At 38.1% G+C, this 144179-nt stretch overlaps 1 protein-coding gene across 3 annotated transcripts; it reads right to left on the bottom strand.

Annotated features, from left to right (window-relative positions):
* Positions 1 to 2383: 2383 nt before the first annotated feature.
* On the bottom strand, positions 2384 to 106630 carry LOC113112654 (teneurin-3-like). Of its 3 annotated transcripts, none has more exons than XM_026278607.1 (4): positions 106385 to 106630; positions 17707 to 18033; positions 12165 to 12443; positions 2384 to 3219 (listed from the first exon to the last, which is right to left on the bottom strand). In XM_026278607.1, the coding sequence occupies exons 2-4, from the start codon at positions 17936 to 17938 to the stop codon at positions 3164 to 3166; spliced, it is 567 nt and encodes a 188-aa protein (XP_026134392.1). In that variant the 5' UTR covers positions 17939 to 18033; positions 106385 to 106630; the 3' UTR covers positions 2384 to 3163. The 3 variants fall into 3 exon arrangements, with proteins under 3 accessions (XP_026134392.1, XP_026134231.1, XP_026134308.1); XM_026278446.1 differs by lacking the exon at positions 106385 to 106630 and adding an exon at positions 87524 to 88276 and having other exon boundaries at positions 2385 to 3219; XM_026278523.1 differs by lacking the exons at positions 2384 to 3219; positions 106385 to 106630 and adding an exon at positions 87524 to 88276 and having other exon boundaries at positions 9352 to 12443.
* Between the last annotated feature and the right edge of the window lie 37549 nt (positions 106631 to 144179).

Genomic DNA, 144179 nt, shown 5'->3' on the forward strand with positions numbered 1-144179 from the left:
AAGGGGGCAAGGAGGGTCGTACACCAGTCTGAGTGGTCTACACTCTTGTGCTAACAGAACACAGCTGCTTCTCGTTCACGCCGGGTTTACTGAGATAAGAGCATGCACTCTATCAGCCAACACTGCTATGTATACACTGCATGGAGATTAGTTTGCACATGAGCAGGTTCTGTTAAATATACAACGAGGGACAACAACTAAAAGTGCTACTTGCTCATCTATTTACACTCTAAATGCTTCTAATACAGGGTTATGTGTACATCACATACCTAACAATGAAGCTAATACTATAAAGCTGTTGAAACAAAGAAAAGAAACACAAGGCTTAATCAGGACCATCAATCAGTGCGCTGACTGAAGAGATGATTTGATGTTTCCTGACTCAAGACCTTTAACCGCTCCACATTTATCCGTATTTCCTTCCCATGCTACATCTGTTCTCAAGAATCAACTTGTGGTCTTATAATGATCTTTTCTCAGCAGTATATCTATCCTGCTTCCATTGCACTTGATCTTTCATTACAAAGCCATGCTACCCGATTAAAAAATAAAAATAGAGAAAGAAGAGAAGAATCTCACAGAATCTACATGGAGGGTTGTATTGTGTATTGTGAGCCGAGTGGATGTGAAACTGCAGTATGAAGTTGATGTCGACTGCTGTTTCTTTGTAGGCACTTGCTATCTACAGATTGTAATGTCTTTGAAGTAACCCTCTGCTGCACAGGCCTATTCTCAGAAAGAGCTGCAGTTAACTGTGTTTTACATTGTATTAGCGCTTGTGTTTAAACTGAATCCATATAGGTCAGTTATATGTCTGCATCTCTTGTGCCCAAGAGAGCAGGAAAGAGAGAATGAGTACTTTGGTATGTTATAGTTATTTTTGACTGGCCACAAATCTTGTATTCAGAACAGGCCTTCATGCTCTATATGAATGATATTTCCCCATGAATACATAACATAACATAACATAACATAACATAATGTTATGTTACGTACAATATAATTGTATACATATATATATGCAGTACACATGTCTCATCTCAGAGAAAAAAAAAAACACAGGATAAATTAAAAGCACTTGAAATTACTTTTTATATTCAAGTCACAAATAGGAGTGAAACACATTAGACAAAAAATAAGTCAAAACACCTCCTTACTGAATAACAAGGCTATTTAAATAAACCTTTACATGAATAAAATTAGATTTTCCAATTCCAATGATTTAGAGACAATTCATTTAACTTAATTAATTTAATAACTCAGCCATCATCAACCTGGTAGCAATTTTTCCTTGACATTATTATAATGACATTTGAAATTATTATTAGACAGGATCATCTTGTTACAGTGGCTGATCAGGTGATGAAATATATTTAAATATTTGCATTTTAACAGTGATGATGTATGGGGACCTCAAGATAATGAGGTGTGTGGAAATTACAGGCTTGACATGAGTATATGTTAAGTATACTGAATACAGACCATCAGCACTGAGATGAAATTCTATTTTCTACATTTAAAAAAAGAAAAAAAATCTTCTAGTAAATGTTAACATGATGCCTGTGCATGCAAGTCACATATTATGTAAGTTTACTATATTGTATACTACCTGCATTTACAGAAATCCAGCACACACGCACACACTGGAATTGCAGCCACAGGGCCCTTATGAAGTGTAGTGTTTCTCAGTAAACACACTCTGTTATAGCGATAAGGGTGTTTGAGTGAGCTGCTGATAGCTCATCCTTCTTACAAAACAGACACACACACTGTTGTTACACTGCCGAGGTGAGTTCACGACCCTCACGGGAAAACAATGCGTCTCAGTTTAGCCTCCGGAGATGCCACAAAACCGTGGCCATTCAGCCATGGCATGGGATGAAATCAAACTGTAGGCATTCTTTTGTGTTGCTTTCTTTTCTTTCATGTCTTTGTGGGCTTTCGGACCAGTTAAGCAACAGCTACCTGTACGACTGGATAGATTGTAGTTTCAAGCCAGAAGGCAAAAGTTTGTTTTCCAAAAATGTGTCCACTAGCTGGCTTGCTAAACAACTGGAACATTGCAAGAAATGAGCCTGGAGGGAACGAAAATTGAGATACTGGAAGACACAAGCGGACTATGTAAAGCTTTGCTTTCAGAAAGTGTATTCATAAAGCCAATTGAAGATACAATGCCACATAAAATCTCTATTATAAATACACTACTCTGACTCACCTCCAAAACTACTGCTGCCTTAGTTCTGTTTAAATGCAGGATCAGTGCAGACTTAAACTTTGCTCCTGTCATGACATAATGGACATAGAATTGTTGCGTAATTCCAAATAAAAATAGATTATGATCCAAAAAAAAAAAATAAAAAAATTATAAATTACATATTGACAAATAAACAGAATGAGATCCACAAATACCTCTTAGAGTTTCACAAAAATGAAATAATTCACTAATAAATAAAATGATATTTGCAAATAAAGAACATGTTCACAAATCTTTTTTTTATTTTTATTAATAACTAATACATAGTACTGCGCTAAATGGTGTGCTTCAGAAGCAGTTTCTGTGTGTGTGTTATTTATTTATTTATTTTTAATTTAGTTATTATTTATTTATGTTGCAGTGTAAAAAAGGCAAGAAAGAGATTGATTGATTTTGTAGGATATACTACCTGTAATTCTCTGCCTAGTTATTTCTATGGGTTCCTGTCATGTTAATAAATGGCTCGACTGTAAAAAAGAAAAAAAAAATCCCAGAGAAATTTCCAGCTGGAATAAAAATAATGAAATATGCTCTTTCCATTAGCAAGATAAATGTCATAATGAATACTTATCAATCCCACACATTTACAACACCAGAACAAACGCAAAGTGTCTGTGTGCCATCTTTGTGGCATGTATATAAATGTTTCATTTGTGGTTTTCTCACATGTCGTTATTAAATTATGTGAATTTTCAAGTGTAAACAATCATCAGTCACCATGCTCTTTCACAGGTCTATTCTGTGTATTTATGCGCCATGCACATCAGTGGTCTGGCTCAATGTAACTTATTGGTGGTGCAATCGTTGCGCAATGGCGTTCTTTTCTTCTGCAATCTTTCCAAACAGCCCGTTCCCATCACCATCAGCCCGTATCTTCCTGTGCCAGGCTTCTATGTTAAAACACTGATATCAGTAACTCCGTACGCCCCCTCCGTGTGGCCTGCAGAACCTCAGAGCACTTAAAACTGAAAGAAACAACAAAATCATTGCTTTTCACTCTGCCGCAACACGAATGTCAAAACCCTCGTATAAGTAACTCATTTTATAATACAAAACATGCTTGGCCTTTTTCTGCACTCGAACTCTGAATCTTTTTCTCTCTGCAGACATATTCAGCACCTGGTTATTGTTAAAACTCAAACTTTTTGAACATATTTATCTCTCTATAGCCCATTTAATCATGCAGCCAATTAAAGCGGTCCTGTCTGAAAAAGCATTAGCCTGCTAAAAAGGAAGCATGGATGCATTAAACTACATATATTAGATACATAAAGACACTCCAAAGATAAAAGGCTTTAGTTCTCATCTAATTGCTTATTAAGCACTTTTGTAAAGTTACCTGAAGTAATTAGATGAGTGTGTTTTTAAATTGCAACATGCTAGAGCGTATTTGGATGTGTTCTTTATTAGCACACAATTTTGCATGCTGTAATTTTTATGTGTGTGTGTGTGTGTTTACACCTACAGTATACCAGACAGCCTCCATGAAGGCATTTCTGTGCCCTGAACTGCTGTGCTGGTGTAAGCTGGTTAAGATTCTTACAGGATTTGCATTATTGTTGACACATTTTTCTAAATCTCATTAAGCTGACGCCTATGACCCTCTTTATATAAAACATAATGGAATGGAGGTGGACACTTCACTCCACCAAGCAGAAAATCAAACCCAGAGGTCTCTATCACCTCCTATGATTCAGCAAAACATCAACAGACTTCTGGTGCTTATGGCAATTCAAGTAATAGAAAAGAGTGCTTGAGAATGTCCTGACACGATAAATCTGGCTTGACCGTTGGTCACTACTGCTGAGAAAATTCAGTGGATTTACAAGCCACACACACACACACACACACACACACACAGAATGTAAGCTCTTGACCCAAACCAAATGGGTCTCAAATGCATTCAAGTGAGGCATTCCAGTCAGGAAAAAAAAAAAAAAAAGTGTCAGGACGGAGAACTTCCTGCTTCTCTCCTGTCAAATTCTTTGATTTAGCTTCACAGCCTCTTAAAAAATGGGACGAGTTTAGATGTTATTTCTGGAACATTCTCTCCCTTAGCCGGGTACATGGACTAATAATGGCAGTGCAACTGCTTCACAGCAGGGCAAGCTCTCTCATATCTGCTGTGCAATTTTTGATTAAAGCTAGCCAAAATAATGAAATAACCCAAATCAAAACAGAGACACATTAAAACCTCATTCGGGGAGCAATGGTAATGAGAACCTGAATAGTAAGTCGAGATCTACGGTTCTTTCTCTCGTAGTTAGGGTTCTCCCCCTTCTCTATCCCTCTTCTCCTGAACCTCCTGTAGTGCACAGATGTGTGTGTGTGTGTGTGTGTGAAAGTGAGCGATTGAGAGAGTGAGTGAGTGAGTGAGTGAGTGAGTGAGTGAGTGAGAAAGAAAGAAATAGAGAGGTGCTTCAAAGAAGCTCAAAAACAGATCCAGACAGAGGAGCAGTTGTCATGTCATGGCAAGATGACTGCAAATGACAGAGGTGGTAAAGCATTTTCTGTTGTATTCTTTTGTAAGTTGAATTTTAGTTTTTAATATTGATTACATAAATAGCAATCATGATTATTCAGAATACAAAACCAAAAGTTTTTACTTAAAAGTGATCTATCCTGTTTTTGATTATATATAAAACATGGATAAGGTATATAAATTAAGAAATTTGAGTAAATCATTCTGGCGACTGAATGATCTCAAACATTAGCCAATGGCTAATAAATTCCCAGATTTTTCTCGCCAGTGTGTGAGTTGGAAGCTAAGTATAAATTTAGCACAGATATATATTTTCACTCGCCGAACACTCTCTGACTGAGTTTCACTCTCCTTCAACTAATCTGTGATATTTTTCTGCTCATCTGAATGGACGCAAAAGCGCACCTATTTGACTTTAACATAAACTCTAGTGTGAAGGCGCGCACCCTGACGTCACTTTCTCTCACACATGCACAGAGAGAGAGAGAGAGAGAGAGAGAGAGAGCAAAAAACATGATTAATCTTCATGAATCCAGCAGCTTATTAATCCTTAGTGATTATTACAGTGTTCTTATTAGTATAATTCATATCATTATTATCTTATCAGTATTTTTATGACCAAAAAGCACCACCACCAGTCAGTTCAGTTAAAATGACTAATATGCATTAATACATTGTTATCAAGTTTTAATTCTAATTACTAAAGTTTTATCCTTAAATAATACCTGATTATCATATAATAATGCTTGACAGACTGATGTTAAGAGTGTACTTTCAGATATTTAGAACGGTTTTTAAATTTCTGAAAGTACACTCTTAACATCAGTCAGTCAAGCATATATATATCTCCTTGAACTGTCACCTTATCGTGGTGGAGAGGTTTGAGTACCCGAATGATCCTGGGAGCTATGTTGTCTGGGGCTATATGCTCCTGGTAGGGTCTCCCAAGGCAAACAGGTCCTTGGTGACGGGCCAGACTAAGAACAGTTCATAAAACCCCTTATGGCAAAATTAAAATCAAGGACCGTGACGTCGCCCGGCATGGCGCAGCCGGGGCCCCACCCTGGAGCCAGGCCCGGGGTTGGGGCTCGTATGCGAGCGCCTGGTGGCCGGGCCTTCCCCCATGGGGTCCGGCCGGGCTTAGCCCGAAGGAGTGACGTGGGGCCGCCCTCCTGTGGGCTCACCACCTGCAGGAGGGAGCGTAAGGGGCCGGTGCATAGAGGATCGGGCGACAGTCGAAGGCGAGACCCCCGACGACCCGATCTCTGGACACGGAATCTGGCTTTAGGGACGTGGAATGTCACCTCGTTGGCGGGGAAGGAGCCTGAGCTTGTGCGGGAGGTCGAGAGGTACCGACTAGAGATAGTCGGGCTCACCTCAACGCACAGCTTGGGCTCTGGAACCACACTTCTTGAGAGAGGCTGGACTCTCTACCACTCTGGAGTTGCCCATGGTGAGAGGCGGAGGGCTGGAGTGGGTTTGCTAATAGCCCCCCAGCTCAGCCGCCATGTGTTGGAGTTTACCCCGGTGAACGAGAGGGTCGCTTCCCTGCGCCTTCGAGTCGGGGATAGGTCTCTCACTGTCGTTTGTGCCTACGGGCCGAACGGCAGTGCGGACTACCCGGCCTTCTTGGAGTCTCTGGGAGGGGTGCTGGAAAGTGCTCCGACTGGAGACTCCGTCGTTCTACTGGGGGACTTCAACGCTCATGTGGGCAGTGACAGTGACACCTGGAGGGGCGTGATTGGGAGGAACGGCCCCCCTGACCTGAATCCGAGCGGTGTTCTGTTATTGGATTTCTGTGCTAACCACGGTTTGTCCATAACGAACACCATGTTCAAGCATAAGGGTGTCCACCAGTGCACGTGGCACCAGGACACCCTTGGCCGGAGGTCGATGATCGACTTTGTGGTCGTGTCATCAGACCTTCGGCCATATGTCTTGGACACTCGGGTGAAGAGAGGGGCAGAGCTGTCAACTGATCACCACCTGGTGGTGAGTTGGATCCGATGGCGGGGGAGGAAGCTGGACAGACTCGGCAGACCCAAACGTACTGTGAGGGTCTGTTGGGAACGTTTGGCCGAGCCCCCTGTCAGAGAGATCTTCAACTCCCACCTCCGGCAGAGCTTCGACCGGATCCCGAGGGAGTCTGGAGATATTGAGTCCGAGTGGACCATGTTCTCCACCTCCATTGTCGCTGCGGCTGCTCGGAGCTGTGGCCGTAAGGTCTCCGGTGCCTGTCGAGGCGGCAATCCCCGAACCCGGTGGTGGACACCGGAAGTAAGGGATGCTGTCAAGCTGAAGAAGGAGTCCTATCGGGCCTGGATGGCTTGTGGGACTCCGGAGGCAGCTGACAGGTACCGGCAGGCCAAGCGGACTGCAGCCCGGGTAGTCGTGGAGGCAAAAACTCGGGCCTGGGAGGAGTTCGGTGAGGCCATGGAGAAGGACTATCGGTTGGCCTTGAAGAGATTCTGGCAAACTGTTCGACGCCTCAGGAGGGGGAAGCAGTGCCCTACCAACACTGTTTACAGTAGAGATGGGCACCTGTTGACCTCAACTGGGGATATCGTCGGGCGGTGGAAGGAATACTTCGAGGATCTTCTCAATCCCACCGACTTGTGTTCCGTTGAGGAAGCAGTGGCTGGGGACTCGGAGGAGCACTCGTCCATCACCCGGGCTGAAGTCATCGAGGTAGTTAAAAAGCTCCTCGGTGGCAAGGCACCGGGGGTGGACGAGATCCGCCCCGAGTACCTCAAGTCTCTGGATGTTGTGGGGCTGTCTTGGCTGGCACGCCTCTGCAACATCGCATGGCGGTTGGGGACAGTACCTCTGGACTGGCAGACCGGGGTGGTGGTCCCTCTTTTCAAGAAGGGGGACCGGAGAGTGTGTTCCAACTATAGGGGGATCACACTTCTCAGCCTCCCTGGAAAAGTCTATGCCAGGGTACTGGAGAGGAGAATTCGGCCGATAGTGGAACCTCGGATCCAGGAGGAACAGTGTGGTTTTCGTCCCGGTCGTGGAACACTGGACCAGCTCTATACCCTTTCCAGGGTGCTGGAGGGTTCATGGGAGTTTGCCCAACCAGTCCACATGTGTTTTGTGGACTTGGAGAAGGCATTCGACCGTGTTCCTCGCGACATCCTGTGGAGGGTCCTCCGGGAGTATGGGGTCGGCGGCTCCCTACTTAGGGCTGTTCGGTCCCTGTACGACCGGAGCAAGAGCTTGGTTCGCATTGCCGGCAGTAAGTCAGACCTGTTCCCGGTGCATGTTGGACTCCGGCAGGGCTGCCCTTTGTCACCGGTTCTGTTCATAATTTTTATGGACAGAATTTCTAGGTGCAGCCAAGGGCCGGAGAGTGTCCGGTTTGGGGACCATACAATTTCGTCGCTGCTTTTTGCGGATGATGTTGTCGTGTTGGCATCCTCAGACCAGGACCTTCAGTGTGCATTGGGACGGTTTGCAGCTGAGTGTGAATCGGCTGGGATGAGAATCAGCACCTCCAAGTCCGAGGCCATGGTTCTCAGTCGGAAAAGGGTGGATTGCCCACTTCAGGTTGGTGGAGAGGTCCTGCCTCAAGTGGAGGAGTTCAGGTATCTTGGAGTCTTGTTCACGAGTGAGGGAAGGATGGAACGTGAGATTGACAGACGGATCGGTGCAGCTTCTGCAGTAATGCGGTCGCTGTACCGGTCTGTCGTGGTGAAGAAGGAGCTGAGCTGTAAGGCAAAGCTCTCGATTTACCGGTCAATCTACGTTCCTACTCTCACCTATGGTCATGAGCTGTGGGTCATGACCGAAAGGACAAGATCCCGGATACAGGCGGCCGAAATGAGCTTTCTCCGTCGGGTGGCTGGGCGCTCCCTTAGAGATAGGGTGAGAAGCTCGGTCACTCGGGAGGAGCTCAGAGTAGAGCCGTTGCTCCTCCACATCGAGAGGAGCCAGCTGAGGTGGCTCGGGCATCTATTTCGGATGCCTCCTGGACGCCTTCCCAGGGAGGTGTTCCAGGCACGTCTCACCGGGAGCAGGCTGGAGGGACTATGTCTCCCGGCTGGCCTGGGAACGCCTCGGGGTCCCCCCGGAAGAGCTGGAGGAAGTGGCTAGGGAGAGGGAAGTCTGGGCGTCTCTGCTTAGACTGTTGCCCCCGCGACCCGGCCCCGGATAAGCGGAAGATGATGGATGGATGGATGGATGGATATATATATATATATATATATATATATATATATATATATATATATATATATATATTAGTCTGGCGAGTAAACTAAAAAATGTACTAGCAAATGGCGATTCAATTGCCAAGGTGCCCGTAGAAGGTAGTTAATATAGAAAACAGGTATACTAATATGTAATAATATTTCACAATTAGTTTTTGCTGTGCTTTCAATCAAATGGATGCAGCCTTGACAAGCATAAGAGATTCAAATACATTAATAATATCTTATCGACCCCAAACTTCTGAAGTAGTGTATATAGCCATAAAAATATACATGCAAAATAAAATTAAATAACAACAACTATTTATGATTAATATTATTATTATTATACATGCATACATTTAACAGTTCATTACTACAAAGAAAGTAAGAAAAAATGAAAGAAAGAATATTGCTTGTGTTTGTGTGTGTGCGTGTGTGTGTGTGTCTTTCCCTCTCCTTTCATCCGCTCCCTTCAGGGGAGTGAGCAGGTGTCCAGTGACCCAGGAAGAGGGAGACACGGGTGGGCATGCGCTGAAGCGCATCCCTGGCTCAAATGTCCCCAGGAGACGGAGGACAAAATATCCCTCCTTTGTTAGTGGCCATCTCTCACTCACCCTCTCCTTTCCTTTTTCCCTCTCCCTTCTTCTCTGCTGCAGCGGAACACATTGTGTTCAGGTGTTTCATCCGACCCCTTCTCCATTACAGGATATTAAGTCCAAAGAGCGAGAGCAAGCATTGCGACCGCTCTCTATGCTGAGCCGAGAGTCTCTCTCAGTGTACTCTGTAATAGAGTTTAAGGGTGAACTTGGAAACGTGGGACCAGAATTGAGATCCTTTCAGTAGTACCGTGTCTTGCAGTGCTACACACACTTCTTTCACTTCCACTCTCAGATTCTGGTTGACAAATCCCGCTTTTTCCCCAAATGGAATTAACCTCCATTGCGTTTGAAGTCAAAAGGCAGTGTCACGAGGAACGACGGCCTATCTGCACAAACACAATCAAGCTCTGAGGCGACAAGCAGAAAAATCTTGAAAGCCACAAATGACTGCATCTTGAATTCGGTAGAGAGGGGAGTCAGGGGAATAGGCCGAAAAAAGCCAAACAGTGTGTCAATCATTTGGACACACTTTCTTCCATGGTGACGCCAGGCACATGTAAACAGGAAATCTTTTGGTATGGCTGGAGAAAGCTTTTTACAACATTTATGTCAGGAGGGCACGACTTGGAGGGAAACGGTAGCTGAAGTAAACACCAAAGATCTTCTGAAACATGTCAAGGAATGAAAGAAAATATTATTTTTATTTTCTCCTCATGGGCTCACTAACATTGTCTGCAGCTGTCTCTTGTAAGGAAATAAGCCTCATCAACTGCAACGTATGCCACAATTCACTGAGACAATTAGGACAAAACCCACATGCACTTATGTTGCACGTTAACACTTGTGCAAAATCAAATAAAATAAAAATAATTCTAAACAAATGCTATGTTCCAAAACCTACTGATCCGCCTGACAGATGAGGCAGGGTGGAGCATAAATTCATTATAAAAGTGCCCATAGAGTCATAAAAAGTTATTACTTTGCATGATTTCCCCAGGTATAAAAACCATACTTTTAAAACGAGTCTAAAATGAGGCTTCCTCATTCATACTGGTTTTCCAAGACTGTGGGAATTTTGGTTCTTCACTTTATTAAAATAAAATAAGAAATATGCAGTTTTTTTGTTGTTTCATCCTATATTACATTTAAGTCATTTTGAGGCCCTCTTGGACATTTGCAGGGTCCCCCTATTTGGGTTAGAGCATGTCATGGTTAACTTAGCAAAATGTTCTCCTCTCATTTTTTTATATAAATCTGAGATAAATACAGGGCTTCTTTCACAAATATGAACTACATTAAGGAAAGTATATAAAAATCCGCAGAATATGCTCCCTAAGGAAAAGTGAGCTGCTCTGGTCATCAAAGATATGAGAGTCACCCCACACAATATAACAATCCAACACACTCAGCATTTTGCTTTCCTTAATTAAGACAAAAGGTTTTAATGAAAGTGATTAGATAAGATCTTCTTAAAGGTTATTTGCACACAACACCTGTTAGTAGAAAGAATATTAATAAATGAGAATAAGTAACAGGAGAGTGTGCAGGGAAGATAATGAATGATTCAGCTCTTCATTTGCTTAATTTTCTCCCTTTCCTTCAAAAAGGCTGTCCTTTACCTCATTGTCAGCAGCTTCAATTCTCAATTCAATTCATGAGGAAAAAGAGAGAGGCAAAAAAATAAAAACTCCCCCATTTCATTCTCAATTGGACCTGAAAAGAACAACAAGAAACAAATCTGAGGGATTTTAGTGTGAATAAAAATATAATCAAAAAAGCATGTGAGGCCGTGATGACATCTCCCCCCGGCCGAAGCCCCGCTCTGGGAGAGTGGCAGCGGAAGTGTGGCGCAGAGGCCCAGAGGAAGCCTGTCACCTGAGCATTCTTTGAACCATCACAGCTGCTTAGTGAGAATGAGCGAGGAGAGAGGGAGAGAGAGAGAGAGAGAGAGGGGGGGAGAGAGATCATCACTTCCATCACTTCTCCAGGTTTCAAGCATGATCAAATTTGCACTTCAAACCGCTGGGGCCTGTTAACCCAGCCATTGTGTGTGTTCGCTCATGCGAGCGGAGCATTCCAACGATGGCTAGGTAAGGTCTCCTAGAGCCCGACACAAAGACGGACCTTTGATTGGGCCGCTGGAGGGTCCCCTCAGGGCTGCAGACGCGGTGGTACGAGTATAAAGAGAAAGGGTGACTGCGGATGTATTGACTTCATTCTGCTAGTTATTGACTCACTCTGCGGCCAGTTATGATAAAAGTCAAAAGAGTGTATTAATGGTAATATCTTGCAAGAGAGATGTGCATAATCTATAAATAATTTCGTTTATATGGTCCACTATGTTGGAAAATCCATCTTAGGTTTGGAATATGGTAGCCGATTTCTAGCCGGTTCAAACTGCTAATTTGAACACTCGCATTTTCCAAAAACCAGCTTGAGCACCTTAAGCTTCACTGGAAGCTTGATTGTTGTTGGTCCAAGATGGCTAATGACCGTCTCAGACCAGCTAGAAACCAGTTACCATGATCCAAAACAGAGGTATCAGCTTAAGCTGGATTTTAGAGAATTTGTCAGTTCAAGCTATAGCTGGATCAGGACTAAGAGGCCGAATGCGGCCCTAGTGTGGCTCCACTCACCGTTCTCACTGTCTGATTTGTTCTCGTGCTCTGTGTCGGTCAAGGTCAGGACTGAGTTCGAGCGGCTGGACAAGCAGGAGTTGCGGCCAGACTTCACACCCCTGCCCCAGAGGCGCATGGCACGTTCCGGTGACATCACCCCCTCGTTCTCAGTGTCCACGTCTGAGCCTGCGCCAATGGAGAAGCCGCGGTGGGGGAGGCCCATCTCTGCGCAGAAGGCCAGGCCACGGCGTGTGGCTGGCTCACATATTCCCAGCTGCCTCAGGTTAAAGTTCTGCCCTGTAAAAGAAACAAACTAATTCAGCATATATCTACAAAACATGATCCGCTACATACAATCTAATTTATAAATTAAAATAGAAAATATATAGAACATATTTTCATTTTAAATACATTAAATTAGAAAACAGTTATTTAAAACGGCAGTATTACTTCACAAGTGTTCTGTTTTCACTGTATTTGTATAAATGCCAATCAATGCAGCATTGTTGAGCACACGAGATGACTTCTAAAAACATTAAATAATTGTACCAAATTAAAGATTTTGAACTGTAGTGGGTGTATATGAAAATATGAAAATAATAAATGTATATATATATATATATATATATATATATATATAAAAGTAATAATAATAATAATAAAAAGCTTTTGCACCCTGTCAGTCTACCCCTATGCACGCGCACACACACACACACACACAATGCACGCACACACATACACACACTAACACACACATTTATAATGCAGCAACCGTTTCAAACACAGTAAGACACATTCCACATGCCCTAGTTATGCAGAGGAAACAATCAATCAAAGAGACACTAAAAAGAGCCCATTTAAAGTTCTATTTTGAAGTCTGACTGCTGTTTTCTGCGATTATTTCTGCCATGTGCACTTACAGTATCAAGAGAGTGACAAATAAACTACAATTCTTCAATTCCCTGAATGCATCCACTAGATGCTCCTTTCTAACACACACACAGACCACTTTAAGTATATGAGCATGATAAAAGTGTGTTTGTCCTCACTGGAGGGACTGAGAAAATCCTAAGAGGGCTCAATATCTGTGGCGGGCTGGACATCATGGTGAGTGGTCCTCAATGTGAGTACAGAGTGGTCTCTTTTACATGTGTGTGTGTGGACAGGGGAAGCTCAGGTATGTTTTTTTGGCCTGTTCTGTGGGATGGGAAGAGCCCATAGAGTGTTACTAAAACACAAGCTGACAAGTAAATGGGCCTTGCTGGCATCTGGGGAGCCTTTTGGGGAGTATCGAGCAATGAAAAGATCCACGGCTCCAAAGAAAGGGGAAGAGAAAAGAAAAATAAAGCTGTGAATTGATACCGCAATCATTTTTTTCTTTTGTATTTTTGTCATGAGAGATTGTATCAACTGACCCAAAAGCCAGACAGAAAGGAAAGCTTCTGTAAACAATTCACTCACACTATACGGAAGGCAAACTCACACCCTATGTGTGGAACAAAGAGACTATCAAATCTCATCAGACAGTCAAATATCCGCTGACTTTGTAGTCTGTTCCCCGAAGACCAACAATACATTGCACATGTGAGTCCTTATCGGTTTTGTAACAACAAGTATAAACCCAAGTTACCAGAATTTCTCTTTCTGGTGAATGACTCTGATGTGTATACTAGATCACCTAATGACAATACAGAAAAGAGGGGAAAACTAAAAAAGAAAGAAAGAAAGAAAGAAGGAAAGAAAGCATTAGGTGAAATCTTAACAAGCACAAAAATGTTGGCAAGTAATAACTCAAAAGGAAAAAATAAAAAAAATATAGAAGTGTGGAACTCTCAGAAAATATACATTTCTGCTCCTATGTTTTTATTTATTCAGAATTTAAGTATTTTGGCTAAGAATGGTGGGCTGTCACTTGACTAATTGTTATCCTGTAGCACCATGTATGTTTCCTGGCAGCCCTAGTTGTGCTAAGTGAGCTCGAAAATGAGCTTGAAAAACATGTTTCACAGTGAGACTGATGATGTTTTCTCTGTGCACCTTCTACATGTATTTTGGAAAGATGCAGATAAACGGCAGCAATTAGCCGTGAGAGGGAACACGTTGGCAACATGTCTAAACAGCCATTTACACACGCTTTAAAAATGTTTTAATGAACTGATTGCAGTCTCTTGGGCTGTGCATAGTCTCAAACTGAGGGAAAACCACTACTGGAATGAAGGATTATTTATAATATCCGTGTCAAGCCGGCACAGCCAAAATCACAATTTATATTTCATTTTCTGAAATCAAATCTGTCATATTTTATTGTAAGACTTAGTTTGCACAATGAAGGTGATAATAATAATAATAATAATACAAAAAGCTCTAGCATGCTGCTGTCTTCACTCGTCTAATCATTAGATCATTTTGCAATTAAAATCAAATTACTTTAGCAGTGAAATGATTGAGCTTGAAGTTTGTTAATAAATTCAGTTTCATACAGACAGAAACACACACACACACACACACACACACACACAGAATGTAAAGGGAAATGTGGTACAGACTAGATGATAACTTCATCATGCCATAGTGTGTTAGTAGTCAAACTGGTACGTTCAGCACTTTAAATCTGGATGATGATTTCAGAAATGTCTCCAGGCTGTTAATATCTGACTTCAAAGGCAAGATGACTACCACTAAAAAAAAAAAAAAAAGTCGTATTAAAATATATATTTGAGAAAAAAAAAAATACCTCAAACGAATGTACAATTAGAAAATACATCTATAAAGTGAAATGCACTGTTGTTTTATATATTATTATATATTACTAATTAAATTGATAATGCTAATACTATGCTGATTATGAATACATACGAAACATCACTTTTGAAGAATTACATTTTTACAGATTAATTGCATTTTAATTACGGACACATTTTCATTCTACAAATAAGAATAACTAAGAACAAAAAAAGTGGAAAATGAATACATACTATATGGTGGAGTAATCACCTTTACTTCAATATGTAAATAAAATTATGTATAATATGCTAAAATGTGGAAAATAAATGCACAACATATGCAAATGTAATATATGTTTTTTAATTATTTAACTAGCACTGCATAAGCAAACGAACAAACACACAAACAAACAAAAACAAAAATGTTCATAAAACAACCAACAACCCAAAAAATGTATACATAATACATAAATAAAATGGAAAATAAAACACACAACACTAAAACATTATACAAATGAATCCATGTAAAAATAAACATTATTTTACAGTTATTTAAAAATAACTTATTATTTTACAGGCCATTAAATCCAAACAAAAATGTCTCTTCACATTAGACAATGTGAAAGGACTTTCAACCTAGCAGCCGCTATGACTTAGAATTCATTTCCCGTTCTTTTTGTCTGGATCCAATGATTTCCAAAATCTGTATTCTGTAGAATTAGTCCGCGGAGCAGACTGCATTCCACGGAGGGAGCTTATCTGCCATGGTGATAGGTGTGCGCAGCTCCAAAAACACTGAGGCCTGAAAAACCGCAGTACCAGAAGAAGAAAAAAAACCTTCCTAACATTTACTGAGAACCATATATATTGCGGAAACATATTGGTCTTTAAACGGATCATTTATTTAGTCGCTAGCAACCACATCCTCATAAGTTTTAATGGTTATGACTCAAAGAAGCATTTTCAAATGATTTCAAAATGTTTTTTGAAATGCATTTCTTTCTGAAAAAAATCTAATCAATAGATTTAAATCAAATCTATCTTGCAAATGATTAAAACTAATTCTTAAGTATTTTATGAAATATACCTAATAACCTAATAGAGTTTTCACATGTAAGTGATTTATTATTTTAATCCACAGAATGTCATGTTAAAACAATCTCTGCAAAGAGCCGCGTATTTTATTAGGCTGATGAAAAAAAAAATAATTATAAAAAAACTAAAACATTGATCCCCTGCATTAAAATATATTAATAAGGGCTATTAACTACATACATTTTCAGGGTTCCACCGAAGTCCAGTTAAAATCATATAAATTCCAAATTACCAATTAGTGTAGATGAATTTTTACAGGATAAGATTATTGAGCAATTATGGCTTTTCTGCTCAAATATTTATGAAGTGTTAATTTGAGTTTGAAAGCAATCAATGAACTGTTAATGACCTTTACGGAACTTTGTAATGGAACTGAATGGCAGCACTTCCCAGCAAGGCTCCGTTATTTCAGATCTCAGTAATTCCAATCTGCCATTGTTGTGTAATGGCTAATTACCAATTTCAGTTTGCCTGCCTGGTCCTTTCTATTCCACAAATTAATTATCTAGGTATTGCTTTCTGCAATGGTCTAAAGGCTAAAAGTATATCACACGGGAGGAATTAGTTTCATGACGAACGCAGTTGCGTGCCAAGGTTAGGGCTCGGGACTGGGTTAGGGTGACGTCTGCGGAAGGGTGATTATGGGGAGAGTGTTGAAGACCGTGTTGAGGCCCGAGTGCAGTCTCCCAAGAGCACAACGGTGTCTGCACTACATCTGTGAGCGCCTTTACTCCCTCTCTCTCTCTCTCTCTCTCTCTCTCTGTGATAGAGTGGGCTACCCTGCATAATGGTTGGAGGCAGGCTGCTCCTTTACCCCCTACTGTATTCTGGTGTCACTTCCTGTGCTTTCTAAAATAAACACACTCAACAGACAGAGCCTCTAGCACTCCAGTGACTGATAACAGCTAGACTGACCTTCAGCTTAACACAACACTTATGTTAAGGGCACACAAACAAGCAGTGCTAACCTCTATCTCAACACAGACAAGCACAACACCTAGGGGAAAAAAACGTTTGACTCAAATCTACATATGCGCTATATCCACAGCACACAACTCACCTTCACTGCTGTGTATTTTGATGAAGCCTTACATGCAGAAGAAACAAAAAGAAAAACAACAACAAAACTCAATGAATGTGCGGGACTTTATAAAAGTGAGGCTGTGCGAGTGTTTGCGGACCCTCTGTGCTCATAATTAGTAATAAAACCGTGACCGACCAAGGCACATTGCAAACATCAGAACCGCGCAATAATGCTGTTTATGTTTTTTATGGTGCCATTCATTATTGCCAATGGGACACATGGGCATTTGTTATAAGGGAAACTTTGGATCTGAAAATGAGAGGCCGGGTCGAGGGCTTTGGATCGCACTAATCAGAGGAAATGTTTTATTTCCTCGCTCTGTCGACTAGAGAAGTATCAGAGCGAGTATGTGCGCGTAAATCTGTCTAATCTGTTTTGAATCTGCTTCATTTTTCAATCAAAAGTAAGTAAATGTTTTCTCAGAGAAAGCATGCGGTTGTGCCAAACCAAACTTCATTTCCTATAATTATGTATAATTACAGCTGTACATCCCATATATTATTATTTGAATGTGATCCATCCACATGTGCATTCTTGTCGTAATTTTAGGCATGTGTTATTATTTCTTTTCTTTTTTTTTTTCAGTATGTGCTCTAAAGCCGTATGACATGTGACCTCTAAATTGGGTGAAGTCATAATGGATTGGCAGGTGACTCACCTTGGCGTCTGTACTCGTCTGCCTCTCGGTGGACCATCTCTTTGACATGGCCTCCGTACAGCAGGCGTGAGGAGTCGTGGTCGAAGGCCTTGAGCGTCTCGCTGGAGCTGTAGGTCTTCTGGGTGGGGACGCGGCAGTCCTCGCTGTCGCCGGATGAGCCCGTGTAGCGGCGCTCTTTCTCTCTCCTGCTCTTGGTCAGTGAGCAGTAGGGCCTGCGTTCTTTCACATCCATCCTGTCCGCATGACGCGGGGAAACGCAACACGGCAACCAATTGGAGAGCTCGCTCGTCACAGGCTCCACCCGACTGTGAGCTTACTGTTGTCTACCTGGAGAGAGAGAGAGTGGGCACATAGGGATTGGAAGAGAGAAGGAGGGAGAGATGGAGAGAAAGAATTAAAAAAAAGTATAAACTAGCGGTCACAAAGCACTAAGCTATACACTTAATCTTCCCAGGATTCACAAATCCTTTCCACCTTCTGGACTGTCGGGAGACGCCATGACGGCGGTGTCTTTCATGAGACCGTGTGAGAGAGACCGTTTCACGCGACCTGTATTCAGTTTTTTTTTTTTTTTTTTTCGCAAAAGGCCTTCCTGGAGATTTTTGATGTAATATTTAGTGATGTTTCTTATACAATGTTTGCTTTTTTAGTTATCATTTTTCTAATTACAACGAAATTTACTACAATGAAATGAACGTGTAAAAGTTTGGGGTCAGTAAAATTAAATCAAATGTAATAAATAAATAAATAGTCTCCTATGCTCACAAGGCTGCATTTATTTGCTCAAAATACAGTAAAAATATTAATAGTGTGAAATGTTATTGCAATTTAAAAATAATTGCAAAACAAACACTCCAGTTTTCAGAAATATTTGTTTAGTATGTAGGCAAAAAATGAAATGCGAAAGAACATTTTTGTACATTTACATTGCATTATATTGTGTAACTCTTTGTGTCTTTTAAGCACTCATAAAATATCATTTATTTTGCAATATCGCCACTGCTGAATATCGGTGCCTGATATACTGCAGTATCAAATCTTTGTGAATGTGTATATTATTTGAGTTGAATGTGTGTATGTAGAGTGTGCTAGTGAGGAGGGGTGGTTTGTTTTGGAAGTTGATAAGTTTAAGAGTACTGCTGAGAGGTCAGATTGGGATACTTATTTGGGGGAAGGGATGATGTCAATTAATTGATGACCACCTTTTGTTATTGAAATACTGATAACAATGATGCAGTCATTAGAAGACCGAAATAAAACACCGGATCAGTACATTCAAAATTGAAGGGATTGAGAAAGGAAGAGGGAAAAAAAATACAGACAATCTTTCATTAAACCCTGCCAGCAAGAATTAATAAAATCTACCTAAAACATCCTGGGAATTGATTAAAAAAAACACACACATTAATGGGAGATGGTGGAGTAATAAATGACGGTGAGGGCCCTGGGGTGCATTTCAAATGTTTATTAATCCAAAACCCTCTGCTGCTAATTCTGGGTCCAGATAATCGCTGTACTTTAATTTCTTTCTTGGCTGGCCCTCTTCTGGAGCCCTCCCAACATGCATGCTTTGCTTTTCCTTCTCACACATATTTTTTTTGTCCATTCCTCTTTGATTCACTCTCTCTTCAAGGCGGCACTCTTGATTTTTTGTATGCAGTGTGCGTAAATAATTGTAAAAAGCTTCCCTATATCGATGTTTCTGATGACAGGAGATTCGAAGGGCCCTGAGAGTGAGGGGTTTGGAAGTTATACTAGGAAAAGATGGTTACTGGTTACTTCCATGTGTGACATTAATGTGTCAGATAGCAGAGAGAGAAAGAAAAAGAAGGTTGAAAGGCAGAATAGAGGTGTAATTGTGATGTCTCTTAAGTGTGAAGGAGTGTTTAAGTGAGTGTGAGTGCTCTGTTGCTGACTGAAATGGCAGTGTTCTGAGATACCTTTATCGAAGATCACTTCTCTTATTGGTTTGTACTGAAAATGGGCATGAACATATTTGAGCTGGAATTAATGTTGCATAAGTTGACTTTTTCAGATGTTCAGCAGATGTATGTTTCTGTTATATGGCTGCAGATTTCATGTGGGCCTGACTATGCATATGGAACTCTCAAATAAAAGCATCTGTACACACACACACACACACACACACAAACATGATCTTGCTCTTTAGAGCAGAGACCAGAGACCTGTCTGTCAGGCCCATATGCTGAGGTCACTGCAGTATGAATTACATTAATACCAGAAGTTCCATTTATCTTCTCACCACCATCATAACCAGCAAACTTTCAGAAATAAAAATAATTTATTATGCTGTTTAATTTGGAATCAAATTTACAATAAGAAAGGAAGAGAACATAATCAAAATAAAAGTGTGATTAGTCTCAATAACTATATTTAAGCAGTTTAAAAGCAGTTTTTTTTTGTAAGTAAAATACTACGAACAAAATGATAAAAGACTAAATATATTTTCTTATCAGCAGACTTAACAAAGAACACTTTTGTCTATGATGAATATGTGTGCTTTAAATTATCTGATTCCTCATTGTCTTCATAAATGAATTAGGAACAGCTGATCAACTGCATTTTTGATAATTAAATTCTTAATTAAAAATTGCTTCGGTTCAACGATTACAAAGCCTAAAATAGGAAAACACTGGCATCCCTATTATGGCAAACTGTTACAAGAGGTTTGTTGAGGTAAACTGAGTATTGTATTGGCATGGGTATCTGAGAGAAGAAAAAAACCTGAAGGATCGTTTACATTTGCAGTCAGACAGAGTGAATATGTTAAATTATCAATGAGGATATAACAGTATGTCATGCTCCCATGCACATATCAGCAGTGGTGTCCTGCACAATTTAGCTAGTATTATTATTATTATTATTATTATTTTCTGTGGGGCAATATTTATTTATGATAAAGAGCATTAATGACAGCTCACAGCACAGCTGAAATCTGAAATTGCCTGGTTTGTGGGAACAGAGCACTCCAAACTCGACCAGACGAACCTGAAAATCCACAGTCCTGTTTTGTGTTTGAATATATAAAATCCTCCTCAACATGCAACGTCAGCTGTTCTCCTTTCATTTTCAACCTTAATCTCTATTCCTATGTAAACAAACACTGTGCAACAATCCACAATTTCCTCTGAAACAGTTTTAAACACACACCAGACTGTGAACCCCTCACATAAGAAACAGCCATAATCATTGTGCATATGTCTTTGTGTGCTTGTAGAATGAGCTACTCAGTGTAGAAAGAGTATGTGTGTGTCTTGTGTATGCGTGTGTGTGCTTGTCCGTGAGAGCGGATGCAGGAATCAAGTCAAGCGGAAAAGTTACACTTGGCTCAAAGAGGGGGATTTCAGCTTGAACCTGCCACAACCGAAGATGAATATGCAGTGTTTTCACATATGCAAATGTGTACATTTGTGTTTCTGTATGTTTGCACATGTCCCTGCTGACTTGATAGGTGACCTCAGACACTGAGGCAACGGAAAATCTGTCTTACCGATAAAAGAGTCAAATGTGTTGGCTATCGCTGTATTGAGGACTATGTTGAGGACTTTTGTGAACTTTGTGAACCTAAGGACATTTTCCAGTTTGGTTTGGTTGAAGACATCCATTCTCAAATGCCAGGGGGAAAATCCATTTCCCCTTGGCTAAATACATTAACTATACCTTGTTATTTAGGCTACACGTACATGGGTATTTAAAAAAAAATAATCTTTCTGTTTAAAAAAAAAAAAACTATTCACATGAAAATATAAAACATGCTATGAAGTACTGTCAAGAGCATGCCAAGCTACCAGGGGGTGATATAAACTCAACCGTAAAGCCATGTTGGCCAATCAGAACCCTGAAACAGTTTCCAGTATTTGAAAATAACACAGCATGCTCTGAGGTCACAAGCCAAAAGCTCAGTTTTGCTGTCTACACGATAACACTGCAACTGGAGTTTTTAAAAATCTTCAAAAGACCAAACGTGGCTGACAGGGCCTAAGTGAATCTTCTTTTACAAAGGGAATTACTGATGAGGAATCGTGCAATCCTCGAGTACTGACCACACCTGTCACACCTGTCACAAACAAGAGCTCCGCGGTTCCTCCCGTTTGCCACCAGAGGGATTCCTCTCCTAAATATTAACTCCCTTTAGGACTACATTTTCCTTTCACATACCTGGCACTGATTACTCTTGCACCTGACTTGAATCAGTGGGCTGTTTAAGCCGCTCTCAGACTTTTCCTTGTTGTGAAGTCTTGTTCTACCCTGGTGAACATTTCTGAGCATTTCTTCCTGCGTTTTTTCCTGTTTATCTTGTCTTGATTCTTTGCTGCCTGCCCTGGACTGTTTTCTGTTGTAGATTTATTGTTTTCTTCTGCCTACACTGACCTAATGACTATTTCTGGATTATACCTTGCCACTACTGATCCTATCTGTACAACAATAAATCTGTGAATGGATTCACACTCTGCTGAAGCCTCGTTACAACACTAGAGCATTTCCACACCAAGACCAACATGTGAGGATTTTTTCATGCCATGACCATGACCACGGAGCCTGCTCACATCAAGCCTGCCAAGCCAAAGCCTGCTCACATCAAGCCTGCCAAGCCAAAGCCTGCTCACGGCAAGCCCCCCAAGCCAGAGCCTGCTCACGGCAAGCCTGCCAAGCCAGAGTCTGCTCATGTCAAGACTGCCAAGCCAGAGACTGATCACATCAAGCCTGCTAAGCCAGAGCCTGATCACGTCAAGCCTGCCAAGCCAGAGCCTGCTCACATCAAGCCTGCCAAGCTGGAGCCTGCTCAAGTCATGCCTGCCAAGCCAGAGTTTGCTCATGTCAAGACTGCCAAGCCGGAGCCTGCTCACATCAAGCCCGCCAAGCTGGAGCCAGCTCAAGTCATGCCTGCCAATCCAGAGTCTGCTTACCTCAAGTCTGCCAAGCCAGAGCCTGCTCACATCAAGCCTACCAAGCCAGAGCCTTGCTATGTCATGGCTGCTACTCCAGAGCCTCTACCCAACATACTGTGGCTGCCACACCAGAGCCTCCAGCCAATATGGACGCCACATTAGAGTCTTCAGCTATCATGGACACCACTCCAGTGTTTTCAGTTGTCATGTATGTAGCATCTGAAGGTTCCTAGATGTTTGAGACTGGCTTCCAGTTTGGAAGACACACCGCTTGTATCGGTGCGAGCAGCTGGCATCTTGAGGGTCTCTGAGGTGGTCCCACTGTCAATTGTACTCCCTGTTACGGCAATGGCCTTTTTGTGTTTTTGGGCTGCACACTGCTCTAGTCCATGAGTCTGCTGCAGGACCACTCTAGTCCATTTATCTACCCCAGAGCCTGCTCCAGTCAATGAGTCTGCACCAGAGCTTGCTATAGTCTATGAGCAGGCTCCAATCCAAGAATCCACTTCAGAGCCCACTCAAGCCATAGAGCTCGTGTGTTAGTGCCAACCTATGAGTTTCCTGTCTGACCACAGCGGTCATGGTCATACGTAATCATTCTGCAAGTCCTGTCTTGTCTAAAGAGGCTGTCTTTGATCTCAGTCTGCCCTGTTACATCCAAGGAGGCCATCTATGAGCTCTCAGCCTGTTTGGTTACAGCAAAGGAGTCCATCCCTGAACCCTCTGTCTGTCCTGTCATCGCCAACAAGATCGTCCCTGAACCTCTTGCCTCTTGTTCCTGTCACGATTATTGAGGTGTCTCTGTCATTTCACAGCTATGGAGGCCACTCACAAACTCTCTACCTGCCATGTTACTGCCACTGAGACCCTCCAAGGTAAAGTCCTGCAAGGGTCCACCTGTGATAATATAAAAATTTAATCCACACCTGCCCAGACCCGTTAATATTTGCCCTGTTACCCGACCGCGCCCGCGATAAATCACACACACTAAAATCTTTCCAATTTAAGTGCTTTATTTCTTATCTCACACCTCTCTCAACATCACGACAGTGTTATTAATGTGCTAATGAAACGAAAGTGCGCTTTGTTTTGCACCATTCAAGTAGCCTTCCATCGGCACCTAAATAGGCTATGGAACCTGATAACTATACTCAAATATACCTATTAATGAATAAATAAGAACTAGAAAAAATACAACCTGAGCCTGTCGTTCACAAACTATGCATTTACTTTGCCTTAAGGTTACTGTGCAGGGTACCCGTGGGTACCCGACCCGTTGCAGGACTTTAGTCCAAGGTCTATGGCTCCAGCCTGGTTTCCTAATCCTTCATGGTCACTCCACGGACCATGGTCCAGGCCCACCTCTGCTTCACAGTGCATGGTTTCTGTCACTACTCCACAGTCCAGGTCCACCACTGCTCCACGGCCCATGTTCTTGTCCACTGCTCCATAGTCCAGACCCACCACTGCTCTGCGCTCCAGGCCCACCACTGTTCAATGGCCCAGGCCCGCCACTGCTCCACAGTCTAGACCAGACCTTGCTCCTTGGCCCAGGTCCACCACTTTTTCACAGCCCATGGTAATGCTCTCTGCTCCACTGTTCCATAATCCGGGTCTTTTTCCGCTTGTATACATTGTACACACACACACACACACACACACACACATATACAAAAAATACACATACACACACACAAAGTGGGGACATCCCATAGGCGTAATGGTTTTTATACTGTAGAAACTGTATATTCTATAGCCCTTCACCAACCCTAACCCTCAAAGGAAACTTTGTACATTTTTACTAGGGCTGTGCAAAAAATCAAATATGATTTTCATGCACATCTCATCAGTAAAGACGCTCCTGTAATTAGAAGTATATCTCCAGCACGTGCGTTCAGGTGGCGATTCTTTGTCGATTTTGAAAGCGATTTTGTGTTAGTTGTCGGTAGACTACGGCTCTGTGTAGTAACTGCCGCTCCACCTGAACCAATGTTGCCAAGTCTGCAGTTCTTTTCCATGTCCGCGGTTCGAAGCAACCCCAATACCAATAACATCATATTTAGCCCCTAAAACGCTAATTTTACCAAGACAACCATGCCAAAAAATAAAATGTATATTTTAACCCCGGGAAGCAATTTTTTTTTTTTTTTTTTTTTTTTTTTTTATCTGGGAACCTCCTGGAATCACGATTAGTTTTGGACTAGTTTTGAGAAGCAACAGGGCAGGATTTGTTGTGAAAACCTGGCAACCCTGATCTGAACACACGTGCTGGAGATAATACTTCTAATTAAAGGAGAGTCTTTACTGATGAGATGTGCATGAAAATCGCATTTGATTTTTTGCACAGCCCTAATTTGTACTTTCTCAAAAAAAAAAAAAAAAAAAAAAAAAAATCTCTTTCTATATGATTTATAAGCGTTTTGAAAAATGGGGACATGGGTTATATCCTCATAAGTCACCCTCTCCTTGTAATACCTGTGTCATACCCATGTCATTATACAGAGTTGTGTCCTGACACACACACACACACACACACACATATCATGAATAAATAACCTTGTGGTTTGAGCTAAAGAAACAAAAATCGTGAAAAATTGGGCTTTTGTAACTCTTAAATTTAGGAAAAAATCCTTTTCTTCTGTCTCAATGCGCAAGTTAATATCCTTATCATAACAGCCAGAAAGAGAAAATGGAAAATAGAGAAATGATCAGTGAAAAAGGCAGTTAAATTACCGGCTGAGCACACTTGATGATGACTTCATTCGGAAGGTTAGAAAGCAAGTAAAATGAACTGGAGAAAAAAACAACAACGACTAACTAAAAAAATCATTCCTTTTCAGTAACACTGCCAGAACTCCCATCATTCTTAACATCTTGGAAACATCAGCTGGGCATTTCCAATTTTATGAGAATTTCTTCTCTCCATCTTTCTTCTTTTTTTGGCCGGTGGGAGGGTTGCAGGTTTATGTTTTGCCAGCTTGTATGATATGAAAGCTCAAAAACAGAAGAAACACAAGCCAACCAGCAAAACTGTATCCAATATAAAATGTAAGAGTTGTGTTTGAAAGTAAAGTGAGAAATTGAGTGAAAGAGAAAGAGAAAATTAAAGGGAAGGAGGTCTGTAAATTGGGATCAAAGGAAATAAAAACTTCAATGTTAGCTGCTGTTGAGATCTTTTGTTTATTCAACAAATGCCATCATCATCATCATCCCACCATTCATCTTTCCTGTGACTATTTGAATCGGTTAGATGAAAGGAATGTGGAATTAAAGAAGAAGAACATGAGAAATGGACAGGAGGGAATGAATCAGGTTTGGAATGGAAGTGACCCATTTTCATATAGTAAGGGATTACCTGCCTAAACTCTGCTGCTCTTTTTCCTTTTGTCTTGTTGCTTCTTTCCTATTCCAAGAGGAATTGTGCTGGGCTGAACTGGACATGACTAAAACTGCTCACTTGACCTCAGTCTTAGAAAAAAAAAAAAAAAAAATCTCGTTCACATTCTTGTTTTCACAGGCTATAATTTCAACTAATGGAAAAGTTTTAATGTTGAGACACACATTGGTAGAATGTAAAGATATCTGCGGCAAAACATCAGAAGCTTTTTAGTACTCCCCAGCAGCAGATTAAAAGCCTGAAAAAATAATTGAAATATATTAAAAATATCAGAGCTGTGATGAACATATTGCGTGGCTTATATTGCACATTCATGAAATAGCACAAGTCTGGCTTTTTTTTGTGTTTAACACCTACATTATATACTTGCAGGTTGCTTTGATCAAAGAAAATATGAAGATAAACATAAATGCAATAAAATCCTTGATGCATGAATTATTAAATCCCAAAGGTGAAAAAAAAGTTTTAAAAGAAGTCTTTAAAAGAAGAATGATTATTTATTTTTATTAACATTATTGCATTATTATTATTTTCTTATGCAAGAGTTGAAGAAGATTGAGTAATATCAACAAGTCTACTGGTGTTCTGAATGCCAATATGATTGTGAGTGGGATATTGAATACAATAGTTAAATAATCAATAAGTTAAAACTAAGCAACGTTTTAGATGATAAGGTTTCCCTAATGAAGACATTGGACTTGGCGCAGTAGTGCCGTCTTGGAGTAGTATTTGGGTCTAAGTCTGTTTAGGAGCTCATGTGCCACAAAATTGCAAGATCCTTTAAGTCTTGATTAAATTAATTAGACATGACATATAATATAGGAGTCAAATTAAAGTGTTGCACATTGATTTGGCGATTTATTTGATTCATAACACAATTAATAAATTATGTTGTCCATACATACAATATATTTTACATATATATTTTTTTTTACTTAATAATAATAATAATAATAAAACAATTGGAGAATGTTTTACAAAAAAAAAAAAAAAAAAAAAAAACATTCTAGCACAAAATTGTCACGTTTAATTCAATGTGTTACTTGCTGCTTCTTTGTAAATATTTTCCATACCATTTGTTTTTAATTTATTTTATTTTTAATGTAGAGACTACTGAACACACACTAAGAAGTGTTGACTCATGAAGTTAGAAACAAGCAGAAAGAGACAATGTAACCTGCAGAAAAAAGTCTGAACTTGGTTCACACACACACACACACACACACAAACAAAAAAAGGTTAAATAACAAAACAAAGAGTCGCAAAGATTAATGATCAAGGGTAAAAAGTCACTCTTGTTTTTTCTTGGTCACGTTTTGATTGATTAAAACAGCTTTTAAAGATGGATAGCATGCATCAAAGGGTTAACAACAGAGCACAGAGAACGTTACCCAAACATGGAGGGAGAGAGCAAAGTATTTAGAGAGACGGGTGTGTTAGTGTGGGTATAGTTGTAATAATTATCTCCATCAGTAGAGCAGTTTAACTGTAAGAGCAAGACTTTCAGGCCACATGCTAATAATCTGCGATCTGGTAAGAGACAGACTCAACAGCTTGAGCTCATCAGACACACTCGCTCTAAAAAGTTGGAGAGAAACACAGAAAGAAAGGGTGTGAAAGACAGAGGGCGCGAAAGTGAGAGAGAGAAAGAGAGCAAGAGCGTTTTTCACCCAGCAGAACACCCAGACACTGACAGTGAGGGCTGGTAAAATTGGAAACAGAGGAGCTATCGATGTGAGAAAAAAGGAAACGTATCAAGGTAGGTGGGGGTGGATTTTACAGGGGTTGACAGAGGGTCCTTATGGAATAGGAGGGTTCGCTGTGGATGAACATGGTGTGAAATTGAAACTTTTGGACGACGCTGCAGCCAAGCGGCAGCATTATCAATGCTACATAATCACTGGAACTGTGGCGTTATGGAGGGAAGCGGCCCAAAGAAAAGTAGCCAGAGACTTCATTTCCAGCCGGCCGAAATGAAAGCTCTGCTCACTGAAGAGCGGTCAGAGATAATATGTGGCGGCCTGGTGCCATCAACGCAGGATTTGCCGGAACTCCCGAACATGGCGCGACTTTTCTTTCTCATTCTTTTTTTTTTGCAACTGCCTCTGCCTGGAAGTATGAAGGCATCATTAAAATGTTCCAGTTCAAATGGTTGTCACTCTGCGCTTTCAGAAACATTCAAAAGCACGTCACAGCACGACTCTCTGCAACACTCTGCCACAGCGCCAGTGTCAAACACTCCATGCCAGATGTACAAGAATGACAGGGAGTTCAGGCCCGTCTCTTTCCCTGAGAGAGGGAGAAAAAAGGGATGAAAGAGTGTTTAGGTAGTGTGTGTGTGTGTGTGTGTGAGAGAGAGAGAAGAGTGTGGGAGGAAAAATAGAAAAGAATGAAGAGGGATGAATACGAGACAGAGAGAAAATGAAATATAGCACCAGTCTGTTAAACATCGCTGATCACCCAATATAAACGACATCATTTCTCTCAACAAATCGCACCCAAATGCTTTCAGCTGGAAGTGTTTACCCTTTCCCCCGTATATATCTCGCTGTTCTCTATGATTTATGCTGCCTTGTGGTGATTGGCTGTAAGTTTGAGCTGCCACGGTCAACAGGATGCCACCCAGTTCCAAACTGGAGAAGCCCGTTCTCTAAACTTCCCCATTAGCAGCTCTAATAAAGAACAGCCTTTCAGTTAGACCACCACTGACACATATTAACACACACACCTGGACGGCAAACTGCAAGACATCGGAACATTACAAACGTGTCCAATTTACCCTCGAGACTTTAGAATAGCTAAAGATGCTTCGATCGTTAAAAAAAAAAAAAAAAACGAAGGAAAAAAAAGTGTGAGATTGTGTTGTTTTAACCTTGGTTGCCAATGGTTCCTATTTATACTGATGGTTTGGAATCTGCCATGTATTTTTTTTTTTCACTTGACAGATCCGGTGAGTTATGTTTACCACCCGAGGTAACCTATCACATTAAACTAATGCATCTATGTAAATGTCTATGACATGTCAGTGCAGGCAGCAGAAGATGTCAGTCAAAGCATGTGTGATTATAGGACAGCGGTGCTGAGTGCAAGCAGAAACCCGAGCTGGTGGGACAGGCCTCTAATAAATTAGCCCTGCTTCTCTTAATCTATGTTGGGTGTTTTAAGTGGGGCCCAGTTGTTTCCAGATGGCGGAGGGCTGAGTTGGGTAAGTGTGCGTGTGTGTTAATGGCAGTCAAAGGGTTTTAGGGAGGTTAGGGGGTGAGGGTCTAATGGCAGCTGCACAAGACACAATACAATGGCGTGACATCGATGGCTAATTCAGACGAAGACCAAACTGCTCCGTTTTCACAACAACATACAGCTGCGCAAAAACTACACCAATCAATGAATCTTCCTACTTTTACTCTTAAATCTGAACCATATTCATATAAGACATTTATATTTCATTTAAAGGGATAATTCACCCCAGAATTAAAATTTGATCAATGTTTATGTCGTTCCAAAACCACGAGACTTCTGTTCATCTTTGGAACACAAATAAATACATTTAATATTCTCTCAATTTGATATTCCCTCAGTAATTTAATATGAGCTTTAAAAAGTTCAAAAAGACTGTGTAAAAGAACGAATCCATAGAAATCAGGTGGTTTAAGCCAAGTCTTCTTAGAGAAACAGAGATTTCTTTATATGATGAACAGATTTAATTTAGAATTTTGTAAATTGTGCATGCCTGACATGTGAGAACAAACATCATTGTTTCTTATGAGTGTAGAAAGACGTTGTTAAGTGAGTAACAATGACAATTTTCATTTTTTGGGTGAAATATCCCTTTAAATGAATGTTTAATTCATATTTGTTTTTATTTAATTCATAATTTATTATATATTTTATCATTCAAATTCTTTACGTATGTATTCATACAGAATGACTTCATATTTTATAACTTTATATTTAAGAACTTAAAAAAAAAATTAATCAAATCAAATAAAAATAGAGGAAATCCATGCATTGTATCGAACACAAATATACAGCAAGGGCACAAACTATAAAACACAAATACATATGCCCACAAGCCACTGAACATGTCTGACACGAAGAGAGAGCAATGAAACAGAACTTTGGCCCAGGAGCATCACTGAGCTTGTGGAAGCACTTGTCTCGCCCTCCCTCCTCTCATTTAGCGGTGGCATAACCCAGTCATCTCTGACACATCAGCCAATCTGTTAAATGAGAAAGCCATCATTTGAGAGAGAGCGAGAGAGCATGAGAGAGAGAGCGAGGGAGAGAGAGAAATTCATCTGGTGAATCTTTTAAGAGGAGTTCCAGTAAAGCTCCATATGGCACAGAGCAGCAACAGCAGGCAGTCGGGGAGGGGAGGGAGCGAGAGAGAGAGAGAGAGATTGCTATAGAGAGAGATGGAGAAAGAAAAACATGCAGTGAGACAGCAAATCTGACTGTGGGCTCCTTGATAAAGTCATAGAAAGTCAGCTCAAACGGTGTCTTGTCGACTTGTCTAAGGGGCCGTTCACACAGGGTGTGTTCTTGTCTTCAAAAACATCGAGACATGTCTCAGCAGCTGAAGACATCTATCTACGGCATGTTTATGTCGATAAACAGCACCTACGGATGCAAAACCTGTCCTATTTGAACTTTGCCAGGCCTCCTCCACTGTCCCTCTCCTGCATCACCGAGAAACTCTCGCTTCTTCCTTTCCGCCATCCCTCAACGGTCGTCCGACCTGATAACCTGCTTCTTATCTGAGCAGAGCAATGAAGTCATAATTACACAAAGAGAGAGTATTAATCCCACCCAAGAGAGCAGGAGGATTAATGCCCCGAAACAAGCTCCTGTTATCGGAGGGTGAGGGATGGACAGAGAGAAGAGTGGAGCAGGGCAGCACATTGACAGCTCCCACTATATGAGGGAGGTCGAGTCATTTAATAAGCCACTCAGGAAACAATACGGAGGATGATCAGCACACCGGGAGCTGCTTCGTCTGAGCTCAGAGAGTGAGAGCCAGACAAGCCATCCAGCTGTTTTAGCTAACACACACACATGCACACACACACACACACACACACACACATATATAATGTATAATTAAAAAATGCATCTGTTAGTTTAGAAATAAGATGATGATGAAGAAAAATAATAAAAATCTGACTGCTTAAAAAAGCACTCTTATCGCTATTTAGTCGCAACTAAATAATGACTAATTTCCATATAAAGAACAGGGACCAGAAAAGGACATGTGAGTCATGAATATTTACCTTCAAATTAGACTCATCACAAGATCTGTGCTGAGGCAGCAGAGGATGGGACGCACGGCTCTGTCATCTGTGTTTCTGAAAGTCCTTTCTATCCTCTTGGGAAATTGATCAGAAGAATTAGCTTCCGTTTCATTATTATTATTAGAATGGAATGGAGTTAGACTCTAGGTTCAAAAGTAAAATAAATCAATAAAAGATCTAATAATGAATCAAAATGTACAACACACTCTCAATGACATAAAAGGGAAATTATCTAGGCACAAGGCATGCGCCGAGATTCACTGATACAGTATGTTGACGTGAAATCTCAAAGGTAAAATTTCAACTAGTGAATGCTATGAAAAAGTAACTCGAGGACACAGAACTGAACAAATCCTAAGATAAAAGGTAAAAATGCTGCATCAGTTGATAGTAGTAGTCAAAATTCTTCACAGTTCTATCCAGAGTTTTAGCTGGTACTGTGTACATCGCAGTATAAGGTAGAGAAACTCTAAGGATTTAGAGAGGGCAACAATCGGTCTGAGAGAGAAGTACTGTACCAATTCAACTCTTGAACAATTATAAATAACATTTAGCAATTACTCAGAATAGAATAAATTCAGATCCTTTTCATCTTGTCTTGTACCAGTGCCTTTTCTATATACTGCAAAGGCATTACAGAAGCTGCATCTAAAGTGGGATAAATTGAATGCTGCACAAAGATTTTATAGGCACTGAAAAAACATTAATAAAAAAACACAGTCGATCTACATCAATATTTCATGCTTAATTGAATGTGTTAATTTTTTGTCACTGTGAAATTTAATAGTAATTTCTGAGTGAAATTTCTTTCTACAACCCCCCCCTCCATTTCTACTACTTTTCAGTTTCACCTTTCCTCACTATTGCAGTAAAAAGTTACAAGTCATTTGTGACCCTGGATCACAAAACCAGTCATAAGGGTCAATTTCTTTAAATTAAATGAACAAATCCTTTCCTTTGATTTATGGTTTGTTAGGATAGGGCCATATTTGGCAGAGATACAACTATTTAAAAATCTGGAATCTGAGGGTGCAAAAAAGAAAAAGAAAATTAAGTCAAATAGAAAAATTCAAAATACTGAGAAAACGACCTTTAAAGCTGTCCAAATAAAGATCTCAGCAATGCATATTACTTATCAAAGAATTGGTTTTAAAATATTTATGGTAGGAAATTTGCTAAATGTTTTCATGGAACATCCTCATATCCTAATGATTTTTGTCATAAAAGAAAAAAATCAATACATTTGACCCATTTAAAGTTTTTTTTTGTGTGTGTGTTTATGTATGCTGTTCTTTTTATGTTTCTGTTCATTACAGAATCCTAATCTTAAGCACCAAATCAGCATACTATAATGATTTCTGATGGATCATGTGACACTAAAAACTGCAATAAAAAAGTAAAAAAATAAAAAAATAAAAGAGTTTAGTTTAAAAAAAAATAAAAGAGTTTTTCAGTCCTGTTGTTAAGTTTTAAATTGTAAAAAATATGTCAAATTTTAATTAATAAACAATATATATAAATTCAAATATCACATCTCGGTAACACTTTAGAATAGGTAACACTTGTTAACTATTAACTGCGACATTTCTCTCAATAAATTCTTAATTTCCTGCTTATTAATAGTAAGTAAGGTAGTTGTTAGGTTTAGGTATTGGGTAAGATTAGGGACGAAGAATAAGGTCAAGAAGAATAAAGCATCATGTGTTCTTAATTAGCATTAATGCATGGCTAATATTCTAGTAATATGCATGCTAATAAGCAACTAATAGATGTCACCTATTCTAAAGTGTTACCATAGATGTGTAGCATTTATACCCATAATTTTGAGGCTACACAAAGCAGTACATTTGCTCAGGTGGTTGATAATTACCATTAATTGTATATCAGTGTTTTGCTCTTCCTCTCTCTCTATTGAGCTGAAGAGGAAGGAGGTGGAGGGAACATGGCCCTTCACAAAGCAACCATTGATGAAACACTTTTTTGCTCTTGCTGATAGTACCAAGGAGCACCTTTCAACCACACAGATGCTGGACAATACTGTGATTGTTGGGTCTTGGCCGCAGGCGACTGTCTACAGTATCAGACACCGGTTACCCTCAACTACTCTCATATACAATGTGGAGACTGAAAAACAAGGAAGAGGGTGGGGAAATACAGTTCCCACAATCCTCTTTTAATGGTACACAAGAGAGGTGACTTATGGGGGAGTGGGGACAAAACCTTGGCCAGCACAACGAGAGCACTGGCAAGGCTTGAAACAGCATGGTGCAGGAATACTTCCTCTAAGAGGAAGACAATATTCCTGACCTACAAGAAGGTGCAACCTTCTGTGGCCTCAGAGATATAGACCATTAAAAAAACCTTTTCATAATGTGACAAACATCTCAGCCTTCACTCTCACCTCGTTTTTTCAGCCTCTCTTATCCCTTTTTTTATGGACACTTTTTCAAGTGGCTTTTCAGGGGCCAGGGTGATTTCAATTTCACAGACATAAGACAAGATCAAGACCTTATGGACAGCATAATCACTGCAGAACAAAAGCCTCTCAGCCCAGAATAATATACAGATTAGAGTCTATTATCAGATAAAGTTGCCCGTTGTCTCTGAACTCCAGCATCTGTTGCATCAGAGGCGACTTGCTCACCCCTGACCTGAGATGCCTTCCCCTGGTCTTTACCTGTCTTCTTTTCTTGATGGAGGATTACGCACAACAAAGTGAACTGTAAAGTTTTGGAGAAGCGGGAATGCGAAGAAAGTTGGCCACTTAAGTTAGCGTGCAATGAAAGAGATGCGTGGGCTAACGATAACTTCCGAGATGTCGGGAAGAGACTCAGCGGAGACTTGGACCGGCTCGGTGCATACACTGGATACTTTCGGAGGTATCAAGTTACAGATATTTTGAAAATATACAATTTCACGACGCCTGCATAACCAGTGCACAGGAAACAGATTAAGATCTCAGTCCCTACGGTCTGATGAGTGTGCAAGCGTGTGTGTTGTGGGACTAATCAGCACACATTTGGCTGGTGTGATATTACCAAAGACAGGTCTCTAAGCTGTGTGTTGATAATGACATGGACAGGTAAGGTCAAAAGCATACAGAGCTGAGAGCCCACACTAGTTCGTTTTTATACCACAGTAGGATCCTTCAGATCATGGGACCATTGACTTTTATGCTTATATTTTAAGCTAATTATATCTGCTACACCCTAATACCAAAACTATGTCTTGGTTTTCTATTTGCCGCTACATTTAACGCACAGTGCGTGACAAATTCTGGCATCAACAAGCTCCATGCAGACTGTTCGCAATCAGTGCTTTACAATTTACAATGCTTTTGCACACACTTTGCATCATCTGTGCATGCTCCTAACTGAATTAATTATTTGGTCCACTAGGTGGCAACATTCACAGTTGGGCCTCTGTGGTAAAAAAAAAGCTGAAGAAGATGGGAAATAATAATAATGTGATCAGCAATTATCAGACACAAGCACATACCAACTGCAAATCTTAGGAACATATCAGATGTGCTAATGCATTGCAGAGACAGACTCCAATTCATTTTGGTGTCACATCATCAAATTTGTTGATGCATTAGACACAAAATCTATTATTTTTTTTTTTTACTAAGGTCTGAAGATGATCTTAATCTAACTTGGACCAATGGTCAAGGAGGAGAAGAAAAATAGATTTTCGAATTGGTGGATTGCAAAATGGCAAAATGGTGTAGTTCGATCCCCACAAAGCTAGTAAATCAAGGGTGACACACACACACAATGAAAGCATCAGGTGTAACAGTACCTCGTTTGGCACTCATTATCAACTTCTACCGCATGTAGCAGCCTAGTGACGATTTCCTCTTCTCACAAAACACAGTCACTAGAAACTGTGATCTATCATCGACTCATTGTGAGGAAATAATTGTATTATGACATATCTGTTTGGGTTTTGGGTCTGTCCATCATCTGAGTCATGTATCAAACTCAGACAGTTTCACTCTCAGGTCAGCGGATTGTCAGAGCACTTCATTACGGGCGGCAGGACACAAGTGATGTGATTCTCCCCGATTCCCCCTTCCTCTCCCTCCCTTGCTCCATGCCTGGAGTCCAACCTATAAAAGCATGCTTGAGTCTGGGAATTTGCAGCTGCAGTGTTGATTTCCCAGTGCAATACGGTGCTCTTTTGTTAATATTGAAATCAACCCAACTGTTAGCACGGCCCACACCGTTATGTTTCTTTAAAGCAGACTCTCGGTAAGGAAGGCAGGGAGTGAAATGGAATCAGTTATGGTTCTTACATTCTTGTGACAGTCTCACAAGGAGTTATCAAAGACCCCCCCACCCCCACACAACTGACCTAATGCTCACCTCCTCAGTTGGCTTGGACACATCATTAAGAATATGCATGAGAGCGATGTTTTTCTTCTCTGGTGCTGTACTACAGCAGTGTTGTAGTTAGCTCATGAACCCTCAGGGCTTTCTGTGGGGTTTGTTAACAGAATGAAGCATGAGAAAGGGTCCTGGATAAAGACCCAGGGCAAACACATGTGGTTTGGCTACATTTTTACCCAAAACCATTTATCCTTAGAAAATTTTATCAAAAGCATACATAGAAAGCATGAGCTGAGAAAGAGGCAGGAGTGTAGGATACATAAAGGGAAAACGTGTTTTATGGAATACACTAAAACTGACCACTATAAAAATGATAAAAAAAAAAAAACACAACTACTTAAACATCAATGTTTTCCTTTCAAGCCTATACACACCACAGTAAAAAAAAAAAACTCTGCAGCTGGACAAAAAAGACAAATGTTTTATGCATTGTGATTCGATGTTTTGACAAATGCATGTAAATATGTAATTCAAACCATACAAAGACAGAATAACTTGATCAGTGCACTGCACTGCATGTTTACTCGTCGCATAAATTAAATAAAGAGCAAAGAAGTTCTACCATTTCAAACATGCAGCTGGTTTTGTGATGTTTACAGCTCATGGTTTATTTACCCACGAAGCAGGTGAATACACTCATGGAGAGAGGGGCTGTTACGCTTATTTGGCTTTTAATGCTAAAGCTACAAGTCACCACGGTGTGTCATGCATATGTTACAGAACTTACTGGAATGGTCTGTGATAGACGGCAAACCTGCCAAGACATTTACCCGCACCTGAGAAAACAATGCATCCATTTTAAACTCACACAAACTCACACACCCATAGCAAAGGGGATACTCGGCCTATGACAGGAGTCACAGGCAGCTTCCTGTCTCTTCACATTACTTGGTATCACACGGTGTAAACAGTTTCCAGTCACTGCGGGCTACGCTCCTCACTCCTCACTGCGGGCTACGCTCCTCACTTCTCCGAGGGTGCGCTCATCAGATATGTTTAATCAGGCTGTTGCCTGTCAGGTGGCTGTGATTCAGGTGTGCTGAAGTCATACCTTTCCACATTGACCATTTTCTTCTTCAGAGTAAATTAATACAACAGATAATTGTGAGAGATTGATATAACAAAATAGACATATTGTGAGATAAAAGTTGCAATTATGGAAAACAATATTGTAATATCAAAATATAAAGTCACAATAATGAAAATAAAATGTAAATGTAATTTTACATACAAAGAATCGTGAGATCAAATTCCAAAATTGATAAAGTCACAGTTGTGAGATATTAAGTAGCAGTTACAAAAAGTGGTTATTGTAAGTTAAGTCGAAATAATGAAAAAATAAAATAAAAATAAAATCACAATTAAGATATAAAGTAAGAAGTATGTGAGATATAAGATCACACTATCAATAAACAAAGTCTTATTTGTGAGATATAAACTTGCAATTAGAAAAAAAAAATAACTGAGAGTTATAAAGTCAAAATAAAAAATAAAATCACAATTAAGATATAAGGTAAGAATTGAGAGCAATTAAGTTAAACTTTGAGATATAAAATCACACTATCAAGAAATAAAGTCTTAATTACGACAAATTAGCGATCACAAAAACATATAACTGCAGATTATAATGTCACAATGATAATAACAATAATGAAAATATAAGTAAGATATAAAGAAGGAACTGTAATCTCACAGTTCAAAATTAGATATAATTGTAAAAGATATAAATTATGCTTTGAGATATAAAGTCGCAATATATATATAAAAATTATATGAAGTCACACTGTTTGATTTAAAAACAACAATGACAAGTAATTAAATCAGAATTGTGAGATGTATTCACAATTATGAGATATAAAATCAATTTATTTATTTATGTGTAATAATTTCCTTTTCTTTTACTCCGAAACAGAAACTGTCTTCCATAGCTTCGAAAATCCCATTTGAGATCTGTCATTTATATTTGCAGACGATAGTAGCAGAGATTTGTACAACTGAAAACAGTTGAAAGCACACTCACACGCTCCAAATTCACTGAGTTTAGTTCCACCGAGCCCGCGAGCGAAGCTTAAACGTCAACAAACCCGAACACTCACCTTCCTGACATTCCTGATGGAAAATAATCCTGTTTCTACAAACACTCCAAAGGCTGCTGGCTCTCTACATACATCAGAATCTAAAGAGAGAGAGAGCGAGAGAGACAGACAGAGAAACCTCTGAGATAAGCAGCGAGTGCTAAGCTGGCCGTTATGATGTTTGTGGCCTGAGACAGCAGAGGGTGATGTGGCGGCGGCGAGCCTGGGCTAAGATGACTCCCTTGAGTCGTGCCCTCTTTCCCTTCACCTCACTGAAGAGCCTTACATAATCCTGACAAACAAATAAACAACACAGCAAACAAGCGGCGCATGTGGTTTAAGATGCCACAGCTGCAACAAACAAAAGACAAGGGACGACAGTACTAAAACAACAGTTCGTTCTGTTGCATGTCCACCCAAATACATCAAAAGAGAGCTTCAACTCATAGGAGTGTCTTCTTTTTACCTTCACCCTAGCCCCCCAGCTGAGGAATGTAGGTCATGATACAGAGCTATTTCAATACAGGCAGATCACAGTGCAGCAGGGGCGCAAACACGCATTGACAATAAAAACCCCTTTCATGAAGCAGAAGCACATTCTGACAGAATAAGAGGGCTTATAAGAGTGTGAAATTTCAGAATGGATAAAAATATCTGCTGGAGTGCTTCACAGCGGTGTGTCATTTTGCCGATTCCATTCGTCGATTAGCTAAAACGGGCTCTTTTCGCTTTCGTATATGTAGATTTGCACCTCCTCTTGCCCTCGCTATCTTCTCGGGGGGTTGTGTCAGCTGAATAATGTAGAGGGAGCGGTCGGATGGTTGGTTGGGAGTCCTCCTGCTGGGCTGGGATCCACGGGTCAAAGAGATGGAAATCTCTCAGACGCAGGAACCTGACACATCTGGGCCGTCTCAAGCGACAGTGCCAAGCTCCTGGGTCCACGATGGTTCACCCCTGCCGTGTGCCGAACCGCCGAACTGAGCTCTTTATCTCCGTCTCCCTTTCAGTCTTTTTCTCCTCTGCCACTGCGTCTCCCATGGCCCTTCGCTCCCTGCTGCCCCTCGTCTATAGGTCGGTGCGTATGGATGAAAGAGAGGATTTTATTTCGTTGTGACAATGAGAGAATAGCTGCTTCTTTCGTATTGTGATGTTTGGAGAAATGTGTGCATGTGTAAGTGTTAGAAAGCTCCCCTGTAGGAGTTTGTGTTGACACTTGGTTTGGAGTAAAACTGGGAGAGTCTGGCAGGTTTAGGATTTATCTGGAGAAGAAGTATATGTGTGTAAAAGAGAGAAAGGACACATGATATTGTGATAGGCTGCACTCACCAAAACAGAGGAAAACACACCGAGTCCATGTTGCACATCTGTGCCTAAACTAAATATAAACCCATAATATAAAATGCTGTGAAATAATAAAGAAAATTACAATTTATACAGTTTAATAAAATGGTAAATTGTAAATATATATATATATATATACACACACACACACACACACACACACACACACACACACACACACACAATGCACATAACATTTGCAATATTAAAAAATAATAAATAATAAAATATAATAAATATATATTTTAAAATGTTATAATACAATTATTATAAACATTCAAATCAAACTGTTAATCAGTAATTATTATTTAAATAATATTAAATGAAAAGTATTTAAATAATAAATTACTTGATATTTTGTTGCATGATACTCAATTATTATTAGCATCTTGTATGCATTTTTTGTGTGATTTATGAGCGCCAATATACATTCCTCATACTAATTTATTGTGAACCATTATTATCAATTGCTGACTGATTTTAAATTTCAAAATTTATAGTGGCTTTACAGTTTCTATTGTATTAATGCATTTATCAACTATTAACGCAAGAAATTAAAATGTCATATGATCTACTCGTTAAGACCTTTTTTTGTCATTTGGCCATCCCATGCTCTTAAGAAAAAGAAATTGTCTCTTAATGACTGCACAGATTTCTTAGCTCTTGGTCACCAGGTATTCGACTGACGTGACTGATGGTTATGTGTTAGATTTCCTTTATGCCTCCCTGTACAGAAAGGCTTTACAGATCCCCTGTGCTGTTCACTGGATATTAACATCAGTCTACAGTACTTCAGAACAGACCTAATGCACATATCGCTAGTCCTAAAGCCCTCTTCTCCGTACTTCTCTTTGTCTCTCTTTGTCTACCACATGCTGTCATGTACGTCCCACAATAGCTCTACTACAAACCCTAGTGAGTCTGGCTGCCTGCACGCATAGTCTTGTGTGGAACAAAACCAAACAAGTGATGCATCTGAAATGCTCAACAAATGCAAACACTTTTGCTGTGACTCGATTCAAAATCGATTTCAATACAGGCGATGTAAGCATAAATATACATAGAACACAATTTTTTTTTTAAGTATTTCTTGTTGATTCTTTTCATTATTTAATTACATTTATAATATAATTCACTTTCTTTATCAACCATCTTGGATTTTTATTTTCAATGAGTTTGTTGCAATGCTTTCTCTATGATGAACACATGATAATGTCTAAAATGAACATTCCTCTCTTTTGAAACAGCCTTTGGGTCAGAAATGTGCCTATGAGGAGGACGCTCACTAGGTTTTTGGAACAGAGCTTATGTGTGTCTCTCCGAAGCATACTGAACTAACACAACCATTTAGTAAATTAAGGCAAATCTAATTTTCTTCCACTAGCTAGAGAAGCACATTTCTGCTAACACAAACACACACATTTTAGCGGCCTCAGCCAGAGATGTGATAGGACACAGCTGGGAGGTCAAGCTGACAGTAAGATGGAGCGGGTGTGTGCGACCTGACTAAATCCCCCCATACATCCAGTCCTGGACACACAAACACGGGGTAACCTGAACGTGCAGAGGCTACCGTCACCTATTCACTCAGTCTCACTTTACACGAGGACTATTTGTAGATAGAGTCAGGAAGAAACATTCTCACAACTACCGTGTATGTCACCGCACATCTCATCTGGATGTATAGAGAGTGTGAGAGTGATCGATAGGCCTGTCTCACTCCGCCACTACAGCATGTAGAGTGCACTGCAGCTGCGCCTCGCTCTGGTGATGCATCACAAACCCCGTCTGAAATAGCTTGATGGTAAGCACTTTTTTACACACTTAAGTGGATACGCATATGAGAGACAACAAATATGCCAAAGAAAGGGGTGGTGGTGGAGGTGGGGGGTGATGTGTGAGAGGGAGAGACAAATATAGAGAAAGTACGATAAATTGCTTGCCACAGTGCATGATTTCTATCATACACAAACTGGAAAATTGCTAAATGATTTAGCTGTGGCCAAACAAAAGAACAGAATCCACAGTTAACATTTGAACTCATCTCAAGCCTTTCCATTAATTAAAAGAAAATGTTTTGTATGACTACAACAAGCAAAGTCATTGGCGCGCACACACACACACACACACACACACACACACACACACACACACACACACAAGCAATTTAGCACAATGGACACTAAACAGACTACTGAGTTGGGAGAAAGAGGGTTCCTCATTATAATAGAACAGGGAGGGAGTCTAATTCTTTATTAAAAGCGGCTAGAGAGAGAGATAGAGACAGAGAGCACTAAAATACAGAGAAATACAGCACTAGCAGTAGTATTGAAACAAGTCAATTACCAGCAGCCCATAACTGAGTACAGCATGATACATTAAGACTACTGGCCTGGAGGAGTCCTTCTATATGCGCAAATATGACAAATTGTATAATTTTTTGAAATATAATTAAATTAACTTGATTTCATATAAATAAAATAATGTATAAATAAAATTGTATATATATATATATATATATATATATATATATATATATATATATATATATATATATATATATATATATATATATATATATATATATATATTAGGCAAATTTATATAATTTATCATTGTTACAAAAATTAAAAAAAATACAAATATGGTCCTAAATAGTTTTAATTTTCTTAAAGTAATGAATATAAATAAATATAAATATATCTTTTCTTAATTAAATTTTCTTTTAAATTTGGTCTGGATATATTATAGGCAGGTTTCGTGAGATTTGCCCATATGATGGTGCAAAAGCCATATCGAATGACAATTGATATTAAACCATACTCAGTCTGTGGACAACATGAAACAGATGCTTGGGTTAAACAGCTCAACGCTGTCTCTTTTGTATGACATTTTATGTAAACCAGAACTTGGGACAATGATGACTATAAATGTGTTTTCCTTCCTATTTATTAATCTGAATGCCACAAGATACACAGAGCTAATTTGGTCTGCATGTTAGCCTCGGAGAAAGAAACATTCCCCTAGTACACACACAGACAGTATATACAAAGATGACACAAATCCAGAGTCATAACTCAAAGGCAGAGCATTGCCCTAAATCACACAGATACACAAACACACACGCAGCATGTGAACACAGCCTGCCTTCAGATCTTAAGTAAATAGCATTTAAAGTGCATCTACAATAACGCAATTACACACAGTTGAAAATATCTCACTGGTTTTAAAGGTAAGAAAGACAAGAAGACGTGACAAGACAAATACACTCCACTGGGGGCCGTTGCTTGTTGTTGGAATGGGGAAGCACACATCACACATTACTTATAAATACCAAAACACTTAACATGGCCCCGCTCTCTCTCTCTCTCTCTCTCTCTGTCTTTTTATTTGATCCTAAAAGCTGCTTCTCAAACCACCACTTAACACTGAAATTACTTGGAAAAACTGAAAAAAAAAAAAAAAAAACTGGCCAACTCAGAACTGTATTTTTACTACATTTACAGTAAAAGTTGCAATATGCAAGACACAAATATGAAAATCGAAATAAATGCCTTGGTCAGACTTCAAACAGCTGTGTCTCAAGCACTCAGTATTAAATTATTATTATTTTTTTTTCAAGAATCATCACTCAAATATATGTCCATTTCAGTTTTTGGCCAACCACTTCAAAGTCAGTGAGAACTCATCCATTTATAATATTCCAGGCAGAACTAAAATTCAGCGATTGAAAGCCTAATATCAAATAAAAATCATATATAACATTCCCAGTGAAGCAGAGAGTCCACACGTGACCCAAAATGTTGCGTTTAGAGTTTTTTGTCCAATCAACGTCGAACAGTGATACAGCTATCTGCCACAGACTCCTATGCACTGATTCACATAGATTAATGCAGATAACCAACAGCATGACAGAGCTGTGTTATATCAATGCAATCGCTAAGAGCAAATGAGGTGAGACACAAATCAAAAGCTATTTGCAATTCTTTGAAGTGCGCAGATCCTTAAAACCCATTTCCCACACAGTGACTAACACAGTATTCAGAAATAATGAGCCTGTGTGAGAGTGTGATTTCCCAGTGTGTGTATACAGTGATCAATACATTCATTTTTGTGAGGTTATTTAGCATTCTGTTTAGTGTGTGCATAAAAATTCAGACTGGCATTCTGTTCATTAGCGAACATGCTCCTTAAAGGCTTATATGTATTAACAAAATAAACTGTGCAACATGTATGCAAGCTGGAAGAATGCAGACTAAGAGGAAGAACTGGAAGGCTAGTCTAATACTTGGGGTTGAGGGCAAGTTCAGTCACTCCGTCAACTAAGCATAATGGAAAACATGCCTCTTGCCCAACACCCCTTAGTCATGTCCAAAAACTAAATGTTGGAAACACATGTAAAAACAGCTAGTATGAATGAACAATGTCAAAGACCCAACACATCCACCAACACAGAGCCACACACAGTAAACTACAGTCCGCGAGACAAGACACCTGGCTCGCTTTTCACACCTAAATATAAAATGTGAGGACTCAATCCCCTTTGAGGACACAATTTTTGACAAAATGACCTGCGGATGCCTCCGCGCACAAGTGAAAATCACTTGCTTGACACGCTTTGGGTCATTATAGCCCAGACACAGGTGGGTGGACAAATGACAACAGCACAGGAGGCTGTGGTGGAGCACTGGGAGGACTCTCATTAAACTCTGCCAAATCCACACATTCAGAGCGCTTCACCTTCAAGCCTGGACTTTGCTGCCGACATGACCGGGCTGCTTCCATCATGGAAGAATGAGAGCCAAATGCAGTACTAATCACTACGGGGTGTCTGTGCAGGTATTGTGTTAAAAAACCAGAGCAAATCTTCAAAACTATATGGTTGTTTTTAAAGGGTGCTGAAGATAAGAAATAAATGACTGGATATCTTATATCCGTTTGTTTTCGGGGAGTTCGCTGTGTATGGTGCCCAAAACACACACATACACAAACCCACCCATCGACATTTAAAATAAGCTTCGAAATAAAGCGAGAGAACATCAGAAGCTCTAATAGAGATAAAACAGGAACAATTTCATTAAGCAACGCCCCAAGGAACATGAAAATCGCTGCATATCAAATCGCTAGAATCAAAGCCAATGATGATGTCGCTTTAATTTGGCAAAGCCCACAGCTAGGACCAGATCCAGTGAAGATGAAAACTACACATGTGAGAAAACAAATACTTTAGCTGGTGGCCACTCATTTGCAGACTTTTATTACTGCTTGGCATTTTTGGTTATCAGTAGGCTGAATCTTTCATTTTGCACCAGTGTTCGCTGGTGGATATAGTGGAATGTTTGAGATCTGTCTGAGCTGTATAGTTGAGCACATGTCTCCGGGATCTGATCGGCTTTATGGCAGTTAGTTTAATTGTGAATTAACGGTGAGTGTCCCAAGCCAGTGAGTGGTGCTCTCTGGTCGACGCAAACATTGCAGTAACAGTTGTAAAAAGTTGAATTCATTCGGTGGAAGCAGTGCTGGGTGCTGGTATTGATTGGCTTGCCTCATGGTTTTTGTGAGTGACAGCCAGCTCTATGGCTGTTGATTAACACCATGTAAGATGCTCAGAGTACTTTGCCACGAGATATTCTTTTTCTTTCACACCCTCTATGTCTCTTCTCTGCTTTTCTTGTGGAGTAAAAACGATGCTGATCGATCAGTACAGTGCTTTTAAAAAAAGTTCCAAAGATGTGGGTATTGGCGCAGAAAAACAGCCTTTGAATGAAAAAATGGTGTTCGTTTGGAAGGTGGGGGCCCAGAGATCTGGCCCTGAGTGCTGGGAAAAGTGTACAAGCACATGAGAAGAACAAAGTCCATGGCTCTGGGAAGGAACCCTAACTGCTACGGATATAAAGCATTATCCTTGAAGATATACAGTCTTCTAGCTCTAAGGATTTTAAGGCTTTTATTCACTGCCAGTGAACTTTTGTTCTCTCTCTCTCAGATTCCAAGATAGAAATCACTATCATAAAAGAATCACAGTCATGTTGATTGTAAACACACATCCTTTAGTAAGCGCTAGTTGGCAGTTGATGGTGAGTTCTGTGCTAAGTAGACCTGTCACCGCCGTGGCTCTTTTGTAAACTTCATGCGGAAAGGCTTCCAGATGATGGCAGCATGAACAGAGAGATGTTCCTCTCTCGCCACTTGGAGAATTCTCTGTGAGGATGGCTGATAAATCAATGAGGACAATGTTTTCTTTGGGCTAATTGTTTGAACAGTGTAAGGTCATTTGCTGGTAACGCTGAAGTGTCCTGTTAGGCTGGGCGCCGGGCCGGGGCGTAATTGACAACATGTCGGATGGAAACAGGAAATAATCGGATACCTCTTTGCAAACTGACTCCGCTGACTATGTCGAACTGTGTGTACATAGGCCTGCGTGTGTGTGTGCACAAGGGGGGAAATGTTAGCTATGGCTAGCATGCACTCCTCCGAAAGCTGAAGGGTAACCAGGTGCTGTCTGTCTCCGGAGGCAATGGGATTAACCCAGTCCTCTAGTGCTCATTTAATGAAGTCATCACACTCAAGAGGGCTCTGCTCTACAGGGAGAGAGCTAGGGAAGTCAGTAAGGATTCCATCGTCGGAAAAAGATCATTCCTTCCCTTAGGATACAGTGGAATAGCAGCATTAACACACTCTCGATTGTTTCAAAGTGCGTACTTTCTGAGCATTTACTATTAAGAAACATTAAGGAAACACGTAGCGTTTCAGATAAAAACAAAAGCACAGACGTACAGTGTTTATGAACCTGTACACTGTAGTCTTCAAGTAGAAATGTTTGAATACTGCATGAAGACAAATCTAGTTAGCACAGTTATCTATTGACGTACTATTGAGAAAATGGAGAGACATTTCATAATAAGTGACATTTAAAAAAGTATAATAAAATTCCTACATTTTTTAATTGTTTTTAAATCATTAAAAGGATTATAAATAATCTACTGAGGATAAATATAAAATGCTTATTTTATTTTATTTTTTTAATTCAAGTAAGATACTCTGAGACAAGTATTACTTAATAAACAATATCCCTAGAAACAGCTTTAATATATAAATGAATTGTTCTAGAATGCAGTTCATAATACCAAACCGCTAATTATACACAATTATAAACAAAAAGTTCTTTGAGATTTAAGTGACGCGAGGCTAAGACTTGACTTGATCATTCAGTTATCTTCGCTCTTAAGCATTGGTTCTTTGAGATGCTGAGGAGTGGAGTTTTATAAGAAATGTCAATGTCTGGTTCACCCACACCTCTTTTGCCTGTGGGTACATGGCACTTATCCGTAACTGTGAGACCCTTTACAAAACCGGAGTCCTGAAGCACAAGGCCATTTACTGCCAGTTGAGTGAGATAGCTATTGTGCACCTTACTTTTATCTCTCAATTTTGCATGCGTGCATGGCAATGTATTAAACGCAAACCTGTTGAGAGTTTATGAAAGGCACATCCATTTGATGTATAGCGAAACAATTCTCTTCACTGCGTGATCCACTTGAAACCCACTTTCAGACTGCTGCCACAACAACAGAATGACAGACATGTGCAGTGCCAAGCAGTGGGAACTGTCACATCTATGAGTGGGAACAGTGCCCCTCAGAGTGAAAAATGCTACTCACAGTTAGCAACTCATTTTCAAACTGGCATTTAACACCAAACAGCCACTCTTGATTAGTGATTAGATGACTCCATTTAAGTTTATCCAAACAGCTCTTTGGCACCAACACAGAGCTAATGGCATATTGACACACAGCAATTAGTAAACATGACACTCTACATCCTTCAATGTACTTTTCAATTTGTACATTCAAAGTAGTAATAACAATTATAATGGTTCTGAGTGCATGAAGGGGGTCTTGTATTTGCTAACAAATGCTGTTCTTCCACCCTGGCTAGGATAAATGTCACCGTGAAGGGGGACCCCTGTTGTATGCAGACTGTGCTAAACCTGAGTTAGGAAAATACACTTGGCTCCGTCCGCGGAGACAGGCCGTCATAGTGTCTCTGGGCTCATGGTGTTTAATTGCTCTCCTGACAAGCAAACAATAGCCAAGGTGCAAATCTTCTCATTATAAAAATATGCTGTGTGTCAGTCATGCTAATCTGCCTGTTGTTGGTTTATTAAGTGATACAATAATCCCAATGACAGCACTAACGGCCTTTGCCCAACAAGCATTCAAATTCTTTTCAATACTCCATCCGTGCTTGTAAGCTGTCAATGTATTTAAATCTGTATGCATGTTATTATCAGTTTATCAGGGTGATTACCTGTTTAAAATAGACCTTGAAAGTATCAGTGGAAATGTCTAGTGCAAAAGAATCATGGTTAAACTTTGGTTTCAGGATTTTACCAAATCTCTAACCCTAAGAATACAACTTTGGCATGTAACTCACCCTAAATGATCTGAGCTACAGATATGAACAATACTGTGTGGTTTTTGCAGTACATGCGTTGTAGTAAATTTAACTTTTCACCAGGAGGACTAAAATAAATAAAAGTAAATGTCACCTGGTGTACAAATACAAATATTGAGGCACAATAATATCATTAAGGCATTCTAAGCCTAATTTTTCATTTCCGCCGTTGGGAAAATGTATTGACTATAGTAAGAATTTGACACTGAAGACTGGAGTAATGATTGCTGAAAATCAGCTTTGCCATCACAGAAATAAATTGCATTTCAAAATATATGAATTGATTTCACAATACTACAGTTTTCACTGTATTTTACATAATATAAATGCAGTCTTGGTAAGCATAAGATTAGAGAGATTAGTAAGAATAAAATAGCTGTTATATATTTGCATATATTTGCATGTATATCCAACAACAATAGTATTACAGTGTAACCTTTTGTATTTGAGTATCAAAGGGCAAGATTGTGTGTTTGGGTGTTTGTATACCAGGCTTGTGTTGCTCCAAGCCAAAACTGCCACATGTGGCTAACTGCCAACTAAAGTCAAACATAATAATAGGGAGCTGTTCTCAGAAGTTCTCCCTCTCTCTCTCTCTCTCTCTCTCTCTCTCTCTCTCTCTCTCTCTCTCTCTCTCTCTCTCCCGCTCTCTCTCTCTCTCTCACACACACACACACACACACACACATACACAGAGTTTTTGTGAAAAGTGGGGACATACCATAGGCGTAATGGTTTTTATACTGTACAAACTGTATATTCCATCACCCTTCACCAACCCTACACCTAACCCTAACCCTCACTGGAAACTTTGTGCATTTTTACTTTCTCAAAAAAAAAAAAAAAAAAAAAAAAAAAAACTAATTCTGTATGATTTATAAGCGTTTTGAAAAATGGGGACATGTGTTTTGTCCTCATAAGTCACCCTCTCCTTGTAATACCTGTGTCATACCCATGTCATTATACAGAGTTGTGTCCTGATATGTCAAAAAAATAAGAGCACACACACACACACACACAGTATCCCCCAGTCCACATCAAACTACTCAAACTCAATTAAACCTGCTCTCCATTGTGCAAACTGTAAATGAGATCAACAGTGAATGCATATTCTTGTTGCAAGCAGGCAGCATGTTGTCTGGACCATTAAGCAGACAGACCAAGATCTTATCAGAGCCTGTGCTTCCACAGAGGAGCGTGTCATAAAAATGAGAAACTCTCTCAGATAATTAATCTGTCAGGTCACAGGCAGTCAAATATTGCAGCACAATGGTGTCTCGTTGCCATGCATGTTTAATTAAGCTTTAATTTCCCATGGAGCAGCCATTACGTCGAAACGAGGGGCCACTGAGACTGATGTAACTCCAATATGGCTATCAGAATGAAGCAAGCGTGACTGATGCTCCAAAATTGGAACTTGACCCTAGAGCAGGAGGTTGAGTGGAGCGTGTATCAACACCTAAGTGTCATACGGAATTCAACCACATCACGCTTTAAACAGGACGACCCATAGGAGACAGTAAATAATGCAGTACAGTAGAGCAGAACACTGCTTTCATTTACTGTGCTGTCAGTGATGTGGGTGGCTCACATGCATTTGCAAAGGTGTTATGTCGAGGGGAAGGGTGGACTAGACTTGGATCAAACTACAACAAATTTTAGGACCATTGTGGGTGTTTTTGTTCACACACACACATAGGCAAATCTCCTCTCATAGAGAGAGGGATTGATCTTTTGTGGGACAGGGTGGTGTTGGAAAAGGGCTCTCTTCACTCTGAAGTTGATTATGATAATGGCTGATGATTGCGACGATGTAAACCATTTTTTTAATTGCTCATCAGCGCACGTTGTTCGAGGTTGATTTGAAACGGCTGAACATCCTGTTAAGATCCAAAAAAGTCCCACTCATGGTGACAAGAGACTTTGGCAAATTTGACACTCCCTTTCAACCTATGAGTTATTTTCACAGAATATGAAACAATCAATAAGTTTGAAGCTTGAAGGGTACAATTATTCTCTGAAGAACTTCCCCTGACTGCCGCTTAGTGGTCCTGTTTGATTTCTGCTCTTTGGAACACTAAATTGAATCATCAGAACAAAGTGCTTGACTCAAACTACTGCACAATACAGCCCTGAGAAGAAACAGATTCTTCATTAGAAGACGGAACAACCAAATGGCTGATCTAGGGTTTGCCGTTCTGACCAGAACGCTAACCTTACAATCATTCCTAATCGGAGTCAATCTAAAGTAGAATCAGCCCTAGAGGCCTCTTTTTTTACGGGATAACAAGAAGCGTAATGCCATCATCACTTACAGCTAATGCCACTGATAGAACGCATTTGGCCGTAGTCTTCTGGTTCTGGAAATGAAGCTATAAATGTCCAGTTGATTTCTACATCTGTACCTGTATAGATAAACACCAAGATTATTGTGCATTGACTAAACCACCTCTGAAATGACAAGTTACATCCAAAACCACTCTGGGCTGAGCAACATCAAAAACCAGTGGCTCTCAAACAATTTTTTTATACAGCCTACTGGATAAATGGGACAACACTTCTGGGGTGTCACAAAATAGATTTCACTAGGTTAGTGCCAGAAGGTTGTAGAACCATTGACTGACAACAGCATGCATGTATTCTTAGCAGTATTTACTAGAGCTTAGAATGACCCGTTTAACATTTTTTAAGACCTCTAAATCTCAGACGGATAAATCCTCTAGCACTTGGAAGAAAGAGCGCTGACACATGAGGAAGGGCTGGGATGGGTCACTTTCAGCTAGGTCACAGATACTCCCTTATGGATCCAGAAAACCAGAACCGCGTGGGAGTATATTGTGAGCATGTGTTTGAAGTATTGCAGAACATTGTACATTATTGTTAAACTCCTGGCTGTAAACTGAAGAAAATCTAAGCAGATACAGACAGGGGGAATGCTACATGATTCTCTTGCTTTAGAATCACAATCACAATGCTTGTTATGTCTAAATTTCTCAAAAAGTTGCTTAGCTAAAAATAAAAACTCTTGACATTTATTCTTCAGTTCCCTAAAAAAAAAAGAAAGACAAAAAAATTCTAAACAATCTTTACGCAACTCTTTTCCATACAATGAGAGTTCACAGTGATCATAGTTGTTGGTCTAAAAGTGTAAAATAAAATAAAATAAAATATATAAATGTACATACTCAAGCTCAAACAACTTGTGTCATATGGTCTTTAGAAGCCAAACAATAGCTGTGTGTGTGAACAGACTAAAACAGACCATTGATCCTTTTTTCTAAATCTACTGTTTTATAACTTTACATTTTACTATTTAAAAAGTTCCTACCTTTTGAGAAGTGGTGGATCCAGGGCACCAATGAACAATGGCTTAAATTGTGGTCTTTTTCCTCAAAAGATTAGCACAAGGCTTGAGAAGAAATGGACAAATTACATGGCCTACTTTTATGCTAATTTTCTAGGGTCTTTTTTGCTCTTTTCTGGGGCTGGACAAACATGATCACAGCATGTTATTTGGTAAATATCCCATTTAACATCCTTTCTATTCATTTATTGTTTATCTATTGTTATAGGCTGAACTTTAAATGTTATAATTTGTTTGGCGTAAGTTGCCGCCTTTGAGGTGATTTCTCATGTTATGGTGATTGTTCATGGAGATAAGCAGCAATTGCAACAGAGATATGGAGGATTCCTAAAGCTTGCCAGAGCTTCGGGACATCTGGGCCAAGAGCTTAAAAAGATTTGTCAGAGCAAGACGCCGATATGCTGTTAAAACAGCTAAAAACACAAGTGCATGCAAGCAGAAACAAGCGCACACAAACAGGTAAGACATGGATTGAGTGAATAGCAATGGCAGCCTTCAGACGACGTAAAGGATACTTGGGCTTTACTGAAATGTGAAGTGTCTACTTTGACAAGTAGCACTTGACAGCCATCTTAATGCCAACAGTATATCCATATAAAATATAATGACTCTGAGCTACAAACTGCTATCCACTATGAAGAACAAAAGTTTTCTTCACTGTAACTACATAAAAACTATAGAAATACATACATAAAAAAAGAAGAAACATAATATCGATCATGTTACTGTATGAAAATAACCATGCATAATGTGTGTGTCAATATTATGAATCAATGGAAAAGTGCAAAGATAAAGCAATGTCTGTGTTTGTACTCCAGGTGCGCTGATGAAAAGTTGTTTCAATTACCCTGTCATTTTAGACATCAAGCGCACTTGTATGAATGAGCAATATGTCGGTGGATACTAGAGAGTCACTCTCTTTTTTGTTGGCATGTAGAGATGTAGTTGTAGAGAAGAAAAAAAAAACACACACCTGTGAATAAGCTGTAAACCAGCACTCTCTCTTTTACTGATAAATCACATCAGCGATTTAAAAATGGTACCTCTGTAAATCAACAAAGAGTTGAAAATGTGAGATATTATCCTAAAATGAAGTTGGGTTTACAAGTGCGTGGATAAACTGCCAGTGGGCCTCAAAAACATGTGCATGGTAACTGTGAATTAAATTCAGTCTTCGTTGACCTCTAAAAACATGAATGTGTCAAAAGCATGTGAGGTTGTTGAAGCCTTAAGCGTGTAATCAGCAATGAAAACAAATAGTAAACTCTGCTGTAGACGAAAGTCACTCCATTGAATTTGATGTTCGGCCGTTGAGTGCCTGTAGCTACATCAAGTCAGTGGAAAACTCAGTGTGTGACATCTTAAGGTAAAAGATGAGCTTTATTGTTTGGTTAAAACCCAACACTGCGACATGTGGTTGTGCATAATGCCGTCTACTCTAGGGACCGTGTGTTTAAGCACCAGCCGTAGTGGGATATCAGTATACCAAAGCTTTCCTGGAGAATACAGTACAGTACGAGTAAACCGCAGTGGGTCTTCCTCAGGCCCTGTGGTCCTCCGCACAACAACACTCAGCCCCACTGTGCAGCTCTATTAATGTGCGTGTGGTGATGGATGGATAACCTTTACTGGCTTTATCTGCAGTATTCACTATGGAGCTGCTAGCAGTTGCAGTTAGGCATTATTGAAAAAGTCTCTCAAAGACATGCACCATAGAGACAATCAAAAACCTCCTCAAAAAGGCAAAGTTGAGTTGCTGTGACTTTGCACAAAATCGCATTGTTATTCTATTCCCCACGTGCAAATAAAGCTTATTGAAATGCAGATAGTAACTTTCCAGTTCTTCCAATAAAAAAAATTCTAAATATACGAATCACTAAAAAATGCACAGATCAAGGGGTCAAAGTGTGGTTAATATTGTTAGCCCCTGTAACTACACCATCTGGCCCATAAATGTTATATTTCTTGGGAATATTTGCTTGAGACTGTGCATGTTATGGACCCTTTTCACAGACAAGTTTCCATAATTATTATCATTGTAAATCTAGGATTATATATATTGTAAATTGTGATCCATTTCTAAGAACACCCAAAATGTGAAAAGGGTCCATTGTGCCATTATTTCATCATGGTTTGAGGGTCCCAGAACTGAGTGCCCATGAGCAAAAATTGATGATTTTAAGCAGCTTATTTACGAGTGGGCCTTGAAGCAGATGAGAAATTGCAATTGAGATGAATCGGAATACTAACAGACAGCTTTCTCCAGGCATTCTAGAATACCTTGGTACAGATGCTACTGTATACATTACCTCCCTCGACCTGATCAAACTAGAAAATGTATAGAGACTACATGACTCGCCCTGTACTGGGGTGCTCATAGCAAAATCAATACATGTATTATGAAATAAAAAAGTAAGAGAGCTTGGCTTGCGTGTACCTGCCATCAAGGGAAATTAGCTGTTGATTCGGCCAGCACAACCTCAGACAAAGGTTTTTCTCCCCGTATGATGTGCCCTGCAAAGTGCAGGAGGCATGTGTAACCTGGGAAACTGGAACATCTTATGGAGGTGGGAAAAAAACAACTCATAAAAATCAAAGCATTCGATTTTAAAACATGTACACTAACCACTTTCTATCATGCTGTATTGCAATCTATTGACAGCATATAGCATTTCATTAAATCATTCAGGGAGCTAAAAATATAAGAATGTCCCCATGAAAAAGATAGCAATGATATGGAAGGATGGAAAATGAAAAGCAGAAGGGAAGATTGCCGCGGCGCTGTCAAGACAAGAAGACCATGTGGAGCTGATCAGGAGAGGATCGGTGCCCGTGCCGAAACCCGATCACGGCGATGTGGACTTGTACTGAATGCTTTACCAATTAGGCCGGACATCAGACGCCCCGCCGCCCCGGCCACTCACGGTAGGGAACAGGAGTTACCTTACCCAGCCCAGCCGTTGCGGTTTAGCTCAGGTTTATTCACATCCAGCTTCAAACCTCCAGACAGGGAAACATAAGCCTGGCTCCAATCATATAAATAAAAGATGTTTATGCCTCTGACATGGCCAAACACAAAATAGGGACATTTCAAGGCTGCTGGTGGTATGGATGTGCTTTTTGGGATCGCTTAGATTAAGCACATAAATGCCTGCCCCAAAGCGCTTCAATATAGAGGAAGCAGTCCAGAGAGACAGGCAGAGACAAGCATGAAATGCCTAGTTTGTTGATCCCAGCTAATCATAATAGATTTTGGAGCAAAATCACATCTTGTGCACTTTCCTGCTCCTTCGGAGTCTATTAAAACAATCAGGCGCATGATCTCTATTTCTCTCTATGTTTTATGGGTTCTAATTGGCAAGGATTTTGTGGTACAACATTATCACAATGCTTGAGTAACAAAACATCATGATTCTCTATGTGTTGCCTTGCACAGAGTATTACGATACATCATACTTTATTTATTTATTGAGTGAAGTAAGCGAGCATTTCATATGATATTGTTTGCCAATTGCATGGGTCACATTACAATCGTTTTACTCTATAGTGAAGGCATAAGCTTGATTTGAATGAAGAAAGACCATCTCACATTTGAGAAACCATGCTGTTCTTTCAAATTGGATTTCAATACCTTAGCTTTCAAATACAGAGAGAGAGAAAAAGAGAGAGAGAGAGAAAACTGATTTCACCTAACACATTTAGTTCATTTAGTCAACAATATATTAATTTAGTATTTAGTAATATATACATTTAATATATAAATGTAACTATTAGTAATATTAGTTAATGCATTAATGGATAATTAAATGTGTTTGATGCCTTTATTTATACACTTACATAAACATGATTTATTTAGATGCATTTTTCAATTTCAATTTTAAAATTGTTAGTTTCCAATTTTGTTCTGTTTAAGTTTTGTTCTGTTAAAAATGTAAGTATTATCCCAATTCAGTCTGTGAAATATCACTCACGAATGAAACAAATATAAATCTTTTCAAGGACTAGCAGAAGAATAATTTGCAGGCCACTGCAGCAGCAACTTATTTACATGCAATAAGTTTCTCTTTTAATAAATACACTATTGTAGATTGTTTACATTTTCCATGTGTTGAGAAATCTAAAATTATCCTTTTTTTTTTATTTTATTTTTAGTGAGACAGACACTATTACATAAAAGTACCTCTTGTCTAGATTTACACATTTATTCTACTATGAGTGTCATCCACTTGCATAATTACTCATATTATTTAGTTTTATTTAAGGTAAATTAATGTTAATGCGTTAACTAGCAAAATACAATTAAGAGATCAATTGCAATTAAATATTTTAATCGACTGACAGCACTAATTAATATCGATACTTGCACTTCCCTTTGAGCGTTTGATCAATTATTTCAAGTGGAACAGGAACAGACAGTGTGTTATGGACAAGTCAGATGTGTTTAAGCAGCTAATGCACCCCATCATCAAAATGTGAGATACTATCTAGGACAACAATGCATTAGACTAGGACAGAGAGCTGGGACAGAGTATAAGGGGAAAAAGCATGTCCAGTATCATTATACAAGAACATTGCACTCTGGGGTATCATTAAAGGATTCAATTGTGTTAGTGCCGTTAAACATGGCGCTAATTCGGGCCCTCTGAGAGGTAATGACCAATCTGTCAACCGCCATCCAAAGGGGGTAAAGGGAAACGCAGCAATACTAAAAACAGCAGAGACCAATTACGTCTTTATATCATATTACACATGGCCAACACAACCGGGCCAAGCAAGTGCATTATGACATTAATTAAGTTCCATGATGATGTAACCACTGTTCAAGCTGAAGAACATTCTGAGTATGCTGCGATACTAAACAAACAGCGCATTAATAAAAGTCTGCTGCAAGCTAGTTTGAGTGCCTACTGATAAATTCAACAAAGGTCAACATGAGCAGAGACGGAAGACATATTCAAATGCGTCCGATCACTTAAAGACTAAATCAGAGAGGCTGCACAGAATAAAAAAATTACTAAAAATTAGAACTCATCGTGGTCTTCCGTAAACCATATGACAACATATAGAGTGTTCCCGAACAAAAGTTTTCTCCACAAATTTTCCATTTAATTTTAAATAATCATAACCCAATGCTCAAAGATTTACAATAAATAAATGAACAAACAAATAAATAAAACTGTTTAAGGGAGATCAAAATTTGTAGCTGCAAATGCAATAATTAATCTTTTTACATCAGCAACTCATAGTAAGGGTTTATTTTATATCACCTAATGCATTAATTTTATCATATACATTAACGCACTCTCTGAATTACGAAAAACCTCAAGATGTTTTCAAACGTTTTTCCAATAATTATGTCCTATTAAAACAATGTAGACTTTGTATTGTAGCACAGAGGCTGTGTCAATGCATTCCCTCAGCAAAGACAATCTCAAAGAATGCAGTTATTTTTTTATGACTGTTCCAGGCCCATGACAATCCTGTATATGGAACTAAGACATAAAATGAAATGTAATGGTGGTTTAATGTTTTAATTAAAGTGAACTAAAAGAAATACATTACAAGGTACTTTATATAAGCAGAGAAGAGAGAGAGGAGACCAAACCAAGCCAAGAGGAAAATGTGACTAATGGTGTAAAAAAAAAAAAAAAAAAACAGGGCTCTAAAAGTGCCAGCGTGCTTTTGGCAGGCCAGCGTCACATATGCCGTCAGGTCCTGAGCATCCGTATGTCATGTTCCAAGTGACAACAAGTGACAACTGGTACTGCAGTCTGTGCAGCATCCCTGACTTCTGGTTGGGGGAGAATGGAGTGTCACAAGGAGCTCTGATTCGCCCCCACATCATACCGAAAATATTAACCCACCTTAAACATTCAGATCGCCACAGCTAAACTTTAAAATCACAAACAGAAAGTTGCAGCTACAAAAATACATACATTCGAAGCTCCCTTTATTGAAGGTCAAACCTTGTTTTTCTATCTATCTATTATTTTTACTTATGCCTGTTGGAGGTGGATGTATAAGTGGTATGAGAGGAAGGAGGGGAAAGCGGAGTTGAACAGCATGAGCCCGTGAAATGATTTGCTCACATAGAGTCATCAGCAGTGTAGAGAGGGAAACCGAGAGCAGAGGTGAGTTTTGTGAGCTTGACCTCGCATGGATCTGATAGTTTACTGCAGGGGTGCTGCCATCGAGCAGCTGGGATCCCTCCTCCAAACCTTCTGTTGAAGATTGAATAACAGACACTGAATGGTCAACAGACAGGGTGCAAAACGCATTTTCGGGACACAGCAGATACATTCCGTGATAGTAACAACAGGGGTAGGCGAGAGAAACAACAGAAAGTCAATTTCGCAAACGCGGAGGCCTTAATGGAGCTGATGCATGGGGGCACAAATAAAAAAAACAGAACAGAGTCATGATGGACCGGGCAGATAAAAGAGGGCCGGCTCACTTCACTTGATGCAGGGGAAGATGCATGACTTGGGTTGTTGCAATGGTGCGGCCCCTGAGGAACGAGCGTCAAATGTGGTAATGGAGTAACGGTGTCACTGAGAGGGCAAAGGCGAACGGTGGCGCACTCCGTGAGCAGTAACAAAACGATAATTGTAAAACTCATTTGCATTAAATGAAAGAAACCATTAGGGGTTAATTAATTCTAGTGGATGCGTGTTCCAAAATGGGAGTGTCCTGCTGGCTGACGAAGAGGGGTTCGTGAGGAAGAAATCACAAATGGGAAAAGTGTCTACTGGCAGCTGCTCATTAAGGATAATGGGGCAATGGATAGTCACTTGCGCTAAGAGAATCATCCATTTCAGTAAACAGAAACTGATTGATATTTGAGATATAACTGCCACCATTAGGGCCCTCGAATCGTGCGATGTGTGCAATTTCCCTGCTGTATCGCTTTTAATGGATCTCGGCATTGTCAGGCTTCGATATTTCCTGCGAAAAAGAAAAAATGCAGCAAACAACATGAACCATAATAACAAAGAAAAATCTCCCTTGATAAGTTATAATTGCTTAAAGTGCTGGTCTCATACAATTGAACGTTAAGGGGCAGAAGGAAGTTTTCAGAGGGCCGCTGGCAAGTTTCCCAAAGGAAACGGCTTTGAATGTAAACTCAAATTAAGGCACTTGAAAAAGTATCTTTCAGAGAAAACATTTCCGCACCGGTCGTTAAGCCATCAGAAGTTTGCTCTGTGAATGGCTGTGTATGCTCCAGTGGGGTCCTAATGAAACAGCATTATGGGAATGGGCAGCAGGGAAACCGGGCCTTCCTCCAGGGCCAGGGGGAGCTTGTTAGCTAGCTGAAGTAAAACACTGGAGACAACCCAGACACCTGGCTTCCCAAGGACCACCAGGGGAAGATATGAAGGGGAACATATCTGAGGGGAGCTTTAAAGAAGATTTTCAAGCGGACCTGAAGACCGAGCAACCTCAAAACAATTGTAGCTCATAAACAAGACCCCTGATTCCATATCTAGCCATAGGGGGCCTCGGTATATTGCGGAGAGGGCAGGATGAGCCGCCGCACAACTCCAAACTCCTCCCTCCTGACTCTTGAGAACACAGGGACAAAGTGAGGGAGGAAGAAAGGTCTCTGGAGGACAATGCAACGTGTTCCAGCAAAGCAGGCAGCAGACTAACCACTCCAAGAACCTCTCCTTGTTCCCTCTTCGTGCTGAAACGTTCTCACTGTCGCTGCCGCTCCAGCCACTAAATGGAGTCTTCCTCCTCTATAGAACATTCCAGAGGGCTGAAACGACACTGAAGTGGGCCCCTCTCAATGTCACTCTTTAGAGCAAGGGAAAGCATTACGGAAAGAGAGGCCAACATTAAACATGTATACATTCGCCGGCTCTCGTTATAAAACACCCTCTTGAATACTTTCACCCGCTTCAGAGATGAGAACAACACTGTCCATTTACTATGAGCTTTCGTTCCCACTGAATGTGACTCAGGGGTACTACTACACCTAACGTGTTTAAGAAACGTGCTTCAGGACATCTGATTCCCCATCCCATCAGTGTTGGGAACTATAAAGGAATCCGTTTTATGATCTAACGGAAGGTCAATCAAAATACGGTGTGTTGCAAACACAGGTCAGAGACTTTAAAGATGAGCTGTGTCATTGACCTCTAATATATCTGAAGCTCCTCACCACAGATGATATGAGCCCATCCATATGATATTAAAATCAATAGGCCAACAAAAGCACAAGGCACTTGAAGAGAGCAGCTCCACTACATGCCGCTAGCTCCAATTGCTGTGTCTGTGATCGTATGATTGTGCTGTAATGGGTTGTGGCAGGGAAGGGCTGCATGGGCATTTGACTTGCTGGTAGGGGGTATATGTGTATGAACAGAGAGTACAGTACGGGGCAAAGAAGTTAGGGAAGCTGGACGAGTAATAGACTTCACTCAACTCTGAATAAACTGTAAAAAAAACAGAAAATTACAATGTAAATTCACAGTGAAAATGCTGCTTAAATTCAGACAGACAGATAGATGACAGACAGACAGAGAGATAGATAGAAAAGAAACGGTTTGGACACTTATTTCGAAACCGCCCACAGACCTGAGGATGGCAGCAAAAATCATCGCTCATATGGATCTTACAATTATCATGATAAATTTGGCAATAAACTATCAGCACTATCATTCACTTTTATTCATTCATATTTGTATCATGCAGCACCGTGCCCTCGTTGCCCCAAGCATTTCCCCTCATAAGTCTTGAGTGCACAGCAAGCATCCTCTCCCTACTCCCTACTTTTTTTTTTCTCCGTCCTCTTTTCTTTTTTCAAAAATTGCATTTGGTATCTCTATTTTTGGTGCGGCTAATTAATCCTCAGCATTTAGACAGAAAGCCACAGGAGTAACAAGGCATTTAAGGGCTGGTGGGGCCCTCAGCGTTAATGGCAAGCCTGGTTATGGAAAGCCCCCCACCGTTTGTCATGTCAGCCACCGTGTGCTGCTCCCATTAGGCTTCGCCCACACTATTGCCAAAAGGCAAGGGCACCCACGCACACCAAAGGACAGCCATGTCAGAGAGAGTGTCTTCACCCACGATATCAAGACATGCACACACTGTCCAAGGAGGTCTATAATAGTTAGAAAGTAAGCTTTTAACATCTCAATGGCACATCCTCGGCTTACGCAGGTCCACCCAGTCTTATTTTACAGACGACTGACTTGTTTGAGTAGTCTAAGTATTTTATGGAACCATCCACAAATGTTTCTCTTGAGAGTCAACTAAGCCATAAAATCCATGTTATAAAAAAAGCTTCTCTTAACAAGGTAAAGAAATATAAAAGTTTAATATGTTCATAAAGGTTTAATATAATTAATAAAAAAGCTGAATATTTTAAGAACTATAATTCATGGGCATAACTAGATTTTGCAGTTTCCAAGCAACATATAATTTTGGCCCATTAATATAAAATGTGTTCATTAAAAGTGTTTTTATAATGGCTTTTATATCCCTTTTATAATAATTAATTAATTTACTCATAGCTCTTCTTCATCCTCATTTCATGAAATTAGGAAATTAGGCCCATACATCCCACTTCTTTTAAAATCTTTCTTTGCCCTGTCTTCTCCTCTACCGATTTAACCTGCCTGACCATAATTCTTCTGTGTTTAAGGTTTTTAATAGATCCTGACCCTTACACTCTTTCTGTGCCTTGATTAAGTGTGTGTGTGTGTGTGTGCCCAAATCTGTACAGCTGACAGCGTCTCTGTAGATGAATCACTGTAAAACTCCTTCCCGAACCCCGCTGTGTGTCAGAAACCCTGGGCTTTGGAGGGACTCCAGTGCCAATTATTACAATAACAAGTGTTTAAATGAACGAGACTGTACAATTATAGCACTTAATTACTCTTAATCCACATAAGATTAGATATTGCAGGTCTACCGGTAGTATTTCTTTGCACAAATCTGGATAAATGGAACAGAAAAATTAGGTTTGAACCAACTGGGCTCCAAAAATAAGACTTGCCAGAAAAGGAAGGAATTTGTCAAAAGTATGAAAGTAAACCGGTTCGGTTGTTTGTGAAATGGGATAATTGAATTATAAGGAAAAGAACGATACAATTAAAAAAAAAAAATATATATATATATATATATTTTTTAGGGCCGGGACTCGATTAAAAAAATTAATCTAATTAATTAGAGGCTTTGTAATTAATTAATCTAAATTAATCGCATTTTAATCACATATAAATATTTGACCTGAGAACAGTGAGAAGTAATTTTTTTTCACATGGATTTATAGTATACCATTGAATAATGACTGAATACATAAGCTTAAGCAACAAAATATTGTTTATTTTTGTTCAACCAAGTCTAGCCAGACCAGTGCAATTTTTGCCATGAAGTGTAGCAATAGCATATTTAGAAACAATTTAGAAATATTACATTTCCGAAATTCAGGAAGCTTATATGTGCTGGAACCTTCTGTAAGGTGTTTTTTTAAGTAAAACACAATACTGTCAATTACATTCAGAACATTGGAAACACTGACTATTAGAAAACATCTCTCTGTTGCTTCAGAGGCCATAACATACTAAGGCCAACTCTCAATAACCTTGGCCAAAACAATAAAGAGTTCAACATAAACTGTTGCACCAACAAAATAATACATAGTTCAACATAAAGTGTAAAGTCCACGCTAGCTGCTATATGTTTTGCGTTGAGGTGATACCTGAGGCTCAATGTGCTGCTGCGGTGATATGCGAACGCTAGTTGGTGCTCCAGTATAATCGGTCCGCTGAAACGCATACAGTGAGAAACGTTCCGCGGTGCAAAAATAAGTTATTAAAAACGCGGGAATTTTTTTTTTCTGTAATTAATTAATCTTAGTTAACACGTTATTTTTTGTGTAATTAATTAATCTCAATTAACGCGTTAAAGTCCCGGCCCTAATTTTTTTTAAGAGGTCAGATTTTAATCTCTCCCTCCTACACAAGCACATGTACTTTCTGGCTTCTGTCAACACAAAATGTCGGCCCCTGCAAAGCCAAAGAGGAATGAGGAAGTTTTCGTTTGAAAATGGTGGCTGTTTAGGCCAGAGAAGTAAACTCCTTCTGACAGACTAAACAGAAGTGGAAGCACTGGGTGGCCCGCTCAATTAAATACTGTTATTTTGAGCTAACACAACACTTTTTGCAGCATTTCTCAAGCTGAAATAAACAATAAATACTTGAAAAAACAGCAAGAGAGAGAGAATTACACAATTTCCCCTCTCCATCTGGACATCTTGTGTGAGGGAAGCAGCATCCTATCATTGAGGTGTGTTTGTGTTATGAAGATTACGACACCTCCACTTCATCGACGGTGGGATGAAGTCTGGTATCACGTCCTGTAGATCTGGTCAGTGTGCTTTGAACATGCTATAGTATTGCTGGAGAAAAAATGTATTAATTTCTCACTGGATTGAAAGACTAATTTAAGTAACAAACAAACAAAACAGTTGTAATTTCCCAAAAATGCTTCAGTTATATAAATAAAGAGGACACCCCTTTTAAGTTTGCCTTGCAAAACGCATCATTTCCATTCCTCCTGTCTAAACAGATGGACTCCGTCTATAAGCTGGGAGCTCATATGGGTGGACTGTCCCTCGAGCCAGAACAGTGTTAAATAATACCCTGTGTGCGATACTATACAAATGAGAACTGGGACGCGGGTACTCGTCGACAGTTCCATCCAGAGGCAAAGGCTCAGGCAACTGAGAGCTTAAATTTGTGAATTGTCCATTGGGTCCAGATTGTAAACATGTTTGTTCTGCAATTGGGCCAACACAACTGAACGAGAAAGGAAAGCAATTAACGGAACTTCAGCAGAGGCAGGACGCTTCAGGAGACTGGGAAAGACAGGGCTGTGCTTAGCTAATTGCGCCGCTTTGCCCGTTTTAAAATAAAGTGTATAGGGTTGGAGATCAAATCCCATTCAAACGCAAACAAGAGGTATTTATGTTAGACGGTTTGAAAGGAGAGAGACAAACTTCTGCCCTGTGAAGTGTTTCAGTACGAATATTTCATTTTGTCATTTACTGTAGGCCCTCATATTAAATTAACATGAGTGGACCATTGTTTTCAAAAGGACTGGATAAATACCCTTGAACAAATGATCACAGAGAGCACTGGAAAACACGCTGAATGAGTTCTGCTACCTATCAACAGTGACATTCGCATTCAATTATAATAATAACAATAATGAAAAAGTGCATACTGTAATATAAGTCACATCACTTGTTTTCCCAATTGATACAAAGATTGTTTATGCACAGTTATTACTTTTGGATGAGACACTATGGTATAAAAAACATGTAATATGTTTTGCATTATTGTCTATCACGTCTTTAATATTCTAAATAAACAGCAAGTCAATAAGCAGATTTACAAAAAGGATTCACACCTTATTATATATGTCAGATTTAAATTTAATATATTTTTTTATATCATATCTTTATTTGGTAACACTTTATTTTGATAGTCCAACTTTAGACATTTTCCTAGCAGTAAGTAACTTTGCAACATGTCAACTAGCAGTTAGTAGAGTATTAGTAGACTGTCTGCTTAATATCTTCTAACACTTTCTTTGTCAACTTATTGTCAACTTATACTAAGCCTAAACCTACCCCTAACACTAACCCTAAACCTACCCTAACAGTCTACTCTGAGAGTTAGTAGACATGTAGTTGCAAATTTCTGAGATTTAGTTGATATGTAGTTGACGTAGTTACAAAGTTACTTATAGTCAGTCAAATGTCTAAAGTGGACTATCGAAATAAAGTGTAACCCTTTATTTTAGTACTTACATCTTATGCTTATGACAAAGAAACTGTACATAATTTAGTCATGTGTGCTCCAGTGGTTTTATTTAGCGGTTTTGTTTATTCCAGATGTGGTATTGTCAACTATGGCAGAATAAAAATAAAAAAAAGGAAAAAATGTATGAGTATTTCTTTATTGTACTTTGTTCTAACCATCTAAGTCTGTTGGCAGCTTGCTACATAATACTGTGCTGGAAGCAAGAAGAGAAGAAATGTGTCATATTACAAGCCCATTTAATAACAAGTTGTGACTTTTCAGGCTTGGCATCAGACCTAATTCTTTTTTTTATTTTTTTATTTTTATTATTCATTTAGACAGGTATAAGGGAAATATTAACCACTGGCACTTCATTAAAAACAATATCCTTTTGAACAGTCTGCCATATACAGAGATTGTTTTAGCTCTTCACTAAATATGGTTTTCATAATAGTTAATTAAAAATTGTTTACAAAGTACTGACTTTAAATAAATATATATATGTTTACATTAGAATAATTTGTGATGATTAGGTTTTGTGTGCTCTTTTAACACTTTAGGGATGAAGACATTTTGCCTTCACTGGTTTATGGCAAACGTCTGGGTCTAAATCACACTCTTGTTTGATTTGAAAATCATTAACTAAAGCTTAAAGCAACCAAGCCAAAAAAAAAAAAAAAAAAAAAAAAAAAAAAAAGATATAATTCTTTAGTTTAGAAAGAGTTCAGAAGTTGTAAAAAATAAAATAAAATAAAAAATTCAGAGAGTAGCCAAGATATCCGGTTTCCCAGGCAAGACAGAACCTTCAACAGAAAAAACACACCTACACAGACTCATTTCATTTCCTATGAACCATCATGAAGTAGAGGGGTTTAATTCTGTTCCCAATTCCCAAGCACAAAATGCATGACCCAGCAGCATGACCCAGACCGTGCAGTCCCTGTTGTAGAAAGTCATCGGAGGGCTGGAGATGCTGGGGTGCTTGCTGCAGGATGTAGGGCTCATTACTCATGCGGTGGTCACTTCTCACCAAACACAATTAAGACTATTTGCCCTCCTGCAGCAGATCATGAGACAGGAAGAGAGGAGGGTTGGTTGAACATCCCGCGCTGCTACAAGAGGACCGCAATGATGGAGGCAAAAATCGAATTTTGATAATGGCATACATCCATTTGTAGGGCTTGGCAGGGATGGCAAATGAGCAGGAAGTAAAAGAAAGAAAGAGGGGTGGGGGAGGGGGAAATAATGACCTTACTGGAGTGAAAAATATCAAACAGTTCCATTGCATCCGATCTGTAATGCACATTTCACAAAATCAAAATCAGTTGCAGTTGTTACCTGTCATTCACCTCTAGAAAGGTCAAAAGAGATAAGAAAACACACCTCCACACACTCTGAGCGGTGTTATCAGAACTCTCTCTTCAACAGGTGAGCTCTACATGCTGATGCTTAGATATTCTAAGGTACTGAGCATTTCATACAAAAATCTGTGTTTTGACATTATGACATATTTTTGCTTTTTTTTTTTTTTTATCTAGTGAGTGGCCTACAAAGACATGATTTTAAGGTATTGTGTGCCTGCTCTGAATGGTTTTAAAAAAGTCAACAAATTAATTATGCTGCCAGCAAAAAATAATATATAATCTTTTTTTTTTTTTTTTTTCACATATTAAAATGAATGTTTGTATGTTCTTCAGGATACATTACTTCTCCAACCCGGCTGTTTTTGTAAATAAGATCCTGATCTTAATGACTTGCCTGGTTAAATAAAGGTTAAATTAAATGAAATGAAAATATTTTAGTCATACTTATAGAAAATAGGTGAGTGTTAATTAAAGTGTTAATAAAGTCTCTTTCTGCAATAAAAACAGTCTGAACAGTGTGAAACAAAAATATTGTGAAATATTATTATGATATAAAATTGTAATTTTCTTTTTAATATGTTTTAATATGTAATTGATTCCACATGATCCACATGATCCTTCAGAAATCCTTCGAATGATTTGCTGCTACAGAAAAATGTCATATTACTATCAATGCTGAAAAGGGTTGTGTTGCTTTACATTTTTGTAACTTTGAAGTCATTTACCAGATTCTTTAATGAAAGTATTTATTTGAAATATAATTGTTTTGTACCAATGCACAAATCTTTACTGTCACTTTAATGCCGCCTTGCTGAATACAACTGTCTTTCAAACAAATACAAAAAACAAATGTGCATATAATTTATGTTTACGCATTATATGTTGTTTTTCTATACACATTGAAGTATAATGCAGTTAGCCTACAAGAATGCGACCATCAGTCTCTTGAAATCAGTTGCGAGTCCGATGTATTTGGTGCTGCCTATGTTAAGTGTTCCAAATCTGTCACGTACAAGGTTCCAAGGGTGTCACGATACTGCCTTGGCAGCAGGCAGTGGGCAGCAAGGAAAGGTTTTGGAGCATAGCTTCTTTTTTAAAATTTGCAGCGAATGTTTGCTTAACAAAGGATGAACATAAGAACAAACCTAAACTCTGCAGTGGCTCCAGAGATAACACTTACACAAAGCAAAAGAAGTCAGCTACTTTTGTGCACTTTGCAGAACTTGCCTCCACAGATTAGAATAAGTGGTGACTCTTTTAGGACTGAATCAGAACGCTGATATGACAGACCCTCGCCTTAATTACTACTCTAAGAGCACCAGTGGCAGGCCTGATTTCGTTCAAAATGTCAATGTGCCCACTTGGGAGAACAAAAGCGGGGAGAAAAAAAAAAAAAAACGAACTAAATTGAGAACAAATGCAGAAATGTTGATGTCAACAATATTTTAAAGCGCCATGGGACTGCTGCACGACAGACAACAACATACATCATATCATGCCGCTTGTGGTTTTTAACCAAAGGAGTTTCTCAATTTATTGTGAAGAAAGACAGAGAGACACCATAAAAGAGAGAGAGGAGGTTTGTTTGTGTTTCAGATTAAGCAAAAAGATGTGTGCTAATAGTTCTAAGATGCTGATTTTACTGTGCTGTAAAGGCTTCTGACACTTTATCTCTCCATCTTTAACTCTTTTTGACATGAATATAGCGACTACCACTAAAGTAAAAGATGCAAACCTTCGAATCCCAAGTGTGGATTTATGGGGCTTTTTCTTTTTTTCTCAAATCAATTTTCTTTGATGAAGTGTTCAGTACAAGAGTCCTTTTCCGCCATTACTCCGGCAAGCACAGACACCTGTAGCTCACAAGCTGTCGCCATGTCAACGGTGAGAAAGAAAGGAAAGCGATGCGGGAAAGAAGTGTGGGGAACAGGAGACTCCATTTCAGGGAGAGGGAGAGCGGGAGAAGCCCAGTCGAGCTCATGGGAGGGGCGGGAATGATGAAAGGCTGTTGAAAGCTCTTTAGTTACAGGCTCCGTGAAGAGATGTACATCTCACAACATGTGACATAGTCACCCGAACCACTCCTCTTGAGATGATGGGTGTTGGGAAAAAAGCTCCAATAATGCATGTTATGCGTAACATTTTAAGTGAGTGTGTCAACAACACCCTCGTCCAGGTGTTTGAAGCATCATCTGGTTAACAATATAACATGACAACCACTGAAAACACGACAACAATGGGTAAAAATAATTCATTGTTGCACTAGATTGTGTCAGTCCACAGAACGAAGACCAACACGCTCAATGTAACAGTATTTCCATACTTGGGTCACTTTAAAATAACCAACACAGACCCCATTAAAGTGGATCAACTCCCCCACTCAAATGAACCTTACTTTCATTTAAAAACACTGACTGTGACATAAAGATTTATATTTATTTGAGATGTTTTAAATAAATAAATCCTATATTATTTTAATAAAGAAAAAAAGTGTTAACTACAAACCAAAAATCTAAGGTTTCCATTCAGTGTCAACCCATTCTCACTCCAAAGGCGTCAAAAACCGAAGCATGGTCAAGCGCCCCTAGCGTCACTTTTATGACGCCAAATGTGCCTCTCGGCGTCGAATATCGAAGCACTACGACCTTCATTGCTTTCAGTGGGAAACTTTTGGCGTCAGAATTCGACACGACGAGGACATGAGATGTTTATCGCTATGAAATCACGTTCAAGAAGTCTCATTCAGCACACATCGCGATACTTGCTATCAGTTCCACAGTTTGGGTGAGTAGTCGTATATACGCTCTTTTAATGCCTTTTATAAATGTATTCTGTCTTATTTATTAATCAGATTAGTGCCATATGTTTAATCGCTGTATCATATCGGTCATCCGCGGCTGTCTTTGAGTTTCATTGCGTTTAAATAAATGAACACAGCTGCTAATTAGTGTGATTAAACTATATCTGTCACCTGACGTGCCATAGACCTTCAATCCGTTTTATATTATTATTTATTTCAGGATCAATGATGTAAGTTGTATTTGTAGTAAAATCATGGTAATCACGACACTTACAATAGTAATAAATGAAATGTGAAGTTAAAACACAGTAAACGGGACATTAGTAACTGTAACTGTAGTTTTACTATGGTATATTAATAATCAATACAACAATACAATAATCACCAAACCAGCTGTTTGTATCACTGTAATGTTAGTGTTTTTATGTGCTTTTATATGACAGATATCATAGTAATCATATGTTCTGTACCATGCTTTTAATACCTTTTAATGTAAACCCCCCCCCCCCCAAAAAAAAAAATCAAATTAAAAATAAATAATAAAACATGCATTTTTCCATTTTGCAGTTCATTCATATCAGTTTATATTTAAATATATATTTATATATATTTATTATATCTAAATATTTTGCTCACAGATCATTATTAACATTCTGTATATAATTCAATTTTATTTTCTCTCCCCTTTTTTTATTTTTTTGTATATTTTTAGCTGAAAAGACGTAAAGGAAGCCCAGTGGTGTTTCTGGAGAGCTATTCCTTCAGAAATGGAGAAGACAGAAAGCTGCGGAGGCAGATATTTGCAGCAGTAAGTCTGTGATAGTTTGTCCCTTTTATCAAACATTCCTGCTGTTATAGATTGTACAGCATTTGTTGTTTCTTAAACTGTTGCACTGTCCAAATACCCACACTTGCCATCTTTGCACTTGACCACTTGATTACTTATTTGATGTCTTTCCTGTATTTGGCCTAGTGTTCAAGTGAGCATGATGACCACAAGTGTGTGTCGAACTTTTCATGACCTGATGACTGTGTTTCCCAATCCTGATCCTGGAGAACCCCAGCACTGCACGGTTTTGGCGTCTCTCTTATTTGCCTTGGAGTCTTCACTGATGAGCTGATGAGTTGAATCAGGTGTGTTTGATCAGGGAGACATCTCAAATGTGCAGTGTTGGGCTTCTCCAGGACCAGGGTTGGGAGCCACTGCCTTATGGGACACAGGTTTAGTGTGTGTTAAGGACGCTGTGCTTTGGCATTATTAAGACCGGGCAAAGTCTCGTTCACACACTGTCACGTACACACACTCTCAAGTGGCCAAGACTGCAAGTGTGGGTATCTGGACAGGGTCAAAGTCTTAAAAATGATCCCTAAACACAGTCGCACATCACAGTCTTAATAATCCAGTTTAACACTTGTATGATATTGTACAAGCCCCAGGACGGTCTCATCTGACACTATCAAAAGAATTCATATGACTATAGCTTGCTATTAATTACTTGCTTTCTTGCTTTACTTGCTTAATTATACAGCATCTTTACAGAGGTGTAATGTACAAGTTGCACGTAATTAATAATATTTCCTTCTTTCTGTCTTACAGGATTTTTTGCAGATAATCCTAATGCTGTTCTTCTTTTTCAGGTCTGAAATATCAAGCTCAACAGCTCACTCAAGAGCCAACCCTCACAAACCTTCCTAAAAACTAAAAGAGCTATTACTGAGTCTCAGCGAATCTTGCCATGATCAGCTCTTCCCAGGTACATTTGTTTAGAATATTTTTTAATCAACATTTACTCATCAAATGCTCTGGTCTTAATCTTATTTTAAATTAACTTAATTATGTTTAATGAGCAATGTTAATTGCACAAGGAGTAAGTAGAGATTATCTTGTTTCACAGAAGAGAAGGAAGACCAAGGAAATGATTTGCTCAGGATGAGGAATGAAGATGGCCATCTTGTGCTCAAACAAACAGAAGTCCTCTGGTATGTGTGTGTTGAAGCAATGCTGTGTTATACAACATTTTATGATGATCTCTCACAGAACTGGTCATGTCAGCCTTGATTTCTTTTTATACTATTACAATTACAGCATGTTAGCAAAGTGTGACTGGACATTTTTAATATGTTTTTAAAAACACACTACCTGTTTTAAGAGTAGACAAGTCTCATGAAATTGGTTTAGTTGATATAAACACCAATTGACATTATTTAATTGTTTTCTAAATGTTATGTTATAAATTGTGAATTGATAGTTGATTGGTTCGAAGCCAGGCCTTGCACTGCACAGACTAAAACACATTTGTGAGAGAAGTCAGGAACTTTAGAGAAAGATTCTAGAGGAAGAAAACACATTTACTGCAACAATAGATGAATTCTAGAGTCTCTGAGAACTACACATGCTAATGCAGTCTCATGAGCAAGACCTTTGCCTCTGTAACTTTTTCTTAATTCTTGCAGAATGACATTTTTATTGCAGTATTTTAATTTTTACAGATGATCTCATCAGCCATATGAGGGGTTTTGACCAAGTGGTGCTCTTGAAAGGAGTGAAAGAAGAGGATGTGGTAAATTGTCTTCAGAGAAAAAGCTTCTCAAAAGGTCTCAAAACAGCTTGAAGAATGGTAAGTGTACAGTACTAAAAGGGCCATAGTTGCTCACCCTGCTAAAATCACACAGAACATAAGCTGAGCTCTCTGTCCATTAAAAAACTTCATCTGGATTGTTGGTTTCACTTTGACCAGGTCTGGGATGTTAGGACTGAGAGATCCTCTGGCTGAGAAAAGGCTACACCACATCAGTGCTGGACATCAACCACAAACTGTTTCCAGACACGAGAGAAGAAGATCATGATGGGGAGATGAAACCAGTGTAGATGTGATGATGGGAATCATTATTTTCTGAAACCGTATCACATGTCTTATATGTATCACATGATCTGTATCACAGTTGACTGGATGGGACTGTGTGACTTTTAAGGACATTTCATCACTCATCTGTGAGAACTGATTTATATATGAGGTTAATGTATTTTTGACGATAATTATTTTCATTGAATCTTATTTGTCTTGATGCTACTTTATCAACTTTATAGTCTATGCTTCAATAAAATGAAAATGCTGAATATTGTGTTCTGAAGATTCTTGGTAAATACATCATTTTACTAGGTAGGCTCATATGTGTTTATTTTAGACTTGGAAAAACGACATATTAATTATTGGGATTATTTTTTATTTAAGACATAAACATTTTTGATCGGATTAATAACATCTGGGACATCAGTACACCAGAAAGTAATTTTTTTATATTTTAGTAACAAATATGCAAATTTTTTGTGAAATAAAGGGAGTTACGAGATTAATTATTCTGCATTACAAGATGGTGCCATGGGCTTTATTGTTACAAACACTTGAGGGATAACTGAGAATGTAGCAGGAATGATCAACGTGGATCTAGTAATGCATTAAAACCAAGAGCACACACATTACTGATGTCCAGCACCTGAGGAGCAAGATACAGTGAGGGTGAGGAGGACATTTTTACACTGATTTTTGCTAATTAGTTTTATATATATATATATATATATATATATATATATATATATATATATAAATTAATATTCTTAGCACTGCATGAATTTGTCCTTGTGTAATAGTGAAGTATCACAATGTGTATACACTGTCCTTGATTACTGCTTAACAGTGGGGAATAGATAAAGGCAAGTTGTTGCAGGTTCATCCATTATATTTCTTGCCATTTACTTAAAAAATCAAAGAAATAATCTATTATTTTCATTATTAAATCATTTCTTTCTAATTTTTCCATGTTTCATCAGATGGCCTCACAATGTCCTGTCAAAAGGTATAATAGCAATGATGTAAGAATTAGAAAACAGAGGACTGTGAAAACTGTCAGATATAAATGTGACTCAGCTCAGTTTGTTGTCCATGATGAGGAGAATACATATATGTAGGTTTTACTGCCCTTCTACCCCCAGGGGCCCAGTAGCACCCCCCGGAAGAGCCCAAAACTGTACATTTCAAATGGCTGTAAATCAGAGTGCAATTAACATATCAAAGAGGAAATGGGCAGGATTATTACTTATGCTATGCTGATAAAATAATGTTGAGCTCAGTTTTCAGAAATAAATGGAAAGCTGGCATAAAGGCATTTTAAATATTGCTCACTGTAAAATACCACATTTCAGCCTGCCTCTCAAATATATCATGGAGGTTTGCACAATGAACATATTTAGATGTCCAGTTTTCCTTAAAATAAATAATTTATTTCGTTTCGTTAATAAAAAGTTTTAAACTTCATTACCCACAAGCCTCCGTCGTTCTACCTATGGAAAGGCAACACTAGGGGGCTGTACTTTGTAGTTCATTGAAGTTATGCTTAGGGTTAGGAATAGGATCTCGCTAAAGATGTCATTTTTCTCAAGATAGCAACACTTCATTGTTGACTTAATATATTACTAATGTGATGATAGCAGCAAAACATACTTTTCAACATGATGCGCTGTTTAATATGGGTTAAAAGATAGTCCAACCACAGACTGTCCTGAAAATTCATAGCCAATGACATCAAAGCTGAGCAGTAGCGTCACACTTCCTTATCCATGTATGACCGATGTCTTTCGTTTTTCGGCTGAAGGGATAGATTCGGTTAACAATAGATTAAGCTTGCTACTTATTAGATTATGTTTTATTAACGTCTTCACCTTCCTCCGTTGTTCAACTTGAAAAAAATTGGGCAATATTGATGTGCACATGCCCAATATGTCTTAAATATAAGACACATTTTTAAGATTTTTATTTATTTTTTGACCAAAGACAAATATATTTACTAATCAAATGATGTGCTTCTAAAATTTACATTGTATATTACATTGTGTTTTAAAGTTAAAATTGTTCACATTTGTGTTTCTGTGATTTACCATTCTCTACCATTTGAACTCTAGGAATAAAAACAGAAATTATAAATGAATGAATGAATGAATGAACAAATAAATACATAAAGCATAATGAACATGCATATTTTTGTAAGGATCTTCCATTATTTATTGATATGTCAAACTCATTTAAAGACAACATGCCCAAATTACTACACTGCATCCTCTGTCACCAAGCTCGTTTTTGCCACCATAAAGAATAAAAAGGCAGTTATGTTGTAAACATTAACTATTTTCAGTATGCAAATGAAAATGCTTTTATTAAAATACAAAACAGTAAATACAGTATGTCTTTCAGAGAACACTGGAAAAAGATAAATTATTTTAAAAATTAAATTGACCAAAATGTTATACAACACAATGTAAATGTTTCAAACTCACAAAAAACACCATGAAGACATAAATGTCAAGTGTGCAATATCATCTATAAAACTCTATCAGCACAGCATCAAATAAACACTGCTTGTCTGAACAATGAAAGACAGAGAAAGTGTTCAGGAAAACAAACACCTGCTAGCTTTGACATAACATCATGATTTCACTTCATGACTGGAGCTAGGGGATGACTGTGTATGAATATCTCCTTTACTAAAACTCTTAATTAAAGTCTAAAAAGTTTACTGTATGAAGCTTGAAAAAGAGAACAAAATGCTTTATCAATACGAAAAATACTATGTTTAACTATTGTTTTCATCACTGGTTCTGTAATGTATTCATTATGAGCTTATGATTAAAACAAAGTTACATCTTCTGCAAAAATCAAACCACTGCAAAGTCTAATCACTGATCCAGGGACCATTTCTGTGTGTGCGGGGGAAAAAGAGTTAACGAGGTGAGTCCTTGTGCATGATGGAGAACTAGCATTATCTGCAAAAAATCCTGTAAGACAGAATGAAGGAAATATTATTAATTACGTGCAACTTGTACATTACACCTCTGTAAAGATGCGGTATAATTAAATGTTAAATGCATCCATTATTGAAAGCAAGTAATTAATAACAAGCTATAGTCATATGAATTCTTTTGATAGTGTCAGATGAGACCGTCCTGGGGCTTGTACAATATCATACAAGTGTTAAACTGGATTATTAAGACTGTGATGTGCGACTGTTTAGGGATCATTTTTAAGACTTTGACCCTGTCCAGATACCCACACTTGCAGTCTTGGCCACTTGAGAGTGTGTGTACGTGACAGTGTGTGAACGAGACTTTGCCCGGTCTTAATAATGCCAAAGCACAGCGTCCTTAACACACACTAAACCTCTCCAATACTGCTCCGGAGCGCTATACAAAGCTTAGTGTATCCCATCATGCATCATGTTTTGGAATAAATCGTCAGACTTTTTGCTGAGATCTCACAAGAGGTCACGGAAAGCTGTCAAATGTACAGTATGTGAAATATTGATAATTAGATATTAAAAATCTCTGTAAACACATAAGTGTCCCATAAGGCAGTGGCTCCCAATCCTGGTCCTGGAGAAGCCCAACACTGCACATTTGAGATGTCTCCCTGATCAAACACACCTGATTCAACTCATCAGCTCATCAGTGAAGACTCCAAGACCTCAAAAGTGTGTTTGTCAGATAAGAGAGACACCAAAACCGTGCAGTGCTGGGGTTCTCCAGGATCAGGATTGGGAAACACAGTCATCAGGTCATGAAAAGTTCGACACACACTCGTGGTCATCATGCTCACTCGAACACTAGGCCAAATACAGGAAAGACGTCAAATAAGTAATCAAGTGGTCAAGTGCAAAGATGGCAAGTGTGGGTATTTGGACAGTGCAACAGTTTAAGAAACAACAAATGCTGTACAATCTATAACAGCAGGAATGTTTGATAAAATGGACAAACTATCACAGACTTACTGCTGCAAATATCTGCCTCCGCAGCTTTCTGTCTTCTCCATTTCTGAAGGAATAGCTCTCCAGAAACACCACTGGGCTTCCTTTACGTCTTTTCAGCTAAAAATATACAAAAAAATAAAAAAAGGGGAAGAAAATAAAATTGAATTATATACAGAATGTTAATAATGATCTGTGAGCAAAATATTTAGATATAATAAATATATATATAAATATATATTTAAATATAAACTGATATGAATGAACTGCAAAATGGAAAAATGCATGTTTTATTATTTATTTTTATTTTTAATTTGATTTTTTTTTTTTTTTTTTTTGGATTTACATTAAAAGGTATTAAAAGCATGGTACAGAACATATGATTACTGTGATATCTGTCATATAAAAGCACATAAAAACACTAACATTACAGTGATACAAACAGCTGGTTTGGTGATTATTGTATTGTTGTATTGATTATTAATATACCATAGTAAAACTACAGTTACAGTTACTAATGTCCCGTTTACTGTGTTTTAACTTCACATTTCATTTATTACTATTGTAAGTGTCGTGATTACCATGATTTTACTACAAATACAACTTACATCATTGATCCTGAAATTAATAATAATATAAAACTGTTCGAAGGTCTATGGCACGTCAGGTGACAGATAGAGTTTAATCACACTAATTAGCAGCTGTGTTCATTTATTTAAACGCAATGAAACTCAAAGACAGCCGCGGATGACCGATATAATACAGCGATTAAACATATGGCACTAATCTGATTAATAAATAAGACAGAATACATTTATAAAAGGCATTAAAAGAGCGTATATACGACTACTCACCCAAACTGTGGAACTGATAGCAAGTATCGCGATGTGTGCTGAATGAGACTTCTTGAACGTGATTTCATAGCGATAAACATCTCATGTCCTCGTCGTGTCGAATTCTGACGCCAAAAGTTTCCCACTGAAAGCAATGAAGGTCGTAGTGCTTCGATATTCGACGCCGAGAGGCACATTTGGCACACACACACACACACACAAAACTACATTACAAAAAAAAAAAAGAATATTTAAACTAAAGATGAAAACTTAAAATATAACTAATTCAAAGTATTAATAAAACTTTAATAGTAACTCAATGATACTGAAATAACACTTTTCAGCACTACATGACTGCAAAATAATTCAAGTAATGCTGTCAAGACCTTTACAACTAACCAAGTCTTAAAACACCCTAACTTGTAATGCCTAACTGATGTTCCAAAAGAAAGTTGAGACGTGGATGTCAAAAAAATCAAACCACATGTGAGCCACACATATTTGTTTTATGAATGGCCGTGCAACTATGTGGCTGCAATCGGTGTCTTCAGCTCATACAGTGTATCTGACTACAGTCTAATGTACATTCTACTGCCGTCCATCTTAATTACTTTGACATGCACTTAGTGCTATGCAATTGTATCGCAAACCTACTGACTCGATGTAGTAGCCATTGTCCTTCACTGTTCACTCGCAAGGGACTCCGTCATTAATGACAGAGGAGTGCGCTGAGCAGTCACTGAACCCTGCAGATGAAATGATCTCTCTGTTACTGGCGGGTCACGGCTGGATGGTGCTGAAGGCACCAGCGAGCGCTCCACCACCTCCTCTGATTCTATAATGAATGTGTGCAGGAAACCAGGAGGGATGTTAGGTCTGATGAATGACACAAAGGACAGTAAGTACGTTTGTAGTTATAATGGAGCTACAGCTTTTTTTTTTTTTTTTTTTTTTTTTTTTACGAGTTACGAGTGTATATATTTGCCTTGGTCATTGGTCATTCAGTGCTAAAGTATATATTTGCCTTGGTCATTGGTCATTCAGTGCTAAAGCACTGAAAAGGAATTTCCACTTAAAATGACAAATGATTAGTTCAGTCTGACTGAAATTGAACATCTTAAAATGTAAATTTACCTATTACACTTTGTTTTGACTTTCAAAACCTCAATAGATTTCCCAGATAGAAATCTGGGCCTAAATTGAAGGAGCATTCTATGGATTGCAGTGGAAATATATGTTATTTATTTATTTATCATTATTTTTTTTTCAATTTTGTTCTGTTCTTATACAGACCGCATATCATCTGAATTCATTAATGATGTATACCCTAGGTCCGTCATGCCTAAAATCATCTTACCTGTGGTAAAATCACTGTAAAATACAGAGTCTACTGGTTTATCGCTTTAAAATACAACCTTAAATCCTTAATGTTATTAAAAACCAAATCACAATCATCCAGTTCAACATAAAATGGAAATATAAAGTTTAAGATAAAGTGGAAACTACAATGCTTCCCACAGGTTTTACATATATTTGTGGTGGTAGCTGGGTGGAAAATCCTGCTCTTACCCATGGAACAAAAATGGTCTACTAAATTTGACAAAAAAACAAAAAACAAATAATGCGTGATTTTTAACAATATATTTATTTATTGAAATTAATTTTAATTACAGAGGCTACTATTATATTTAATTATATACTAATATTATGCATTGCATTGCATTGCAAAATTACAGCATTTAAGTTTTTCTTTATTTGTCATATAGTGTCTCTCTCAGGGAATGGGTAAAGTTTATATATTGAATAATGTTCCCTGACTTTTCTTCCTGTGGGGAAGCATCCCAGCCAGAAACTACAATAGTTTCCTATGAATTAAATGCAATTGCAATTAAATACAATTTATTGTGTAACCAAAATACCAATAATGCCCACCAAAAAAAAAACAAAAAAAAACTATAAATTATATTAAATTATAAACAAGCCCGAAATACAATGGGACATTTATTTTGAAATGTTTTTAATATTGCAGGCTGATCCTTCTTCAAATGAGAGATAAAATATGCATTAAAATTATGCTTACAAGATAATCATTATGTTTGCTTTGCCATTTCATGTATTGAAGATTTTTTATGACATTAAATAAAAATAAAAAAAAAACTCAGAGGAATTTTGCTTTATTCGTACACGTGCTCCTAAATACATTGAACAGTTCGCACACATCTCTTTTAGTCGCAAAAGCGAGTGACGCGCCCGCACTGTCAAGCCCTGTCTTTGTCTGTGAAATATCCATCGCGTCTCTCCAGCACACGTGGGAATGTCAGCGGGAAGAAACAGTTCTCACCCACACAGAACATGTAGGGCGAGGGGTGATTTTCCACTAGTTAATCAATCGCGGATGGTTTCATTATTTCGGGTGGATAAAAAAAAAAAAGGTATAAGATATAAGCATACTTGGGCGGCAGTTAATATATCTGGGCAGCCCGCCCAAGTAAAGTCTATGTGTGGGAAACACTGAACTAATTCATTCTACATTTAATTCTAAGATTTGCATTCAGTTTTCTAGGTGAAATCAACTTAACTTGTATAGTTAACAGCCTTCTTCCTTCCCAAAGGAAAAGGATTCCTCCTCTTTCAGTAGACTATTCAGTCCAGGCCATTGTACAATGCCCAGGAAATCAATGTTTTTAGTTTTTTCCCCACTCTATTTTTTTTCTTTCCCTTCTTCACACACAAACACACACCTACACCCACACAAGCAGGGCTCACACCCACACACACCTGATGTAATCTGGCTCACAATGCCAGCAGGGTGAGCCATCAGAAGGAGTGCACGGCCGGTCTAAACCATCTTCCAGCTGGCTGTGTGAGCTGGGGCCGTCTGGCTGGAAACTACAGATTAATTAACAGTGTGCCATGAGTGCAGCGCACAAGAGTGTGTGGAGGGGGCGAGGTATGTGACATTCACGCATCCAGCGAGCTCTGGATCTCACGTCTCTCCACCCTCGCCATCATCATCATGGCCTCACGCTCTCACCCAGTCTGCTCGGTGACCACAGCCAATCGCCTACCAATCCAGACAGATAAAGATTAAGCGCTTTGAGAATGTTCAAAAAGCAATGAAAGAGCTGTGACCGCTGAAACAAATAGCCATTGTGACTTCTTTACTGATAAACTGTTTATACTGTTTATACTGATTTCTTTTTTTGCCTTTATAGTTACACAGAACAGCTATCAGAAAAGCAATACAAAACAATACAACACATATTCATTCCTCAGTTGCTTTTAATTGGTTCTTATTTCAAAATAAAAGTTCCTTCCATAAAAAAAGAAAGACAAATGTATACATAACGCACACAATGTGTGTTCACTACATCGGTTATTCTTTGCTGTTTTTGTTTGTTGGTTAAAGAGCAATATTTCTGCAATTCTAAAAAATTCTAAAAATTCATTCTAAAAATTATATTTTCATTCATTAAAAAAACCCATTATAAATCTAACAGTTTAATGTCATTACACATAAAAAAAAAACTGATGAGAAATGTCTGAAAACTCATGAGTCCAACTCATTTTACAATTATTTTTGTAAATTAAATTATTATCATACAGACAAAAAAAAAAAAAAAACTAAAACAAAAAACTAATAACATTAACACTTATTATTATTACCTGATATTACCATCATTTCACAAAAGCACAGGCCCTAAAATATGCTAAATTATTTGCTGAAAATTTATAGTAATATTTATATAAATATTGTAAATGTATACATAATAGCTGAAACATTAGGTCAACTATAGGTTTAGTTACCATTTGTTAGGTGATTTTGTGTAAAAGTAAGAGTCTGACTGGATGGATGGGTTGATGACAACAAATAAAGTAATAAATAAATAAATAAATAAATAAAATACATAATAAATAACAATAAAAAAATAATAATTAGAAATAAGGAAAATGTTTTCTCCTTAAGTTTACAAGTTAATAAGACTATATCTAGACTTTGTACCCTACAGGAAAAGACCTTCCGGCCATTTTCGGGTCGCGACCCATTAGTTAAGAAGCACTGACCTAGTGACAATGAAAACATAAATTACAATTTCCATACAGATTTGAAAGCAACAGTAGTGCATTGTGAAGTCAGCTAACATTAGTAATCTACTGTGTCCATAGCAACAAGCAGAAAAATATATTTTTGTTTCGCTTTGAAAGGGGGCTAACGGGGTTCAAAGAAAGCTCCAGTGAAATGACAGAGGAAATATCTAACCCATTCTGAATTTGCACATCAATAGAGAGACAAATCGAGCATCCTCTCTTCCTTCTATAATATATACAATAGAGAGAGCGGCAGTTCAGCTGTGACTGAAACCCGAGATACATGTGCTCCGAATCATCGGGCAAAAGACTGTCCCCGCTACCCTCTCAAAATCTTTCGTAACACCCATTCTCATTAGAGGGATGGAAAAACTTGGGGAACGGATCGATGTTTTCATTTTTCAAGTGCTTGTATCCATTAGACGGGTAAAATTCATCCATCAAGCAAATTCCTTTCTGGTTAGGCCCTGTCGCTTTAACAAGTAGTGAGCTCAATGTGCAAGATGTATTGCTCTCCATTTCACTAACCTTCATTACGTCTTTCATGTGTCTCTCACCCCCTCCTCCTATCTCTCTCTTATAGAGAGCCGAAGGATCTGATTGGCCGGAGACACTACCTGCTATGTTCTGTAGCATACAGCGCAGACAGTCAACCTCTCATGCTCTCCACATTAATTCAAACGCCTTTTTTTTTACAGAAATCATTCAGCATGAATTATATATGACAGCCCCTTTTACCTCCTCACTTAGGGGAAAATATAATTCTATAATTTGGTGGTTTTCATATGGTATTTAAAGCAATATTGAATGGGCCTTCCTGTAAAGCTGAAACTAATGGGAAAAGGGGGTTACTGCATTCCAAAAGTAAGTGCTCATAAAGTTATGTTGAAACACACATAAATTACAGTGGCAAAAAAAAAAAAAAAAAATTTCATCACAGCCATTAGAAAGACGAATCCCTCGTTCTGGCCTCTCCACCTCCGTGATCTTAATCCAAAGAAAGCTATGAAGAGGACTGCTCTGTTTCAATTTCTAGAGAGAAAAAAAAATCAAGGCAAAAAGAGCTAATAAATTATGTGGTAAATTACGGTGCACCGAGCACTTTCAGGCAACATACTGTATCACAAGATACATTTCTCTAGCGTCTACAAAAGAAACGCTCCAGCTGAAGGGAGAATGCTGAAAGGAAGGATGCAGAAGAAGCGAGCGAGAATTTAGATTTTATTTCACTTTATATAAATTTAAAACGGCTACAGTTTACCCCCTTAAATGACAAAGAGGAAAAACAAATAATAAGAAATAAAAGTGGCACAACCTTTCCACCTGAGTCGATGTGAGATCAAGTAGGTGGTATTTGACTAAAACCTCCACTTGCTCACAGTCTCCGGCTGACACGGGAGACAAAAGCCTTGCTCCTCTCCCTAATGAACATATCTGCCGTGGAACGCTGCAGCTGGGCTTAAAAAGGTTACGTGGGGCTGGCCATGCTGGTCACAAAGCTGCACCCGCAGGAAAGCTGAATCCTCTCCAAGAAAGCCGAAAGGAGTTGTGGCGGGGGGCGTTGGATTGGCTGTATCAGTGACAAAAGGGAAGACTGATGGCCTCACCAAGAACCAGAAAGACCTTTGCACGAACCCCTCTTCTGCCACGGGAGAGCACAGTTCATATTTACATCCCTCCCTCACGCACTTACACACAGCGGCCTCCATTTTATTTACTGCGGCATTCATAAAATATGGATGCCCAAAAAGATACTGGAGGAACAAAATGGGAACAATGAAGTATAAAATATTACAGCATTTGGCACTTGGTGAACTATGACCGCTGACTTGCTCAGATAAGTATTCTTCCTTCAATCATTTATTGCCTGGTAAATTATCAGGAAAAAAAATTATAAAAAAAAAGAAGAAAGAAAATGCCATTGCGTCGCTAGCAATGACAGCATGTTAAACATATTCACCTATAAATTTCGCACTATTAAATCTTAACAGTCTAAACATGCGAAGTATATATATATTTTTAAATAAAGGCCATACAATCATGAGAAAATACAAAAATGGAGTACACAGCGTACCTGCCTCTCAAGTCCAATGAATGAGGGTCTTAAGAGGTCACAGAAGAAGTAGACCGCCTGTGATGAACAGTCCTGTGCTGTGCCGGCTGCAGAGGAGTGGAGTACAAGAGAACTTAAAAGGTGAAGCGTCGTAAGGCGGGTGTTGTAAGGTACGGGCACACAGATGACTGACCTGTCCTATTCTATAAAAGTGTCTGACGGCAGGTATGCCATCAGCCAATCCAAATTCAGCACTCCGCGAAGGACGCACAGGTACACACAAACGAAGCAGAGGACTAGGACACGCAGTTAGTCAAAGGAAAGGACAAGTGCGTCAGGAATGAATTTCTAACCTTGTGAAAAAAGAAGAACTATAAAAGAGATACATGCGCACACACATACACACACTGCTCTTCAGAAGTTTGGGGGGCAGTGCATTTTTTTTTTTTTTTTGTGAAGATATTACAGTAATACGATCATACGGAAAGGATGCATTAAATTGATCAAAGTGACAGTAAAACATTTATAATTTTACAGAAGATAGAAATAGAATCATTTCTGAAGGTTCATGTAATAGTGAAGACTGGATTAATTCCATCAAAGTAATAAATCACATTTTAAAATATATTCAAAATAAAATAAATGAAAATATATTAATAATATTTCAGAATATTATTGTTTTTACTGTATAATGATAAAATTAATAAAGCCTTGGTAAACATAAGAGACTTCTTTCAAAAACATAAAAATAAAAACATAAAAAAAAAAAAAAAAAAAAAAAAATATATATATATATATATATATATATATATATATATATATATATATATATATATATATATATATATATAGTAGCCCCAAATAAATACTGGACATCATTTTGAACTAAATCAATATGAGATAATCAAAGAAACAGCAGTAATAAGGTCAAGGAATGTAAAGTAAATGAAAGTAATGAATGTAAAACAGACTCTAAAGTTGCAATCCACAGTTAACTAAAATCGCAGGTGTTTCATATACTAGTCATATGTGGTAAAGGCACATTATATGAGTATCTAAGATATAAGACAAATCTGGTGTCAAGTTATCTGGGTTCGACTCCAGCTTGTGTCATGTTCTGATCCTTATCGTCTTATTTCCTTCAACTATCCCTAAATAAAAGCTAAACGCCTTCAAAAACAGACAGAAATACTTCAATGTACCTGAAATACCTAACATTGACTACTCATTCCTCCTTTACAATCATCATTCATTTGGCAAGGAAAAATTTGACAGTTGGCAAAGGGCACACAACAAATCCTATAGCACAGCATAACAACACCAAACCGGCCTTGTATAATAACTGTTGTCAATTATAAATCTGATGAAATTTCCATAAGATGGGGGCGGGTATTAGATTTAAGGTTGGAGGTGGAGCCAACTTAAAAGCTGCTGGTTATTTCTCTGTTTCACACTCGACAGAATTCACACAATCTTTGTGTTCCGCGCTGGTCGCACTGCATATTTCACCAAAAAGACATACGCTTGCATGTAACACCAGATCTGTCCAACTTTTTTTGATGCAACTGGAAAGTTGGATTTATTTATTTGCCAGTCTCAAAGTGTTGCCAGCTCGAGCTGGTGGTTTTTTGCAGTTTGTTTATCGGTGACCATCACAGAGGCGCCAGTGTGAAATAAAGTATTTTTAGATGTTAACATAATGGCTCGAAGAGGGAGGAGACCATGAATTTTTCATCGCGGCTCACAGGGAGAGCTCATTCGCCATTCTTTCTCTATAAAAGCGGAAGAGAAAAAGAATTTCTGGAAGGCTGCGAATGGCTTTCACCCCTCTGAAAAATAAATTGAGAAGCCAAGTACTGCGACCTAGAGACACGGAGACACAAAACCCTACTGAACGTTGAAAAAAAGGATTCCCTCATTGTCCAGCTGTTCTGAAGCACACAAGGCGACTCAAACCTCTTATTTCCTGGTACGCGTGCCGCTCTCCTCAAATTTCCAGCAAACACAAGCAGCCGCCATCAACTGAACACTATGCTGGCAAGTCAACATTATCTTTGGAGACGACAATGAGAAAAGGTGTCCAGTACAGTGGTGTCACACTAGCCTAAAAATTCTTTGGTAGTCTCCATGAGAATAGATTTGTTTTGTTTGTCTGTAATGGCATTATTAGACACTTAGCGATCCGTTTTACCATTTAAAAATGATTTACAGCTTTGACCGGCTCTAAAGAGTGGATTCTGATCAGAGTGCGCCCGTGCAAGTGCCTGTGTATAATCCTATTTGAAGTACTCTCTGTGTTTTCAATGCATTGAGGAGTTCAGCAGAAATCAGAGTGACAGACTTAAAAGAAAAGGCTTTGCATTAAAGAGTCCAGGTCAAGGGGATGGGTCTTAAACACAGACAATTCCTTCCTTCTCTGAAATATTAGCACACTCCGACCGTTAACAGACAAGTGAAAGTGCATCCCTCAAAGTGTCAATTAAGCGGCACAACAGCGGCACATCAATACGCTCGAGCTGCCGCGTGACATTTTAATTAAGCCTCGCATAGGTTGCGCATAACACTCCATCGGGTCACGCAAGTCAAAAACATTATTTGCTTCCTCACCTCTCTTCCACAATACGTTACAATGCACCTATGTCGCACGTGCACAAAAGAACGTTGTAAAGAGGCACAAGGCCTCGGCTGTCATTTGGCACGTGCACTCAACTCAGTGAGCATTGAATTGGTGTTGGGTTCCCGGAAAACACTAGTGTCTCCATCTGTAAGCATGGCTGGGCAGCAATGAGCCTACTCCAAATGTTACACACCATTCAGGCCTCGCTGGTGTGTGTGTGTGTGTGTGTGTGTGTACATGCAATGCCGACTCCCGATTGTTCATGCACTGCATTTAACAAGCTGGTGAATCAGTCCCATACCATCAGCAAGGAAGTGCGAAGATACAAATAGTCACATTCATTCACATGCACAAACGTACAGCGGTGCCAGAACAACAATGCCTATTTGTATTTATCTGTTTCCAATCACAGTGCTCCTGACGATTATTAATCATGTTAGAGTCTTATTGCCTTGAAAATGAAATTACATGAAAATAAATGTTTATGCAATTAGCTGTCTTGCCACCCATTGACAGGGAGCGATTAAAACGAAGATGCTGACTAATTTGGCTTTGAATAATGAAATGATATGTGTTCTGAGTTTTTTAGCAGGTGTGAAAGCCGAAGCAACAAGGAGATGATAAAACATCTGGCCTCACTGTACAGGTTCTGTCAATCAATCCAGCCTCTGTGAATCCCATTACCATGACAACCCCCAGCCAATAACATCTGTAGTGGCCTTTATGAGGGAAAGAGGGCCACTATATGTGACAATATTAGCATCATTACAGTAACAAATGGTGCCTTCCTGCTCCTTTATTTGATGTGAGATCAAACATGCGCACGCTCTCTCCGTCCCACAAACCTCGGCCTGCCACAGGTCTTCTAGAAACAACAACAACAAAAAAACAACCTTGTTCTGTCACGAGATATATGACACTTCAGAGTTTGAAAGTGCTCCTATCAATCACTCCAACTTTAATGCGAAATAATAAAATCAGTTCAAGTTTTTCTGTTGTCCCTTTCTTTACCCTCTCCCTGTCTCTCAAGTGAACAAAGGCCAAGTTCAAGGCAACATCAAAAATTGATTTCAGCTACACTTCAGATTAGTCAAAGGTCTCTCAGCATGCACACACGCACGCACGCACGCACACACACACACACACACACACACACACACACACACACACACACACACAAAGCTAAACCTCTACTCGTTTTATTACATACATCCCCAATAATACATTAGTTTCCCTGCAAATACATTTTCAAACATTTCTATGACGTTTTAAAGGAAAAAGTAAATCAGGCATACGTTGTCTACAAATTCATACAAAAATCATATAAATCATATTTAATTTGCACCATGTCTCAAACCTCTTGTGCATATATAAATGATTGGGTCACAGATTACGCTATCGAATTGACCTGACCGACCTGAACTAGAGAATTCTAATAAACTGAATGTCAGATATGTGCTTAAAAATACTGGCACAAAATAAATCATACCACAAAACCTTCAGTAGAGGGCCTAAACCAGCCAAAACAACCAGGAAACTGAAACATGTTTCCGAATAGAGATATAGAAGGCCAGTGCAGGACCATGATTCAAAGGGAGGCCATATCCGTTGATGTCCGTGACTTTAACGAGCAATATACACTAACATTTAAACAAAAGACCATTTAGGGTGGGCCAGGAATCTTTCACCAATCACTATCGTCGGAATCAGCTTTCAATGCAATTACAGTACATGGTGATACCTCAGTACCATGATACCTTCTACACTGTTTTCAGTCTCTCTCTCTCTCTCTCTTTCTCTCTCTCTGTGTGTGTGTGTGTGTGTTAGGTTGTTTCTTCTTTATCTGTCGAAACACAACCTTCAGGTATGTGTTCATAAGAAAAATGTAACTAATAACCTTTTTTTATTGTTGTTTTTCGGAATACTGTATAGATTATTGGGTAGTCTGTAATCCATGATGTGCTTTAGAGGTTTGGCTCAATGATGTACACATCAGTTTGACATTAGAAGTAATTTAAAGACACCCTTACTGCCATTAAAGTCACCTAAGCAATATGTCGCAAAGTCACCAAAGCAAATGTTGTAATATGTCTAAAAAATAGAAACATTATTTTTTACCTTCAAAAATAAAGAGAAAAAAAAACTGCTTGGAAAACACACTCTATTTTTTTTTAATGCTTTTAATTAATCAATCAGTGAACATTCATTCAGAGCAGAGAATAAAGCTTAAACAAACGAGAAAAGAACTGTAGTCACAGAAAAATGACTAGGTAAAATAAATACTACAGTTTTTTTCTGGAAAACAGCTACTTTGACACATCTTCAGCACACTGTGAATTAGTTGATGCTGTATACAGTAGTTTCCCTCTAAAGCAGGTCTGTGTAAAACACTCACAAACAACTTCAACATGAGCAGTGTAATATTGTATTATTGTTTACACAGGACACTGTAACAAAGTCAAATAACTACTTTCAAAATCCATTTTTAAATTATATCAATTATTGCTCAAAATGAAAACTCAATCTTACAAATTAGCCTAGCATTCATAGAAAACGCGTTAAAATGTCGTATTTAAGTTATAAAGATGCAGGTATCTTGGCATTCATATGCTATTTATTTTCATATGTAATTTAAATACACGATTTTAATTTGATTTATTTACTGATCTGACTTTATCATGCAGCACACTGCTCATTTTGATTGTCATTTACTGTAAAAACATGCACGTTGTCAGAAGTGTTTAGCTGAGATGATATTTTATGACACAATTTTAAGTTGTTGTGCCGCGAATTCACGTTTTAAATATTTCACTGAAAGACAACGGAGATAGAGAAGTCAAGTAGATAGAGGTAATAGAACCACGCTGCTCTTAAAAATATACACGCACCGCACGTGAACACATTTACAACCTGTGTGCACCTATTGTTTTTATGTTATATACATTAACATGCGCTTAACTAAACTATAAAAACTTAAAGTCATGTATTTCGTGCGACGAACTCACTTTCTCTGTAAATTAATTTTTAATTCAAGAGTAATGTATTATTATTATTATTATTATTATTATTATTAATTCTAACAATAAAACAATAATTAAAACACGCTTTAACAAAATAAATGAAAATTAAATCAACCCTGCCTTGACCTGTTTTGTCTCTATAAAACGGTTTAAAAAAAAGTGTGTATAATTAAGCGCTCGCGCATGCTGCGGCCATCGGTCTTCTTACCTGATGTTGATGTGTTTCAGCATCCCATTGAGAAAACTTCACTAAACGACGTTCAACTTCTTCAGGGAAAGACAAAACAGAGAGATGTTTCTTGCGAAACAAGTCCTCCTCAACTCGCTTCAAACAGCAGCTCCCGTCAAAACGACATAGTCCGGAGAGCGCGAGAGTCACTCAGATGTTGACAGACTGATATTTCTGTCTCCTCTCTGAATGTAAGAGCAAACGGTGGAGATCGGTCGGAGGTGATCGATGTGTCCAGCACTCATGTGCGTATACGCCGAATATCAGCCGCTACCGTCCAGATACACCGAGATACGGAGTTACGCGAGCAGCCGCTGTTTCCTCACAGAGATACAACAAAGCCGGGAGTGCGCGCGTGCATGTCTACCTGAAAGCGCTGCGAGAGTTTACAGATAATTCGCGCAAGAGTGTGTTTCCTCAGCGCTGGATCCGGCTCGGCGGTGGATGTGAAGCGCGTCTGGTCCCCCCGCTGCGTCCAATCAGTGCGCTATGTGTCTAACCAGCACCGGATCAGTGATAGATGAAGGGTCATCCATGACTAACGCCGAACCCTGATGAATGACTTTCACGAGCTTCTCATCATCGTTGTGTCTCTTAAGCAGCTCATGGGTTTGGATCTGTTTTACGTTTTCATTCGGGGTGCGAAGTTCATTCTCACCGAGGAGCAGCACTGCGCTTGGAAGTGTTGTTATTTTGCATGCTAAAAGTTAACACTTACCAAAGCCCGAAACACAGGGGGCAGGACATACTGCAGAAGAGTTTGATGTCCTGTATAATAATAATAATAATAATAATAATAATAATAATAATAATAATAATAATAATGTGAATATATGTAGGGGAGACCGGGGATGGTTGTAACACGGGGAGAGTTGTAACACCACCAATTCCATGAATCAGGGGCAAGATAGGAGTCATGTGACAATTTCAGTTTCATCAGGCTTCCTTTACAATCCCACATGGAGGTTTTCCAGTCTGTGTTGCTATCTCTCCTTAAGCTACAGCAGAAAATCTAATTCTGAGGTCAGAAAGTAAAAAAAATTAACAAGATAATATTTTGTTTAGTACTTCTACCGTTGTAGATAATGTTGTATGAGTTATATCAGGTCAAACTGTAGTTTCTCTAGTAAAGAATGGTGTATCAACCTTCTGCCAATTTCAAAGCACCGTGCTAATACAGCCTGCTAAACAATGGGTGACAGTGAAGGGGTAGGTTGTAACACGTGTTTTGAAAGTGTTACAACCATCCCCTTACATACAACCAAGAACATTTTTGTGATTTTAACAATTCTACAGAATTACTAGAACTTGTGACTGGTAAAGAATGCATTTCATTTGTTCATTCTCTGGAGTGGGGATAAACATACGTCTGTTAATTTGCTCACACACACACACACAAACAAACACACACACATTTTGTGAAAAGTGGGGACATCCCATAGGTGTATTGGTTTTTATACTGTGCAAACTGTATATTCTATGGCCCTTCACCAACCCTACACCTAACCCTAAGCCTCACAGGAAACTTTGTGCATTTTTACTTTCTCAAAAAAAACTCTTTCTGTGTGATTTATAAGTGTTTTGAAAAATGGGGACATGGGTTATGTCCTCATAAGTCACCCTCTCCTTGTAATACCTGTGTCATACCCATGTCATTATACAGAGTTGTGTCCTGATATGACACAAAAACAAGAATACACACACACACACACACACACACACACACACACACACACACACACACACACATGAATGTGCACGTACAGACATGCACACACACAAAGGCACACATGCACAAAAACACACAATATGCTCATACACTCCCCATATTCACACATATTTATTGTTGCAGTCATTCATTTAAAATAAAACTGTTTTTGTGTCAAATCACTTGGAGTACCCTTAGTTTTTGTATATTTTGTCTACCTGTTACAACTTACCCCAGTATGTGTTACAACCTACCCCAGTAGTGGGGTAGGTTGTAACAAAGGACCACCTTGTATTTGTCATCATCTCACAAAGTCTGTGATATAGTTGAATACATTTAAATTGTTTCCATTTGTAGTATAAACATGTGGGTACTTTGCCTAGAAGTTTTAGACTTGTAGCCAAAAGAAAAAGGTAATTTTAGGCGTTGAAGAAAAAAGTGTTACAACCATCCCCGGTCTCCCCTATATGTTGTAATGTACATATGTGTGCATATGTGTGTGTAAAACTAACGGTTAGATTTCTGTTAGATTAGACCTTTTCTTTTTTTATGTTGTGTTAAAAACAAAATGGCAGCTGGCAGAACTTTACTGTATTTAACAAATAAATAATATTGTTGCAAAATTGTTGCTGCAAATAGCATCACATCAATTATCAGATGGGATTTTTGGGACATACTGGCTGACAATATTTTTATGTCATTAGATTATGTCATTAAATATATTGTTAATATACTGACATATTTGAGCTACACATATTTGAGAATATACTTGTAAAATAATGAACTAGTTATTTAAAAATTAAACAACTGATATGTTACCTAATTTATTCTTATTACTATCTCTCTCTCTCTCTCTCTCTCTCTCTCTCTCTCTATATATATATATATATATATATAAATATATTATTTTGGATGTTATTAAAATTATATATATATATATATATATATATATATATATATATATATATATATATATATATATATATATTTATATATTTAATAACATCCAAAGTAAAATTACCACATATGTCCTTGATAAATATTTTTCCTGTAAAAAGCACTTCACTATATATATATATATATATATATATATATATATAGATATATATATATATAGATATATGTATGTATGTATGTATGTATATGTGTATATATATATATATATATATATATATATATATATATATATATATATATATATATATATATATATATATACATATACATATACATACATACATACATACATATATCTATATATATCTATCTATCTATCTATCTATCTATATATATATATATATATATATATATATATATATATATATATATATATATATATATATATATATATATATATATATATATATAGCAAAATAAGGTGATATCACCCTGAAGGGGTTTATTGTCCTATTATGATTGACAGACTGCTACTTACCAAATAAAAAAGTGGACATGCAATATTGGTCTTAAATGAAATTATGTTATTAAATGAGAAAAAAAAAAAGAAAAAGAAAAAGAAAAAGAGGCTGAGCACATAAGCACTAAACTCTCTTCCCATCTGAGCCCTGACCAACCTGTGTTTATTTTGCGACAAGCTGGCCGACTTTACATCACTTACATTACATGGAAATAAATAAATAAATGTATATTTTTAAACTACTGATTTCAAAACTAATTTGATTATAATTAGATTAAAATGACCACAGGTTTCTCATGTTACACAGTTAACAAACAGAATGTAAGGATACAAGGAAAAACAACAAAAAAGCGAGATGCCTCCATTCGGAATATGAATGAAGAGTGCACAGCAAGTTAAAATTGGCACTGCCACTGAAACAAACCTCTGATGCTCCCGACCTCATCCACCTGCTCCTAGCACCTACATTGGCACATTTCAAATATTTCCACTAAGTCCTATGAATCTCTGCAACGACACAAGACTTTGAGTGAAAGGAGAAGAAGCTTTAATTTGAGCAAGTTTCGATGCCTGACCCGTCTTAACCCAGAGTGGTGTGCTTCTCGGTTAAAAACACCTGAAGAGATCCCCAGCCCCGCAGGAGAGCACTCAATTACCCTCTACCAAACTCACACAAATTCACAGCATCCTTGTTTCTATGGCAGATTTCTATTTGAGTATTTTCTGTGATTTTGTATTTATTTTTTTAATTTTTTTTTCAGTTTCACACATTTTAAAGATGCTTTAACTGTTTGTCCATAGAGATCATAGCATATTTACAACTCAGTATGCAAAACAATATACATTTTTTGCTTTAATATGTAAAACGTACCTTCGTTTAGAAAGTTAGCAGTAATTCACATGTCATAAGTCAACATTGAATGGTTTTAGAAGGTTCCTGGGTTAAATGTGCTGAGCTAAATGAATGTAATCAGGTCTTCTCCTCAAGTTTCAGTCAAGATTCATTTCAGAGTTACTCTGTATATGGTATGAATTATTAATTTCGCTGACACCCAGAAGAACACAAGTACAAGAGGCTAGTACGTCGACACAGGGCTTCTGCTGAGTGCTTAGGTATATTTTGATCATGGAGGACCTGTTTACCGTAGCACAAATAGATAAATGACTAAATCACACTCTTATGCAGAAATGAAATCACAGCTACTGTAACATTTCGTTTGTAATTCCAGTTTTTATGCATAATGAAATTGTTCTGTGGGGGATCATCAGATCACTAAAGGGCTATTTTATAACATTTATTTTTTTTACTTTCCCCATAATTTGTTCTGAGTATTCAAATACACAAAATAAACATATCAATAAATCTCCTTGTCAGTAAATGTGATGCAAGCAAGAAGCAACATATATTTCAATATTAAAACAACTCTTTTTTTATTATATGCATGTACTATATGTTTATATATATATATATATATATATATATATATATATATATATATATATATATATATATATATATATAGTTATTCAATTATTTAGCCAAATTCGACATCCGAAATGTCATTTATTATATATATATATATATTATTTAACATATTGTACAGTGTATTCTTCTTTCTCTCGCAGCCTTGTTTTTATTTTTATATAAAAAAATATGTATATAGATATATATTATAGTGGTCTAGAAATACAGTTAATAACTCAGTTGAATTAACTCAGTTTAACATGTTTTACCATGTTTAAATCTATTATGCAGAAAGAAAAAAAAATAAATAAAAAAATAAAATAAAAATATATATAGTATATATATTTATCAGCAGCATTATAACAGGTATTAGTCACTGGCCAAATTCAACGTCAGAAATTTCACTTACGTTCAAACTCTGCATTAGTAGAGACTTTCAATTAAGAGAATGGTCATTTTGCTCTTCAGACTAGACTTCCCTTTTATCAAAATCAATCCACATAGAGCTTCTCTAAATACAAAGGGAAATACATTTTCAATAAAGTGAAATGTTAACAAGGAAATCAAAACAAAAGTGTTGTAGTGGTGTTCAGGAAGATGTGGGGTGGAGGTGGGGGGTCCAGTGATAAAATAGGTAAATAAATAAATAAGATGAGGAAAGATAAAAGGACCCCTAGTGTTCTAGATGAGCTCCGACCAAACAGAAATCATTCATACCATCTGTGAGATAAACCCAAAATTAACATCATCAAAGTGTCTCATCTCCCCCTGCTTTCACCCTTCATCACTTCCTCTCTCACTCTTGTTTTCTCTTTTTGCCACTGCAGGACACAAACACCCCCTAACACACAGCCCAATTTTCCACCCACACCGAAACCAACACCACCATCCAACCCGCAGACGCGCACACACTCACACACCTGGGGGTCCAGATTGGAGAAACACAATCCAGGATGCAGATCCATTCACCTGCTGCACAAAAGTTGTGAGCAGACAAACAAAAGTTGTAGTTTTCAACTCGTTTTGCTTCAGGCCCCAGGACATCAAGTTGAGAACCAGCACAGAACTAAAACTTCATATTACTGTTCAGAAGTAATCCTGAAATAAATTGGCATTAATTTGGTATTAAATTGCGTTAAATAACACAGCCGAACTAGTTTTTCTAATAAAACGGCTATGGGAGTGATGGCAAATTTGACATCTTTCTCTCTTCTGACCAACATAATTCATCTCTTCAAGGTTCCTCGAGCAGCAAATCAGTATAAAAGAATGATTTCTGAAGGATCATGTGACACTGCAGACTGGAGAAATGGCTGCTGAAAATTCACCTTAGCCATCACAGAGATAAATGACATTTTAAAATATATTCAGAAAACGTTTATTTTAAACTCTAACAATATTCCACAATTTCTGATGTACATGGATCCATATCTGGGTCACAATCTACCCGTTGAAACCACAAAACCAAGTTGAGAACTAAAGAAGAAGAAGAAGAATACACGTTCCTTCCCACTTTGCTGGCCCAGTGTATGTTTACGTATGTGTGTGTGTGTGTATGAGAGAGAGAGAGAGAGAGAGAGAGATGGATGCCGCTTGGTCAGTGCCTCTGGGGCGGCTTCGAGTGGGCAGAAGATGCTGGCAATGACAGATCCCGACTTCGCACCATGCTTGACTACATACAGAGCCATAAACATCCTGTCCCTGAGTGTCCACAAATACAAAACTTCCCTCTTGTCCTGCACGCTGACAGCCACTGAGCTGGCAAGCACAACTCACTGCACCAGAATAGGTGATTAGAAGCAGATATCCACACAGAGGCGCCAAGCTCTGCATGTGATGGCTATGCCCATACAATCCTACCTGCAGCACAACAGCGGCATGATGCACAGAGTAATACATCGTCCATAATACATATTAATGGATATCTGCATCATCCGTTCCTTCACATACCCGGGATGTTCCCTCTCCTAATTATCATCTGGAGCTCTGCTGTCAGTGTGGATGTGTGGGACTGTCTCAGTTTGGCACATGTACGCTAGGACGATGCGCTGAGATATAGCCCTCCCCCCACCACCTCCATGGGAGCATCCCTCACACGGCCACTGAAGTGTTAGGACGAGTCAATGTCATCCCTCTCTCTCTCTCTCTCTCTCTTTAGGGCTGTGAGGTCTCCCTCATCTCCAGCCAACTAGGGCATAGAACTGGAAACCTCCAGATGTGTCACGTGACCATCGGGGCTCTGCAGATGCACATCACTGGTTATTTCATTACGTGTGTTCACGTGCCAGAGAAGCTTGCCGAGCGCTGTTTTCATGATGCCGTGTAAACAATATTAGTATAATTGCATACATGATATGAGAATTGAATATATAATGTGTACATATATGTCACAGACATGGAAAGTTTAATTTTTTTTATAAGATGTGCAGCAGATGGAAGGTGCAAGATAGCTTCCATGCAGGCAGATAAATAATAATAAAAAAAAGTGTTTGTGTGCATTTACAAAACAACAACGCTCATATTATTTTCCATTCTTAATTGAAACAAACTACTCGCAACAGAAAACATCTGTAATCATCTGCAAAACATACTGTAATAATTGGAAAAGGGGAAAGGTTGCAGTTTCTTCTACATGAGCAGTAGGGAGTTAACTTCTTATTTTTATTTCTGTGGTTGAACAGAATTCTGTATGTGTCTAGTCGTGCTGCCAACATTTTTTGAAACATCTGATTTTGTCTCCTTCCACTTTATGAAAAAGCTTGTAACAAGAATATGTCAAATATAAAGGAAGCATTTCCATTTCTTGAGCTCAAGTCTTCATTTGTTAATGGGAGGCGATCCGGCGCTGAAATGTGACATTTTTAAATGTTCTGCTGAGAGGTTGTTACGACTGTCAACATCAGTGGACAGCAAAGCAACAATACTGTCTCAGCTTTTCATTATAGTTATTAAATTAATGTGTTGTTCTAACACAGAAACACATGAAATAGAGTAAAATAAAATATAAAATAAAGTATGTGCAGAAATGTATAAGAATTGTGTTTTTGTTGTTACACAGAAAAAAAAAATGGAACCTTCAAATAAGTCTTCAAATACACTGTAGGAAAAAAAATATTTCAACGTTAAAATGCTACTGCTTTTTTAAATAAATAAATTAATTAATTAATTAATTTATTTATTTGCCTAATCATAATGTTAATAAATAATTTACAATTTAGTTGTAATTTAAATACTCTATTAAATACCATTTTAAAATAATAATAACGATAATAACAAAATATTTGAGCATCAATTATTTATGAGGAGCTAAGCCTTGCCATGTCATGCCATCAAAAACAACGCTTTTGATCCCTCCCCCCTTTTAAAACTTGGACGCCCATATTGTCATGGGCCCTTTTTTTAGGAGCTCTGTGTAATCTAGTACGCCCATTCAATTTACCAAATTGAGCTTTTTAATAACATGCTTCCAGTGGGCAGAGAAAATAGTGTTTCAAGACTGCATTCACTCTCGCAACGCGGATGCCTGCTCTATGCGCTTTAGCCGTACCGTTCCAAGCCATGATAAATTCATTCCCTTTATTCTCTGACCTCCATCAATTCGAAAACATCACACCATATTTCATGGATGACCCCCATCTGCAGATACGGGTCCGTGCTGTATCTACAGCTGAATTGAGCAGAGCAACAAGAGCAGCTGATTAATTTAACCTGTTCCCGCTCTACCTGGCACATGTTACAGACAGCACTAGCTGGAATGTGTTTTTCACTTTCTTTTCTCCTCGTAGATAAGTGTTGAGATATTGACAGTGATCCCAGTCTCTCTCTTTGACATGCACAGCCTTTTCTCTTCCTCTTTTTCGCCCCTAGACGTTTACTCTTCGTCTGTTGCACTTTGATACTTGATTGGATTTCCCGTTTGATTGTTTTGTGTCTTGTATATCGAGGTCTTGCTCTCTTTCTTTCAACTGTCTGCCTCACGCTTTGTTCTTCATTAACCTGTGTAATCAATACAGCATCAATACAGCATCTTAGAGTCAATCCACATGTAGCCTAATAAAGAGTTACGTTCGTGCGAGTCTTTCCACTCAGAGATTTTCACTGACACTTTATAACTGCAGGGACTAATTCAGCCAAGATGCAAGATTTGGCAGCTTACAGCTATCTGTGGCATTCCTGTAAGATTTATCATGATGAGGAATTGAATTGTTCACACTAAGCTGGAAGCAACAATTCACAAGAAGGTCAAACACACACTGAAAACACGTACATACACGCACTGGATAAGACGTGAGAAGTTGTGGCAACACAAACACGATAAAAGAAAATCACACACACACACAGTTTGGGGGATTCCAACCTAAGGTGGGCCTATTATGGGATAGGGGCATTAAGAAAGTGTCAGCAAAGTTGGTGATGTGCATTTGGGAGATCATGTGTGTGTATCGGCGGCCAGTCTAAACACAGTAAGCACAGGCACAAATCAACTGCTGCCATCATAAACTGATCTGATCTCATTTCTGAATCCTACAGAAATGGCTTCACAGACTGGACCAGGGCTGTTTGTGTTTGAGCAGACACAATAAACCACTTTCCGTTTACAGTAGCGATGCCACTGAGATTGGTGCTTGTCCTGTTTATAAATCTGTGGGAAACAGGATCCAGTGTCTTTCCAACAACTGACGAAATCAGAGAAGCAGAGCATATGTTTTATAATCATTCATTACATTTAATCACAGCTCTGTTTTAACGCAATTCTTCTTCCAAAGATTGATTGAATCCTTTCTGCATTCATCTGTGTGAGTAAATATTCTACAAAGACAGATGATTAAAACTTCAGCGCTTGGTGATAAATGAAGCATACAGTACGTGATGTGAACTCAGCAACGAATCAAACATTTAATGTGCTTCATTTTGTTCATGATTTTATTTTCATTTTTTTTTTTGAAAGAAAAAGAAAAAGCTAAACTGTTCCAAGTATGTGCACAGCAATCACTACATTTAATTTGCTACGCATCATTTAACACCAAAAGACAGATTATGTCAAACAACTTTTGAAATAAAATAATGTTTTGGTTTTAAGATAGGATATTATCTGAGGCATTATGGCCGTTTACTGACTATTACCTAATTGATAAAAAGCACTGTAATCTTTTTCCTCTTAAAATAATTGCCATGTACCACCATAGCTGTCAGCGTCAGTCTCTGCGCAGACAATCACGAGTCCAGACCACCAAGTGGGAGTTTGACTGACACTTTAGAGAAGGAACGCACATTTGATTCCTTTAAAAAGAAAGGTATAATGTTTCTGTTTAATTTTCCCTGTGGAGAGGCTTGCTTTCTAAAAGAGGGATTTGGAGGGGGGTAAAAATCAAGTTGCGAAAGCCGAGAAGAAAATGGAGATCGCGTTATTACAACGCACTTATGCCGTGCCATGGTTTTAATTTTGGAGCACGAACAACAGGTCGGCAAAATAAAACAACAGGGCTGTGGAAAAAGGAATCCCATTAAAGTAAGTTGGCACAGAATGTAACAAGAAAAATGTTGTAATGATTCAACTCATATGGTGCTATGCAGTAATAGATGGCTGGAAGCATTTTGCTTGAGGAGCAGGTATGCACTGGTGGTGATGTCATTCCACAGAGAAGCTGTTGTCGGTTACAGGAGAGGGGTAATTCGATGCTTGCACTGCGGCTGTGGGACGACGCTCCTGCTTTAGCCCCATAGGTAAAGGCCTACATGGGTGCGACATGTATCGTTGTACTAAAAGCATTAAGTTTATCACTGCAAATCTTGCCAAACGTGTGCGTGTAGGAACCCTGAGAGGTTTTCGGTGAAGGAGCTCCGGATGACCTTTCAAGCTACAGTACATGCCAAAGAACGAAAGATGCAATCTGCCACCTACTGACGTGATATGTCTCATTATGTTAATACGGGGCTGTTCTCAGTCTCCTGTGACAGAGCTGACTTTCGACCTAGTTTTAAGATGCTGGGAAGAGCCCTTCAGATTCTACGTATATTGGGCCTACTTATGTCTAACAGAGGATGAATATTACCTGCTGAAAGCCTATTATTAGGGTGTTCATACATTTGAATTTGACTCTGAATAGGGACAACTCGCTCCTCTGCTATCAAGCAATACTAACAAAGTCACCAGAGATATCTTTCTTTCTCACAAATTTTTTTCAGTTTCTTTTAATTTATGGGCATTTAGCCTTTACTTTATAGGACATAGAGCTGACATAAAAGTATATAGGGAAGGAGAAAAGAAGTGGGACACAACGTAGGCTGAACTTAAACCTGGCTCCCCGTGAGAACATGGCTCTTTATGTATGTATATGTATGCATGGTTGTACGATGCTCTAAATATCCCTTTTATTAATGAACAATGAAGAAATTAATTAAGTAGTGAGTGTGTGTGTGTGTGTGTGTGTGTGTGCTAATATATATATATATATATATATATATATATATATATATATATATATATATATATATATATATACACAAACACACACACACACACTTGATTTATATATTGTTCATTAATTATATATGATATATTAAAATAAAATTATTATTTTATATATACTGTACATATTTAAAATAACTGTTTTCTATTAATTTTTTAAGATGAAATGTATTTCTCTGATGGCAAAGCTGAATTTTCAGCAGCCGTTACTCCAGACTCCAGTCTTCAGTGTCACATGATACTTCAGAAATCATCGTGCTAAATTATTAATAATGGTTCCTACTATTATCAATGATCAAAACAGTTTTTGCTGCTTAATATTTTAGTGGAAATCATGATACATTTTTTTATCTTTGGATCCTATAACAAATAGAAAATTTGAAATAAAAGTATTACATTGTTTCTTTCTTTCTTTCTTTCTCACATGTTTTTTACAAAAATATTGTTAGGCACAATTGTTTTCAACACTGATAATAATACAATGTTTTCTAAGCAGCAAATCAGAACATATCAATGATTACTGAATGATCATCATGTGACACTGAAGACTGGAGTAATGGCTGCAGAAAAAAAGCCTTTATTTGAAGTTGTAATAATGTTTAACATATTGCTATGTTTACAGTATTTCTAATTAAATAAATTTAGCCTTAGTAAAAATCAACACACACATTGGACATTAATATAATAAAACAATATAATTACTGTATGTGTGCAAATTCTAAAACAGACAACAAAAATCCTTTATTTAAAATGTCATTCTTAATGCAAGAAACGAGTTTCACGCATCCAAGATGAGGCAATATCAAGAATCTTTAAGACCCGCTCAGTCCTCGATGATATTTGTGCCTCTTACAGATGCACTGTATGAGTAAGGGTTTGTTTTTACTGATTAAAAATATAGCAATAAATAAAAAGGCACCAATCAGATCTAATTACACGACATTTCTCTGACTCCGGCTGCTCGGCTCGCATCCTGTCATGTCCGTAATGTGACTCGCTCCCCATGTGGAACAGATTTGCATGTGGTTCTCATAACTCAACACCTTTAGAGAAGTAACCCGTGTGATCTGTCGGGAAGCCAAAGTGACAGCTCACAAAAATGGACAGGTTTTGTCTTCATGAGGAAACGATTAGTATTTACTGAGCTGCCTTGAGGACGTAATTGACCACTGGAGTGTGTGTAGTAAGAGATCGAGGGGGGACACGTCAACCCTGTGGTCAGTGGTGTTATTCACAGCTGTTGTGATTAGCATGTGGAGTTATCTGATTCCTGCACAATGGGAGGTGGCCGTGCAGGTGAGTTGATATATCGCTGGTAGCTATGGAAGAGGAAATCTACCTTTAATGAAATAGGCTTTATTTCTCCCCTCTCTCTTTCTCTTTTCTACATTTTGATGTGACAAATGGAGACGGGTTTACGAATAAAGCAGACGCTTTGTGCCAGTCTGTCCTAAGAGTCTCATCTGTAAAGGTCACCTTTCAAACGCTTCGCCACCATTTCCATTCCCTTGTCAAACTCAATCACAAGATTCAACAACTCCATTTTAGGGTTATTACTACGATTGAAAAAATGAGTGAGATGGACACTTTATTTATGCAATTGTCATTTGGCGGCTCATCAATGTTATCTTCAACCTGTCAAGATGCTGTTTTGAACTGAATGGTGCATATTAATAAAGTCTCATTCATATAATTTCAATTCCTTCTTATCAGTGATCAGTGGTGCACAAAACATTGGCCTTTAAAAGAATAATGCGATTTAAATGATTTTGCGTCCGTTTACTAATCTAGGCCACATTTCAAAAAACATCTTTACAACTATTAGTAACACTTTACAATAAGGTCTCATTTTGTAAACATTAGTTAATGCATTAACGGTTGCACTTTATTTTACAGTACGTGTACTTATATGTACTTATAGTGTACTTACAGTGTATTTATCTAAGAAAGTTCTGGTAGCACAGGGTAACTTAATGGGGTAGGGTTAGGTTTAGGGGTAGGTTCAGGGTTAGTACCTAGTTATTACATAGTTATTGTAATTACTTTAATAAGTACATAGTATGTACATGGGGAACAGGACTGTAAAATAAAGTGCTACCGCATTAACTAACATGAACTAACAATGGCAATATAGTTTATCAAAATGTATTAACCTTTGTTGATGTTAGTTAATGACATGTTCATGTTCATGTCAGTTAAAAGTGCTGATGTTTACAGGCGCAACTTTTGATCTCAAAAACGTATTTGTAAAACATTGCTATTAACATTATTAAAGATTGATAAATGCTGTAGAATTATGAATTGTTAGATCATGTTAACTAATGTTACAAATGAAACCGTATTATAAGTGCACCTGATTATTAGATCCATAGGCCTAATCTTAAAATAAGACTTAAAGAGAGGGAAAAACAAAACAAGAACACATACAGTGAACTGTACGGAAAACAATTTGGTCAAGTAACTGGGCCAATTACATTACTGCTACTTTCCAAGCTGAGCCCACAGCTCTTGTGTGGCCAAAATTGTTCAAGAGCAGCTTAAACGCTGACAAAAAATGTCTCTGTATCCACGACTATTGTATGACTACAGTTCGGCTTTGTCTCCAAAGTAAACAATTACTCATTCTGAGTTCTCTGGACTGGACACAAGGCTAAAGGGATTTGCGCGCTGTCTCCCGAACAATGTGAGGAGATACGCTTTAAAACCGTCAGGATTTGAGCGGGAAAGGTTTGGTGGAGAACTGAGGCCGGAGGATAATAACAGGTCTCAAGGTATGGAGCACGATCGCTGTGGATTTTCATATTAAAATCCTCATCCTATTATGCTATTTCTCTAACTAGACAATTAGTTGTCTGTGGGTATGTTTAATGTCTGGTGCACATCCATATATCCTGCCATGATAAAAAGGCCTATTTTAAGCGGTCGCCATAAAAATGCATTGACTGTTCTTAACAAAAATTCTAAATGGAGCTTGCGGCGATACTAATAATAACATTATCAATAGTGCACGCAACAGAAGCACCGACACAACAAATATGATCTGTTTTAAGCTCAGCGGACATCATTTTTCTTCTCCAAATGCATTACGTGGCGAATGAGTGCGGCTGATTGCATTTGAAACGTATTATGGGACATCTGTCTAAATCTGAGATGATGTAATTATATAATTGAACATGTGGAGCTCTTTCCTGGAATATAGTTATTGGTAGTTGGCACGGGCCGAGAGCGGCCGACCACAGCCGTTACGAGAGGAAAGAGAGAGAGAATATTCCAGAACATGATGTCGGCTGCTTTAAAAAAAAAAAAAAAAAATGCTTGGGAACTCTACGGTGTGCTTAAAGACAGCCATCTTTTAGAAACCATCCTCATGGAGTCATATCCTGCCTTTGAGCTATTCCTACATACATAAACCAGAAGCTCTTGGACAGAGCATAGTAATGTAATATACTGACAGAAATTGGTTTATAGCATCATAGATATTAATATATTTTAGCTTTTGGCATCACAATAAATGTCCTTCATCAAAAGAAAGTTGACTAAATATTTTGCTGAAAAGGAGACTCGCACGTCGCATAACTGAAATGCATAAACGTGCCTGTTTTTCATCAAGCACAGATGAATTATTTGTCTAAAACCGAGCACACAGCTGTCAGTGCACACAATAGCTATTCTGGTAAGTTTGTGTCAAGCACACACACATATGCACACTTCTTCGTGGGGTGCAACACAGAAGCAGGTGCTGTAGAAGTTAGTGCTAAGCCTGCTCAGACCATTCATCAGACCTGTTATTCATGAGCTTGTCTGCACTCCACATGCTAAAGAGAAGAAACATGTCAGGCAACTGCCAAACAGAGCATTCACCTGCACACCTGCACTGCACTCTGCATGATTGGCCCCATCAGTATTCATGCATCTAACTACAGCTGTTTCAGCCCACAGCCATGAAAAATGGTGCGGGGATATATTTTATCCGAGGACATGTTGTTTTTATAAGGAAAGATTTTTACTGGTGTGTGTCTGTTTAACATGATGAGTACATGTATAGGGCGGAATAAATGTGTTTTAAGGTGCTTTTGTGTGTATAAATTAATTTTTGATGATCTTTTTATATTCTTTGGCACTGATAAAAGGACAGCTCAGAAAATGCGAACATAAAAAATTCCAAGAAGCCCCTCCAGCTAATGTGTGAATATATAAGATGAATAAAAAATGACCATAGACACTGATGAGTGGATGCTCCCTCATCATAATTTTCTATTACCTTTCAGAACAAAAAGAGAGTAAAATTAGGTCACAGAAAGTGAATTCTAAGAAGTTCTTTTAGTCATAAAGCACACACAGTGAGAGTGAAAGCTAAATGTTAGTGATCCATCAAGTGTCCAAAATTACATGTGAACACATGTGCATTTAATTCAACCCGAAAATTTTAATCCTGTCATAATTTTACTTACTACGGTGTTCCAGCTTTTGATTAAAATAAATAAATAAATGACAATACCATAAAATCATGTGTGTACACCACCTGTAAATAGTAAAAAAAAAAAAAAAAATGTTATGTTATGTTTTTGAAAGAAGGATCTAATCCATAAAAAGACTGTGATTATTTGATTTAAAATACAGAAAAAAATCGTATTACAATTAGAAATAACACACACACACACACACACACACATAGCGGTGTGATGCTAAGCTTAATTTTCTGCTCTATGAAAGTGTGTTACATTTATGTGTTCATAGCCCATTCAAATGCTCCATTTATGTATCACTCATGATCACTGTAACAGTAAAGTCCACTTTAATAATATGCCGACAGGAAATCTTTAATGTATTCTTGTGTTCAGTATTCTTGTTCCTGTTTGCAATAGCGCTATTGTGCTGTAAACTGATGTAGATGGCCTATGTACTGAACAACGCTCTATAGTGACGCTCTGCTCTGCTCACATGCACTGATAATAATAGCTTATAACTATAAATTATTTGGATAAAAAAAAAAAAAAAAAAAAACTTATTTATTACTTATTTATATATTTTCTGTTTCATTTCATAGGAATACTTTCAATAAAAGTGTGGTTATTTATTGGCTTGGTTTTTATTGTTTTTATTTAGAATCATTAAAATGATTGATTCAAATTAAGAAGTCTTACAAAATTACTTTATATTATTAAATAAAATAATTAAAAATATTACAAAGTTTCAGTTTCTGATCAAGAGCATCCAGAATTTTTGTGTGCATGGAAATTTGCATATTATAATGATTTTCGAAGGATCTTGTGACACTGAAGACTGTAGTAATGACTGATGAATTTTCAGCTCTGCTATCAGAGGAATACCCTACATTTTAAAATAAAAAATCATTTTAAATTGTTACAATATTTCACAATTTCTTTTTGTTGTTGTTGTTTTACTGTATTCTGTATTTTTGAAAATAAATAAATAAATAAATGCAGCCTAGGTGAGTGTAAGACATTTTTTCAAAAACGAAAAAGAATATATATATATATATATATATATATATATATATATATATATATATATATATATATATATATATATATATATATATATATATATATATATATATATATATATATATATATATATATATATATATATATATATATCCTATATTCTAAACTTTTGTTAGGTGGTGTATGTTGATGTAGACTATACTACTTTACTACTGATTTTAGGAATAAATTATGGGTAGAGTTAGGTTTAGGGATTGGGTTAAATCTATATTTTTGGACAATAATGTTGATTCAGGATCATCAGAAGATGTTGATCCAGGAACATGTCTTAATTGTCAAAATCACGGCGACCGTAGAAGTATCACACACATAGTACAAATGACTCAGACACTATATTCCATGTCTTCAACAGCTTTGTGTCGCAGACAGACTAACATTTAAGCCACTATCCACTGATTATCACCTCCAGAGTGCTATTAACTGATATTTATTGAACAAGCTTTATTGAAAAGATTTGACTCAAAATTATTCATAAACCTCATTTGTATAAAAAATAATAAATAAATAAATACATAAATAAATACATTAATGTTGCATTCTAATCCCTCAATTTAAAGACAATTACTATGGTTTGGCTTGATATTTAGTAAACAAGTTGTAATGTTGTAATGTTTCTTTATTTGGCTTTTTTCCAGTTGACAGCCCCATTCCTCCAGATATTCACCAGGATATTTTGCCCCTTGTAAAAATCTTGTTCAACAAAAGAAAAAAAAAATGGCTTATGGTTTTGTAACAACACGAGAGTGAGAAACCAATGACAGAAATTTCAGGTGAGCTATCCCTTTTGCATGTTTCCAACAAACCACATCTAGCCAAGAGCACCATCAAAGTATGGATCCCCGAGCTTAGGTAGAAAATAGTGGAAAATAAGTGACTACAACAACAACAACAACAAAAAGGGCAAACAGATAATCTGAGTTCAGGGAAATGGGGAGGCAGTCCTATTCTTTCTTTTGAGGGCAGAAAAGAAAGAGGGGAACAGACAATGGCAAAGCTGATCAGAAACATTAGGCGCGGACCGCGCCTGGGTTCCTCGGCAGGTGGTCCGAGTCCGGAGCTCTTCGACGGCTCTTCTTAATCCCTTTTTCAGCCGGGCTTCTATTCCTACCCCTGACCCCACGCTGCGATGAGGTTATCACCCAATGCAGCCCAGCTCTCTGGCCGCTACAAAAAACCACTGCGGCTTTTATCGAACGCCCATTTATCTGCATGAAAGCATTGCAATTTGCCCAATAATATCTCCACTCCATACAGAAAAAAGAAAGAAAAAATGGCCCATTCAATGAAGAGAAAACATAATTAAAAACCTCTTTTGAAGGAAGAGTCTAACAATATGTACTATTATTACGAAGAGAGGAGTCCAGAGAGGTCAATGGCTAAGAAAAATGTTGAAATTTTAATTGATTCAAACAAAGCAACGGAAGAGAAATGTAAAGGTTTTTTAAACGTTTGAGGAAGAACAACTGGGGTGGGCTAAAAACCTGGATATACAACTATATAACACTGGAAACTGGGACAAAACAAGTAAAGGAAAGGACAAGGGCCAAGATGGCGGTGGTAAGATTTGCAGACTGTACTTTAGTTGCCCTACTTCACCGAGGCACAGTGTCTCAAACTCACAAAAGCTCGAGGATGCAGCTGAAGTGGCAGAGATTTCAAAGCGAGAAATGGGAGAGTCATTGCGTGCTCTCCCGCAGAGACATATGGGGAGGAATACAAAAAGTTTTTTTTTTTTTTTTTGGTGGAGTGTGTTTTTTCTCCCTTCGCCCTCCCCCTTTCTCTCTCTTGGTTTGGCGTGGTATGAACAAAGACAGAGTGCATTTTAATATCATAGAAGTGCTGTGCCTTTGATTCCATAGAACGAATACTATCCAATTGCATCCTCATTGGTTCATCTAGGCAGCGCCTGTCGCTGATTGGATGACACTGTTAAGCCTTAGAGGGATGGGAGAAAGTATGTCTTGTACACACTGACACACTAACACGGACACAATATGCATTCACGAAAACGCTTGCCAGTTTTAGGCTTTATGTGACAAATAAAATCAAGTCATATTTCGCCATTTTAATTATTGGTGGTCCACAGAGTGCAATGCGCATGAAATTATCCAGTATGGATTTCGAGACTTGTTTTTATACGCCACACTCTTCTGTGCATAGCTTTTTGTCTCCGACTCATGCATAGCATTACATCCCATTCACGGTCTCTTGTTCTAGTAACTAAATGTCATTTGAAACAGAGGCATCACTCACTTGACCCACAAGAAGTGACACATAGGGATATCATCTGGTCAGTCAGATCTGCCTCAGGCGTAAAGGGACTAATCCATGGATGAAGGTCAGGACCGGCAGACATCAGAGCATCAAGGCCAGGAATCAGTAAATCAACCTGCGAGGAAAGAGAGAGGAGACGTTCATTGCTTTAAAGACCAGAGTGCTCAAAAAATAAGGAAAAAAAAAGTGGGAATGGATGTCACGTCTCACACTGTGGGTTCACCGCACATGTTCTTTCTATGGGCAAATGTCTCTTCAGCCTATTAGAGAGTTGGGTAACAGAGAGACTCTGGGTAAACGTAACGCAGTTCTAACAGACTGTACTGTACAGACTGTGATGGACATTTACAGTTCAGTCAAGGACGAGAACTATTTTCGAGAAATCTGAAAGATTATGTGATTCTGAAGATTCTGAAGGGGTAATGGCTGCTGAAAATTCAGCTTTGGAATTACAGAAATATATTAAATTTTTAACATATACAAATAAAATACTGTATTTTCCTTGGTGAGCATAAGAGATTGCTTTCAAAAACATTAAAACATCTTACCAATATTGCTTTCATTTTACGTTTAATTTTATTCAGTTGTATATAACCAACGGGGGTCCAAAAATAAGCTCTGAATTTGAGTAAAAGTCTTTAGAGAATAAATAAAACAGCATTACTCTAGGTTGGCTAGTAACTTTATTTGGAAAATAGCATTATATGTTTTAAGTCAACTCTAACAATGATAGTTATAGGGAACTCCAACACACTGTAGTTCAAGTTGTATGAAGGGTTAATATGAACCCTGCTGATGCAAGTTAAATGAGCTATTCAAACTAAATCTATTAAAGGAAAGCTCTGTCTGTGTGACTCTGTATCTTGTAACAATTTTTACCTCACTTGAAAATTCGCTATCAGAAGCTGAGCTAGGATGCTTAAGGTTTTTGTTTTTCTCCAGAACTCATATGTGGTATGTGCTTTACATTAAGCCACCAAAATGAAAATAATATGAGAAACAAAATCTTGTGTTTTATATTTTTGAGGCAGATGCCGTTCCGATGAGCAAAGGAGACTACCTCATCTGCAAAAATGACTTGCCCTGTTTATCACTAAAATGAAATGTTAAATAAATGTTATAAGGACAAAAATGCATGCAATATTGTGTTTATGAAAGTTTAAAGGCTGATTAAAAAGGATAGTTAAACCCACACGTTTCTCTCCACCCCTAACTACACTCAGCCTTCAAACAATCCTGACAACCCCCTGAATGGATGCTTTATTCCCAACGAGAGGCAGGACACAAGCTTTGATACTACATAGATAACACACTTTTTTGAAGGACTGATTATGATTCATGGATTCACCTAATCGGGGCCTAATTGAGAGCTATTTGCTGAGTGACACAGATTTGCATATCCCCGTCTCATTTGCAGGAGTGTGTGTGTGTGTATGACAGAAGGAGGAGAGAGAGAGGGGCATTAGTTCCCTATGGAGACGGGGATCTGGACAATGGGCGGTTGGAAGATAGCATGAGGGGTTCGGGCGGACCTCCTGGTGAGCTGTAAAGCACAAACAACTCAGCGTTTCTGGAGATAAGCGGGAGAAAGCCTGTCTCCGCAATCACTATCATCTACCCAAGACCAAAATCAGGATACAACACATCATACAAGACCACACTAAACTACTGAGCTGCATCAGTGCAAGCATCCACAAAACATATACATCTAAAGGGATACAGTAGGTATTACAGATATTTAAAGAGATAAAGTTAGATATGCAGAACTATATAGTGTAGATATGCATTGCCATTCTCTAAAAAGAGATCATATTACATTTCAACAGTAGAGAATAACATGGACAATATAGGTAAAACATTTTTAGTGCATTTTACTTTGCATAATTTTAATAAATAACAATAATGATTATAGCATTATTATCATTGTTAACAACAACAATAATAATATTAATAATAATAACAATTATTTTACATTTAATTTAATTTAACCATTTATAACCAACCACTGTCTAAAATTAACACTAGTTATAATAGATAGTTAGATATTTTCTTCTATATACATTCATATTTTTGTCTATATGCATCTATATACAAACCTACATTTCTAAATTTGTAGTCAATTAATGTAATTTCTTGTTTGTTTTTGTTTTGCAACATTATTATTTTATATATTTTGTAACATAATTGTCTTTACTGTTGATTTTGATCAGTTGAATCCATCCGTAGTGTAAACTTGTCACTTACTCGTTATTGGCCATTTCACCGCTTTCGGCATATGTGGCAAAAAGTTCTTTTTGGACCCTGTATATAACCCAAGAACTGGTAAAAGTTCTGTGTGTGGTTGTGCATATGTATGTGTGTGTTTGTGAGAGATAGAAAGAGAAAGAGAGAAAATGTTTACATGCACAAACTCTCAGGAGGCCATGTTTGATTATTCCCTTGGCTGTTGTGAATCTCCTCTACTGAACTCATGTGGGAAATGCAAATCCTCAAAGCAAGAAGCCTCTCGGACTCAACGTTTTCCAGTCTGTGTGAAGACTACTCCCTGTGAATGCTACAATAAAAATAAGGAACACCTCATAAAAAGGAAAACGGGATTACCTGACCAATGTGTTGACATGAGAACCTCTAGTTCTATGGAAACTGATGTAGAAAGAGGAGAGAGAAGATAGACTGACGGATAGAGAGAAGGATCAGTTCAAGTCAAGCCCATTTACACAAAGAACAGCACTGAATTTACAAGACAGTCCAAAAGAGAGACTTAGGACTTGAGAAGTCTTGCTTCAAAACAGATTTATAAACTGTAAAGTATTGATTCATGATGGTGCCATGCTTTTATTCAAACTGCATAACGTAATATATTATTTTGCTATCTTTTAATATACCTATTGAAATTGGAATGGGTGCTACTAAATAAACAATTTTTTTCTTTGAAGCTGATGTCACTTTCCACTTAGCATACGATTTTCTAAAATCACAATTTCACAAAATAGGGGGAAAAACTAAACCAAGGCCAAGGTTATTCATGCTAATTTTACATAATTTTCACATCTGAATGTAAGCAAAACATCACTATTGAGCTTGCAATGAAATAAGTCAAAAATGTATTACAGCTGTAGCAAAAGGAGGAAATATATTTTCTCAATTAAACCATTCATGAGGCATTTGAGAGCTTTTCACAACTGATTACAGCCATCACTCATTATCGATGGCATTTTGTTTAAAGTAAAAATACCACAGCTACAGTCATGCAAATGTTTTATTGCTACCTATTAAACACAGTAAGAAAAACAAATCATGGAGCATAAATAAATGATCTCTGTACTTTTAAATTTCATCTAGTACCTTCTTGTCTTTGTTGAACTATTCAAAAACAAAAAGCCTGCGTGTCCCTAGGATGAAAAAGCAGAGCGATGGTATGTGATTGATTATAACGGTGTTGACAGTCTTCTCTCATTCCTGGAATTGTTGGAAGATGAGCTTGCAGGATGATCCACAAACACCTCATTGCTGCTGGAGATGACCTTCGCACTGCTGACTGGCACTGGTGTATGTGCTAAAATGTGATTTGAGGATAACTTGGTAATTTATCGACTTTAGTGTTCATTCATGTCAAACTTTCCAAAACAAGACTCTTGACAGGCTATGATGGAAACAAATGCAGAGCAACTGAATGGAGTGATCTATCTATCTATCTATCTATCTATCTATCTATATATATATATATATATATATATATATATATATATATATATATATATATATATATATATATATATCTATCTATCTATCTATCTATCTATATATATATATATATATATATATATATATATATATATATATATATATATATAAATCATGAGAAACGTTTTTTTTAAAATATAATATTTAATTAATTACTCAACTCCAAATTAACATAACAATAATAATATTAATACTAGAAATATTATAATAATAATAAACAGTTTGGGGTAGGCAAAATTGTAATAAATAAATAAATAAATAAATTATCTGGTTTACCAAGGCTGAATTTATTTGATAAAAATACAGTAAAAACTGTACTATTGTGAAACATTATCAAAATGTAAAATAACTGTTTTGTATTTAAATACATATAAAAATGTAATTTATTCCTGTGAATAAAAATGGCAAAGCTGAATTCAGTAGCCATTAATCCAGTCTACAGTGTCACTCAATCTAATATGTTAATTTGCTGCTCAAGAAACATTTCTTCTTATTATTAATGTAGAAAATAGTTAAATATATTTCTTTGCTTAAAAGGAAGTTCAAAAGAACATGCATTCAAAACATGCAGTCTTTTCTGTCACTTTCCATCAATTAAATACAAAACATACATTTCTAAACGAACGAACAAACAAACAAATTATTTTATCATAATTTCAACTCGAATGAACATTTCATGTCCATTTATTTATTCATTTCTTGAACGGCTGTTGAGAACACAGCCAAAAACAGACAGAACATGCACGGTCTACATGTGAACACTGTGCAAAGCATTACAAGCATACTAGAACCATTACTTTTTGCTTATACTTTTTCTCTCTTTTCCTTCCTTTCTCACTATCCTGTCTCGCTTTTCCGGAAGCCAGACTTTTCAGTTCATTAATAGTCCATAAAAACAATTTCAATTACGATCATTCTCGTTTTTTTCATGTTTACAACTTAGACTGGAATTCCCTGCGTCTGCGAAGGGGGATGTTTTATGCATTAAGGCACCATGCACGAACATGATTCTCACAGGGCTGAGGTGGGACTCGCAGGAGGTTAATCATATGAGTTACAGAGCATTAGAAACGAGGAGAGAAAAATGTAGTGAAAGGACAATCTGCTTTTCTTAACCCAGTGCTAGCGGGAGAAGCGCCGAAAGGCTTGAATTTCCTTTAGGCTTCTACTGTCTGCCTTGTGCACCTGGAAGCAATCAGGAGTAACCTTATTACAAGGAATAACAAGTACTATTTATACCACTGATCACACTCGCCTTATTTCTCTAATGGTGCCAAGATTCAGTTGCAAATTGCTTGTGTCACTTTTCCCCCGCAACTCCTAAGAAGGTGTTTCTGACCTGTCCAAGTGAATCAGAAGCGAGAGGTAGAAAACGGGAGAGCAGAAACCATAAAATGAGTGTGTAACTATGGTGAGACTAAAACAAGGCGGACGGAGACTGAGCAACTCTAGAATTTCAAAAAATGGGACTAGTGTGAATAAACTATGAAAGCTCGTTTGAGACGTCTCTATTTTTAAAACCAGTTAAAATGGTCACTGTCTAGTCTGTAGTTACAGTATGTTTATGCAGTGAGGTCTTTGCTGTATAAATGTTTAGCTATATTTCAACGTTAAGGAAATATAATCCAATTTTATGCAATTGGCAGTCGTTATTTATTTTACAATTTGATTATGAGGGATTTAGTTATGACGAAAAAAACCTGCAGTACCTACTTCTATGTTTAGCTTTCGAACAAAGTTTCATATCCCATCTTCATTCACAAATAAATGAATGCTGATACAGAACCATAACTCTCAATCGCCTCCCTATGGGAATGTCTAGTCCACCAAGGCAAATTAGAGCTCACGTTCTCCCTTGGGAGCGCTTGCCCCATTTTACGACAATCACAACTGTAAAACATGGGCTCTGATTTTCTTTTCAAAGTCTTTAAGGCTTTTATTATGAACACATGCATTATTTTTCAGGCCTTTGTTGGCTGTCGCTGTCACAAACAATATGTTCTCAAAGCAGGAGCCGACAGAATCCAAAATGTCAATGCCAGACACATTTCTACTTGGTGACTGGACTTCAGACTTCGGCACACAAAGAGACTGAAGGAGAGGAAATTTGCTGAAGAGGTTGCACCAAGGATTATGCTGTGATTTTAATTGAAAGGATTGTGAAATCGGCCCTATTCAGCTCATGGCGTCTCACAGCTGGGGCACCGGGATGGAGGCCTACTTTAATGGTACACTGAATAAACACCCTCTCTACCCACAATCCACCTCTGTAGCCTGATCTGGCATGCCAGCATCTCATTGGCTTGTCGTCTGATTTCAGTTAAAGACCCCCTCCCCGCCAACCCCTTTTGGTAGCGACAAGAAAAAATAGCACCAGCAATCACTTGGAGGAGCCAACCAATCACAGTATTCGCACTAACATGGGCACTATTAACCCCCAGTTTTACTATACAGAGAGGCGCATCTGAACAGACGAAAAGATGCATAAAGAGACAAGAAAAAAATGTTTATGAGCACAGTAGCTTGATCCTCACAAAGAGATGTAGTTAGAGAGACAGAAATAGACAGCAGCAGTAAAGACAAGTAGATGGGTAGAGAAAAAAATGGCTGCCATGAGATTAAAAGGTTGTGCATATAAACAAACAAAACAGAACCGAGACAGACCTGCATTTCCTGACTAAATGCTCAAAAAGCTCAGTGAAACACAAACCTCAAATTAAAATGATATATCCCAAATTTGACAACATGCCAAAAACCTATCCTATCTATTAGAGTGACACAAGCCCAAGCTTGCAGCAATGTGTCTGTGTTTGCCTGTCACAGTATGATACCATAGTGAACGTTCTTCCACCTCACTTAATTTACTTTTCAACTTTTTTTCTTCCTGTTTTACTATTAATATTACATTACTATTAAGATATTTTCTTTAACCTAAAATTAGTGTGTTTTTAATTTTGATACAACTAGTCTTATAACGTAAGTGTATTATTATTTGTCATGTCAATGAAAAAAAAAAAAAAAGTAAAGCAGAGAGAAATTTGTGTTGTGAGAATGTGTAAGCAGTAATGTAATAAAGTGAGAAATACAGAGGTGAATTTTCATTTTTTGTTATGATAAAGGACAATAGAGAGGTGCTAATCACTTTCCTGGCATCTTCTATACTTGCACTAAGCAGGATTTGTGCACATGTGTGTACATAAATACTTAAAACATGTGTGTGTGTGTGTGTGTGTGTGTGTGTGTTATTTTAGGGGTATAGATAGTCTTTAATCATTTATTTAGCTTATGTAAAACATCGTTAGAAGCCTATGAGATGCCCTCTTTTAGACAGCTAAGTAAACACGAGTGTGTGTAAGATAGAAGGAGAGAGAGAGAGAGGAAGAGACAGAGACAGACAAGCCTCTGATGGGCCTGAAGTCTGCCACAGGCAAGAATGTCTTCTTGTTCAGATGGCCAATTATCACAAATGAGGCAACAATTAAATAATTAGCTAAAGCCCGATCTAACAGGCTATAGTCAAGATTAAGACAAAAGACGGGACACAAAGCATGTGTAATATAAAGAAGTCGGTGGAAACACTGAAATGTTATATAAAAGCAATGCTTTACTAAACATAAAAGTAATAGTAATATTTGTAGTTTATAGAAAGGTAGTGTAATAGTTGGTGGAAATTTTCTTTTTTTTTATACACACATACAGACACAGTATACACACACACACACACACACACACACACACATTTAATTTTAATAAAAATTTAGATTGTGTTCAGATTAGAACAGAAATGGATACATTTACCTGATAGAAACAAGACTAAATATACAGCAACAGAAATAGAATAAAAGAGGGAACGTAAGAAAAAGCAGCTATTCTTCAAACTGTGCAAGGAATATCCTCGTACCAGAGCAACAAGGTAAGTGGAGCTTTTAGATGTAAAAGCAGCATGTGCGAGTGAGTGCCTGTGCGACACAGAAACAGCATCTTGCTGCGACACAACAAATCTCCCTGGCTCAAGGATTTCACACCTAGGTATAAATTGGAGCCTGTTTTGGCCAAGAGTAAACAGGTCTTTTCGTGTTGAGACCTGAGCACCACGCACATCTAAATTCCATCTGTGGTGTTACAACTCAAAGCCCGCTGCATAACGTGCGAGAGATTTGCAACAATCATATATTTGAAACACAGAATGTAAACAGCAGATCATATCTGCTCTATAGACTCTTAAAGTGCCCCACTATCTGTTCTCAAAAAAAACAAGCGGGAAGGAAAGAAACCGAAAGCGAGGGACAGGGGGAGGTGGGGCGGAGGGCACCGTGGACTCCTGCTGTGGAGGGCCAACTGTGCCCTCTAATGGCTGCATATCAGCTGAGCAGAGATGGAAACATAATGTATATTTCAGCAAGTTGACTTCCAAGGTGTTCTTTCAGATGTTAGCTTGCTATCACATTGGCGCCAAGACCAGTTTTGACTTTCAAAGTATTAAAAGCACATGTCAAAAGTATCTGTGAATGGAAAATGCAGCTGGTTTAAAAGCTATCACTGTAAATACACGCAGATCGCTCGTTGCAGACAGGTTTTAATCAAATTCAAACAATATGAGACTATGCCACAATATGTTTGAATGTGCTCCAATACCTATGTCGTGTTCACCAGCTCAGAAGTGCTTTAACAATATCAGCACAAGAGTTGTAATTTAAAACAAATCAATACAAATAATTAAGAAGGTAAACTTCTGACCTGTATTAGACGGATTAATAAAACTTACCCTTGTGAAATCCCCCTTCACTTCCATGACAACTGCACCTTCTCGCTGACGAATGTAACATTATGAGCGGTTATGGTTTTTTTAAACAGACTTTTGATAGATTAGTGATGCAAAATCCCATAAGTATGGACATCAAAGCTAAAGGTGAGCTCTGCTCAGCTGAGAATAGCTGTTATGTGAGGTCTACTGCCGATGGGTCGATGCGATTGAGAGAGAGAAGCGTCAGAAGGGGTCAGTGCCATTGTGCACATGTCAAACGGTGGGGGCCATCTCACCGAGGACGCCCGTCTTGCTGGGCTCTTGTTCGGGCCGCCCATTCACAGCTAAAGATGTTTAGATTGACTAGGTAGGAGGGGGGATATTAGCTTTGGTCTTCACCCCACCTAAGGCGAGGAAACAAGAGAAGCGCAGCATGCACCCAACCCACCCAAACATTGGGCAGGAGAACCACAGCGGCTGAAAGCAAGACAGTGGAGCTCCAGCAGAAAACCAGAGAAAAGATTCGGTGCCGGGGTGGAAGGATGGAGAACGGGAGGGACAAATGCAAGCGGACAGTGGGAGGGCTCACAAAGGAGCGGCGCAGGGATGAAGACAGCCTTGAAGACACCTGAGAGACAGCGGCAGAGTGGAAGGCCACGGCTGATGTGTCGAAAGCAGCAAATGCGTTCTGACACGGGTCAATCCCTCCCCTGCCTCTACAGGTCAGAACCCCATCACCCTGGCAACCGCTCAGACTGTGTATCTATGGCAGCGAGTGAAATGATTAACACAGATAGAGTTCAGCACTCCTCATCAACTCCATTAATCATTCAGACCTGCAAATAACTAGACCATAATAGAGATGATTCAAAACAAGACACTGCTAAAAGAAACAGCTAAACATATACTGTGCATAACTGCAATAAGGACAAACTAATACACTTATTTTATTTATCTCCACAGCTTGTCTTGGTCACATTCTCGCATTCAGAATCGGTCTTCAGGACAGTCCCAAGAAAGACCACACTAGTGCTATGCTTAATTAAAAAAATAATACTGATTAAATAACAACAATAACAACAACAACAACAACAACAACAATAATAATAATAATAATAATAATAATAATAATAATATTATACTGTAATTAACATTTTATTATTTTGCAAAGTAATGTTAAAGTAAAAAAAACAATTGTGTTGAGCATATACAGTATATATATATATATATATATATATATATATATATATATATATATATATATATATATATATATATATATGTGTGTGTGTGTGTGTGTGTGTGTGTGTGTGTGTGTGTGTGTGTGTGTGTGTGTGTGTGTGTGTGTGTAAACATTTTTTTTCCTTAAAAATACAATTGTTACTTTCGAAGATATTACATGTGCCCTTTTCGCTCTAAATGAAACCCCCCCCTTACATGGTCTATTTCTCCCCTTAGAGAAATGCGCCGTAACACAAGCTAGAGCGAGAACAATCTCACTGCTCCATCCCAGACACACACCTTAAAGTGCATAAAAGGACGCACGCATGCACACATATTGAGGACATCTTCTTTCACAGGCTGCGGTTAGTACAATATTCTACTTTTGAAATTACTCCGTTTTGGTCCAGATGGGATGACTCAGATGGGCAAATTGATTTAGTGATAGCTGAAATTAAATATCTTCAAGGAAAAATGTAAGGTCACATGGAATAATGAGACTTTTTCTATTCTGCTTGATGAAACAAGAAAAATAATGTTTGTAAACCATCTTGTTAAAATCAAACATGCAACATCTAGGATCTGCGTACAGATATTGAACCACTCTAGGAATGTTTTAAGAATTAAAATGACTGTTTAATAACTTTTTTTCTTTTCGCCTTGTTGTTTTATTATTATATTTTATCCCTACTAAATATGTAGTCCTACCAACACATTCTTACAAAATAAATTCAAGTTTTGAAAACAACAAAGAATGTCTACTATGCAAATGAACAAAATTCTTGGGATGCATTCTTGGTGAAATGGCTTGTAAATCACGTTATTTTATACTTTGAAAAATGTAAACCATTTTGTTATATAAATATTCATTTATATTACATATTTCTTTCAGATCATTTGAATCATTCCTTGAAAAAAAAGTAAAATAAAATAAGTACATTGTAAAATGAAAAGGTAAATGGTAAAATATGGAAAACTATATAGAAAACATATGTTGCATGCTATTAATTATTATGGAAAATTGTTTCAAATCATCCAGTTTGTAAAAGCAAATAAATAAACACGCTGACAACTGTACTTACAATGGAAGCCCATGGGGTAAACATAAAACAATTCAGTGGAAATGAAATGCATGACAGAGTTATTGTGCATAGAACCTTACATGTATTTAACTTGCGTTAATATTCATAAATTTTTGAGCAAGATCAAATTATAAAACAAACAATAGAAATGTTTTTATTACATTTGTAATGTTTCATAATTTTATTAAGATCTAATGCATGTTCACTTGCATTTATGATATATTAACTTAACATCTGTTAAAAATATTCTTACATTTTTTTTTATAAATTTTTGAGTATCCCAGGGACAGAAAAAAAAAAAAAACAATTAATTATAAATGTATTAGAATTTCTTTATATCATGTGAACAGCATAGCGACTCTGAAGTATGACTAATTAGTTTATACAGTACATGCAATATGGCACTAAAATACACAAGGGTTGGCTCCTAACCTCATGAAATATGGAGCTGAAATAACAACAATAATAATAATGATAATAACGTCTATAGCCGTTACTGGTGTACTGAGAAAAAAAAAAAAAACTATTATTTTTAGATACATATTTTTTTATATACAGTATATTTATCATATTTTTTATTTGTACACATTTATCATTGAATAATATCAATTATACAAATACATATAAATTTGGTCACTGAAGATGTTTTATATACATTTTAGGTAATTACTTTAAATATTTAAATCTTTTGTTTAAGTTGGCTCAATTAAAATAACAAATATTATAATAATAAGCAAAGAATAAATGATTATAATACTAAACAGAATGTACTGGGCTGTAGTTAACTACAAATATAAACTAAATAATACAAATAAAAAAAAATACATAAAAACAGATCATATTATTATTATTATTATTATTATTATTATTATTATTATTATAATTACTGTTATTTATAATTAAAAATAAGTCTGATTTGACCCATGATTGCAATACTTTTCTCTCTTTCCATATCTCCAAACACTACTGAAATAAATAATACAAATTTAAAAATACATAAAAAAGAGATAATAATTATGATGATTATTATTATTATTTATAATTAAAAATAAGTCTGATTTGACCCATCATTGCAATAGTTTTCTCTCTTTCTATCTCCGGACACTTGGACAGACGGTGATAAATCAGCATTTCTTTTCCAAAACAGCTCAAAACTGATAATGACATCAGCGCCTCATCAATATTGATGTGTGTATATAGTACACAGCAGAGATGGAGGGCTACCGTAATGAGCTCCATTATGAGTTCAAGGAGGAGCAGGAGAGTTGTGGTAAAGAACAGAGGCGCCACAGTTCTGTGCACTTTAGAAGGTACGGCCAAGATCCAAAAAACAGCTTCAGCCACCATCGAGGGACTAATGACTGAACAGAGAAATGAAACAGTAAAGGGTGTGGGTTGAAACACAGAGGACTAGAGTGCTGTTTGTAAACTATAAACAGAACCAGAATACTGGATCCTTCAAGCATTCTCATGTTACCTTGAGGTGACTTCTGAGGCAAAACTTAAAGCAAAGGCCCACTCGGGCTCCAAAAGCTACTTCAAAGGCAAAGCTACAGCCCTTTTCCCAATGTGGTGTGGCGAGCACTCTGTATGTACCCTGACCTGACCTGAGCTGGCAGACAGCTGGGCCACATGGAGCCCCTTTCCGACGCTTGGAGGACCAGTGCATCTGCCGCTGAGCCGAGCACGGGTTTCTGCTGCATATTTAGAATTGACAGATTGCGGTGTATATTTCCCCAAGTTTTCTATCTGACTTCCACAACCTTTTCTCTTCTTTGTCACTCTTTGCAGGTACAGTAATGAGGCCTGCAGAGAGAGATAGAGAGACAGATAGAGAGAGCTAGAGAGTGGGACTTCTCAGGAGAGAAGCCAGAAGTTGCAGAAAGGATGTTTGCATGCTGTTGTACTGTATGTGTGTACTATTATAGAATGCTGGATGCCTTCCCACATGTTTTCAACGGAAGATGAATTAAGAAAAAGAAGCAAACTTCAAGTCTGAATGCCGGCAAAAGTCCAGCTTGGAAACCAAATTGCAAACTGGCTTTCCACGGACTTCACTGTACAGCAGTCACAGGCTTACAGTAAGCTCAGTGAGATACCAATAAAATATTGTCAAATATTCTAAAGCCACGTACTGTATTAACACATTTTCCCCAAATATAAAAAATAAAATAAAAAAATAAATCAAATCGCAAGTATGCAGAAATGTTTATTAGCCTTATATATGCAAATGTATGGAAAACATCAGAAAACAAGAACACAATTTATTTGTATGACGAAAATTTTATTTAGAATATGGCATTCCAAATATTTTTGTATATTTACCACTGTCAGGTTTATATAAGTGTTCTATGCATTGTTATTCTACAGAATTGCTATTCTCTCACCGTGCACAGTTATCCAGAAAGGACTTAAGACACACATTGAGTGAAAAAAAATAAATAAAATAAAATAAAATAAAATAAAATACAAAAGTACAAACATTTGAATTCTTTATTTTTTATTTTTTTGGTGCATTGAAAAAATCTTCATGCGCTTTGCCATTTCATTGGATTGGCATTTGAAGGCCATTTTGTGTGGGCACTGGAGGAGATGACAGTCGCTGCATATAGACCAGATGCCTGCCACTGACAAAAACTTCATCAGGATAACACACTCTCCTAGTAGATGGAGAGAGCGAGAGAGAGAGAGAGAGAGAGAGAGAGAGAGAGCGAGGGAGAAGACAAAAAAAACTAATAATAATAAAAAAATAAAAAAAAACTCAGATGCACTCACACACACAGAAGTACACTACCTGTACACTGATCTTCTCCATCTTTCTGTCTGCTTGAGGACCTCTGCCATTTACCCCTCACAGCCTGAATGTGACCTGGCTGTAACCCTTCACAGTGGTTTTGTGTTATCATCTCAAGCTCTTGAGCCCACAATTTCACCGGTATTTACCAACAATTAGAACAGTGTGATCTATAAACAGACCATCTATATTTGCAGCTAAACTGAATAAAACTGAATAAACTGAATAAAAGCGGTATGAACTGATGAACCGTTAAAAAATCCCACAACAAAAAAATACAATTTATGAATGATGCAGTGCCAATTTACATAATTTATTACAGTACAGAAAAAATAAAGTGTACTGTGTCTACCTTATTCTTTGCAGAAAATTAATATAATAGCTAATTAAATGTAGTAGCCTATTTAAAACAATCATAAAATTGCCATTAGGAAAAACATATCGATTACAAATGATTATTGTCGAGCAGTATATTTGATTTCTTACAGCAAATTAAAAGTACTAAAAAAGAAGATAATTCATTGTAAAAAAAAAATAAAAAATCTTATAATAATAATAATAATTATGATAATACATAATTATGTATTAACATAATTATGATAATACTATAGACATAAAATGATTGTATTTGAGATTTCTGTCACTTCTTAAATGATGGCTACACCCCTGGTGTGACAAAATGTTAGCTTATACATAATACTTTTAAAGCTATTTTTTAAAACCTTGACTTACATACATTTTTACGTACAGTATGTCATGTCATGCCATTGCACAATTAAACTAACATCAATGGACAAAAGGTATTTATTTATTTTCTTCTAAACTGTGGTTCTCTAACCATAAAGGCTGCTGTAATTTGCCCTTTCACTAAGCATTTAAAGAATTTAGGGTAAGCATTTAAATAATCCTGTGAATGCACTTAAAAGAGTGCAGTATCTAATCGTTATAATCCAATCGAATCGGATTGAATCATTCTAAATTAGCTTAAATATTTCTTGAATCAAAGCGAAAATCTATGAATCGTGAATCGAATCGCTGCCTACCCAAAGATTCAAAGCCCATTCAAAAACGATTACCATTACTCAATCCTTATGTAATAAGAAAAACTGTCATTATAAAACAAATGTAAGAGCCTCTCCCCTTAAAATAAAAAGACTATTACAATAACAGTACTTTTAATAAATATTAATTCAATAATATAAACATTTTTGAATATTTTCTTTGTACAGCACTGATCAAATATTCTAACTTTTCAGTTGGATTAAATTATTATTATTTTTTGTGTGTGTTTGAAGAAAACCAACCTCCTTTTTCCGCTACTTTTTGATGATGGACAATGAGTATTTGATCGGAGCAGGAAGGAACAGACATATGTTTTCAAGGATGACAGACTAATTGGTCCTGTGTGTTTTATTATGGACAAAGGACTGTATCTTCGATACTGCAAAGCTAGGGTTGATTGCTTCAGGCCAGTCTTTGTGTGGGCAAATGTGTGTTTAATACATTTACATCCATATTTCCTTTCACACAGAGATGGGATGCTATGACATTGGAGACATTTTATTTCACAAGTAAATGACAAGGCAGTGCTATGTGATGCCAGAGGAGATTCCAATTAGCCCTTGAGCTAAAGCAGGAACAATTCATAATGTAGGACTGAAAGACACAAAATAAAATACAAAAATAAAATAAATAAACAAATTAGAATGCATCTACAAAAACATAAAATATATTTCTAAAATAATGATAAAATGTAAACTTAATAAAAATAATAATGACAATAGTAATAATAATAATAATAATAATATTCATGATCATAATTTAAGTTTAATTTCAAATGAAATGTCATAGTATCTTATATCAACAACTGCAGATTTTACAATTTGACTGTGTACATTATTTTAAAATTCATACAGCATACATTGTAACTTTAGAACATTTCTACTCTTACTCCTTTTCTCTGGAGCATATCTATGGTACATCTCCCTGTTGTTTCCTATTGAAAGTTTGCCCTAAACAAGATGAAAGCTTGTCAGAGAATGGGTCAGTTTTAATCTGACAGGGACATCCTCACAGCAATGCGCCTCTTGCCCTCTCTAAGATTGCCCTTCCCCATTAACAAAACTGACATATTTACTAACATTTCTCAGCCACAAGTCAGAGTCTGAACAAACAAGGTTCTCTTCCATACTAGCTCTAATAAGAGTCTATTGCTTTTACTAAGTTATGTTGACTCATCTCAGAATGCAGGGCTTCACAAGGAGTCAGTAAATGGGAGGGATGTTTTCTTGGCTTCTTTCAAGTGTTGCAGATGGTTACTTTGATCAAAAAGGGGCTAGGGCAACTACTGTTGTAATGAAATTTTCTGTCATATGGTCTTTAATTTCTTCATTTTGCACCCTTTTTCTTCATTATTCTTTTTGACTGAGCTGAGAACCAGAAGAAAAAGGCTTCAAAAGTAGCTCCTAACGTTATGAATGATCGAAGTATGAACAAAATATATTTCATGGCTGTTGAGGATACAGACAGTGTAAGCAAGGCGTGCTGGTATATGGATGTGTTTGTGCATGTGCTTATGGGCCAAGTGTCATAAGTAAAAAAAAAAAAAAAAAAAAACAGAAACATGTTTGAATTTCGGAGGCGATAAATAAGTATAATTGTGAATGGAAGCACATTAAGCATAAAGCACATAAATCTCCTCCTTGAACCGCAACCTTATCGTGGTGGAAGGAATTGACCCGAATGATCCTAAGAGCTATGATGTCCAGGGCTATATGCCCACGGTAGGGTCTCTAAAGGCAAACAGGTCCTAGGTGATGGGTAAGACTAATAGTGGTTCAATAGCCCTTTAATGAATAATACAATAACAAGGACTATGACGTCGCTCTGCATGGCACAGCCGGGGCCCCATCCTGGAGCCAGACCCAGGGTGGGGGCTCAAATGCGAGCGACTGGTGGCCCGGCCTCCCCTCATGAGGCCGGGCTTAGCCCAAAAGAGCAATGTGAGGCCGACCTCCTGTAGACCCACCATCTGCGGGAGGAATAATAAGGGGCTGGTGCAATGTGGATCGGGCAGCGGTCAAAGCCAGGGGCCCAACCTTCCTGGGGTCTCTGGGAGGGGTGCTAGAAAGTGCTCCAACCGGGGACTCCATCGTTCTACTGGGAGACTTCAACGCTAACCTGGGCAGAGACAGTGACACCTGGAGGGGTGTGATTGGGAGGAATGGCCCCCCTATCCTTAACCGGAGTGGTGTTCTGTTATTGGACTTCTCTGCAAGTCACAGTTTGTCCATAAATAACACCATGTTCAAGCATAAGGGTGTCCCTCAGTGCATGTGTCACCAGGGGGAGGATGCTGGACAGACTCGGTGGACCCAAACATATTGTAAGGGTCTGTTGGGAACATTTGGCTGAGCCTCCTGTCAGTGAGATCTTCAGTTCTCTCCTCCGGCAGAGCTTCGGCCAGATTCCGATGGAGGCTGGAGACATTGAGTCCGGTGGACACGGGAACTAAGGGATGCTGTCAAGCTGAAGAAGGAGTCCTACCAGGCCTGGCTGGCTTGCAGGACTCCTGAGGCAGCTGACGGGTACCGGCAGGTCAAGTTGGCTGCAGCTCGGGTGGTTGTGGATGCAGAAACTTGGGTCTGGGAGGAGTTTGGTGAGGCCACGGAGAAGGACTATCGGTTGGCCTCGAAGAGATTCTGGCAAACAGTATGGTGCCTCAGGAAGGTGAAGCAGTGCCCTGCCAACAATGTTTACAGTGGAGGTCGGCAACGGTTGACCTCAACTGGGGATATTGTTGGACGGTGGAAGGAATACGTTGAGGATCTCCTCAACCCCACTGACATGCCTTCTGTGGAGGAAGCAGAGGCTGAGGGCTCAGAGGTGGACTTGTACATCACCCAAGCTGAAATCACCAAGGTAGTTTAGAAGCTTCTTGGTGGCAAGGCACCAGGGGTGGATGAGATCCGCACTGAGTACCTCAAGTCCCTGCATGTTGTGGGGCTGTCTTGGCTGACACGTCTCTGCAGAATCACGTGGTTGTCGGGGACAGTGCCTCTGGAATGGCAGACCGGGGTGGTGGTCCCTCTTTTCAAGAAAGGGGACCGAAGGGTGTGTTCCAACTACAGGGGGATCACACTCCTAAGCCTTCCTGGGAAAGTCTATGCCAGGCTACTGGAGAGGAGAATTTGGGCCTATAGTCAAACCTTGGATTCAGGAGGAACAATGCCATTTCTGTCCCGGTCGTGGAACACTGGACCGGCTGTATACTCTCACCAAGGTGCTGGAGGGTTGAGGGGAGTTTGCCCAACCAGGCCACATGTGTTTTGTGGATTTGTAGAAGGCATTCAACTGTGTCCCTCGTGGCCTCCTGTGAGGGGTGTTCCTGGAGTATGGGGAACGGGGCCCTCTGTTAAGGGCTGTCTGGTCCCTGTATGACCGGAGCAGAAGCTTGGTTCGCATTGCTGCCAGTAAGCCAGGCTTGTTGCCGGTGCATGCTGTTCTCCACAGGGTGGCTGGGCGATCCCTTAGAGATAGGGTGAGGAGCTCTGCCATTTGGGAGGAGCTCAGAGTAGAGCCGCTGCTCCTCCACATCGAGAGGAGCCAGCTGAGGTGGATCGGGCATCTGTTCCGGATGCCTCCTGGACGCCTTCCTGGGAAGGTGTTATGGGCATGTCCCACTGGAAGGAGGCCCCGGGGAAGAGCAAAGACACGCTGGAGAGACTATGCCTCTTGGCTGACCTGGGAACACCTTGGTGTCCCCCCAGAAGAGCTAGAGAAAGTGTCTAGGTAGAGGGAAGTCTGGGCCTCTTTGATTAGGTTGCTGCCCCCACGACCCGGCCCTGGATAAGTGGAAGAAGATGGATGGAAGCATAATGAGGTGGTTCTGCTCTCAATGGTTAGCTGTGATGGTTTCTTTATATTCTCAGTACATTTTGAAGTTTGTCTGAACTGTATTTGAATGGAATGAAGGACACAGAACTCTAATAAGTCAATCTACCAATTTCTAAATTCGAAAACATGAAAGATAGCATGGTCATTAAAAATTATATATGTGATACATGATGGCATTAAAAGGCCGCAAGGACTCCATCATAGACATGCAAATACCTAATTAATGACCTACCAATATATGAACTCTAAAGTCAATGTTGTAATGTAAAACTTATGTGGTATACAGGGATGCTTGAGCAGTAGAGACAAGGTCTAGACAACATTGTGTGTGTATAAAACCTGTTGATAAGGTTGTGCACTGACTGTATGGAAAATGTCCTCACACTGAGCAGCTTTGCTATAGTCATGTCTCCAGCAAGAAGAAAAATCTCTTTCTCCCACTCTCAATCACACATAATTTTAATGGTACTTTTGACAAAGTGAATCATCAGTGCCATCAACCCTTTGAAACTGAGCATCATTGAAAGTGCTCTCTACTGGTTGGAGTTATACAGTATCCCATGGGCGAAACCATGCTTTCATGGAAGAGAAGTGTGATTGAATCACCCCAGCAAACCACTGGAGTACCCCTGGGATCAGTGCTGGGCTCCTTCTTCTTTTCACTTTAGAGCCAATAGGCAGTTATTTATTTCCAACAAACCCACGCTCTCTTCACACATCTCTACCTGCCTTTATTGCCTTCTATCTTGAACTGTATGAAGGAATGTTACCTCCAGCCTCACTTGACTACAGTGGTACAGGTATGATGTCAGAACCTGGATGATTAATGTGGTTTTGTATAACAAAACCTCACGGTATCATCAAGTTATGTTTACCATAGGTTTTACTTTACTCATAAACTGAAAAATACAATTATAGAATCCTATAGGAAACTCTCGAAGGAACCACCGTTGAATAAATTTTCTGTGTTCTGACATCATACATGCACCACCCTATACAACATTTTAATAAGATTATATACATGCTATTTATTTTTTGTATTACACTAATTGACCTGTCTCCTAATAGTTGTGATAAATTTGCACAGTATCAGTAGAGGACTCAACTTATTTTATAAAAAATAAAAAGTTTTTTAACTCTATAAGCAGCATCCAGTGCTTCCACATCACACAAGTGCTACTGTACATAATAACAGCGCATATGGCCACCTGTTCAGTAAGGAGGAGAAATACCTGTGCGTAGGAGATTCAGAGGAGCCCTGACACATTATGCTCTTTTCAAAAGCAGGTATATAATCAGGAAGTGACACCAGTGCTTCCTCCATCTTCAAGTCAGCCTGCCAGCCCTTTTAATTAGACAGGTAGATGGGGCTAATCACAAACACCTCCACTCTTAGAAAAATAGAGGGAAAAGAAAGGAATGGAGAATGGGAAAAAAATAACATGGTCTGCAGATGGTGCCTGTGACATCCTGTTTCGCTCAAGATGTATAGCAGGGGAGAGATGGATACCACAAGCCCATCAGTAAGGGGAGAAAGACAGAGACAGATAAGCAGGGAAATGTGCATATGTCAGCGTGTCCACAAACCCATCTCCCAACAGCACCTTCTCTCTCCCTTCCCATACCTTACCTTCTTTTCTCACAATTTTATAAAAACTTCATCTTGATCTTTGCCAAATGTTTACCTCTCATTTTAAATGGTCTTTCACATCTTGCTGTGATGATCACAGTGGTAGTAGTCAATGCTAGCTGAGCATAACTCACGTCAACAACTGCTTTGAGAGTCACTGATTATGGCACTTGACCAGAGATAGTTATGAAACTTTTCTGTTGATACTCTCAGGCCATGTTTAAAGGTTTTTTTTTTTTTTAAGTGGTCATATGATGTGAATAAAAATGTTCCTTTCTTTTTGGAGTGTTACAAATTCTTGCTGCATAAAGAAGATCTGCAAAGTTGCAAAGACTAAAGTCTCAGATCCAAAGAGATATTCTGTATAAAAGTTAAGACCTGTCCACGCCCCCCTAAAATGCCTTGTTTTAACATGCCCCCATATGTCTACGTCACTGTGTGGGAAGATTTGCATAACGCCGCCCAAATATTTCCGAAAAGTAAGAAAGCACTCAAATGAAGTGAAGGCAAAGAAAGCAATCAAATGAAGGCATATAACATTCATTTAATTTATCTTTTAATTATTGAAGATTCATTTTAAAAAAGGTGGATTTACAATTTAAATCAAAACTTGGAAGCAATCTTGTGTGATTATACCCTAAAAAATGTATGTTTGTTTCATTCTATTAGTAGTAGTAGTCTATGTACAATCTACTAAACAATAGTAATATATTTCTGGTACAAATGTCTTCAAATTAAACCAAACTTTTATTTTGAAGGGTTGCTCATGTATTTATGTCCTCATTTATTGAGACGACAGATGCTGAAATCACTGTGAGTATCACGCACTTTAGTATGTGTGTAACGTTAGTAAATGAAAGCGCACATCTGTGCCATTCACACACAGAGACACACAGAACATGCAGGATTCATATTCATATAATTTTTGCAGCATTAAAAAATATTTATGATATTCCGCGTTATTCTTTAAATTCTGTTTTTATTCTGGGATTCTGTCCACATTTTCCACATCGTGGAAATCATAAGGCCCTATATACCCGTACAAGGAAACTGAACATTATTTACATTATTACCTGGATGAACCAGTTCACTTAATCAGACTTTTCGGACACAACTCACAATAATCCAATGTACAGGGATATATGAACCTATGATGTGTTCCAGTTCCTCCAGTAGTACATCTACATTTTGAATGGCCTAAGGGTGAGTGAATTAACAAAAAAAAAAAAATAGTGAACTATCCCTTTACCAGTCCTTGATATCCATGACTACAAACAAGCAACAACAACAACAAAATACAGTGGGCAATGTTTTAGACCACCAGCTGAAAACAAACCAATCTGAAAAAGACTGTGCACTTTGTAGAGCTGAACTGAGATTGCCTTTTAAATTTCTCCACAGATTGTAACTGTCACCGCAAACAGAATGCATAACTTTAAGAGTGCTGGGCATCTTTAAACATATCTGACACAGATCACAACTTCCCAGTCATCCCCTGATATAATATATATTTAAAAAGATAAAACTACAATTAAACTCCACTAGTTTCAGTCTAAGATATATAATAATTAGGGCTGTCAAAAATAGCGTGTTAACGACGTTAATTAGTTGTTTGTCGTTAATTACGTCAAATTTTTTAACGCATTTCAATTAAACTCCACTAGTTTCAGTCTAAGATATATAATAATTAGGGCTGTCAAAAATAGCGTGTTAACGACGTTAATTAGTCGTTTGTCATTAATTACGTCAAATTTTTTAACGCATTTCACGCATGCGCAGTGTGACAAATTATTTAGGTCAGGAAAGTCTCGTCGATCTCTGAATTCTCAAGATAGTAAAAAACAGCGGCGAGCGCCGCGACAAAAACACAGAAGTTACTCCCCAGTTACTCTCAAATACATTCATGCCAAGCTCGATAAACAGAGACGACTTAGTAGTCGTCTGGTAGTTGATACGCTGGAGCTTCTTCCTGTTATCGCGTCCTGTGTTTCACACTGCGCATGCGCAGAACGCCTACATGCAATGCAGTGAAAATTACAGCTGTTTGGGAAAGCATATGCATTTTTGCTTGGTTTTACTGGCACTTGAAGCCTTCAGAACGTGAAAATATCGATCCTAAAGTATTGTGGCAGAGCAAATGAACACCTCCTAAAAACAAGAGTGCCCAGAGTGCAGAGGGCGCATGTTTGTGTTTCTGAGTTCATTCTTTCGAGTTTCTCAATGCATAATTTCATAGATATGTGGCTATATTTAACCACTGGTTCACCTAAAACTCTTACACTATCTGTAGTTAAATGGCATGGTTTGTTATAGTGCTCAGGTAAATTTGATTAAGTAAATGTTAAACTTTTGAAATTCAGAAAAAAAAGAACCACATATTGATGAATCAATACATGAAAATTATGTATCTGTGTCCTGTTATTTATCTTTTGGTATGCATTTCAGAAAAAAAAAAAAATGGTTAGGATTCAGGTGTAATTGCAAATAGTGATTAATCATGATTAATCCACTGAAAATTCTGATTAATTTGATTAAAATTTTTAATAATTTGACAGCCCTAATAATAATTGTATTAATGTTGATTTAGAAAACTAAATTTTTTTTCTCAACCGTCTGACAATAACAGACTACAAGTGTGAGATGCATACAAGGGCAAATGCATTTTAGTAAGCCATCCTAATAAATATCTGGCTGCAATTTTGCCTGTTGTTTCTTATTCTTACCTTTGTAATTTTCTGATTAAAGCTCATAATAGATGTACACTCTACAGCTAATGTGGACGATGCATTCTAATCCACAATGACTGCATGTCACATTATGATTAGAAGCCTGACATGTATACTTTCCATGCTTGCACTCTATTCCTCTCCTCTCCCCTCACCTCCTTTCTTGTCTAACCCTCTGACATTTGTGTTTTTCTTTGCTTAAAATGACCCTGATGGTGTTCAAGGGAAGTTAGAAAAGGACAAAATCAATACTCAAAAAGAAACAGACCCTGAACACATTTCTCTCTTTTCTTTCTGAAATGAAGGCTATTTTTATTAGATATTGAACATAAGGACAGTAAGCTTTAAGAATGGCCACACTTGAAGAGAGGGTGATCAATTTAAATCATGCCTGATGAAAGCTTGCTGTGTTTGGTTACCACCATGAGGGTAGATTTTGAGGAGGTCTAAAGTAGAGCTGAGAAAAAGGTTCAGATCCCCTTCAGACCCCTATCCCATTAGTCTCTACTTCAGTTTGCATTCCCTCCCACTTTACTTTTCCTTCTCTCTATTTCAACCCTATTAATATTGTTCTTGTTTCAGCCTTCCATTTCCTAAGTGACCCGCAGCCTTTCACTCTTCCCCCAGATTTTGCCATCTCTTCAGATAGAAGAACCTGCAACAAGTGGCAAAGGTCCCTCTGAACACAAAGCTTTCTGTTTGCAATTTTCTCTCTCTCACTGTATGTCATCCTCTTCCCTTTTTATGGCAACCTCACATTGCTCATCTTGGCCAGAGCTTACATTCTTTTTTCATAGCTTCTTGATTTTTACATTCCCTTCTGCCCTTTTAAACAGCCAAATTATTTTAATTATTTTTCTCTAACCATTATTCCTTTTTCTTTGCCCGACTAATTCATTTTCATGAGTCATTAATGTTACATTGTCTCTCTTCCCTTCTGACCATAGAGTAGTTGAACTCATTTGTGCAGGGCAAAAGCCCATTCAGAGGACAGTGAGGACTTTGACATGCTGATCATATGACCTATACCCTTGTAATACAAATTGCCCATCACTCCTACAATCTATTGCCTTCTGTCAGGCTTCACAAAAAATAATTTCCAGCAAGGTCCAAAGTATTTTTTCATTTTCAGTTGAAATAAATTACTTTAGATGTAAATCTATGGCTCTCTTTTGTTTTCAACTCAGTAGTCTTTGAAGAAAAGACTGGTGTGCGCATTATACATTTCTAGGAAAATTCATTGTGCATCCATTCAACAATTAACACCTCTGATCTCCATCCTCTTCAAACCACACTTTCTGTATAATATTTCACGACCCACTTTGGAAGCAGTTCTCAAACACCCCTGACGCGACTCACGGCCTGGCCGTGTCACCTTGCTTGACACTATATCATATGAAACAACACTTTGTTAGGAACACTTTTTGTTTTTGACATTTTGCTCCCTGTCTGGAGCACCCATGGTCTCACTTCTGAGTACGCCCCTGGTCAAGATTTTTTATTAAGGTTAAAGTCTTATTGATACAGAGATTGATAGAATTACAGAACCAGGATAGACTCTTCCTATAGGAACTTTTTTTTGTTTAAAAACAGAGCTGGAAGAATATATATATTTTTTTCCACTAAGCGTCACCTTCTTTGAATTTTCTTGAATATAATTTCCTCTTCCTGTCATGCTGATTTAAACAGCAAGTCAATGTCAATGGGTAGATAGATCAATCCAAGAGGCAAAAAACATGCACTGCATTCAAATTCTTAAATAAAATTCTTAAAAGTAAAAAGAATCCTTCATAGAAGTGAAACCAGGGACAGTCATGGCCTAATGGTTAGAGAGTCAACCCAAAGGTCATTGATTTGAGTCTTGGTACTGGCAGGGATTGTAGGTGTGATGAATGAAAGCACAGCACACTCTTCCACCCTCAGTACCACAAGTTGAGACCCTTTAGTAAGGTGTTTATTGGAGCTCAAATTGACTAAAGTGTTTTCTGTCTGTATTGAGGCAAATTTAACTAGCCTTCAATGACAAACTATTTTCTGTAACAAACACAAACTAGCACTTAACATGAAAAAAAAAAAAGAACAGCAGAAAAGTTTATACTGCAACCTGTTTCACAAACCACTTCAAAACACAGTACAAATAAGTGCCAGTGGACAAATTTGGCATACAGTAATTTCCACTGCTTTCTCTGCTCGTAGCCATTAATCAACATTTGTGAAGGGCACAGTGTGCTGGAACCCAGAGAGAAAGACTTATCTTGAAGTTGAGCTGAGTAATTGTCTCAAACTTGTGCTTCCATCGCTAGCACACAGAGAGCTAATCATACCTCCGATTGCTCTGCATAGCTCTTGAGAGAGGCATGCTGGGACAAGGTTTGAATGAGAACCAATGGGGTACCTTCTCAAGGAGGCCAGACGCTGCCATGGTTACTATACAGCAGGGCCTTGAAGACTGTCGTGTAGCACCGGTATGGCTAATGACAGGATGTTTAAACATGGCATAAATTTGAAAGGCAGTCTTGTGTGAATAAACCTCTCAAAACCATGCAAAATACGAGCTGAAAGTTGCATGCCAGGAAGGAGACGGGGGGGGGGGGGGGTAATTATCGGTATATGTTGGTTGTAATGACTGGAAGTGTCAAGGCTTTATTTCCAGATGATGGCACATCACTGGACTCTCTAAAAAAAGCCCAGGCCTTTTGGTTTAATACAAATTAACTCCTCTCAGTAACCTGTCACACATTCGAACACATCAGCTTGTCTGGCCATGCATTATTCAACAAGGCAAGGTCAACAGCTGAAAATAAACTTCTTATTTGTGAAAATGGCTCACTTAGCCAACCTATTCATCATAACATTCTCCTTTAAGCATCAGTCAACAGACAGCCTGTTATTCACCAGCACAGGATGACCCAAAGAAATCTGTACTGTACCATGTTGCTATTTTAACCCCACAAACCCTGGGGGATCAACCATGACATCTACAGCTCAAAGGCATCAGCTTCCAATGCAAATGTACAAGAACAGAGAGAGAGTGATTCCAAAGAGACAAACTTCCACAGACGACAAGCAAGTGAGATTACTAAACTCAAATAAGCTTTTTTTTTATTTTTTTTATTTTAACATATTATAAGGGAAAATTTTATAATATATATTTATTTTTTTTTGTAAACAAAAAGGTGTTTGTTACTGCACTTTTTATCATTTGGAGCCAATCAAAATAGTTTTGGTATTTAAAAGGAATACTCAGAATTTTTCAAAGATTGATCTCAGTTGAGCCTTTATCTCGAGGTCTTCATTCAAAAATAGAAAAATCTATTGTTCCTAGTAACACCATCAAGCAAAGAACTCACTGCATTTCACCAACCAACCGACCAGTAGATATAAATAAATGAATAAATAAATATTTTAAAGAAATAATTATTCATGCTGAGAACAAGTCCATGCTAAATTCATGAACTTGTACATAATATACATTTTTATTTTAGGGACAAAATGTGTATGCAGAAAAAAAAAAAAAGACAGGGGATGCCCAAGAGCAAGCATGAGTTGGTCTCACAAGAAAAACATATATAGCTTGACTAACTTGTCAATAATATGTCTCAAGACCACCTCTACTGAGGTTTGAACAATCAGTTTCAAATGTATCATTAATGCATCTAGGTTGAATATAATGTTTTCTAGTTGTTCAATCAGTCCATGATCCAAAAGGACAATTTAGCAATGGGGTAAATGGGGCCTTAGGACTGCACGTGTGAGAGATACTGAGGGGAATTCACACAGTATGAATAAGGAATTAGGAAAACAAGGTTCCCCTTCAGGAACTCGAGCTGTGTCGAGACACTTTGGGAATACCTTCAGCATGACCAAGCTTTGAATCACTTGTAAGCATTCGAATGGAAGGGAGCAACATCACGAACTGGGTGACATAGTGACCAGGAAGCAATAAATGCACATGCGGTGGAAACAGATTCTGTCATTAAGCAAAGTCTTCTGTGTGTAAATGTTATTTACCAATGTCTGTCACTATTTCCAATAATTCAGCAATGCAAAAAGCAAAAGAAAAGTCTAAGGGCAGCGATAAATGCGAGTGGTTTCTTCTCTGAGGAGGGCGATGGCAAGAGCATTGATGAACTCCTTCAGTCCGCCCAGCAGAAGGAGGTGATAACTCGCACTGTGGCTAAATTAAATATGGAGTGTCCCACTGAGAAGCAGGTTGAACCAACTAAGAGGAAGCTTGATGAAAGCTTTTTATGGTCTAAGCTGCTTCCTCTATGCCGGGGCATGCCATTCTTCCCTGATCTACACACTGAGGTGTTTAGATTGTGGTCTAGACTATACTTGGCCCGCCTCTTTAGTCCTTTGTTAAGTGTGTTTATAGGGCTATGCCCCAGACCGAACAGACAATTGCAGGCTATCTGTCTCCTTTTGTGGCATCATCCCTAAAAGCCCCAGCATTGCCCACAAAGCTGCTTCATACTACTTCAACTCTGGTAGGCAAATGGTACATGGAGGCAGGTCAGGCTGGTGCTTGCCTCCATATGTAGGCTATTCTGCAGGGATACCATGCAGATGTTTAAAGAGTTGGATGAGGGCGAGGAAGTAAAAGACAATGATATTAGTGAACTCCGATTAGTGAATATCTCACAATGGGTCCTGCAGATTGTAGAAAGGGGTTACAGAATTCAGTATTCCATTGTTCTGAAAAGGGATGGGGGGGGGGGGGTTGCATCCCATTTTCGATCTGCGTTAACTGAACCACCCAGTCATGCGACTGAAGTTCAGGATGCATACACTCTAGCAAGTAGTGTCTCAGATCAGGTCCGAGGACTGGTTTGTCACAATTGATTTAAAAGATGCATACTTCCATGTCTCCATTCTTGCTCAATACAGGAAGTTCCTAAGGTTTGCTTTCAGGGGCGAAGCTTACCAATATCGGTACTTCTGTTCTGCCTTGCACTCTCACCCTGAACTTTCATGAAGTGTGTGGATTCCGTTCTGACTCTACTGTAACAAGTTGATCATCACTGAAGACACAAGAGTTTCAGAAAATGTTGGGTCTGATGTCAGCTGCGTCCAACGTGATACATTTTGACTTGCTGTACATGAGACCCATACAGTGGTGGCTCAAGACCAAGTGTTTTTCCCTGAGGGGGGAATCCGCTTTGTATGTTTAAGGACATGCAGTGATGCTTTCATGCCTTAGACATTAGGAGGAAACCTTGGTCCTTGTCACAGGGCCTGCTGCTGGGAGCTCCTTGTGTGGACTGGATTCTATGGTACAGATCTGGTTGAAGCTGTGCCTGTACGCCTTTCCCAGTTATGGAGACAGCGTGCTGGGATGGGGTCCGTCTGCTGCTGGTAGCCCCATTCTGGCTTCTTGGCCCTGATTTCACTTCCCTATAGTTCTCCATGGGAGATTACCATCAAAGGGGAACTCCTCTCACAAGCGGAGGGCATGATCTTTCACCCTTGCCCGGAGTTGTGGAAGCTGTGGGTGTGGCCTCTTCGCACATCCTGGTGCGAAGATCATCAACTTGATCCAGTTAACTGCCCAGTTGGTCCAGTGCTGGATTTCTTGCATGCTTGATTCTCTGCAGGATTGACTTTGTTCTCACCAGGATTTGTGTATGTGGTGGCCACAGCTGTTTACCACACCCCTCTCGGTGGACAATTTCTGGGAAGACATGGCCTGACTGCACATTTCCTACACAGTGCACTAAGGCCTCCTGTACAATATCGTATTCCCACATAAGACCTGGCTGTGGTCCTGGAGGTTCTCTTTTAGCCTCCGTTTAAACTATTAGAGAATGTTTCAGATCGAGGTTTGACACTTATGACTGTCTTTCTTTTAGCCATCACATCTCTGAAGAGAGTCGTAGATTTGCAGGCCCTGTCAGTGGCCCCCTCCTTTCTAGACTCTGCACCTGGCTTGGCCAAATCTTTTCTGTACCAGAAGCTGCCGCTGTTTCCACCGCATGTGCATTTATAGCTTTCTGGTCACTATGTCATCTCGTCCGTGATGTCGTACCCATCCATTTGAAAGATTACACATGTAATTCAGAGTGTGGTCACGCTGAAGGTGTTTTCAAAGCGTCTCGACACATTGTATGAAATCGTATGAAATCTAGAGTCATTATGTAGCAAACTGTCAAATAGTGCTGATTGTAATTTTACAATGCAATTCTCCATCTCATTGGCCAGTTCTGAGTGCTATGTTGCAGATGATGATCAAGCATAATTTGAGAATGTAAAAACTTTCTCCACCACCTTCTCCAGACATCTGAATAAAGACTAACATACAGAAACATAACTTATCTATGTCTATGTGTTTTGATGTATGTCTGCTCTTCTCCATCATTTAAAAAATATTTGATGAATGACCGAAGCCAAAACTGATAGAAAATGTTGTGGTTAGTGAATAAAGTGAAACTGGTGGATCTGTTTAATGAATTTGCCTCAAATTGTCTATGTGGGGAGGGAAATCATAAAAATATATGATTTGTGTCATGGTGTGCATCTGTCAGTGAGTGCTTGTGGTACGCAGATGTGATTGATGTTGAACCAGAGATGTCACAAAGATGGAGATATGGAGATTCCTTCTCTGCTGGTGCAGTGGAATCATCCCTCACCTGACAGTGATGCTGTCAACACACACACACACACACACACACACACACAATCAGCTCTGACCTTAAACATCTCAAAGCACAGTGTCTATTCAATCTCCTTCACTATACTTCTCTGTAAGTATTAGGAAGTGCAAGTAATAGTATCTCACAATGTTTGAGCCTTTGTGAGTAAGAGATTGTCTTGGAGGAGAAGAATTAATCATTAGTGATATTATGATTTCCAATAAATAATAATAAAATAAATTGATAATGAAAAAACAACACAGTTTCCATCTGAAATCAACACTGGGGGCTGTAAAACAACAACAACAAGAAAATGAAAAATAAATAATGTTTCACACAAACTATGATTACAGGGCATACTATGGATTAATATAGATTTATTTTTGTGCAGTGTTCTTGTACAATATTTTATTATGACTAAGGATGTTAAGCAATTAATTTATCTAATTAATTACATAATGTAATGTAATATAATATAATATAATTAATCACAAATTAATTTCATCATTTATTAGTTCATTTGATTCATTCAAATGACTGATTCATTCAGGAGTGAAGTAAATGGTTCTTTATGAATGGTCCATTGTTCGACTTGAATCACCATTAGACCGATCGACGTGTGTGACATCACAGTACCACAAGAGCTACTGAGAGCAGAAGACTTTTGAATCGCACTCGCTGTACTTTGATGTCATACACCAATCGATCTGTGTAGTGCTGCTTCAAATCCAATGTGATTATGGCCAGTGGTTAAAAGTGCCAAATGGTTCACCCAGTTCATTAAAACATGCACTGAAAAATGAAATTATGCTGTGTGTTGTTTGGAGATGAACAGTTCTGAGTTTTCTTTATATTTTTGTTGGCAAAGTTGAGCAAAACGGACAAAATAATCCAATATTAATTAACTTCTTACATACTTAACTGTTGCATAAGATCATTATCACATTTGCACTCATGTGATATTGCACTTAGCCTATTGCTCGTGTGATATTGTTTAATTATATGTGTGTATATAGGTGTTTTTGCCCCATATCTTGAACTTTACAGTAGGAGCATTCTAACCACGTTCTCTAGGCTCCATCACACAGTGAGTTGATGCCCTGCCTCATATTTGTCATCAATCAACTAAAATGTCAGATGACCCAGATAGGTCACTTGTGATGTTGTGTACTTTTGAAGTTTAACCATTATACAGTCAAAATTCATAATTTGCATGTGTTTCTAAGTCTGACCATTCAAGCATAAGAAGAGACGAAAGATAACTCAATTTAGTACTCGCGCTGTTTTCTGTGTGCACACACTCAAATAAGTCAGTCTCTTGTTCATTATCTGGCTCGGCTCGGTGTTCATCTACAGTTCTCTCTTCACAGCAGTTCAGTCAGTGCACTGTTTGAATACATGAATTACTCGGGGATATTGGTTTATTTAAACTCAGAGGGAGTGTCAGCCACATTAAAAAAGTTAACAGCTTAAGTCAATTGTGGATTAATGCATATTGGAGATGTGAACCGTTTAAAACAATTCAGTTCAATTTAGTGAACTTGTTCAAAAAGATCCGGTTACATCGACTGCTTTGTTTTGAACTCTCTCACAGCAGACACGGAAGAGAAGACGATGCTGAATAAAGTTGTAATTTTTGCTATTTTTGGACAAAAATTTATTTTCGAGGCTTCAAAAAATTCTAACTGACCCTCTGATGTCACATGGACTACTTTGATGATGTTTTTCTTACCTTTCTGGACATGGACAGTATACCATTCACACAGCTTCAATGGAGGGACTGAGAGCTCTCGGACTAAATCTAAAATATCTTAAACTGTGTTCCGAACATAAAAGGAGGTCTCACGGGTTTGGAACGACATGAGGGTGAGTTATTAATGATATCATTTCGATTTTTGGGTGAACTATCCCTTTAAGGTTTAAGGTAACGTTGTGTTTTTGAACTAGTTTTAAGCAAATAAAGCTCATACAGGGACAGCTGTTCCTGTAAGAGGTTTCAAGCAAAGGAAAGTAACTGGAGCATCAATCGCAGTGTCAAGGGAGCAAGTAGGAGCTGCTGAAGCTCTCTGGGCCCCCTGGAATGTGCTTGGCTTGTGCTGCGTATAAAACTCCTATTCCTGGGTGTCTTGTTAGGGCTGCAAACTTTCACTCGGTAGAGAGAGAAACACCTATTTCTCCATGTTGCATCCCGGGAGGCTAGGACGCTGTGCTAAACAAAGCTGAAGGAACAGCGGCGCACGCTATTATTTCACCCCACTAAACTAATGATGCGTCACCATCGTCAATTCAGCCACGCAACCCAGACACTCTGTCAGCACCCACCCTGTGACAAAACCCAAGCTGCTAACGAACCCACTTTGGCTGTTTGTTGCACCTTTCTTTCCACGTCGTACACGTAGGACTCATTACATCTTGTCATCTTGAAAACATACCCATGCATTCATGCAATAATCTGCAGAAAAATACACCTGAAACGTCAAAAACAAAGTCCCTCACATAGATGCTGACATTGTTTGACTTTGCATTCGCGACATAGATGATTTTGTGCACAGCTGTTGTTGTTTTTCATGTTTATGCTTTTTCCCTCTTCTGTACATGTATCAAGTGTTCAAAACCCAACTCCACTTCAGCAGAGGTGCTGTTTCTTTTTCTATTTTATTTTTGTTCAGCTCAAAAAAGTCATAAATTAATATAAATCCAGAAAAAAAGCAAGAGTGGTATAACACAATTGTAAGTCTGTGCAAATGTCAGTGCTAGAAATGCTTCAGAACCGGTGCTCGGTGTGACACTGAGTTTACAGGAATCATTGTACGCACTGTGCCAAGTACGATATTTGTTTCACCTTTTTACAGATGCCACTCTAAACCTTCCCTGACAAACCAGCCATTTTCTTGAAGCTTTTTCAAATTTTCCACTCGACCACTGGTATAAAGTACAAAAGATGGCAATTTTATATGCTTACGCCAAAAACAGTTTTTCACCAGCTTGAGTGTCATTGCTTCCTCTCTCTCTGAAATTACGGGGAATGTATTTTGCCTGGACCTAAAATTTGAAACTTTTATTTTACTCCTGCAAAGTGCATCCTGAAACAGCACTGTGATCGGCTGATGAGGCAGTGCGCCTTTTGATGATGCGTTGACTAATATTGAACTTGGCAGCTCACAGCCGTCCTTGTCAACCTTGAACACCTGAAGACTTCATATCTGCAATATAAAATCAATAGGCTGCTGACAGCGCACATCATTTAAAGGGGCTGAAGTTGTTTTTGGATAGGAGATGAAACTGTTCACACACCAGCGCCTACCCTTCTATTGTTAATGAAACTATACGTGACTGTCAGCAAGAGATTTGGGATGAATTCAGGAATATTGTGTCTCAATCCCCAACACAGTGTTTTAAAACGAGACAAATGTCGGTGGAAAGTGGGAAATGACTGTGATTGTTTGCAGGGTGTCTTTATTGAAGCAGTAAGCTTACAGCAACATGTGGCCTTGCTGGGAACACGTTTAAAATGCTCAAACTAAGAAGGAACCGCTGGCCAAAGTCTATTATATATAACTTTGTGCTCACTCTGTCCATTTCTCGCTCCTCTCAGGGGAAGAGCTGAGCAATTCTCTTTCTCTAAAACTGTCTCTATTCAATAGTCTGCAGCAATAAACTCTCCACCAACACATAACTGCACTGTCAGCACTGTGTAAAGAAAAAAAGACCTTGCAAATGTACATTCATACAAAAACTGTATGCTGCAATGATTTTTAGTGACATATTTATATTCAATCAAAATTACAGCTCTTTGTTTTAAGACTTACCTATATACTCTAAACACATAAAAGTAAAAAAAAAATAAAAATAAAAAAAAATGCTGTGCTGCATTTCTTTTGTGAGTTAGTTTCAAGATTAAATGAAAAGCACCATCACGTTCAAGCACCTATTGCTTTGTGTTTCGTCTCCCATCAAACTGTCTCCAAAGCAGATGTCTCAATTCAGCTAGCTGGTCACACACATGGAAGCCCAGCTGCCTCATCCTAATCCATTTGATTCACTATATCTGCGTGACTAAAAGAGGTGGAGGCTGCCTCGATCCAAATTAAAGAAACAGGCAAAAATAGAGACAGAATGCATTAGGAAACAGTAACTTCCAGACCCATCTGTAATTGGTCCACTGACTTTCAAAACAAACAAATTTGAAATGGTGTTATGGAGCTGCCAGAATAATTATAGTAAAAGGAAGCTGAGGAAATCTGAAAATAAATACTTTATTAAGGCTGCTTGGATGATTATTGTAACAATATAATATAATATAATATAATATAATATAATATAATATAATATAATATAATATAATATAATATAATATAATATAATATAATATAATATAATATAATATAATATTGTGTTTGTTTGTTTGTTGACCATCAATCAATAACAAACCATCATTTGGTACTCCCAATGAGTTAAAATTTAATTTAGGTTCAATTTGTAACCCTGATAACCATTTTGTAATATAATACATTTTTTTTTTTATTGCTTTATATATTTTATTCATTTTATTCAAGTGGTCATCTGATGGGATTAAAAATGTTCCTTTCTCTTTGGAGTGTTACAAGCTCTTGGTGCATAAAGAAGATCTGTAAAGTTGCAAAGATTAAAGTCTCTAATCAAAAGAGATATTCTTTATAAAAGTTAAGAGTCATCCACGCCCTCCTCACTCTCAGAAATAAAGGTACAAAAGCTGTCACTGGGGCGGTACCTTTCCAAAAGGTACATGTTTGTACCTAAAGGGTCCATTTTGGTACCTTAAAGATACATATTAGTACTTAAAGTGTACATATTAGAACCTAATAGGAACAAAAGTGTACCTTTTGAAAATGTACTGCCCCAGTGAAAGCTTTTGTACCTTTATTTGTGTACAAGTCTGCCGAGCGTAAAATGGCTCATTCTAACATGCCCCCACATGTCTGTCACAATGTGGGAAGATTAGGATAAGGCCGTTTCTCCGATCACAAATGCAGACATGGTTTTATGTTTATGCAGCACGATACACATCGAAATGCTTGAAAAGAGAATATAAGTCATTATAATCAGTAATTATGTCTCCACTGGATGCTACAAATGCCTCGTTTGTAATGGGATTATTGGTTTTGTCTTGTCATTGCGGGACACAGCATCACAGTATGTTAAGGGGAGTAACATTTCCGTCACACGCTTGACGTATTCAGCCAATCACAATGCACTGGATAGTTAGCCAATCAGAGCACACCTCACTTTTCAGAATGATGAGCTTTGTAAAAATCGACTCGTTTCAGAGAGGGGGGTATAGAGGAGAAACATTAATGTACATTATGTGGAAAATAATGTTTTTAAAACTTTAAACCGCATAAACACATTGCATTACACCAAATATACAAAATAATGTTCTTTTTAGCCACGTCATATGACCCCTTTAACAGTTTTGTGAATGTCTCTATTTATTTTCAATTTTTAATATGAAATGTTCAGTACAAAATTACAAATTTAATTAAACTTCTGCAAGCTTTTTTAACATACTTATTAAAAGTGTCCATGAAAATAATAATCAACAGATTGCTAAACAGAGAATAAAATTGGTTATGGATAAACAGTGAATGAAAAGGCATGAACGGACATTAGTTCTGGGGTCACCTTTTATGAGAGTGATGAAAGGAAGAAAAAGTCCAGAGCAAGAATGAGAGAAAACATCAAGGTTAAAGCCTGCACTCTGTAATAGTTTTCTGTGTCTGTGGGCTGTGCTGATTTTGTATCTACAAAAACATTAATGTGGTACTTCAATCTGGAGAAAATCCCTTCTCATACACATGGGTCAGGGGTCATGATTAATTACATTTTAAAAATGAAATCACAATAAATCAACATCAAATTAACAGGCAGACACAGTATTTCTAATTAAAACAACAGAGATCCTCAAAAGCAAGTCCAGAGCTAAGTCTCGTTTTTTAGGCAGTACTGACTCTTCTCAGTACATTTAGAGGTTTACGCCGGGAACCCTGGGAAACCTAAACCATTGTGAGTAATTCCTCAGAAAAATAAAAAATGGATAAAAATAAAAGGTTTAAGAAAGGAAAGCCATTTGGCTGCTGACCAACAACTGGCTATTAATCCATCACAGTAATGTGCATGCAGACCCCTGAAAACGTGTAATTTTGGGGGGAATCCCTCATAACTAGTCAGCCAATGTAAAAAGACAGCTAGTGACTTAAAATCTGTAAAAAGCAATTATTCCTTTGTAGTGCAAGTAAAAGACATCATAAAAGTATAACTCTAATTGCCATTAATTGCAAAAGGGTGAGTGCCTCTGCATGCCTAATGGTCTAAGTGCCTGTGGACATTATTTACGAGCTTTGATTAACTCTGCTCACAGATCATTGAGGATGTATGGAGATTTTACAAGCTTTTAAAGAACTATGGTGTGTAGCGTAAAAAAAGAAGAAGAATAAAAAAACAAAATAAAAAAAAACAGCAGATGTGGATTTGTTTTCAAAATGAATTAATTTATTGTGTATTTAATTGATCAGTTTCTTTCTGATCATTTAATTGAACTAATTTCTTAAGAGAATAATTAAGTGAACATTGGACTGTAAACTTTCATCAGATTAAGTGCCTTGTAAAGTTCAACCCAGGGAGAAGAAAGGAAATAAAGCTGCCCCTCTTTTATACACACACACAAAACACATCTTTTAAAAAAAAATTGTGCAACTTTGCTCAGTCAGTAAACAAGCAATTAAAACGAGGCTTAGGAAAACTGAGAACTGAAATGTCTGGCAACAGAGCATACATGTTATTTTGAGTTGTTTGATGTGTTGCAGGTGTGCGTACTTACATTAACTCCCCCCCTCCCCCAACCCTGATTCTTAGATTACACTTAATTATAATTGCAATTAAAACGGTTGTTTTATAGAAAACAATTCTGATTGGCTGTGAACCTACATAGTACTCTGGCCGTGTGTTCATTTGCATTACACTGTACAAATGACATTGTGCGTCATTTAAGAATACGAGAGAACACTTTAGATTGGACATAAACTTAAAAAGCACACAGACACCAGTGAGAATGAGATTTATTGAAAGTGTGACCTTGTTGTGATAGTGTGGTAATTGTAGAATACTAATTGAGGATGTCAGTGTTTTCCTAGCCTTAATGGACAGAGTTTTCAAATTATTTTATTTCAAAAGATCAAAGAAAATTCAAAAATTACCTTGTTAGTTTAAGTTGAGAGCTCTTTATTTAGCTCAGCTGAAACAAAAGTGCACTGTACAGGGAATATGGTGGGTTTTTAAACAAGAGACTGCTGTATGCACACACACACACACACACACACACACACACACACACACACACACACACACACAGACATCCTGTATGAGCGACAGTCGAAAGCCCGGCATGAACAGATGTTTATTTATAAAGCAGCAGCAGGCAGGACATGACAGAGGTCACAACAGGCAGGGTCAGCACGAGTCCCTATAAATTATTGAAACTCATCATGTCTGAATGATTGTGAGAGAGGGAACAACCCTGGAGCGCACTACAAGCACTAAAGACAACCTAAATCACAACATTTGACACCAACTTTTCATCTAAATCTGCCCCACTTATACACGAGGAAAAGATAATAACTGGTTATAAAAAACCAGCATGTATTTATTTGGTTGACAACATGCAGGTTACATCAGACAATTAAAGCTTTAATAGACAAAAATAACAACAACAATAAAAACACAAAAACATATATTTCTTTAATGTTTTGTAAGAATGAGTGCTCACCTCTTCTCTTGCTTTTCCTCTCAGGCTGTGTTGAATGGTCAGAATGCTGGGGTGATAAACAGAGATGCCTTTCTGTAATGAACAAATAAAGAGAGCTAAGTCAATAGTAAAATCATAATAAATAAATTAGTGCGTTTCATATGTATTGTGTGCATTGCAAAAAAGCATGCAATTAATCTTCTTTGCTGACCCAAACAAAGTTCTGTTTTAAAAAATTTAATAAAATAAACCTTAAAGCAATTCAAACTCAAGTAGCACGTGTGTTTTTGTGAAACCAAAGTCAGCACAGAAATTAATCCTATGTATGTATATATATATATATATATATATATATATATATATATATATATATATATATATATATATATATATATATATAATTAAAAAAAAATTAATGTGCCACTAAAATATGAGACACTGAAATACAAATATGCTCAATGGCCAAAGACATATTTTCCAAAATAATGAAAATAAATCTCAAAACAACCATACTCAAGTACACTC

This window comes from Carassius auratus, chromosome 1, assembly GCF_003368295.1.
Source record: "Carassius auratus strain Wakin chromosome 1, ASM336829v1, whole genome shotgun sequence".
Classification (NCBI taxonomy): domain Eukaryota; kingdom Metazoa; phylum Chordata; class Actinopteri; order Cypriniformes; family Cyprinidae; genus Carassius; species Carassius auratus.

Bases quoted from the DNA above. Each gene is read 5' to 3' on its own strand.
- LOC113112654 (XM_026278607.1), bottom strand. From the start codon at position 17,938: ATGGATGTGAAAGAACGCAGGCCCTACTGCTCACTGACCAAGAGCAGG. The intron at 12,444-17,706 runs GTGAGTCACCTG...TTTCTTTTACAG, and splicing joins AGACGAGTACAGACGCCAAG to GGCAGAACTTTAACCTGAGG. The intron at 3,220-12,164 runs GTGAGTGGAGCC...TGTTTCTTTCAG, and splicing joins CAAATCAGACAGTGAGAACG to TTTTAAGTGCTCTGAGGTTC.